At 43.1% G+C, this 144,179-nt stretch overlaps 2 protein-coding genes across 4 annotated transcripts; one reads left to right on the top strand and one right to left on the bottom strand.

Moving 5' to 3' along the window:
* Positions 1 to 9,654: 9,654 nt before the first annotated feature.
* Positions 9,655 to 26,573, top strand: RFC3 (replication factor C subunit 3). 2 transcript variants are annotated; one of them, XM_054015310.1, is made up of 9 exons: positions 9,655 to 10,031; positions 12,588 to 12,725; positions 14,252 to 14,319; positions 17,425 to 17,522; positions 18,945 to 19,126; positions 19,720 to 19,856; positions 19,956 to 20,054; positions 23,428 to 23,497; positions 26,254 to 26,573. In XM_054015310.1, the coding sequence occupies exons 1-9, from the start codon at positions 9,945 to 9,947 to the stop codon at positions 26,443 to 26,445; spliced, it is 1,071 nt and encodes a 356-aa protein (XP_053871285.1). In that variant the 5' UTR covers positions 9,655 to 9,944; the 3' UTR covers positions 26,446 to 26,573. The 2 variants fall into 2 exon arrangements, with proteins under 2 accessions (XP_053871285.1, XP_053871286.1); XM_054015311.1 differs by lacking the exon at positions 9,655 to 10,031 and adding an exon at positions 10,532 to 10,967.
* Positions 26,574 to 44,304: 17,731 nt separating this feature from the next.
* LOC128829872 (probable tRNA methyltransferase 9B) lies at positions 44,305 to 113,539 on the bottom strand. 2 transcript variants are annotated; one of them, XM_054015307.1, is made up of 4 exons: positions 113,411 to 113,539; positions 73,000 to 73,196; positions 69,073 to 69,246; positions 44,305 to 45,704 (listed from the first exon to the last, which is right to left on the bottom strand). In XM_054015307.1, exons 2-4 carry the CDS (start codon positions 73,151 to 73,153, stop codon positions 44,671 to 44,673), a joined length of 1,362 nt encoding a protein of 453 aa, XP_053871282.1. In that variant the 5' UTR covers positions 73,154 to 73,196; positions 113,411 to 113,539; the 3' UTR covers positions 44,305 to 44,670. The 2 variants fall into 2 exon arrangements, with proteins under 2 accessions (XP_053871282.1, XP_053871283.1); XM_054015308.1 differs by lacking the exons at positions 73,000 to 73,196; positions 113,411 to 113,539 and adding an exon at positions 71,258 to 71,844.
* Positions 113,540 to 144,179: the final 30,640 nt, after the last annotated feature.

The following is a 144,179-nucleotide window of genomic DNA, read 5'->3' as shown; positions in this document are numbered from 1 at the left end:
GCTTCAAGTGCTGCCTTTTTGGACAAAATATTTTTGTTGCTGCTGTTTTTACATTTTTATTTGGCTAGCATCACAAATGTTGCTCTTTTCACTGTCACATTCAATCTGGATGACATCAGCAGACCGCCAGAACAGCTGTCAGTTTATTAGGCTCACTTTGTGCTGTGTAATTAGTGGCCCAACCACTCTTAGGCACACTACAATTCACTTGCAGCCATACTGCCACTGCGGCGGGGACAGGGTGACATAACTTAGAGTGACAGCTGACAGAATGGCAACAATTCACTACAATATTTGAACTTGAAAGGAAAATCCATTCTGCTCGGCTGAGCGGTCTGAAAGATCAAAAAGTACTACACAATCTTCTATATGAAGAAATGGGGCCACTTTTCAGCACGACAGTCCTTGGCCCTCTTGCCGGTGACAGCCATCTTGCTGAAAAGGTATTTGGGAGTTTAGAGTGACAAGGTTCTAATTTGCTTTAACATTATTTTAACAATAAGGAGAAAATTTGTTTAAAAAGTATAAAAAATAAACATTACTTTTTATTTTTGTAATTCTGTGACAGTAGGATGGAGACTATTTTTTCATGCTGCATGACTTGTCACTTTTCAGCAACATGGTTGGCAGCAGCAGGAGGTTCAGAAATGCCATTTCTAATTAAAATCTTTATTTTCAAATACATTCCACAGTTTATTCATGCAGAGAAGAACATTTTACCTTCTTGAACTTTCTGCTGGGCTGAGCAAAATAGGTGAAGATTTATATTAACAGGCATTTATACTGGAGTGAGTTCTGATGGTAATAGAAAGCACTACATATCTTTCTAGCATTTTTGTTTGCTTACAATACACGTGCCTGAACCAGTCCATGCTACACAATTACTCCTTTTTATTTAGACTTACACTGGAATCAGAAAAGCAGATGTAAATAAAAAAGATCTGGTGGCAAACTATCTTTCTAGTGCAGTGATTTTCAATCTGTGATCTGCGGACCTCTGGGATCCACAGACTATGCCTAAGATTTCCGAGACCTTTTTCACTTGGCTTATCCAGAACAGCTCATCCAGTTCTGGGAGAACACTCTGTCCAGTTCTTTGGAATCCAATGGATCAGTTGATCTCCAAACTCATCAATGAAGTTTATTGGCATACAATCAAACTACACTTCAGTTGATCAGGCTCAAGTGTAGGGGATGAGCACAAGGTATACCACACATTCAATGTACACAATCATGAATCAGCTTATGTACACATTTAATACTATTTATGATTGGTGTACTAATTTTTATAATCAAACTCTGTACGGATAATGAACTGTCCACAAGCTGCAAAGTATGTTAATAAGCAAAGCTCCAGCAAGCTTATCACACATCACTCTTCTTACTATTTCATTATCATTAATTACATGCTATTTATACGGTTGACAACTGTTTAATCACACAAACCCAAACACCTTGCCCCGCCCCCTGCCCCACCCCTTCCCCAAGGCCCTGCCCTGCCCTTTCTCCAAGACCCTGCCCTGCTCACTCCATCCCCCCTCCCTCCATCACTCGCTCTCCCCCACCCTCATTCACTTTCACTGGGTTGGGGCAGGGGGTTGGGGTGTGGGAGGATGTGTGGGCTCTGGGCTCAGGCCAAGGGGTTCGGAGTGTGGGAGAGGGCTCCAGGCTGAGCCTGGGGCAGGGGGTTGGAGTGTAGGAGGGGGTGCAGGGTGTAAGCTCCGGAAGGGAGTTTGGGTGCTGGAGGGGCTCAGGGCTCGGGCAGGTGGTTGGGGTGCGGGCTCTGGCCAGGCAGCACTTACCTCGGGTGACTCCCAGTCGGCGGCGCAGCGGGGCTAAGGCAGGCTTCCTGCCTGCCTTAGCCCGGCTGCACCGACAAACTTTTAGCTGCCTAAAATCTCCTGGTTTGGCTTCAGTAGCCTCTGGGAGATAGAGTCCGATTCTGGGAGACTCCTGGTGAAACTGGGAGGGTTGGCAACCCTAGTTATTTACAAGGCCATTTGTGAGTTTATTCTTTGTCCATTGTTAACCTCTAATTCCTTATTTCTCCTTGCATTGTTTATCCAAGGTCTACAACTTCAAGCATATGCTTAACTGCTTTGCAAAAGAAGGATGGACTTTGTAATAGGGTCCTCAAGGGGCCTAGTAGTTAGTGTCCACTTGGTCATGAGGCAGTGATAGGGGACCCCGGGTCCGCCCACTTCACCAGGCTCTGATCCAGGGCCCTCAGAGAGTCAGCGGTGTTTGGCCTGGGGGTAGCAGTGGGCTCTGAGCTACTTTCCCTGGGTCACTTCCTACCACTGCTTTTCTCCCTCCACTTCTGGTCACAGATAAAGAGAAAAGGAAAAGGAAACCAAACTGGGCTCCGCATACAGTTCTGTTCCTTCAGGGAGACTTCTCCGGCCCCCTTTTGGCAGGAACCTTTCAGGATAGGGCTGCACTCCTCCCCACCCTCCTCCTTCTGATCACGGCTACTTGCTCCCTTTTCAAACCTGTCTCAGTTGGAGCATGCTCTGCAGGGTGGGAGGGGTGGGGCTGGCTGGGCCCAGTATAGTCCTTTAACCCCATCCATTCCAGTGTGGGGTTTGTGTAACCCATCACAGACTTAAGCACATGCTTAAAATTAAGTACATGCTTAAGTGCTTTGCTGAATCAGGGTATGAATGCCACCATCTTCTTCTTAGGGAAGACTTTAATATAGTCCTAAAGAAATTTGATAATGATCTGATCCTGCGAGGTGCTGAGAGCTGCTGAATCTCTTCAGTTCTCCTTGATTTCAGTGGGCATCACGTGCACACAGCACCTCTCACATAGAATCACAGAATATCAGGGTTGGAAGGGACCTCAAGAGGTCATCTAGTCCAACCCCCTGCTCAAAGCAGGACCAATTCCCAGCTAAATCATCCCAGCCAGGGCTTCACTGCTGAGCACTGATAGTACAGTATGAATCTCCCCCTCCCCCTCCAGGATCACCCCATTAATATTAGAGATCTCTGTGTGTGCTCCACCCTAGGGGAGAACGTACCCCAAGCGTTACCAGACTTTTCCATTCTCACGCTTCCAACACGCCAGTTGTCCTCATGTCTGACTAGGACATGGAAATCTCTTAGGCGGCAGTGTCGTCCATCCTGCTCTCCGAAGCCTCCAGTAGTGAGGACCACATGTGGTTTGATAAGTACATAGGACATATCTCCCAGGATTGAGCCCTAGTTACTTAAGACTAACCTCATTCATAAAGGTTTTGTTTTTATTAGTACTTTTTGAAGCCTGGGGAATCTGTCAAAGCAGTTGTTAGAAGCTGGCATGAGTTAATAAAAAACAGTATCTTTGCACTGGGAAAAGTGAAAAGATTTGTGACAACATTAACTGGCATTTTCGATGAGGAATTATTACAGAATCTGCAATTATAAATCTGACATGACATTGACAGTTGCAAGAGAAATGGCACATCACTTAGAAATTATTAAAAAGTCAGGTAACTGATCAAAGGGCTCTGAAAGACCTTTAAGAGGTCACTCATAAATACTGCTATCCAAGAAAAGTTCATAAGCAAAACAAACATGCAAAGCCAAATCATGTGGCACTTGGTAAAAGCAGCAGGTAGTGATGTGTGATAATGCCCATAGTGAGATAGTGAGAATAACTGCTGAACCAAAAATGCAAACATGGAACATGGCACAAAATGGGTTACTTTGTAGCACTGTGCATGACCAAAGGGACTGAAGAGTGAAGCACTGTACAGGATACTGAGGCATCTGTCTCCACAAGCTCAGACTTGTATAGTGACAATGCAGAAAAGCAGAGCAGGGTGAATTTTCTAATTCAAAGCAAACTATGCAACTAAAACAGATTCAAGAATCAATATAATAGACGTAACTATTTTAGATGGCTAAAACTATATTACTGACCAATCCAAACAATCCCTGCCCCCACTTAGTTTAGATAGCCTTGGAGGAAAACTTAGATAACTAAGGTAGTGATTTAGGTGGTTGTGTAGATTACAGCACTTTGAAGATGTGCTGTACTAGATAAGTGGATCTGGTAAAATATTAGCTGAATAACATATTTATCTAATCTTGTGTTATTTTTCAATTAATGTATTTGATTTTTGTTCTTAATTATTCACCCATTTGATAGAACTACGGTAGATGGATAATTTGGGGATATTCAAGAATTTCTACAAATTTTATTACTTTAAAAAATATTATTTCCAAATGATTTTGTTGTCTTTCTCAAAGCTCTATTTATAAGTGTTGTGGTATAAGATGCTGTACAATTAGGGTGACCAGACGGCAAGTGTGAAAAATCAGGATGGAGGTGGACGTAATAGGTGCCTATATACAACAAAGCTCCGTATACCGGGACTGTCCCTATAAAATCGGAACATCTCGTCACCCTATGGACAATTGCTAAAGTGATTAATAATACAAATTTCTTTATTACTTTTGTTACAGATGAGGCCAAACACCAAGACTGGGTTTACAGATTCACTGTGTGATATTGGGATTATAAGAAACTCATTGACTCATAATTATTCTGCAACACTGAGACTGGACTGAAACAAAGAACCCAAGGACCATATGTTCCCTTTCCACAGAAAATTAGTTTCTTTCCTGCTGGCCATCTGCAGAGGTCGAGAGACAGCAAACATTCTTACTAGTCTGGTCACTGGCAGGAAGAAGTGAGCATGCCTCCCTGCAGGCTCCTTTTCTGTTTTCCCTCCCCATTTTTTCCCCATGCTGTTTCACTCTTTGGCTGTCCACCACCACCGGATCTAGTAGGCTGTCCCTGCCCACACATCTAATGACTCTCACGGTCTTATCTCTTTCTTCTCTCCATCATCTTGGGAGGCCAGCATGGGGTCACCCACACACACACCGAGCATTGCCAGCCCTAAGAGTTCAAAAATCATTAGTCAGCCTCCAAAAATCATGAGATTAGCTTACAATCACGTGATATTTATGTAAGCAGGGTCTGAATGAGCTCTCCCGGGTAGGGTGACCAGACAGCAAGTGTGAAAAATCGGGACAGAGGGTGGGAGGTAATAGGAGCCTGTATAAGAAAAAGCCCCAAATATCGGGACTGTCCCTATAAAATCAGGACATCTGGTCACCCTACTCCCATGACAGCTAGCTGGGGAGGGGAAAAGGCTTCAGGATGAGACTGTATTTACATGAACACACCCACTCTGCCTAGGTATCAGCAGACAGAGCTGTGTTGCCCAAAGCGATCAATTTTGGCTGGTGTGATAAATAAAGGGGGGGATAGCTCCTTCTGATGGACACCCAGCCAGCCAGTTAGCTGTAAAATCCCTCTTGGTAGCTGTTCTTTACTTGCTTTACCTGTAAAGAAAAAAAAGTGGGCACCTGAACAAAAGAGCCAATGGGAAGGTAGAACTTTTTAAAATTGGGAAATAAATTTTCCCTTTGTCTGTTGTTCTCTGGGCTGGAGGAACAGAGCAGCTATGCTATAAGCAACTTAAGACAGGTACGATCATAAATCACAAAATGAGCTCAAACTAGCTACGGGAATAAAAGGAAACAAGAAGACTTTTTATCAATACATTAGAAGCAAGAGGAAGACCAAAGACAGGGTAGGCCCACTGCTTAGTGAAGAGGGAGAAACAGTAACAGGAAACTTGGAAATGGCAGAGATGCTTAATGACTTCTTTGTTTCGGTCTTCACCGAGAAGTCTGAAGGAATGCCTAACATAGTGAATACTAATGGGAAGGGGGTAGGTTTAGCGGATAAAATAAAAAAAGAACAAGTTAAAAATCACTTAGAAAAGTTAGATGCCTGCAAGTCATCCGGGCCTGATGAAATGCATCCTAGAATACTCAAGGAGCTAATAGAGGAGATATCTGAGCCTCTAGCTATTATCTTTGGAAAGTCATGGGAGACGGGAGAGATTCCAGAAGACTGGAAAAGGGCAAATATAGTGCCCATCTATAAAAAGGGAAATAAAAACAACCCAGGTAACTACAGACCAGTTAGTTTAACTTCTGTGCCAGGGAAGATAATGGAGCAAGTAATTAAGGAAATCATCTGCAAACACTTGTAAGGTGGTAAGGTGATAGGGAACAGCCATCATGGATTTGTGAAGAACAAATCATGTCAAACCAATCTGATAGCTTTCTTTGATAGGATAACGAGCCTTGTGGATAAGGGTGAAGCGGTGGATGTGGTATACCTAGACTTTAGTAAGGCAGTTGATACGGTCTCGCATGATATTCTTATCGATAAACTAGGCAAATACAAATTAGATGGGGCTACTATAAGGTGGGTGCATAACTGGCTGGATAACCGTACTCAGAGAGTTGTTATTAATGGTTCCCAATCCTGCTGGAAAGGCGTAACGAGTGGGGTACCGCAGGGGTCTGTTTTGGGACCGGCTCTGTTCAATATCTTCATCAACGACTTAGATATTGGCATAGAAAGTACGCTTATTAAGTTTGCGGATGATACCAAACTGGGAGGGATTGCAACTGCTTTGGAGGACAGGGTCATAATTCAAAATGATCTGGACAAATTGGAGAAATGGTCTGAGTTAAACAGGATGAAGTTTAACAAAGACAAATGCAAAGTGCTCCACTTAGGAAGGAAAAATCAGTTTCACACATACAGAATGGGAAGAGACTGTCTAGGAAGGAGTACGGCAGAAAAGGATCTAGGGGTTATAGTGGACCACAAGCTAAATATGAGTCAACAGTGTGATGCTGTTGCAAAAAAAGCAAACATGATTCTGGGATGCATTAACAGATGTGTTGTGAGCAAGACACGAGAAGTCATTCTTCCGCTCTACTCTGCTCTGGTTAGGCCTCAGCTGGAGTATTGTGTCCAGTTCTGGGCGCCGCATTTTAAAAAAGATGTGGAGAAATTGGAAAGGGTCCAAAGAAGAGCAACAAGAATGATTAAAGGTCTTGAGAACATGACCTATGAAGGAAGGCTGAAAGAACTGGGTTTGTTTAGTTTGGAAAAGAGAAGACTGAGAGGGGACATGATAGCAGTTTTCAGGTATATAAAAGGGTGTCATAAGGAGGAGGGAGAGAACTTGTTCACCTTAGCCTCTAAGGATAGAACCAGAAACAATGGGTTTAAACTGCAGCAAGGGAGGTCTAGGTTGGACATTAGGAAAAAGTTCCTAACTGTCAGGGTGGTTAAACACTGGAACAAATTGCCTAGGGAGGTTGTGGAATCTCCGTCTCTGGAGATATTTAAGAGTAGGTTAGATAAATGTCTATCAGGGATGGTCTAGACAGTATTTGGTCCTGCCATGCGGGCAGGGGACTGGACTCGATGACCTCTCGAGGTCCCTTCCAGTCCTATAATCTATGAATCTATGAATCTATGAATCAGATCATGCCTAGAACTACTTATCTGAACTCCAAATGTGTAAGTAGATCAGAATGTTTAGCTAGACGCGATTAGGGTTATTTCTTTTATTTCTTATTGGCTTGTGGACTCCTCTGTGCTAACCCCAGATGCTTTTGTTTGCTTGTAACCTTTAAGCTGAAGCCCAAAGAAATCTATTTTGGTTACTTAATTTTTGGAATTGCTCTCTTAAATTCTAGCAAAAGTCTAAGTTCCAGATGTATTTTCTTTCTTTTTGTTTTTAATAAAATTTACCTTTTTTAAGAACAGGATTGGATTTTGGTGTCCTAAGATGTTTGTGCATGTTGTTTGATTAGCTGATAGCCACAGCTAATTTCCTTTGTTTACTTTCTCAGCTCTTCCTGGGAGCAGAGGGTGAAAGGGCTTGAGGGTACCCCACAGGCAGGAATTCCCAAGTGCTTTTTCCTGGGCTCAAAGATTTTTTTTTTTTTTGCATTTGGGTTGTGGCAGCGTTTACCAAACCAAGGTCAGAGAAAAGCTGTAATCTTGGGAGTTTAATACAAGCCTGGAGTGGCAAGTATTAATTTTTTTAATCCTTGCGGGCCCCACTTCTGCACTCGAAATGACAGAGTTGGGATTCAGCCTTGACAGCTGGTGCTGGGTTTCAAATCAATTTAGTACTGAATGCAGATGTAATAAAATGTTATTATCTTTTTCGTTTAAGTAAAGGCCTGCAGACCTGTGCTTACCTTGTCCTGATTGAGGGGGTCACACTCAACTGAAATGAACTCGCTGAGCAGGGGGCTCGGATGCCAGACCCCTGTGAAAAGAAGCCTCTAGTTCCAGCTACTGTGAGAGACAGGATAGTGGTCTGATTCCATCTGGCAATTCCTATGTTCCTAAAACAAAGTACAACTTTCCATGGGAATGTTATGGACATTGTGTGGCTGGATCTGTCTACATTATGTGTATCAGGGATAGTAACATGTCCTTAGTCAATGTTTTAACTCATGAGGATGTCCTACTACATTTTTGTTGCCATTTCTATGTTTTGTTTTCACTCTGTGCCCCAGGAGTCATGTAAGAATATGAGACAAATTGGTTTACAGGAATGTTAGATGAGGTCAGTTGATACTGACTTCAGTAGGCTTTTTGGATCAGGACCTTAAACTTCAAACTAATGAGAATTAGAGAGAGAAGGTGGGCCAGGTAATATTGGTCTGGTCTAATACAAGATATTAGCTCACCCACCATGTCTCTCTAATATCCTGGGACAGACACAGCTACAACTATACTGCATACAACTAATGAGAATAACAGTCACATATGAAATTGTGACGCAGTTTTCCACAGGGAAGTACTTAATTCCAAAAATGGTGGTGCACAAGTACTGTATTCTCAATACTTGGCACTTCAAATGGATTTTGTGCTCCTAATTTTTCCAGCACAAAACAAATGAAGTATATACTGCAGAGACAATGGGATGATTTTTAAAAACAGTGTTACATTGCAATGACTTGAATTTATCCAGAAATAGAAACCAATTGTGAATAATGGTAAGAGATTCATTGACCACTTTACGGAACAGTGAGAACATTTCCTGATACCTGCATAATGCTAGATCCAGGGGAGCTGCTGTGGGACATCAGGCTGTGGTAGTGGGACAGGGCACTAGTTTGCAGGTGTTTTGCAGTTGTGATGTGGAGGCACCATTTTGGAGCTGCAGCATGTTGTGCAGTGGTGCAGAGTGCCATGCTGTGGTGTTGTGATATCACAGAACTGGGACGTTGTGTTGAAGTGCTGCAATTTGTCCATTGTGGGGCAAAAGGGTGATGTGCTGCATGAGCTTTTGCTGCGGTGCTGGGCCACATTGAGGTACGGGGGGGGCATTATGCTTGGCGAGGCGTTATGCTATGGTGCTTGCAGGGCATTGTGGTAAGGAGGCACCACACTGGGGTGGCATTGAGATGTGATGCTGTGAGGTGCTGGGTGTCTGGATTGCTGCAGGGCATGGTGCTGTTGGGCATTAGGTGTGCTAGGTATTAGGAGACACAGTGGTCAGGGTGTTGAGATGAGGTGACATGGTACCTGCACATTATGCTAAGGGAAGTATCACAGAGTGGCGCTGTGAGGCCTTGGCCTGTCAGAGCACTGCAGGAAATGGTGCTGGGCGTTATGCTGCATTGCAGTGTGTTGGACAAGGCCCAGGCTGGGCGGTGCGAGGCACGGTCTGCAGGCAGGCAGGCTGCTGCGGCGGCTCAGGGCGTTGCACTCGGACACTGGCCGGGAGAGAGGGAGGGGTCACGGTGCTGTGCGATGTCCGGCTGCTGGGGGTGGGGGCTGTTCCGCGCTGTGGTGCGGGGTCCCCTTGGGGGAAAGGCCGCGGAGCGAGCTGCCCCTCCCCAGCCTGGGCGGGGACGTTCCGAGCCCCTGGCGCCCTCGCTCTCCTCCCCTACCCCGCCCTTGCGGCCTGCCTGGGCGCGTTCCGCTGGCTCCGCATGTCGGTTAGGTCTGTCCCGAGGCGGCCTCCGTAGTAGGGGCTGTTCTCGGCGGGGTTTGAGGGCTGGGGCGGCGCGCGCTTTTCAACCCCGCTCTGCCTGGGCCCCGCAGCGATGAGTCTCTGGGTGGACAAGTACCGGCCCTGCGCCCTCGGCAGGGTGGATTATCACCGCGAGCAGGCGGCCCAGCTCCGCAACCTGGTGAGGGACCCGCCCCCCACCCCCGGGCCGCGAGGGGAGCCCCGGCTACCCCCCTCGGGTAACCCCTCCCCAGGACCGCGGCCCATTCCGGTAACCCCGCCCCCTTCTCCCGTCCGGTACCTCCTCAGAACCGCGGCCCATCTGGTACCACTGCCTCCCTGCTCCCCCCATCTCCCCCTGGCCCTGCTTCCCTGCGCTGTCCCCATCCCCCCCACCTCTCAGCGTGGCACGGGAACCGCCCCAGCCCCTGGGGATGCCCCTCAGTAGCATGTTAGGGGTCTCCTGGGGCTGGGCCAGGCACCTCAGCTTTACTGGTGAGGGGCTGTCCGCTAAGTGCTGGCTTAGCGTCTGAGTCTCTTCCCAGTCGCGCAGGGCTGCCCACAGAGCAGACTCTGCCCTCTAGTTATTGGTGCTAAGTTCCTGCTTGCTTTGCTTAGGGAGGAGAATAAGGAGATGAAGTTTTGCAAACTCTCTTTGTGCATGTGACTTTGTTTTATTAAAGCAGGGGGTAGAGCTGCAGTTTGTGTTACATCTGCCTCAGGTAGTAGGATGGTAACATCACACTTGCCTGCCATTCAATACTGCATTTATCTCTGTTACAATACAAAATGACAAGTGCAATAACTGAATAACAATAACAGTCCGGTTGGGAAGAAACTGTGCACTGTAATACAGTCACCCTATTGGAAATGTATATCCTGCCAATATGAAAACTGATAATGAGGAAATAAATTGTTTACAGTCCACATAGTATTTCCTGGCCCTCACTATGACCATTTAATCCCTGCCACAAACAATAAATAGAACTCTTTTCATCTTCAGTGTGCTTTACAAACAATTAATGGGAACAGCTGCTAGCCAGACTTAAAATGACACCTGTTCTTTGACCTAGGATGGCACCTTGCAGTGTTGTCTCCACAGCAGTGTTCGCTCAAGGTACAACTGGAATTTTGCCCAACTTCCTTTCTACACACAAATATCTCTAGCTTGAGTTCTAACTGGCTTGTCTGATGTAGGTGTTTGATGTTCCTGTGCTTTAGTAGTGCAGTGGGGATGAGCAGTAAGTTACAACTCATCAGATGTTTATCCAATGAAGCTACTAATCCAGCCACCATTTTGCTGATCAAATTGCCCTGCTAGTTTGAATGTTGTTTCACAGTGTGGTCACTCTCAAGCTTGGTCTACACTTAAGTTATGTCAGCATAGCTACATTGGTCCAAGATATGGAAAAAATACCCATACCCCGACCAACATAGATATGCCAACAAAACCTCCAGTGCAGCTATGTTGGCGGAAGAGGGGTTCTGTCAACATTCATAACATTGTTTGTGGAGGTGATGTCCCTACACTGATCTACTCCTGTAGGTGTAGGCTGCATCTACAGCACAGGGCTGTGTTGGCATACCTATGTTGACATAGGCTCTGTAGTACTGTAGACATACCCACACTTGAGCTAGGCTAGCAACTCATATGTAATAACTCAAACTAACTTGCAGTGAAGACAAGCCCTGACATGTAGGGGGAAAAAACTTTTCTCTTCTCTAGAATGCATTCATTCCATGCAAAGGTTTGCAAGCATTTTACGTGTGTTATTGAATTAAGCCTCACACCATCACTATTACCATTAAGCAGATGGGAGAGGAAAGAGGCACAAAGCGATTTATTAGCATGATTTTCAGAAATGCAGAGCACTCACATCATACATTAACTTCTATGGAAGCTTTGTTGTCCAGCACTTCTGAAATCATCAGATCATAAATGACTTGGTCAAGGTCACAGGGATTAAGGTCAAAGATGGGAATAAAACCCATGGGTACAAAACTGTTCAAGCCCCCAGATGTCCTGAGTCTTATCCAGATTGTCCTAGATTCACTCTTTGAATTCTGTACTTCTTGATATATCTAACTAAAACTAGCTTTGAAGCTAGGTTTTAGTGAAATATTTTTTAAACCGGCTACTGGCACTCTCAGAAACAAAAACTGTTTTTGTCATTTTAAAGAGACACTCAACTTAAAAATTATGCTTTTGTTTGACTAGCTTTATATTGTTAAAGGTAATACTCATAGTATATTGTAGCTGAAAGAGAGCAGAGACACAGTTTTCTCTATTTTTAGTTTATTTTGTGGATAGTTTTGCTGTTTCCCTGTGTCAGTCTGTTTTCTCATTTGTGAAAGCTTTTCACTTAGCAACAAGTGGGATGGAAACATATTTTTAAAAAGATGAAAGTGACTGTGTAACCACAAAAATTGGCTGGAGTCTCAGGAGCAAATGTAATACCTGAAAGTACTTCAAACTTTCTAAAAAAAACAAACAAAACAAAGCATCATCTTTAATTTTCAGAGGCGCACAGCATATATGATGGAAGTATACCTCGAAGAAAGAAGTTCAAAAAGCCACTAATTCTGGGCTATATTTTTAAATTGGAATACTGTAGAATTGTATATGAAAAATTACTTAATAGTAATGTTGTAAGGAAAGTCCTCATCTGATGCAGTTTGTTAATTTTCTAGCATAGGGGAAACTTTACTATAATTAGTTTTTTTGCACTGTTTGCAGGTTCAGTGTGGTGACTTCCCTCATCTGTTAGTGTATGGACCATCTGGAGCTGGAAAAAAGACCAGGATAATGTGTTTGTTAAGGGAGCTGTATGGTGGAGGAGTGGAGAAACTGAGAATTGAACATCAGAGCATAACAGTAAGAAATTTATCCTGTGCATTTTTTAAAGAAAATAATTGTGTATATATACATCCTCTCTTTTATATACTAGAATGCTGAGTATGCATTCCTATAGAGAGGTCCACAATAGTAAAAACAAAAGTCAATATAATTCCAAAATGTTCAGATTTCTTCACCTCGGTAGAAAGTTCAAGCTACTTATAAAATTGGTCACTTGAACATTTTCCTTTGACCAAGTGAATTTTAGTTTGTCAGTCTCCCTCACACTTGCACTTTGTGGCCAGGCTGCAGTGCAGGGTATGTCCTTAGCATTAAGTACTGAGGACCAGATTCTGATGTTGATTTCTTTCATGTTGCTTTTATTGGCATTACTTTGAATGTACTTGTGTATTTGAGATCAGAATTGGGCCCAGCGCTTGAATTTTTGCTTCAGGTTAACTCAAATCTATCAATTGAGAGTTAATCTATGCTGTGGCCCTTACTTATAAACCATTAATGTTATCTTTCTCCCATTTATGTTTGTCATAATTTGTTATCTAATCATTCCCATAGTGACAGTTTCAACAGGAGAAGAGATCTGTTTCAGTAATTAGCTGCCTGGGGAACAAGGCAGCCACTTGAAATCTATTGTTTAAGATGCTGTGTTATCAATTAAAAGTCCTTATTGGGAAGGAGAGCGTTTTAAGGGGTGACTGGATCAGTCTAAGTACTTACTTGGGAAACAGATATTTGATAATAAAGATCTTGTCAATCTAGCAGACAAAGGTATAAGAAGATCCAGTGGCTGGAAATTGAAGCTAGAAAAGTTCAGACTAGAAATAAGGCACAAATGTTTAACAATGAGGGTAATTAACCATGGGAACAACTTACCAATGGTGGTTGTGGATTCTTCACTACTGGCAAATTTTAAATTGAGTGAACTCTAGAGCATGTCTTGTAGAAAAGCATTCAAACAGGAATTAATTCAGAGACTGTGGCCTGTGTTATACAGGTCAGACTAGATGATCACAGTAGTCCTGACTACATAATAATGAATCTATGAATCAGCAAAATCATCAGAGGAACACTAAAATATCATAGTATGGTAAATAGAATTTCTCCTGTTATTACTTCTTAATTCCTTCAGCAGTGGTCTGAATATCATATTTGGTATGGTAGGTAGAGCATTATCGCTGATTCTGACATCTTATTACAAGGTCGTTTTTCTTATTCATTGCTGTTACTTAAAGGAAATAATTTAGTAACCATTGCATCTATAGCACATTATCATGTCCAAAATCTCTATTAATTCTGATAGTAGATCAACTCTTGTAGTAAACAGCCATCAATATATTTTTAGAGGTTTAACCACATCCCAATACTCCTGACCTCCACTCACGTGGGGAGAAAGATGTATGAACCTGAACCCAAATCCAGGTCTTTTGTCATAATGCTGCTGCCAAGCTACTAGATCTGCCAATTATAATTCTTCAAATCCAAAAACTGACTTTTTTTTATATTAAAATAAGATGCTTTGAAATCTAACTTTTTTATTTTCTACACAGACACCCTCTAAAAAGAAAATTGAAATTAGCACCATTGCAAGCAATTATCATCTTGAAGTTAACCCAAGGTAAGTTCATAATAAAAAGAATATTTAATTAGGATATTATACTTGAATGACCACATTTTCAAAAAGCCTTGATTTCTAAGGATTCAACCTCTTACTCAAGCAAGTAGTTCCTTTGAAGAAAAACTTTTGTTGGCAGATTTAGGCCCTAAATGTGCAAACCAGGTTTTTGAAATACATGATTTTGGATGATGAAAAACTTGGATTTCCTATGTTCATCTAGTAGTTTGCTGTCTTACCAGCAGATTGTGCATAAAATGTGAGTGTTAGGTCTTACAAACAGGTGGATCTGAAAATTCAGAGGTCAAGTTAAGGCAATTTTGAAAACATGGCCCTGAATGATTTTTATTTTTGTTCCCCCTTTAATAAGAATGCAAAAACTAATGTTAAAAGTAAGTGTGGTGTACAAAGTATTTTGTAATACAAAAAAAGCTCAAGTGTGTTTCTGGTCTAAAATACGGAAAATTTTAGTGTTCCTCTGACGATATTGCTGATTCATAGATTCATGATTATATAGTCAGAAGGACTATTGTGATCATGTAGTCCGAACTCCTGTATAACACAGGCCACAGGACTTCTGATAATATAAGTTGACTTTTTCCTAATGTTTTAGAAACTACTTGTAGATGTATAGAATTTAAATGCAAATATCCTAAAATATAGACTAACTACCAATTGAATGTATACAATACCAGTGTCTGCTTTAGTGTTTTTTGGTTAGTATCAATGTTGTTTACCCTTGTGCTTTATTGATCGGAGCTAAAACCTAACAGTTTGAATAATTACATTTTGAGTTGGACATATGTATCTTTCCATGTGTATGTAACCGAACAAACAACATATAAATCTGTGTTCTTCTAATGTTCATGAATGTCAGTATCAGTACCACCTATAGAATTCTGATTGAATTATCACTCCATGTTCAGTGAAGTAGTATGGTACATTTAAGTAATATGGAGCATAGTAAAAGGTCAACGGAGAGAAAATGAACTTAAAGAAAAGGGGGTGGAAACATACAGGTGTTAAATCTATTATAAACGTTTGTTGAACAAAGCGGTTTTATTTCCTCCTCCAAACTGTTATACAGATTTCATCTGTGACACTCAGGACATTGCCTGCTGGTTACATAACTTGCCATGGGCAGATGCTGTTAAATGGAGTCCCCTGTATGGAGAAGGAGAAAACAGAACATACGCTTGAATTATAACTCTGCTTTGCCTAACCTTCTTCACACTGAAATGTTCGAAACAGTAAAATAACATCAAGCTTAGTCTACCCCTTTGCCCATGGAATTATTAACCAGACTCTCTATTATAGCAGAGAGGTGCCTATATTAAAATAATTGTAGCTTAATCGCTAAGAACCTTAGAAAACTGAGTCATAAGTTAAATTTTGTATTCCTGCACTAAATTTTCTGTATGAGATATTGATGACGCCTATTGGTACTAAACCTGTTAGAACATAAGATTTTTCTCATTGAAAGTGCCTTTTGTCCTGAATACTTTTGAAAGAGCTAAAGAATCTTGAGACAACTGATCATTCCGTCAGCTGTCAAACCACTGATATATCTGTGATGACACACATCATATATCATTTCAAGGAGTAGCAACTCTATCATCTTAAAATCATACTTAAATGCCAAAACATGCAAATTAAGATATCGTATGGAGTCATATTTGATTCATAACTTGCATATTAAGTGATGAAAAACTTCTATTGTGAAATTTGGATGTCCCCAGTTCCTAAGCAAAAGCTAGTTTTAAAATGAAAATCACTTTTTTTATTGGTTGTAGCCACAGAGGTAGGCTTTTTTAATGTACTGCATTTGTGAGTCACTGAAAGTGTATGGCACTGGGAAGCCTCTGTATTCCATCTTGCTTAGTCCTGATATCAGTTTTATCACTTGTTGTTTGGCACCCAAATTGGCAATCCACACATTCTTTGAACTTATCACTAAATGTTGCATGGCATTTGGATCAACTGCTCAGGTATACGGTCAGAAGGATCTAAAAAGCCATTGCAGAGAATTCATGGTTTTCTTTTGTAAGAACACTAAGTTTTTTGGTTGTGGGGGAGAGTTGGCTTCAGTCCTATACCTGAAATAGCCATCCGTGACAATGGTGACACTGGTAAACTTCCCATTGCTGGAGAATCCATTTTTCTCCTACACCCTAATGCTTTGTGAGTTTCCCCTCTCCTTGTAATGACACCCCTGGAGGGTACATCTCCAGGGGGTGAACGAACTTGGGACCTTTGGATCTAAAAGCATCCAGTAGCTTGAAGCCAGTAGCAGAATCGTAAGCTCCTATGGGTGGTATAGCAGCTAGATGAGGACAGAGAGCCACACTTTTTTAGTGTGGGTTACATTGAAATAATTTAGAAAATAAACATGCCCACGTTTTCTGCTATAAGAGGCAAATCACCACATAGGGTGAAAAGAGAAGGGGCTACCTTCTTATAACAATTTCAGATAAAAAGAAAACAGACAATGTTGGGGGCTGAGGAGGCATGCTTCAGAAACTTTCAAGCTGACACTAAACCTGCAGGTTCTACAACATCTCCACTTATGATATCTCTAGCCCTTTCCATGGCCACATGATGTGGAGGACTTTATAATGCTGGAATCGGTGTTTGTGTTCAGTGAAAGCCATGTGTCCTACTGGCTGATTTAGCATTTTTGTCAAAGACAAAATGGCCTTTTAGAAAGTTGAGAAGCAAGAAATACGTATTTATATTGCTGGTAAGAAGAGATGTTAAAAGCTGATTTCTCATACCATTACATTAAAATCATGCAGGCACAAACATAATTTGTTGCAGTTCCTAACTGGTCTCCCTCCCCACATACATATAAAATGCAAGTCTATGTACGGTATGAGTTTCAAAATATTAAGACAATAGCTTGTCAATAGCCACTTAATGTACAGATTAAATGAATTTGAAACTCAGTCCATCTTGTGTTCTTTATTTAAAAAGCTACATTTTGGGCTTTTAAAAAAAATAACTGCCTCAGTTGCTACTTAGAAGAATGTATTGCAGATATGGTGTGGGCATTTTTAAAAGAAATAAGTGTTACAACAAAATCAATTGTTATCTGCACTCTTTGTACAGTGATGCAGGAAACAGTGACCGTGTGGTAATTCAGGAGCTATTGAAGACAGTAGCACAATCCCAACAACTTGAGACAAGTACTCAAAGAGATTTTAAAGGTTAGTAAAACAAGTTAAATGTGGGCCAAAACTTTGGAGGAGAAAAACCTCTGTGACTGTTTTGACCGGGTCTGAAGATGTACTTGAGAAGTAAACATGTCTCTTCCACCTTGTATCTTCACCAGTTGCCTCAGACATTTCTCTCTTTATGGCTTTGGTTTGTATTTGACAGTGAAGAGTATTTCTGTGATTGTAGCAAAAGATGTTGACGTTGCATAGATGCAGCTCTTGATTTGCTTATTGTTACTGTGAGCCTCATATCAGCCTTCCCAAAATTTGGTCACTTTTCATGCTTCTTTGTCAGAGACTGGTGGCCATTATGGATGTATGTATGATGGTTGATAAACAGCCCAACAGTAGCAGCCTATTTCATGTGGCATTGGTAGCAGAAGGAAATGAAGTAGGACTGAGTGTCCTTCATATATATGTGTCACTTTCATTTTCTTTATGCTGTCCCACTATGTATGAAGTGTTCAGTGCAGAAGTACTTCATACATGGAAGAATTACAGAGGGAAAGTGACTGCTAATCTAAAAGATACCAGTTTTCCTCTTCACTGTTTCCAAATATAAATTACTACAGCTGCTTTCCTCACAGAAACTAAGAAACCCCAAAACCAGAGATAAATGCAAAAAGAAAAATGAGACAAACCCAAGAAAGATGAGAGAATACAGTAGAGTAGAAATAATGTACTAGTGGTTCTAGCTTTGATATGCTATACCATTTTCTTCATAGTTCTCAGGGAAACATTAAATTTGAGCTATTACCAAACTTTAGCAATCTGCTACAATCCAGTAAAATATGCCCACTAACTACTTTGAAACATCTTTGGATAAACATGGAGAACAATGTGCATAAAGTGCCTCCAACGTTCAGCACAAGGGGTTTTCTACCTCCTCCACTCATTAAATTAAAGTATGAGTTTGTAATCAAAGGAGTGTACTGATAAACTATTTGCTTTAATACTTCCTTACGCCATAGGTTCTCAGAAAATTCAGCTGCAACCCTTCCTTAAAATTCTTGGGAAAACACTGCTAGTTACTGTATTAGCCACAGTATAAGCAGTACAGTGACTGTCTTGGCCTTCAAACCTAATTTGATTATTTGCATCACAGTAGCACCTACAGTCCCTGCCTTGAAGAGAGCAAAATGCAAATAGGCAAGACTGATGAAGAGTAGGAGGTAAACAGATGTAGAAGGTGAAGTGACTTGATCAAGGTATCTCCTCATCTCAGTGACAGCTGAAACTAGAACCCAGGTCTTCTGAGTCCCAGCACAGTTGTCCATGGGACCACATTGCACCTTGCTTGCTGTGTGCCTTGCTTCATTATCTTTCTAAAACTTAAACAAAAAATTACTTTTAAATTTTCTGTGAAACTCTTCTAATAAAGATAATTTAACCTTTTTTTCCCCCCTCTTGCAGTGGTGCTGCTGACAGAAGTTGATAAACTTACTAAAGATGCTCAGCATGCGTTGCGAAGAACCATGGAGAAGTATATGGCCACCTGCAGATTGATCCTGTGTTGCAATTCCGTTTCAAAAATCATTGCACCTATTCAAAGCAGATGTCTGGCAGTGCGAGTGCCTGCTCCCAGTATTGAAGATGTAGGTTTGGAAGCAAAAATGAGCCTCCAGTAGAAACTTCATCAGCCAAGTTTTTACTGTGTGTATGTAAAGTATATTACAGAAAATGACCCATCTCTGTCTGTAGTCCAGGACTTGCCTTTGATCAGTATGCACAATATCCATTGAGTGGGCAAACTGGAGCTGCTCCCTTATACCTGGCTGACCTTTACAAAAAAACCGGTGGCTGTTCTAGAGATGCTTAAGTCTGAAAACAATCTTTGGGCTATGAACTGTTTCACTAAAGAGAGACAAGATGGATGAGCTATTATCTTTTCTTGGACTTTATCCACCTTGTCTCTCTAATATCCAGGGATTGATGGCTACAACTACAATGCCTATGTTAGTTATACAGACACGCCCCGGGTTACGCGAATCCGACTTATGGAAATCCAGACTTACGGAAAAAATTCCGTAAGTTCCATACTTTTTTTTTTTTTTTTTTTTTTGCGCGTAATTGTTGGAGATATGTTCCCAACTTCCGCAAAATTCAACTTCCGCAAGACATTCCGGAACGGAACGCTTGCGTAAGTCAGGGAGCTTCTGTATCGTCATGGTACGTCTTTCCCATCTAGATCTGTCATGTGTTGTCCAGTGTGTGCAAGAAGGAGGGGCTGACTCTTCCTCAGGATCTGGCTCGTAGGCTAGCAGAAAAGTCTGGCAGAAATCTTCGGAAGGCACTGCTTATGTGTGAGGCTTGCAGAGTCCAGCAGTAAGTCACTGGAGAAACTAATGTAGGTTACTCTTTGTAGAAAAATACACATTCACTCTAAGCTTGTTGCTAATATATGAGAGATTACTCGTTGTGCAGGTATCCTTTCACTTCAGATCAGGACATCCCTGAGACAGACTGGGAGGTATATCTGAGAGAGACTGCAAATGCTATTGTCAGTCAGCAGACTCCCCAGAGGTAGGTGAAGCTATTTGGTTCTAACTGTAAATTATGAGGTTATCAGAGTACTTATGAGCGTAAGAAGTGTTTTATATTAAATGTTTTGTGGCATTTTAATAGCTTTGTACTGGAATGCCTGTGCTTTGCATCCAAAGTAAATGGGTTTAAAGCCTACAGGAGATGGCTAGATTGGATTTCAGAAACTAGTAAAGTTAGCCTCTGTCACAAAATAAATAAGCAGGACACACTGTTATGATGTGATTGTGCTGAATTTATATATCCATTATAAACACAGACCAGGTACCCTGGAGTTTTGTAGCACTAGTCTGAATTTGGAAGCCAGTTCTGGTCTGTTTTGCTCTAAATGATAAAGTGTTAAACAAGCTAAAAGTTACTTACTTCATGGTATTTAAATCATGACTGAGCTTTGTAGCCAAAAGTATATGGAAGGTTTGGGGAAAAGTATTCTGATTATTTGCCCCCAGACTTCAAAATTGAGTTAGACAATAAAGTTGTCCTACTTTCTGGATGTGGTCTCATTTCTTAGTTAAAGTGAAATAAAACATTGTTGCTACTGTGATTGTCTAACATAATTTCTCTGTATTTTCCTTTTTCTCTTTTGGATTATTGGGCCAGTGTTTCAAATTGTTCTGACCCTCACTTGGTCTTATGCTCCATTCAGTTTGTCCTCTGCTTAGTATGCATTAAAATGCCACTACCAACAGCAGTCTGAAAACATCTAGTGCTGCCTGATGTTGCTGTGTCTATGAATGTTTTGTTTCCTAGTCTCCCTTCAAGTCAATAGATAGTATCATGATGGAGCCAGAAAGCATCTTTACTTGAGCCATTAACACATGCATAAAGTTCTGGCGTGTGCTTTACTTTGTTTGGCTTGTTTTAAATAAGTTGGTGGGTAAAACCCACATTCTACCACTGCAGTGTTGTAGGACAATGATAGTATTTCCATTAACTGCAATATATTCTGAAAGTCTGGAAGGCCTGGTAGCTAAAAGGTTTTTTGATCATATACCTGTACTATTATTGTGGATTTGATACTGATGTGAAATTTTAGATGCAGTCACTGACACACAGGGTACTCTCCTTTTTCCCCTATGACTCAGTGCCAGTGTAAAGTTATCTAGAAGATTTAAACTTGTACATTGCAATAATGAGCCAGTTATTTTTCTTTCATCAAGCCATTGTGTGGAGTCAAAGCATTGAAACCATATGAATGGTGGAGGCCATATAGCCTGGGGAATCTGGCACTGATCTATTAAATGGCAGTTTCTAGCATACAGATCTGATTTTTCTACTGTATTATCTGTAAAGATCCAAAAACATTTACCTCTTCAAATCCGTCATCTCTAAGGCAAGTTTTTCTTCAGACATAAGGAACAAGGATTGTCTTTTGTTGCTGAGAGTTCCAGCATATAATTTTCTACTTCTCTACAAAGTATCAAACCAGATCTTCTCGTTGAAAAATTTGACACTTCAGTTACGCTGGAAATTAAATCCATCACCAAATGCAATGTATCCACAAATTTTCATATCTTAATCTTCTTCAGAATGTCTCTAATTTGGGCTGCATCATGCTCTGGCCCAATTTCTGTAGTTTGTACCAAATTATGATGATTTTCAAACATCTCAGTACTCTGGCTTGCGTAGTAACCTAGCCTACATGATGAAATCCATCAACTACAGACATATTAATGAACCCATCAGCAAGCACAATAACAAAAAGTGGTAACTGGATCCTTTGTGGCTCCCTTTCAGTTGGATGCATGCAGTTAAAGTTTTTTTTAAATAGTATTGACTCATTGGGGATTACAGAAGAAATGAGTTGAATAATGGAATTGTAGATACTTATTTTTGGTTTTGCTTGATCTAGAATCATTTCAATGTGTGTGTCTGTCCTAGTGAGGCAGCGTGGTATATGTGATTTTTAGTCGCTGAACAGCTCTTTGTAACATTGTATCAGGTAACAAACTGGCTTGTTCACAGCACTTCTATTTCCAGCTGAAAATGGTGGACGTGATTGTTCTTTTTCCAACAGTACTATGAAACTTTCCTCTTTAGCTGTGAAGAGCAGTAGCGTTGGCACTAGTTCTCTGTTGTTCTGGTGCATTTATGGTCACAGGAAACAATTGCCCATTTTTTAAATATATAGTGCTGGCAGAAATACAATGGCACTATTTTGAAGCCCCAATGGGAGGCATGCTCCTTATGATTCCATTTAAACTCGAGTGCCTAGCCTTCTCCCTGCACCTCATTTAACTTGCCTAAATTAATGTATTCTGTTTTAACTGTGTATTTTTTATTTATTTATTTAATTCACATCCATAAATTGTTGAAACACAGAGACCAATGGATAACTACCTCCAAGCCCTCCCTAGAATCTTTGGAGAAGAATCCTTTTTTATTTTTTTTATTTTTGTAGGTGTAATTTTTAAGGATGAAAGCTCTTGTGTTGTCACCTAAGAGTCTGACTCATAAGCTAGATATCCACAGTAATTGGAATGGAGTCAAAACTATATTTAAAAAAAACAACAACAAAAAACAATTCACAAGGTCGAGAACACACATAAGTGACATAAAGGTAAAAATAACAAATGCCAAGGCACTGTAACTGTTGTAAGATCAAATTGTCCCTAATACATTTTCTTTGTAAAGGACAAGATTCTTCTGTCATTTCCTCTACCTATTCACATTCCTCTTCCCAAATTACCTTCCTTTTGTAATGTAGCTTTTTTTTCTGTGATCTGTCTCATTGCTGTATGATCTAGAGAGGGGGAAAAAACAGCAATCACCCACAGTAAGTGCTAGCACTTCTGGGTATCAGACTTCAGATAAGATGAGACAAAGTGGCTATCAAGAGGCAGTTGTTGCCAGGGGTGAATTTGGTGGGAATTAATCACTGGCGATTCTTCAGTAATGTGGACAAGATGACTGAAAGGTGTAAACCAGCACCATAAAAATGAATCCTGATTTCTAATCATTTTGTGGCAACTTCTCATTGAACTTGGACAAAAGTCACATTAAGAGTTTTTTTTTTAAAAAAAGGGGCGGGGGAGTAAAAACAGCTTGTTCTGGAGCCTTATATCTTCTAGATTCAGCCTGAGCAGGTCATAACTACTGTCCAAAACTTGTTTATTAACACCCTCCCCACTTCTGAGTTATGTAACGTGCATGTTGAGACTGACCTTACATCGTGGGAATACTGCAGGTTGCTTAATATTAGAGGAAGGTTTCAGGCTAAGGGAACTTAATTATGCTTGGCAGTCCATGTCTGGGGTTTCAATAACGTTGTTTAATAATAGAACAAATGTTTTTTAGAAATATAAAATAGGCTTTGTGGACATTACTGTAATACTTCATGATTTCATTCCAACAGGTTACTTGAAGTTCGTGGACGGCTTTATGAACTCTTAACCCACTGCATTCCTCCTGAGATAATAATGAAGGTAATTTAACTCCCAGCACTTACTCTGTTCACCTCAACCAGAGCTAGGAGAATCCAAACTTGGGGCAAAAGGATTAAAATTATATTTTAAAAAAAGTTTTCAGGATCATCAAAGACTGCTCAAGTGCTTAAAGTTAAGCATGTGCATAAGTGTTTGCAAGATCAGGGCCCAAGATTTTATGCTTTGTTTTGGAAAATATCTAGCACAAGGCATAGTTCAACTGTAATCTAAATAATTTAACATTAACAATAAGGTCCACCTTTTACAAGACTCAGATCAGATTGTCTGTGAACCAGAATTCTTTGTTACTCTATCTAGTTCAAATCCTTTTATTTAACAAATGTTTTTAGTTGCATAATGTCTGTGTGCCCAAGCCAGTGACCGCTTGATTGCCTTTGCTAGATTGAATTATCCAAGTTTTGGGGACTGGGTAAGTGGGTTTAAAGCTGGACTAATTCAGAATGCTGAGAGTGTCTACTTAGTTTACAAGACAATCTGCATTTTGCTCAGCTGAACACAACAAAAAATACAGGACTCTTCTACTTTACGTGATAATTGCATGCTAGAAGGCATCCCTGTGTTTTTTGAATTGCTTGTGGCTGATATGCTATTGATTATGGGGTGTTATTGGGGAAGCTCCATAATTCATGGTGTTCTTGCCACAGCATTTTAGAGGCGGCAGCCACCAGCTCACAACAAAGATTGAGGAACACCTACAGGGTCAGCATTGAAACACCTGGACTTGCCCTTGAGGATAGGGTCCCAGCCTATATGGTACATGGATGGTTGCCTGAAATAGCAACAGTGAAAGACTGAAATGGGAGGCAAGGGACATTATTCATTGGGAAAGAGGGAGGTAACATCTTATTAAAACAAGATCATTCTTTGAGTACCAACGGTATGCTCAGAGCTGAGAAAACATATTGGAAGACATGGTCCCTGCTTCCAAAGAGCTTGCTGTCTAAAACAGAGGGAGACATTACATCTAAACAGATGTGATACACAGGTTGGGAGTCAACTTCAAGAGTGAGTGCTTTTTTGTAAGTGTCAATGGTATTGAAAGGCCTCATGAAGGAAGTGTGATGTTTTAAGGAAGGGACAGTGGTTCAAGCATAGAAGTTGCTATGGGAGATGGAAACAAATGGAGTAACCAGGCAGGAGTTGTGGATTGTAGGCAGCATGAAAGGATACTGGAGGAAATGAAGGCAGAGTTGAGATTAAACAACAGCATTAACCTCTATTTCTATTGACAAATCACAGCTCTGATTAAATTATGGTAAAATCCTTGACATGTCAACTGACTTGTGTTCCTGACATATTCTGTTCAGTTATGCTTTTCCTTGTCCTTTTTGCCCTACTGTGGGTAGATGCCACTGAGAGCTTGAGTTGTCTTGCTGTGCAAGTGCTCGGTGTGTTAAAGATAAATTCAAATACCTGTTACTAACGTGTTTTGAAGACACCAATATTTGGCAGTGTCCTTAAGCCCTTAACTAACTTAAACTCTTTGTATGCAGTCCAATTGTAGCCGTGTTGGTGCTCGCTTACCTTGTCTCTCACACTTTTCTTTGCATTAGAGCTGCTTCTGCGATGGCTTTATCTCCTTCTTCCTCAAATATAAAATTTTAATATCAAGGCCTTTGTCATTCTTGAGGTAAACTAGTGCAGCCGTCTCTCTCGTGGTTTTTTTTAAGTAGTCATTCTGAGCTTATTTACACCCATTCCTGATGAATGCTATTGAGATTCACTTCCCCTGTCAAATGAAGAATCCTCAAGGCTATACACTTACTTGCAGTTCCCAATGACATCAGTAGGGGCGTGTGCACAGTTTGTTAATCTATTTTTGTTGTTAGTGAGGTAGAAATTGTTTAGTTGCACCATTGTGTCACCTGATTTTACAGGATGAGGAATTTATCCTGAGAGAGAAGTTTCTGGAAAGACAATGTTTCACAAGTGTTTATGCAATTCAAACATAACATCTATCTATTGGATAGATGATGTGATAGCTCTTGAAAATGTCTGCTCTGCTGGATCACTGAGTGAGTTCAAAATCATGCTGTTACTTGCTCAGCTATTTCTAGGAAAATGCTGGTATTGATTAATAGCATAGCCAACTGATTTTGGTTACAGTTGTGGTTCAATATTAAAAACGTTCAGGATCAAATAACCAAGCTCAGACAATTGATTGTTTAGAAACAAAACCGTATGATACAGGAAAGAAAGTTAATACACCACCAGTCCTTCCAGGACTTCTGTTCTCGCAGCTTATAGGGAAGGCATGTTCGCAAAATACACCGCTGTGCTATCTCTATTTATAATGGGGCTATTCACAAGCTAAAACTCTCTAACATCATCTAAGATTCCACCCATCAATTTCAACTTGTTTTCTGGTACCACTGCATACCCCTTTTTCTTTTGGATACAGCATTTTAGGTACTAATAGGCATGAAGGCACCTCCTGAACTTGTACCTAGGGCAGAGTACTAATGTATCTTGTCTTTGATAGGTTTCCTATTTTCTAATGCCAAAGGTGACTGAATTCAGCTTTGCAAGGTGTTGTAGGGTACTTGACTTGGGTGAACAGAATTGTGGGAAGAACATAATACATTCAGTTAACATAATTTCCCAATACCTATACATATATCATGTGTAATACTAGTGAATATAGTATATGCTATGCCTAACAATAGTATCTGCCATGCTACCCTGCTTTTGTAGTATTTCATCCTTTTAAAAACTGCCATATGTTTCTCTTCTAGGGCCTTTTGTCAGAACTTCTAAATAATTGTGATGGGCAACTAAAAGGAGAGGTTGCACAGATGGCAGCCTTCTATGAGCATCGACTGCAACTGGGCAGCAAAGCCATTTATCATCTGGAAGCATTTGTGGCAAAGTTTATGGCACTTTATAAGAAGTTTATGGAGGATGGACTAGAAGACATGATGTTCTAAGACATCACTGAACTTACATAGTATAATATGTCACAACATTGAAAGTTCTGCTAATAACATAGGCTACTCCTATGAGACTTATGTTGTACAAGCCATAGGTCAAAGTCAATAAAATCTCATTTACTTCATTGCATTATGATCATTGCATTTGGCAATAATAGCCAAATTAGAGCAGAACTTAGTTTATTCTGAACACTAAGTCTTCAAGGGAGCCCAGTCGTCTTTAGCTAACTAGAAAGCATGTAAGCTTTCCAGAAAGACAGTTATAGACTTTTGGGGATATCTGTCAAGATCACATTCTAAGCTCTGCAGTGTTCAGTCTAGCCAGTACCTGGCTTACAGAGAGAAACCCAGGTGCTCCATGAATCAAAGTTAGTTTTTTCCAATGTCCAATGATAGTGCATAGGTGCACACTCTCAGAAGACCCACAAAGATCTGTTCTACTCTGAAAATGTACTGTAAAAAGCCTTTATGGGGGGATCCCATGTATGCTGTTCCTTAATAGTTCCATATGTAGTTTTTGTCAGTTTATAAGTTAAGAGATGGCTTTTCTAACTGTCACATCTGCAAAACTTATCCTGGGATCTGAAAATCCAGTTGGATTCTTTCCTCATGTGTAATAAAGATGGTGGTGGTTAAACTATGATTCCATTGGGATTGCAGAAATGTAACTGGGAGCATAAGTTGGCCTGCAGCATCTCTTTTGTTGGTAATACATGAGCCAGAGCTGAAGCCAATTAAAGGATTCATTTTTGATTGCAGTTGGCTTTACATAAGGATTTATGTGAAAAGCCAAGAACCCAGCTAGACTTTCAGGTCCCACACTGAGTTTATAGGGCTAGAAAATTTGATGATGGCAGTCAGTGAAAGACAAACAAAAAATCCCACAATGCCATTTCTTCAGTTCTTTTTCAGAGTAGAAGCATGCTTTAAAAGGGGTCCTTGCCACTTGTGGTCACTGAAGAACCAATGACTGTTTTGCATAAGAGAGATTTGCTCCAGTGTCCTGGCCAATTCCAACTCAAGCAACTATATTGTCTACTAAAATTCCTCTGGTAGTTGAAGTTATTCTTCCTCTTCTGAAAGTTGCTGGCACAGAATTTCTTTTGGATTTTACTTGAAGGCAGCTGCATTGAAATGGTGGATGAATAATCATAGAAATGTGGGTCTGGAAGGGACCGCAAGAGGTTATCAATCCCAGCCCTCTGCTGAAGCACGACCAAGTAAACCTAGTCCATCCATGGACAGGTGTTTATCCAACATGTTGTTTAAAAATCTCCAATGATGGGGATTCCACACCCTCCCTTGGAAGCCTATTCCTGAGCTTAGTTACCCTTATAGTTAGAAAGTTGTTCCTAATATCTAACCTAAATCTCCCTTGCTGCAGATTAAGCCCATTACTTCTTGTCCTACCTTCAGCTGACCTGGACAACAGTTGATCACCATCCTCTGTATAACAGCCCTTAAAATGTGAAGACTTATCAGGTGCCCCCTCAATCTTCTTTTCTCAAGATGAAACTTGCCCAGCTTTTTAACCTGTCCTCACAGGTGAGGTTTTCATAACTGTTTATCATTTTTATATATGCTCTCCTCTGGACACTTGCCAGTTTGTCCACATCTGTCCTAAGTGTGACACCTAGAATTAGACACAGTACTTCAGCTGAGGCCTTAGCAGTGCCAAGTAGAGTGGGACAATTACCTCCTTTGTCTTACATGTAACACTCTGTTAATACACCTCAGAATTATATTAACCTTTTTTAAATGGCATAACATTGTTAACTCATTCAACTTGCCATCCACTATATTCCCCAAGATCCTTTTCTGCAGTACTACCACCTAGCTAGTTATTACCCATTTGTAGCTGTGCATTTTGATTTTATTTTCCTTTCCAAGTGAAGTACTTTGCATTTTGCTTTATTAAATTTCATCTTGTTGGTTTCAGACCAATTCTCTAATTTATGAAGGTCATTTTGAATTTTAATTGTCTTCCAAAGTGCTGCAACCCCTCCCAGGTTGGTGTCATTTGCAGATTTCATAAGCATACTCTCCACACTATCCAAGTAATTTAATAAAAATATTCAATAGTACTGGACCCAGGACTGACCCCGATGGGACCCCAATAGATACATCATTCCAGTTTTACAGCGAACTATTGTTAACTACTGTTTGAATGTTTTTTTTTCAACCAGTTGTCCACCTGCCTGATAGTAATTTCAGCTAGAGCACAGTTTCCTAGTTTGCTTATGAGAATGTCATGTGGCACTGTCAAACACCTTACTAAATCAAGATAAATCGCGTCTACTGTTTCCCCTCTTCACTTGACCAGTAACCCAGTCAAAGAAGGAAATTAGGTTGGTTTGGTACACCTTGTTCGTGACAAATCCATGCTGGCTCTTCCTTAGAAACCTGTTATCTTAAAGGTGCTTAAAACTGATTGATAATTTGTTCCAGTATCTTTCCAGCTATTGGCTGACTGGTCTATAATTCCCATGTCCTCAGTGTTCCCTTTTTAAAGATAGGAATCCCTCTACATAGTTTGTAAATCATGTTGAGATCCTTCTGGCTGAAAAGTGCTGTGAATATCCCATACAAAACAAAGCTGCTTGCCTCCTGCTACTTTGATATTCTAATTATATACAGCCACTTGCATGTACACGATAGGTACAGATTTTTTTCTTCAGCTGTGATCTAAATGTTACTTTTGGTTTAACTTTCAAATACTGTGTGTGAAATCTATTACTAAAGTAGCTGCTGTTCCTAAAGGAAACACATTACAACCACTGAGCAACTGTCAGAATAAACTGGCAGAATGGGAGTGACTAAGGAGGGCATTAAATTACATTTCCATATGCCTTTAAAGGAGTCACAAACATGTAGCTTAACCATGTATTCATAAGGCCTGATTTAAAAAAAAGAAAAGATGGGGCCAGACTCACAGGCAGTGTAATTCCACATGGCTTCATTGAAGGCAAAGTAGCTACACCAATTTACATTAACTGAGCAAATAATTGCACACTATAGTAAGCTAAAATAATGTTCCAAAACAATATAATCGATGCTAGTTTCACTGCAGTGGTTTAGACGGTCACTCTACTTTTTTTAATAAGATAACAGTTGTCATAATGTGAACTATTAAAAAGCAAACACCTGATGAAAATAATTATTTCTGTTTTCACATTGCTCTTTCTAATTCAGAATGGTTCTGAGTGATGAATTTTGGATTGAGTCAGGTCTAAATTTATCTAATGCTCTGTGGTGTTTGGATCCTATGCTCCAGTTCTGACCCTTCTCTAACAATTGGTGTTTGGAAAGAATCAAGTAGTTAATAAATATCTCTACAAGCCTGTTTTACAAGTCTGAAGAAGCAGTATGAATCACATTTGTACAGTTAGTCTTCACTCTGATCTATTCTTGTTACTTTGATTATCTTTATGCATGCTGTTAATCTGTCACTAAACTATTTTGAACAACGGAGGGAAGAGATGTAGGAAAAATAGCTGGCTAGTGAAGGGGCAGCCACTTAGAACTCCTTCAGATGGCTATTTTATTTCAGTTACTTTGGCTGAAAATAAATTTAGGAGATGGAATTATTTGCAAACTTGCAGCACTGGCAATTTGATACAGTGCAAGGTGTTTCATTTCTTGTAGGATGACTGCAGTAGCTGCTGAACCGTCATTTTATCACTTGTCAATACTGAATTAAATTAATCCAACACAGATAGATACTGTGAAAATGAACATTTCAACTGTTTTCTACTCCAGGGACAAATAGAGCATGAGGAAAACAGTGTGATAATTAATATTGGTGCTAATACATCATGGCTTTTTCAGAAATCAGTCCGTTTCATTGTGCATGTTGAAATCCAAAAAAAACCTTTAACTTCTGCACAGAACAGGGTGTAGAAAATCAGCTTTAATTTGCAGAATTGAAATTAAACACATGTTGGATCAGTCCAGCTCTGCATCCAGGCTCTGTTAGTGGAGATTGTAGCTGCTCCAGAGAATGGTGCAGCAAACACAGCACTGTAGGCAGTTATGGAATAACATGCTCTCAGGAAATCTTCAAAACCATGATACAATCCTCCTACCCCAAAATCATACCACTCTAAGCTAAGAAGGGTTTCTTGTCTCATGGCTATTGGCAGCATTTGGTTCTTCATAGACTCTTAACTGCCACTGCATTCCCCATTAGCAACAGCTGCCAAAGACAGGATGGTAAAACAGCAGCAAAGTTACACCACCATCCTTCATCCATCTCTTGCCACAAAGCTATAGTTTACCTTATCAGATGCCAAGTTGGCCACAGGAAGCCAGGCATTCCTGGTCTCCATGCTCACTACTGCTGCAAATGCCTAATTCATATAAAGAGCTGGCTGGTTGCAAATACAGCAGCGGACCTGCAAAACAATACAGGATGATATGAGTCTATTGCCCTCATGCACTAGATGCCACTGGCTCCTCATTGAATACCACAGCAAATCCCAGGTTCTAGTCCTGATGTTCAAGACTTGCAAGAGGCTGGGCCCAGGTTGCGTCTGGACCTGCCTCTTCCTGACCAGTGTTGCTCATCAGGTTGTGCTCCTCAGGAACAATGGCATTGTTAAAAAGGGTGATCATGCATTTAGGAGCTGCTTCCTCATTGGGTTTGATGCTCATATCATGCTCCTCAGTCCATAAATAACACAGCTGCTAAGGTATTTTCCTGGCATAATGCTCTGACCATATCATACTTGTGGATTTCACTCACAAACCATTCTAGCTGTGCTTTTGCTTTCCTCACTGTTCTTTGAAAGAATGCTGAGCACTATTGTTGATATATCAACATAATTCCATTCAGGTACCATAATTTTCAAGCAGAATTAACTCTGCTAAAACACTCTCTCCTTGCCAGTGTCTAGTCCAAACACCTGTTTACTTACAGGTCCTTTTTTTAACCAAACTACTGGGAATGGGACTATCCCTAGTGTCCTGACTACAGAAGAGCTGCTCAAGAGCATCCTGCCACAAAGCTTGTAGTTGATAGTAGTAGTAAAATAAAAGTATATTGCCAAGAAATGTAATTTATTGGGAACATCATGCTTTCTGCAAAATTGGACTGAGGGGAAAAAATAATAAAATAAATAGAATTTTACAATTCACCTATTACACGTACAAGTACTGTAGTGCAATTTCTATCATGAAAGTTGAACTTACAAATGTAGAATTATGTACAAAAAATAACTGCATTCAAAAATAAAACAATGTAAAACTTTAGCGCCTACAAGTCCACTCAGTCTTGTTTGTTTAAATTTGCAGGAGATAATGCTGCCCGCTTATTGTTTACAATGTCACCTGAAAGTGAGAACAGACGTTCGCATGGCACAGCTGTAGCCAGCGTCACAAGATACTTACATACCAGATGCACTAAAGATTTGTATGTCCCTTCATGCTTCAACCACCATTTCCGAGGACATGTGTACATGCTGATGACAGCTTCTGCTCGATAGTGATCCAAAGCAGTGTGGACCAATGCATGTTCATTTTCATCACCTGAGTCAAATGTCACCAGCAGAAGGCTGATTTTCTTTTTTGATGGCTCGCATTCTGTAGTTTCTGCATCTGAGTGTTGCTCTTTTAAGACTTCTGAAAGCACGCTCCACACCTCGTCTATCTCAGATTCTGGAAGGCATCTGAGATTCTTAAACATTGGGTCGAATGCTGTAGCTATCTTTAGAAATCTCACATTGGTACCTTCTTTGAGTTGTTCTTAAAAAGAACGTGTGCTGGGTTATCATCCAAGACTGCTATGGCAGAATGTGGGTAAAGTAGAACAGGAGACATGCAATTCTCCACCAAGAAGTTCAGTCACAAATTTAACGCATTATTTTTTTAATGCAAGCGTCATCAGCATGGAAGCATGTCCTCTGGAATAGTGGTTGAAGCATGAAGGGACATATGAATCTTTACTGCATCTGGCATGTAAATATCTTGCGACGCTGGCAACAAAATGCCATGTGAATGCTTGTTCTTACTTTCAGGTGACATTGTAAATAAGAAATGGACAACATTATCTATCGTAAATGTAAACAAACTTGTTTAAACATCTTAATGATTGGCTGAACAAGAAGTAGGACTGAGTGGACTTCTAGGCTCTAAAGTTTTACATAGTTTTGCTTTTGAGTGCAGTTATGTAACAAAAAAAAATCTGTGTGTGTAAGTTGCAGTTTCATGATAAAGAAATTGCAGTATAGTATTTGTATGAGGTGAACTGAAAAATACTATTTATTTTATCATTTTTACAGGGCAAATATTTTTAATAAAAAATAAGTTAAAGTGAGCACTGTGCACTTTGTATTCTGTGTTGTAATTGAAATGAATATATTTGAAAACATAGAAAAAAATCCAAAAATATTTAATACATTTCAATTCATAATCTATTGTTTAACAGTGCAATTCAAATGGCGATTAATCACAATGTTTTTTAGTTAATCGCATGAGTTAACTGCGATTAATTGACAGCCCTAATTAAAATTCAAAATGATCTGGACAAACTGGAGAAATGGTCTGAAGTAAATAGGATGAAATTCAATAAGGACAAATGCAAAGTACTCCACTTAGGAAGGAACAATCAGTTGCACACATACAAAATGGGAAATGACTGCTTAGGAAGGAGTACTGCAGAAAGGGATCTGGGGGTCATAATGGATCACAAGCTAAATATGAGTCAACAGTGTAACAGTTGAAAAAAAGGCAAGCATCATTCTGGGATGTGTTAGCAAGAGTGTTGTAAGCAAGACACAAGATGTAATTCTTCTGCTCTACTCTGCACTGACCTCAACTGGAGTAGTGTGTCCAGTTCTGGGTGCCACATTTCAGGAAAGATGTGGACAAATTGGAGATCCTCAGAAGAGCAACAAAATGATGGACGGTATAGAAAACATGAGGGAAGATTGAAAAAAATGGGTTTATTTAGTCTGCAGAAGAGAAGACTGGGGGGGAGTGAGTGGGGAGGGAGAGACATAATAACAATGATTAAAATGTTGTTACAAGGAGGAAGGAGATAAATTAGTCTGGTTAACGTCTGAGGATAGGACAAGAAGCAATGGGCTTAAATTGCAGCAAGGGAGGTTTAGGTTGGACATTAGGAAAAACTTCCTGTCAGGGTAGATAAGCATTGGAATAAGTTGCCTAGGGAGGTTGTGGAATCTCCATCATTGGAGATTTTTAAGATCAGGTTAGATAAACACCTGTCAGGGATGGTCTAAATAATACTTAGTTCTGCCTTGAGTGCAGGAGACTGAACTAGATGACCTCTCAAGGTCCCTTCCAGTCCTACAATACAGGACACTAATCGGCTGGAAGAGTTTGATTTTAAAATGTATTTTATTAAAGAATTAATATGACCAAGACTGATGTGAGATACGTCCTCTTCTTTATAAAAGCAGCAGCCTAATTATTGTAGGTTAGAAGGCCAGGTGGATGAGAGAAGAGTTCATTATCACAAATTTTCTTTCCAGCGCAGGAAATTCAAGATTATTACAGTTCATTGACATAAAGTAATAGGTGTAATTCATCTTGTTGGATACTGCTCCAGTATGCGTCAGCAATCCTTAATCCTTTGTGTGTTTTTTGCCTGCACTAACAGTTAGAGCTGCACAAAATTATTGCAGTCAATAACTCATAAGAGCCTAAAGTTGCAGTTCACAAAATAAAAACTGATAATTAAATGTCAGAAATTCTAAACATTTCACTCTTGATTTTGAATATTTTGTTAATGTGGGTAGAAAGAAAGAAATGTAATAGCATGCAACAAAGAATTAACCTTCCACTATTGGGTGTGTCTCATAGGATTATCAGCAATATATTGTACTGTGACAGACCCAGACCAGTGGGGTACAGGAATCTGGTAGAGGGCAAATATACTAGTCACTGGATGAGTAGTTTTCTGTTCCCTAGGGCGCAAAATATCCTTGCATCGGCCCTGGGTAGGCAGGTACCAATGCATCTATAGTTGCCTACATTGACAAAAGGGAGCCATTTGCAGCTCAGAGAAGTGTCTCCATTCTTCTCACCAGGGGAACTTCTGCCCCTGAGACATTAGAAAGAAGCTTAATCAGCTGTGTCGCAGTTCCTCATTTTAATAGCTGTAAGCACTTAGGCCTGGATCCACACAGGGACCTGGGTTTTGCAACACACCTTGTTGTGCCATCTGATTTTCAGATGCCTAGAAAATCACTGGAACAATGTGTGTCACAAAGCCTGAGTTACACTGTACAACAAAAGGGGAGAGCTAGATGCCTAGGAATGCAGTCCACAGAAGCCAGCATGCTAGGTGGGGAGCCACCTAAGTTGGCCACTGAGAGATGCTAATGACTGGGGTGAGTGCTAAGTCTCACCCCTCTCAGTTAGGTGCCTGTCTCTGCTAGCAAGCCACAACTGGGAACCCCTTTCCTGGTGTCAGGTGGCCTCGGGACCTAAGACATTTCTTATGAGAATTAGTTAGGCTCTGCCTCACTCCTTGCTAAATAGCCAGAGGAGGTGGTACCCACCTTATAACTTTTATCCTAGTGTTTTGCAGGCTCACCCAGGTTGTGGACGAACCTGGTTCAACTCTTCCCCCCACCCCCACCTGGTTGGGGAAAAACAGATTTGAACAGGGCATCTCCCACCAGTGAGGAGCACGGAGCATGCTCTAACCACTGAGCTATGGGCTTGTCTAATGTAAGGCTCCCTCATTCTCTCCTCTTGAAGCTGTTCCAGTTTGGATAAATAATTAAAGAGCAATTGGAATCAATGTAGTGGATCCTAGGTCTTCCACCTCCCAGATGAGGGCCCCAACCACCAAGCTATAGGGTCATTTTCCTCTCACTCTCTGACTCAGTAACAACTCACAGTACCATCTAAAACTAGCCTAATTCAATTAATTTTATTATATTTATTACTTTTGCTATATTATTCATGAAGTTCCCACGGTGATTGTAATTGCTCTGATAATAGTTCCTAGCACTAGTATTGAAGTCTTACTACATATGCTGTGCTCTATTGAGGGTCACTTCAAACTGTTTCTGTGCCACCCGATTCTAGTGACTAGCTAGCTGCAGGAGAGCATGACCCCCAGCTGCTTTACAACTGAACTTTAAATGTTTTTATTGATTGTCAGTAAATGAGAGCAGGGAGCAAGAGCAGATGGTTTCATGGACAGCAAGCACCAAACGGGAGGGAAGAAATAGAAGCAGGGATAGGAATATGTTGATGGGAGGAGCAGTCACAGGCCAATTCACTGCAATTAGTGGGAGGCTCCAACTCAAAAAGGCTGAGAATCACAGATTTGTAGCTATGTCTGACGCTCATCAGGCTGCTGTTCACTGTGCATTTCAAGCTGGTTTCTGTTTTTGTTAAGAGGTCACATGCCATTGTGCAATAAAAGCCATTTTCCATTAGCATTGTAGCAAAGTTGTCTGGAACTCTCTTGATCCAGCTGGGAAAAATGTAGAAAAAAATACCGACCTTTTAGCCTAGGATAGCCCACATCTTAACAGATTGCTTCTCTCATGAAGATTTCCCTTCTTGCTAGTGATATCAGACAGCCCTGGAGTAAAAGACAGTTACTTTTTCCATAACTGGTGTTCTTCGAGATGTGTTGCTCATGTCCATTCCATATTAGGTGTGTGTGCTCCCCACATGAACCGGAGCAGGAAGTTTTCCCCTCAGCAGTATCTATAGGGGACCGGCTCTAGAGCCCCCTGGAGAGGAGCCCGCATGGTGCAGTGTAAGGGGCGCCGCCAGCTCCCCCCACTATCAGTTCCTTCTTGCTGGAAACTCCAACAGTAGGCAACACATCCTGAAGAACACCAGTTACAGAAAAGGTAACTAACTGTCTTTTCTTCTTTGAGTGCTTGTTCATGTCCATTCCATATTAGGTGACTCCAAAGCAGTACCCCCGGAGGTGGGTAGGAGTTCACGGACATGTAGATTGCAACACAGCTCTGACGAACCAGCGTCGTCCCTGGCATGTTGAGTGATGGCATAATGAGTGGTAAACGTGTAGACAGAGGACCACGTTGCGGCTCTACAAATGTCCTGGATACGGATGTGCACGAGGAAGGCTGCCGAAAACACCTGTGCTTTCAAGTGGGTTCTGACAATTGGTGGTGGCAGAACCCCCGCCAGGTCATAACAGGTCCTTATACAGGAGATAATCCAACTGGAAATCTTTTGCGAAGACACCGAGTAACCCTTCATCCTGTCCGCTGTAGCGATGAAGAATTGGGTTAATTTATGGAAAGGAAGGTATGCTCCAAGTAAAAAGCCAAGGCCCTCCAGATATCCAGGGCGTGAAAACGCCTCTCTTCACTGATCTCATGCACTTTGGGATAGAACCCCAGGAGGAAGATGTCCTGGTTCATATGGAAGGTGGAGACCACCTTTGGCAGGAAGGCGAGGTGGGGCTGCAGCTGAACTTTATGTTTGCAGAAGACCACATACGGAGGCTCTGAGGTCAAGGCTTTAAATTTCGGAGACCCGTTTCGCCAACATCATCGCCACCAGGAATGTGACCTTCCATGACAGGTGGGAAAGGGAGCAGGAACCCAGCGGTTCAAAGGGCGGACCAGTGAGCCTAGAGAGGACTAAGTTAAGATCCCACTGTGGGATGGGAGCCCGTACCTGTGGGAAGAGCCTCTCAAGCCCTCTCAAGAATCTGACCGTCATGTCATGAGAAAACACTGTCTGGCCTTGGATGAAAAGTGGAGATGGCCACGAGATGCACTCTAATGGAAGAGTGTGCCAGGGCCTGGTTCCTCAAATGGAGCAGGTAGTCCAGGACAGCCTGTATGGAGGAACGCAAGGGAGAGATGCCACGTTCGGACACCCAATGGGAAAACTCCCTCCACTTGGCCAGGTAAGTCAGTCTAGTTGAGGGCTTCCTACTTTCCAGGAGGACCTGTTGGACCCCTTCTGAACAGGTCCACTCCTCCGGGTTCAGCCATGCAGCATCTATGCCGAGAGGTGGAGGGAGCCGAGGTTGGAGTGTAAGAACCAATTGTGGTCTTGTGACAGCAAGTCCAGCCAGTTGGGCGGGGCCCAGAGAGGGGACCCTTGCTCAGACCTTGCTGAGAGCAAAACCGGTGGCATTTCCTGTGCTGTCTGGTAGCAAACAGGTCCACTTGGGGAGTTCCCCACCTTTGGAAGATGATGCAGGCTGCCTCTATATAGAGTGACCACTCACGGTGAGAAGAGACTTGCCTGCTGAGCTGGTCCACCAGCATATTCCCAACGCCGGGAAGGTGACAAGCATCCAAGTGGATTTTGTGGCTGATGCAGAAGTCCCAGAAACGGAGTGCCTCTTGACAGAGAGTCGACAGACGTGCTCCTCCTTGCCTGTTGATGTAGAACATCGAGGCTGTGTTGTCCGTCAGGACTCGTACCACCTTGCCCAACAGGTGGGGCAGGAAGACTCTGCATGCCAACCGGACTGCTCGGAGCTCTTTGACATTTATGTGCAACTGCGCCTCCTCGGGGGAGCACATCCCCATAGTCTGGAGGACGCTGAGATGCACACCCAGCCGAAGTCCGAGGCATCCGACATCAGCTCGATGGAGTGAGGAGGGTTGTTGAATGGAACCCCCTCTAGGGCTGTCTTGAGGTCAGTCCACCATTGCAGCAAAGTAAGTATCGCTTGGGAAGTGGTAAAAATCTTTTCCAGAGGGACTGGAAATAAAGCATCCCCAGCCATTGTTGCAGGAGCTGCATCTGGAGCCTGGCATGGTGGACCATGTAAGTGCATGCTGCCATGTGGCTCAGCAGGCGCGGACAGACCCTGGCTGTAGTCAGAGGGAATGCAGAGACTTCTGCAATGAGGTTCGTCAACATATGGAACCTTTCCAGTGGCAGGAATACTCTGGCACAGGTTGAGTCGAGGACCGCTCTGATAAACTCTATCCTCTGCACTGGCACGAACATTAACTTTTTGTCATTTACCAGTAGGCCCAGAGAGCGGCACGTGGCTTGAAGTACTGCAACATCCCTTTAGACTTGAGACCTGGAGCTGCCCTTGACAAGCCAGTTGTCGAGGTACGGGTAGATCTGGATGCCCCGGTGCCGGAGGTAACCCGCTGCCACCAACATGCACTTGGTAAACACCCTCAGTGCTGTCGCCAGACCAAACGGGAGGACTGTAAACTGGAAGGAAGCGTCTGTGTCCTTGAAAGATCGCTATGTGGAAGTATGAGTCCTTCAAGTTGAGTGTGGCATACCAATCTCCCGGATCCAGGAAGGGGATAATAGAAGCTGTCAGGGTTCCTTCCCCACTCTGAACTCTAGGGTACAGATGTGGGGACCCGCATGAAAGCCCCCTAAGCTTATTTCTACCAGCGTAGGTTAAAACCTGGTACTCTGCCACCACCAAGTGATTTAACAAGAAACAGGGAAAGGACCACTTGGAGTTCCTCTTCCCCCAAAATATCCCCGCAAGCCCTTATACCCACTTTCCTGGGGAGGCTTGAGAATAATATCCTAACCAATTGGTTACAAAGTGATCAAAGAACCAAACCCCTGGATCTTTGGACAATGGAAAAATCAGTCAGGTTCTTAAAAGAAGGATTTTATTAGAAAGAAAAGGTAAAAATCATCTCTGTAAAATCAGGATGAAAAATAACTTTACAAGGTAATCAGATTCAGAGCCCAGAGGAACCCCCTCTAGCCTTAGTTTCAAAGTTACAGCAAAACAGGGATACCTCCCCCTAACAAAGGAACATTCACAAGTTGAGAAAAACAAAGATAAACTAATACGCCTTGCCTGGCTATTACTTACAAGTTTGAAATATGAGAGACTTGTTCAGAAAGATTTGGAGAGCATGGATTGATGTCCGGTCCCTCTTAGTCCCAAGAGCGAACACCACCAAAACAAAGAGCACAAACAAAAGCCTTCTCTCTCCCCCTTCTCCCCCCCCACCCAGATTTGAAAGTATCTTGTCCCCTTATTGGTCCTTTGGGTCAGGTGTCAGCCAGGTTACCTGAGCTTCTTAACCCTTTACAGGTAAAAGGACTTTGGTGTCTCTGGCCAGAAGGGATTTTATAATATTGTACACAGGAGGGTTGTTACCCTTCCCTTTATAGTTATGACAGAAGCAGAGACACCATGTGGAATTTTAGCCTCTTTAGGTACTTGTTGAGGTCTTGCAGGTCGAAGATGGGCCATAGACCGCCCTTATATAGTGCCATGCAGGCATCACTTCAGGGAGTGCCAGAGCCGGTCCCCTACGGATACTGCTGAGAGAAAAACTTCCAGCCCGGGTGCATGTCCACACCTAACATGGAATGGACATGAGCAAGCACTCGAAGAACTACTCCATCATTTCTTATATAGAAAATGCATTTAGAAAGGATTTTTATTTCCTTCTAATGTGATAGTTTACAGATGGCAAGAAGAAAGGAGTCTTTATCTGTGGACCATCAGTGGTCATGAACTAGAGCCTCAGATCTGCTGTCCTAATGCATGCAGAGATCTGGTATATTCCAAGAAGGATTTTTTTTTTTTTGCTTAAGATTACAGCTGTGCAGCTGCATTAAAACTGCACCCTATAGCCACTACCGGTGAACACTGACAGAGTACATGGGCACAGTCCTATTGAATTAAAAGACTCCCTATATGGGCTTGCAGTGAGATTCAGCCAGAGGCAAGCTAGGTTCCTTGTTCAAAATGTGCCCATGCGAAATGGCTCAGAACAGTTCACAGAGGTCTAGTAATTAGAAGAGAAATATACTTATAAACTGTACATTTCAAGAAGTTTTATTTATATACACACACACACACACACACACACACACACACACACACACACACACACACACAAATACAAATGCTTTTTGTGCTTCTTCCAGCTGGAGTGCCCCTGGGAAGAACATACCTGGAAAATGTTCAGGTTCCAAAAGTAGGTAAGAATGAAGGAAAGGAAATTAACAGCCCAGTCAAAGAAGGGGAAAAAAGTGCTTTATAGGAGGCAGCAAGAGTCAGATCCTAAAGGAAGAGAAGACTACTCAATGTTATTTGCATTTCAAACACTAGTTAATTGCAATGTTATTTAATGTTCTTTATATTCCCCTGAATTTGGAATCTCTAACACAGATCATGAATAATGCACATGGGAGGACAGAGTAGGTGACCCAACAGGTCTCTTCCATTTCCAGTTCCTTTGGTGATCTTAATTTGAAAAGTCAGCAGCGACCCCCAGGATACAGGACAACAATAGGCCAGTAAATACTAATTAAGACAGATGGTAAGATACTGGTTAAAAGACACCCAACTAGATCACAGAAAACCTTGCAGAAAATAATTAACCAAATCAAATAGTTATCATCCAAGGGTGTTTCCTACCACATAATACTTGAACAATTTTGAATATTGTAGGATATGAGGAACAAAGATGAATGATACTGTAGTTTGAGCTTTTTCCAATGATGCAAAGAAAGCTTTAGATATGATCAAGTGGGATTAGCTACTAGCCAATTTGTAGACAATTAGGACAGGGCAGAATTTTACCCAGCAGGTAAAAGTCCTTTATGGAAATCTCACAATCATCCATCCCATCTATGCTAGAGAATTAAAAACAAAAACAACAACAACAAAAAAAAACCACAACAAAAAACAGTTTCTAACATTGTTTCAGCTTCATCAATGTTAGCAATACTGGGTACGCTCCTCTTGTAGAGGAGCTACTGACTGCCAATCATGTGTCAGTTAGACCTCATCTCAATATTACTAGATCAGCGGTTCTCAACCAGGGTACACAGAGGTCTTCCAAGAGGTACATCAACTCATCTAGATATTTGCCTTGTTTTAAAACAGGCTATATAAAATGCACTACTGAAGTCAGTACAAACTAAAATTTCATACACTTACTTGTGTATACTGCTTTATATACTATCCACTGAAATGTAAATACAATATTTATATTCCAGTGGATTTAAGGTAAAAATGAGAAAGTAAGCAATTTTTCAGTAATAGTGTGCTGTGATGCTTTTGTATTTTTAGGTCTGATTTTGTAAGCAAGTAGTTGATAAGTGAGGTGAAACTTGGGGGTAGACAAGACAAATCAGACTCCTGAAAGGGGTACAGTAGTCTGGAAAGGTTGAGAGCCACTGGACTAGATTACACACTTATTAAAAATGGTAGTGGCAACTAATGGTCTGCCTATGCTAGGGCCCCCACTGTTGTCATCATTGGTGGAACTGAAATAGTGTTAGCAACATTGGGAAATGTCTCTGGTATGAACAAGGTTTCAATGGCTACAAATGACCACTCCCTTGGGATATTCCAGCTTGAGAGAAGAACAGATCTGGGTTACCTTTTTCTTTCTTAGGTTTTGGTTTGTAGTGAAATCCCATAATTCAGCTGATACAACAAAGTAAGGATGCATTGTAGTACTGTGGGATGAGAGTGAAAAAAGTAAATCAATATATTAATTCTATTACTATGGTCTCAAAAGAGGGAATTTGAATAATAATTAGATTCTAAAATTCAGTGCAGAAAAGCAAAAGGGATGATGTCCTATCAAAGGACACACTCACGAAAAAACACCATTCAGAAGAACTAAGCACTTCTTCAAATGGTTAACATAACACCAAATATTAGGTCAGCATTTCCCCAACGCCTCCTCCCTCTGCTCCTGTAACCAGGCCCTGGGGATTCCAGATAAAGGAGGCTTTGTGGTGAGCACAGAGAAAGTGGTAAATCCTGAGGTAACTGATTCTTGGGCTTTGTCAATGGTAACCACAGAAAACATACTCCTTTTTAAATGGCAATTTCGGGTAGTGAGTGTTTCTAAACGTGCACTGATGTTAGGCAATATTATAGGGCAATATCCATTTTCCTCTGTCCATGTTAATGCTGTTTTTATTTTCTCTCCTGCAAAGTTCACATAATTAGGGCCCTATCCTGTGAGGTGCTGAGCATCATTTGTGATGGATTAAGTACCTTCAACTGCCCCTGAACTTCATAGGAGTCGAAGGCACTCACCACTTTTCAGCACAGGACCAAAAGTCATTATTTACTGTTCTTCTCTAAGGCTGACTAATGAACATTCTTAGTAGCACCATGCACATGAAGATAGGCCCTTGCTCAAGATAGAGAAATTAATTTATCTGAGAAGCGCACACAAAGAATAAAAGTTGCTAGAATCCTAAGTATTTCTACAGAAGATAAAATTCCTTTAAGATAAGCTGGGTACCATCTGTCACACGGGTCCTGTTCAGGCACATGTCTAGTGGAAGAGGAACAGGAGTAGGACCAGAAGTATTAGAAATCAGATGGTAGCATATCACATTTTGGAGCAGGGAGGGAGACAACTGCTTGCTGGGGTGGATGGTACCATTTATTAGGAGCAGCAGGATGCAACTTTGTAATTGGGAGAAGAAAGTCAAGCTGAGATACTTTAGTTGGTGTCTGGGAGGATTGAACATTTGCTAGGATAATGATGGATCAGATTGCTTTGGAAATACCAGAGTTCAGGGGAGGGACTGGCTGCTCCAGACAAACACACTCATACATTGTTAGCTTTTCTTCAGGTTATCTGTTAAACAATGGGAAAATGGATGACACATTAATGAAAGTCTGTAAAGTATAATGACATCACTGCCACTTAATACATTATAAAGTCACATTAGGGAGTAGGGGAAACTATTAAAATCCTTTCACTGTGGAACAATGATATAAAATAATTATAACTGTATTTATATTTTGAAGCGAATAATGATTTTTTGTTCATTTGCAGCAAAGTACTAACATCATGGGGAAAAGCCCAGTATTGTGGAAACAGACACTATAGATGGAAGAGACCAATTAGATTAAGCAGTCTCTTTCCCTGCAAATATAATATGTAGCGCAGTACTCTGCTGATTACATAAATTCTATTTCAGGAAGTAGAGAAAATTTCATTAGCGATATTACAGCCAAACTGAATTAAAGTTACATTAAAAACATTCAGATGACTGTACAGTTCCTTACTACTCTTTAAGATACAATATACATCAGCTAAATTCTTAGTAAGACACATTAAGAATTTTCAAAGGCATTGGACATGACAGTGTCTTTCCCCAGAAAATAGGATTACTTTTTGGTGTGGTGATTCCAGAACCCAAAGAAAAGAAACTAGTGAAAACCTTTGTACAAGAACACAAACCACCTAAAACAGTGACCATTAGGGACAGCAATAAGGGATGATTTTTGCCACTGACCTGCTATGTGGCTTTGAGTAAGTTTCCCTATCTGTAAAACAGGAATAATGAAACTTACCTCCTTTGTAAAAGACTTTGTCTATTGATGAAAAAAGTCTTAAAAGCGTAACTATTGCATGCTAGTGCTGATAAATACTATTTCCTTGCATTCACCTTTCATCAAGCATTTTTCTGTATTATCATTCATTTTGGCGATTTAAATGGCTTATTAAGAATTCCTTTGATTCTTCTCCCAGATTTTGTGACAGAGAAGAGGATTTTCGTTTTGAACATACATGTCAAACTCAGAGAAATACACAGATTTAAGATGTATTGTGTGTTGGGGGGAGGTTATATTGTGATATATACTCGAGTAGGTCCATTGTATTCTTGACTGTGACAGTTAGGGGGCAACAGATGAGCTGTCTTAAACTTATCTGACAGGGTTTCCCCAGCTACTGTCTCTGGTACTTGGATTATAAATACCTGGTGCTTCTTTTATGAGGACTCTCTCTACTGTGACTTGAGGTATCATATAGAATGACAGGCAGACTGTAATAAAATAATGAATCCGTCTCAAAGTACCATCAGCCTTGTATTATTCCAAGACTCAAACATACAATACATTTTAAATATAAAAAGACATTAAAGATAATAAATTATTATAAATGAGTAACAAACATCTTTAATATCCATATAAAAACATCCCAACGGGAAAACTTATAAATGCATTTTAACTATTCTAAAACAACAAAAACCAAAACTGACAGCTACTGTTAAAAAGCCATGGAAAAAGCTCTTAAAATGCATCCAACCTGAAATTACAATTATAGAAGGAAATGTTTCTATAAAATGATTTTAAAAGGGTATATGACTGTGACAGTCAAGTACAGAACAAAAGAAACAAAGACACACAGAGAGTCAAAGCACAAGATGGGGATAAAAAGCTTGGGGGACAATTTCAAAGGCATCAAGCACCGAACTCCCATTAACTTTCAAATGCAGTCAGTCACTTGTGCCTTTGAAAATCTTCCCCTAGATCTTCCACACGTGAATCTTTTCTGCAATCACACACCAATTTGCATGGTCAAAGTATGAATGAATAACATGTAGCTCAGGAACATGATGTTCTATCAGTTCAACCAACTCCCCTTCTTTAAAAACATGGTAGTACCTAAGACAAGCCCCATTAGGACTCCTTTGCGGCTGTTTGTTCCATGTGGCCATGGAACAATAATTATTGGTATCCTGTAGAGAGCTGACTGTTTTCCTTCTGTTTTGGAGTTGGTGGAAAGCTGATTGTTTTGGGTGATAATCTATTTTAAGTTGCTGTTTGACATCTTTTTGATGGGAAACCAGGTCAGGTAAACACACTCTGCTACAGTCATGAATTATAGCTGGAGACACTGGGGGCTGCTTAGTGTCCTGGCCTAATTCTGAATAACAACTTTTGAAAGGCACTGGGTGACATATCATAGGTGACCCTGGTTCTACAGCTACTTCAGAAGCATTATCTTCAGAATTCTGCCTGCAACGCAAAGACAAGTTGGAAATATGCTTCATGAAGCCACCTTGCCTGATTTGTTCAAAAAGCTTTCCCCTGTTTAATTCATCCAGCTGAATATTGCCATTGGAAAATGTGCTAAGCTCTCTTTGGTGCCACTGATTACTCAAGTCTAATATTGAATCAAGTGATCTTGAAAAGAGAGACCATCTCAGGGATTTTTCAAATAAGTTGTGTGTGGTTTCCTTCTCCCCCACAAAGGATGAGCTTCTTGCTTGCCTGTGTGCTTTTGAAGTGCCAGCTAACTTAGGGGAGTGTTGGTCCAAAGCCAGCCTTTTGTCCTTTTGATTAATTGATTTCTGTATTCCACGAGAACAAGTGTTACTCAAGGTCCAGGAAGGTGGTGAAGGATTCCAAGGAACAAAGACATCCTGCTTTTCAAATTTTCGCCGTTTTTGCTCCATTGCCCACACGTATATCATCATCTGGCCACCTACTCTCAAGGTGCGAGCCATCTCCTTTATCGCTCGCACGCGCCGCTCCTTTGTTGAAAAATGGTGGATCACTGGAACAGAACATATAAAGTGAATAAATATCCCTCAAATCACTAATGAATAGAACACAGAAAAATACTGGTTCGGACACACTGGCTTGAACACCAGGAAAGGATCATCTGTCTTCTACTGACTACACTATGCTACAGCCTTTCCATATGTGAAAGGAACTCAAAGCAGATTTATTTTATATAAATACAATAAAATTAAAATGCATGTATTGGTGCTAGTGACAAGTTCCAGACTGACAGCAACTGCAGCTCCACTTACTCACGAAATAAGTACAAGACGGGTAGTTTCCTATTTTTTACCCTGTTAGCATGGCCCAACTGTGGTCTGAAGAGAGCGCTTCTAAGGGAATAGGGGTCTACCCAGTCCATATAAATTTACTCCAATAAGAGTGACACAAGGATGCCAATTATTGTGATGTGGACACCTGTTAAATAAAAACTGGACTGAAATCACCTACTCATTTTGCTTAAGTAATTGAACAGCCACCGAACAACTAATACAATAAAGATAATCTGTCACTACTAGTTCTGGGTGAATTTAAACCATTGACATAGCAGTGAAAGGGTCCATAACCACTTACCAGTCATCTAGTCTTGCTAGTTCACAGTGTTAAAGATAACTTGTTGAATAATTAGTCCTATTTTTATTTAGTAAAATATGTGTGCTATTACCAATAGTTAAAGTATAGTGAGAACTTGGTAGTTAAAAGCATAAAGATTTTTGTTACCTCATTCGTAAAAGTGTTTTGAGCGCTACTGATAAGAAGTTCTATATTATTATTATTTTACTATGATATGGTCTTGTTTTTATGTTCATAACTTTCTGAACCATTCACTTTTGCAGCTGAAATTCTCCATGCTTGGTCCAAAATCCTTCAGGCCACATTTAAGTTATGAGAAAATGAAAAATAAATACATTTTCCCATCACAAAAAATTATCATCTCACTCTTTTAGACAGCACTACTGAAAAAAATGGCTGAAGTTTGAAACTTAACATGGCCTCACTGAGGCCAAGTGTGAAAACAAGTTAGTTTTGATTAAACAAAGATGTGACCATTTGAAGATTGGATACTGAGCATGCACAGTAGAAATGTTCCCATGTCTACAAGGCTCCCCTTTATGCTGTGTCTTGGTGGATAATTATTTACAGAATGTTGCAATAAATAGTTGTCACTGGATGGGCCAAATTCTGAAGTCAAACTCAGACAAATCTCCCAAAGACTTTACTCACAAAAGCTTTGCTTGAGTCAGAACTGAGTTCAGGATTTGACAGACATCAATAAAAAATTTGCCCAAATATCACCTGCGTAGGCTCAGGATTTGGCACAGCATTTTGCCTGAATAAACACTGATCTTAATTATATTGGAGAAATTCCATGGTAGACAATGACAGATATCAGATTCTGGTATACAGTAGGGACTTCAGGATTTGGTTGATTGGTAATAGGGGTATGAATTCCATATTACATTGAAGGCAAGGTATAACTAAGGAGCAGTCAAGGATTTTAGCAGTAGTGGTAGAGTGAAAAGGACTAATATTAAAGATGTACAAGATAGAGCAACCAAATTTGATGCAAGTCTGGATATGGGAAGACGAGAGAGAGAAAAGTCAAACAAAACACGGAGGTTGTGAACATTTGTGATGGGGAAGATGCTGAACACAAGCTATGACTACACATCTTCACGAGATCTGGGGATGGAAATGGTTTTGCTCAATTTTTTAATCCAACCTTTTCCCTAAATTTTCTTTAGTGAAAATGTCCACACAAATTACTGCCTGTGTTTCTATGCACTATCACCTCAAGCGTCGGTGATAAAGTAACTTTACGTTACAGTGCTGAAGTGCCTGCCCCCATATGCAAATTATACATCTCACTGGGAAAAACTGTCCACCCCTTTCAGAAATGTATGTGCACAAAATGCTGGCAGCATAGCTTGATGTTCAGCACATCTTTATCTGTCAGGGTGAGCAATGTTCAACCAGATCTGCTTTCCCTCAGAGGAAAGAGATACTTCTACAATTAAAAGAATAACAGCATGGAATCAAGCTAAAATAGGGAAACACTGCCAGAAATGAATGATGAATTCACCTTCTCTGCAGCAATGCGAAGATCAAAAGCTAATCTTTAAAGAAATAGGCTCTTTCAACATCTAGTTATTCAGCTACTCTGCCTGTATGTTTCACTGGTTCTAGAAGAACAGAAATCAATTCCAAAAATGCTCAAATTCTACAGCAATAGCTGAGAGTCTGACATTGAAACATTCTGGTCATTTTAATTAAAAAGGCTTCCAGTAGCATTTAAAGGGTTACAGTTTATTAATAAAACCTTCAGATGCTTAGAAAAAGTTTAGTGTTGGTACAATGAATGTGTGTGGAATGAGGAGTAAGTTTGAAATTCCCTGAGTGATGCATTACATTAAAAAAGGCATAACCTGAGGAAGCAAAGAGGAAGTGTTCTCCTACGATAACATCAAGTTGCACTTAAATTTCAGATCCTCATGAGTCTTATCATGCATTTTTCTTTTTAACCAAAGGTACGCTTGTCAGGGACCACAATTAGAACACACTCCCAGTCACCTAAAGCAGGCTGCTTATGGGAAAAATCATTTAGCTTTCTCTTTATACATTCAAATCTTTATAACTAAATATTAGTTAATTTACAAATTAGGTCTTGTTTCAAAGACAGAGCTACTTGCTTTCTTAACTTTGTCGGGAAGGATATATAAATATTCATTTTGAACCTGGGATTTCACTCTCCACTAGCACCAAATTAAACAGCATTGAGCCTGATTCTCCACTAAAGCCTCAGGACTGCTTAAATTACACTAGCAGCACCAGCCCCCAAAGGGCCAGTTGGACAATCATGGATTAGCGGAGTACAGCAGTGGTCCAATCTCCCTCCCCCACTTTCTCCAGCAGCACTCCCTACACAAGAGCTAGGAAACATAAGAATTGATATGCCAGGGGACTTCCAAGTTAGCTGGTCAAGCTACCTTTAAGGTTGTTTTAAGGCACCAGAACACCACAAAAGAGCCTTAAAGGCCAGAATCTGGACCTGTTGCCATGACCTTGAAATATATTTATGTCTTAATGTGACAGTGACCAATACTTTAAATGAAAAGTGGTGTTTGTTTTGTCTTAAATAAAAAAAAAAAATCCCATTGGCTGAAATTACCTAGCATGTTTTGTTCTCAACCATAAGAATAATGAAGGCTGGGGGGACGTGAAAGACACAGAATAAGTGTTGCCATATACAAAATAAAAGTTCTGTCCTGCGCATTCTGTCACAAAAGCACTGACTTCAACATGAGTAAGGGTTTTCAGATCAAACCCCATTTCCTTCTTGGCGCAGCTACCACCCACAATACAGGTGGAAAAAAATGGCTACTCACCTTCTCGTCACTGTTGTTCATCGAGGTGTGTTGTTTACGTCCATTCCAATCAGGTGTGTGCGTGCGCACATGCACAGTAGCCAGAAAAATTTTCCCATAGCAGTCTCCATTGGGTCGGCCTGGGCACCCCTGAAGTCATGCCTCCATGGTGCTCAATATAGCGCTCTCTTGACCCTCCACCCCCTCAGTTCCTTCTTGCCAGCCCTGAGCCCTGGTGGAGTGCGCAGTGACTGGGGGCGTGGGAACCCCCACCAGCTTGTAGAACTCACGAATACAGGACGTGACCCAGGACAAAATCTGTTGAGAAGAGATAGGAAGACCTTTCATTCTGTCCGCCACTGCCACAAATAACTGGATGGACTTCTGGAATGGCTTCGTTCTCTCGATGTAGAAAGCTAGCGCTCTGTGGACATCTAAAGAGTGAAGCCTTTGCTCCCTGCCAGTCGAGTATGGCTTAGGATAGAACACTGAGAGGAAGATGTCTTGGTTGATGTGAAACTGTGACACAACCTTCGGTAGGAAAGCAGGGTGAGGCCTGAGCTGAACCTTGTCCTTATAGATCACGGTATAAGGGGGCTCTAATGTCAGGGCCTTGAGCTCAGACACCCTCCTGGCTGAGGTTATTGCTACCAGGAATGTCACATTGTGAGAGAGAGACAGAGCAGGGAGCATGTCGCCAAAGGTTCAAAGGGCGGTCCCATGAGTCTGGAAATGACCAGATTGAGGTCCCAAGCCAGGACAGGCTGTCGGACATGTGGGTATAGCCTGTCGAGACCTTTAAGGAAACAGCTGACCATAGAGTTAGCAAAGACCAAGTGGCCCTCTGCGCCTGGGTGGAAGGCAGAGATGGCAGCCAAGTGAACCCTTATTGACGACATGAACAACCTCTGCTGCTTGAAATGGAGAAGATAGTCCAGTAGAAGTGGCATGGAGGTGAGCGTCAGGGACGAATAGTGCTGTGCCGACCAGATTGAAAATCTCTTCCACCTGGCAAGGTAGGTAACCTTCATGGAGGGTTTCCTGCTGCCAAGGAGGACTTGTCTAACCTCATCCAAGCAAGAACGCTCCATCGGATTCAGCCATGGAGCTTCCATGCCGCGAAGTGCAGCGACTCGAGGTTCTGGTGTTGGAGACGGCCATGATCCTGAGTTAATAAGTCCGGGAAGAGTGGCAGGGTGACTGGAGCTTCCATGGACATTTCCAGGAGTGATGCATACCAGTGCTGGTGGGACCAGGCTAGCGCTATCAATATCACCAAAGCTTGCTCCCTCCGTACCTTGAGGAGCACCTTGTGAACGAGTGGTATGGGCAGAAACGTATATAGGAGATGACCTCCACATTGGAGGAGAACGCATCCACGATGGAGCCCAGGCTGTGATTCAGGAAAGAGCAAAACTGCTGGCACTTTTTGTTGCGTCGCAAACAGGTCTATCTGGGGAAAGCCCCACTGATGGAAGATTGAGTTTGCAATGTCCGGGCGAAGGGACTACTCATGGCCGTGGAACGACCTGCTGAGAGTCCGCCAACTTTTTCTGTACTCCAGGGAGGTATGATGCTTTCAGGTGTATTGACTGCTCTACTTAGAAGTCCCACAGCATGAGGGCTTCCTGGCACAGGAGAGAGGAGCGTGAACCACCCCCCTCCCCTTGTTGATATAAAACATCGCTGTGGTGTTGTCTGTCATAACTGATACACATCTCCCTGTCAAGTGAGCTCGGAAAGTCTGGCATGCCAGGCGTAACGCTCTCAGCTGACATTGATGTGGAGAGTGAGTTCCGCCTGAGACCAGAGGCCTTGTGTCCTGAGGTCTCCCAAATTTGCTCCCCAGCCCAAGGCTGATGCATCCATCACTACGGAGAGATATGGCTAAGGGCTAGTGAACGGGACCCCTGCACATACTACCTGTGGGTTGAGCCACCACAGGAGGGAGTCAAGTACCAGGTGAGGCAGGGTTACGATCCTGTCCAAGCTGTCCCAGACTGGCCGATACACTGACGCTATCCACGACTGATGAGGTCAAAGTCTGAGTCTGGCGTGTTGTACTATGTAGGTACAAGCGGCTATGTGTCCTAGAAGTTTCAAGCAATTCCTTGCTGTGGTGGTGGGGAACTAACTGAGACCTCGAATGATGTTGCCGAGGGCTCGAAATCTTGCTTCTGGGAGAAATGCCCTGGCCTGTGTTCAGTCCAGTATCACCCCCACGAACTCTATCCTCTGAACTGGGGACAGTGTTGATTTTTCCTTGTTCAGCAGAAGACCCAACCTGTGGAAAGATGCTCTTATGAAGGCGACTTGCATCTCCATTTGAGTCCTGGATTGGCCCTTGATCAGCCAGACGTCGAGGTATGGGAACACCTGTTCCTGTCGCCTGTGCAGGAACGCGGCCACGACTGCCATGCACTTGGTGAACACTCAAGGTGCCACTGACAGGCTGAACGGGAGGACTGTGAACTGGTAGTGGGTGTTGTTCATTACAAATCTGAGGGACGGAGTTATTGATATGTGAAAGAACGTGTCCTTTAAGTCGAGGGCGGCATACCAGTCTCCTGGATCCAATGAATGGGTGATGGAGGCCAGAGAGACCATGCAGAATTTGAGTTTCTTCACGAACCTGTTGAGTTCTTGCAGGTCTAGGATGAGCCTGAGTCCACCCTTGGTGGTCTGAATTAATACGGGACTGTGCACATAGTCGGGATGAAAAGGTAAGGTGGGGTGGATCCAGATCTTGCTCTGGTGCACTGTCCTTGACTGTACCTTCAAAAGTCCTGTTTCGGGACAGGGTCTTGATGGTGTCCGCGATGGTTTTTATGAGCGGCAGGGCAATACGGGAAGGCATTCAGAGGGCATGAGGATATCCACCATGGGATCAGAATCCTCGACTACATCCTCTGTCTTGATGCCCAGAACCTTGGCAACCCAGCGCAGCAATTGCTGTACCACCCTGCTGTCTTCAAGCACTGGGGCTATGGCAGTGCCTGCCAATGCCTTGTCCGGCGACAAGGAGGCGGCAGCCCCATGAACGGCAGCTGCTCCATGCCATCAGCACCCAAAGGGTCCCATGACTCTCGGGGGTCCTGAGCAGGTGACGACATTGATGGTGCCATGCCCCTCGGTGCTGGGGCTGTCAGCTCCGAACTCGGTGCCGAAATCAGTATCGGAACCGCTGTCATTGCCGCAGATGGTTCAGGAGTTGCTATTGGTGCTGATGGCACTGCCTAAGCTGATGTTGGTGCCGAAGCCGGTGCTGGTGACGGTGCAACAGCCGATGGCGTCAACGTAGGTGGTGGCAACTCACTGACTAGTCACTTGGCAAAGGCAGAATAAAGGTGGCCAAAGCTACCGAAGCTGCAGCCGAGCAGGACCCCTGGCTCTGGTGGAAGGCCCAGGGAGTCCAGAAGGGCCACTGCAATGGATTCTGCCATTGCAGCGGCCACAGTGCCGGATAAGCCCGTCTCTCCCACCGTGACCTGGACCTCCTGGCTACTGCTCCTATTGGAGCGGTAGGAGTAGGAGTTGGACTCCAAGGTCTCCGAAAAGGAAGACCATGGAGGAGCCGTACTTCGGGGCACCAATCGTTGGGAGCTCAGGGACAGACTTGGCTCTCTCGCCGGAGGAGCAGGTGCCGGAGGATGCCATGGAGAAGGAGAGCCCCGGGACATCATTGCCAGCTTCCCTCTTAATTGCACCTGGGGGTGGGCTGGTGCGGATGGTGCTGGGTATCTCCTCTGTCCTAGGGGGCGAGAATGGCACCGTGAGGCACAGCAACTCCTGAGCCGCTGCAAAAGCCTCTGGTGTCGAGGGGAGTGGCAGTTGCTGGCCACTAGGGTCTAGCAAACATGGCGGGCCTGGAGTCAACTGCCTCGCCTGGCCAGGAGTTGACATGGCCCTGCCCTGGGATCTAGTGCTGTGGCCTGACTGGGGTCTCACAGTCGTTGGATCCTTGGATTCAGCTGGGGGAGAACGAACCCTCTCCGGCTTTTTTCTTCTGAGGCACCGGCGACTGAGAACGGTGCCTACTCTCCGAGTGGTTGCCGGAGGAACCGTGCCGGTGCTGAGCGTCTCAGGAAGAGTCCTTTCTCGGCACTGGTTCCCAGGATGATGGCACCGGGGTGCTCCGCGGCGACGAAGATGTGCTGGGAGCAGGGTCCCCTGACCCTTGATCCGACTAGGGGTGGAGACCTGCCTCCATAAGTAGAACTTTAAGCCACTGTTCCCTTCCTTTAAGAGTTCTGGACTGCAACTCACGGCAGATTTTACAACGCTCCTTTTGGTGACCTTCCCCTAGGCATCTTAAACAAGAGGCATAAGGGTCACTCTTTGGCATGCGCTTAGCTTACAGTTTTTAAATCCCGGGGATCACAGCATACCATGGCTCTGGGGATTCACAAGTGGGGGTGAGACCCCTCCCCCCAACTAACTCTAAATTCAAACGACGAAGATAGAGGCACTTGCTGAAGCAAGAGCTATGGGACGTTCCAGCTAACCATCACTGACAGTAAGAAGGAACTGAGGTGGTGGAGGGTCGGCAGGGCCCTATATTGAGCACCATGGAGGCTTGACTCCAGGAGGTGCCCAGGCTGACCTGATGGATGCTGCTATGGGAAAAATCTTCCAACTTACATGCATGTTGAATTGACATGAACAAGCACTCAAAGAAGAACAGAGGTTACTAGTTAACTTTTGTGGACTCTCCAGTGGAGGAAAACACACATTGTAGGACCTAAATTCCCTACAGCCATTGGTTGTGTGTTGGACCTCACAAATCTACTTAGGGTGGGCCTAGTCTGTTCTGGGAAGGGAGACTGCCAAGGCAAAAATCAGTGGTCTGATCTAATCTGGCAATTCTTATGTTTTTAGGTTTGTGCCAGCTTCTCCCCATCATAGCTTATTCTGCTGTCACTGGACTGCTGCTGGCTCCTGGCAAGAGATGGGGCAGCCAGGTAGAACAGGGCCTGATTACTGGTGGAGATATTAGGTGGATTCTCCATCACTGACAATTTTTAAATCAAAATCAAGAGGATTTTTTTTTTTTTTTTTTTATAAAGATCTACTCTAGTTCAAAAGAAATTATTTTGGGGAAGGTCTATGGCCTGTGTGATACACGAGATCAAACCAGATGATCACAATGGTCCCCTCCAACCCTGGACTCTATGAATCAGTGGTTTTTACTCATCTCCTCCACCACCCACTCACTGTTCCTTTGCCCTACTCCACCATGCCATGGTAACCCCCTGAAATTCTCAAGTAAATGGGTAGCCCTGAAGGTGTTCTACATTCTAGAATTAGCCAATATCTTGAGGGTTAGAGATTCAATACGTCTCTCCTAGGTAGAGGATTTGTTCCAAGTGCCACTGTTACATTTAAACATGGGTAATTATAAATTAAATTTCCCCCTATATCCTGATCTGCAGAAGGTATTATTCAATTTCTGTTCTAAACTTGTTTAGCTTTGCTGCTCTGATCCATCTCAGAAGCTGCTGTACATCAATGATGGATGAACAATTCACAAGTGTGATAAGGAAGGTTAACATTGTGTCATGGTTACTTTTAGTTAAAGTCAGGGACAAGTCACAAGCAGTAAACAAAAATTCACGGGAGCCTGTGACCTGCACCTGTAATCGGGCAGCAGAGCTGGCAAGGGAAGGGGAGGAATGACAGCTGAAGGAGTGAGGTTCTTACCCACGAAAGCTTATGCTCCCAATACTTCTGTTAGTCTTAAAGGTGCCACAGGACGCTCTGTTGCTTTTTACTGATTCAGACTAACACGGCTACCCCTCTGATAGCTGAAGGAGCTGATTCTGCTCCTACTGGCTGGACTTCGCTCAGAGTCTGGGGCAGGGGAAGTCTTTCAAGCCTGCACAGTTCTGGGTGCTGGGGGGGGGAGGTACCCATTTAGCCCCCATTTTACCCCCTCCATCCAGTTCCTGCTTTGCTTTGCTTGCTTCTGCTCCTGCTGGCTGATGTCTCTGGCTGGCTGATGTCTCTGGCTGGCTCTGAGTGGCCCTGTTTGCATTACAATGACAGACACTGAGGGGTCCAGACTCTCAGACGGTGCAGCTTTATTACAGTCAATAGAGGTATGCGGAGTTACACCAGGTAAGGAGCTGCCCCAAAGTTTCTGTATGACAATGGGTTAGTTACAATATACAATCTAAAGGCACTGAGAAAGCATGTTCTCATCATGGCCTACACAGTTCAGTTTCAACAGGAACTTTAAATTTCACCCACTGATGACCTCTTCTTCAAGCAGGAGCAACACACAACTGGGAAGAATGGAGAGAAGGAAACAGAAAGAAAAAGGGAGCAAGAGGAAACAAAAAAACAAACCAAAACAAAAAGCTTATACACCAGGAACAGAGGAAGCTTTGAGAATTCTGGCCATGATTTTCAGAAGTGACTAGTGACTTCTGGCTGCTCAACTTTAAGACATGTTAAAGGGACTTGATTTTTAGGGTAAGTGTTCAGAACTTTCTGGAACACAAAGTCCCTTTAAGGTACCCCAAAATCACAAGTCCCTTTTGAAAATCTTGTTCTTTGTCTACTGCAGCACTCAGTGTCCTCTGTAACTGTTGTTCTGTGCTTAGATTGTGACAGGCACCTTAGGAAAAAAAGATAGCATTGTGAGGTGGTAGTGTATGAAAGGTTAAAGCTAGGAACCTACACCATATACTGCATGATGGGAACTAGTAGGAAGACACTGAATTTTACAATTCCCCCAAACAAGTCAATGTGAAGGAGAAATCTAGATACAAAGGCCTGGAGCCACAAAGGGACTTAAGCATTGCAGTGCTCAGTGCTGCAATACCTAACTCTGAGAATCTCAGAGCCTTTTTTTATAGACTGTATATATACTTTAGATGTCACTTTATCTTTGACAGTTCCAGTAATAGGAACACGTGGAATAGATACAGAATGTATGATTCCAAATAAAATGCAATTTTATTCTCCTCCTTACGATGGTATTAAAAGAAGGTGAGGGAAAAATAATAATAAACTAAAATGCCAATTACTTACTGCAGAGAATTTACTAGCTAAATTTCATTATTTTCCCAAGAACTACTTCTTTCCCCACAACTTACCCATTTACAAATTTCTTAGATGGTGAAATTCCTGCCACCTTAGATTTCTCCTATATTTGTGGACAGCACTTAACACATGTGGATGCAACCTTAATATAAACAATTATAATTATAAACTGTCGGTTTATTAAGGCCCTGACTCAACAAGGTACTTACTCATGTGCCTAGCTTTAAGAATCTGGCTACATTGGCTACAGCGGGATTACTTTGTGTTTAAAGTTAAGCACAATTGTAAAGGGGTGAAGTCAGCATCAGCAAAAGACTGGTCACAGGGAGGTAGGGGTAACCACTGTAAAATATCAGCAAGTTGGGTTTTAAAAAAAAAAGCAGGGTGGGGGGGAGAATCCTCTTTGAGCCTCTTATCTCTCTCTTTACTTAATTCTATCCTCAAAGAACTTACACTGGTTTGATCCCATAATCTTTAGTCATCCTAAATTTACACTGAGATCAATTGAAATTTTGCCTCAGTCAGGGCTGCAGGACTGGTCCCTTTGAGGCAACCTCATGATTCAAATGGTAAATCTATCACAAACATACACTTCCCTTCCTTTGGTCCTTTCTTCATATTAAATTGCTTTTCTTTAACAAGGAGAGCTTATTGCTATGTGTGAGCCTGGAATGACACTCACTGAGACAGTCTATTAGAGAGACAAGGCGGGTGAAGTAATTTCTTTTATTGGACCAACTTCTGTTGGTGAGAGAGACAAGTTTTCGAGCTTACACAGAGCTCTTCCTCAAGTCTGGGAAATGTAGTCAGAATATCATTGCTAAATACAAGGTGGAACAGATTGTTTAGCGTAAGTAATTAAACACAGACAGCTGTGCCTCCCTTTCAGTGTTGCTCTATCTAGCTGGATGAGGAGGTTACTGGAGAGCAATGTGAGTTGCTCACTAGTAGGCCCAAGGAGGGGGCTGGGATTTTAAATGGAGCATAAGGTGAGGAAGGAAAGAGCTCACGACACTCTCCATACAGGGTGCAACCTTGCAGTCCTTTTATAGTAACCCTTACCCTGGCACTAGCACCTGTGATGCAGCAGCAGAGAATGCTGTCCTGGGGCAAGAAACAGCCAATAAAAGGGCAGCTTGAGCTGGGATGGGGGCTTGGAATCCACCAGAGGAGGGGCAGCTGGACCAAAAAACTGCTAGGGAAGAAGAAGAATCGAGATGTGAGCTGGTGGATGAACCGGATCCTGGGTAGGAGGGGAGGTGATAAAATAAAAGAAGAACAGGAGAATAAAAGTAGGGGACTAGGAAGTAAGAAGGAGGAAAGAAGGAAAATAGGAAAGGCTGCAGGTCGGGAGAAGCAGAAACAAAAATATACCCGGGTATCAGTATCAGAGGGGTAGCCGTGTTTGTCGCTTTTTATAGAACCAGACTAAGAGTCCTGTGGCACCTTATAGACTAACAGACATATTGGAGCATAAGCTTTTGTGGGTGAATACGTCATGCGTCTGACGAAGTGGGTATTCACCCACGAAAGCTTATTCTACAATACATCTGTTAGTCTATAAGGTGCCACAGGACTCTTTGTCGCTATACCTGGGTATGTTAGCAGACATTGTTAGAGAAGGGAAGTAGAGGGAAATAAAATCTACAGCTGTGCCAGAAAGAGAGTATTAAGGGAAAATAACTGAAAGGAAATATATTTGCTGACAGAGATAATTGATCACAAAGGTCTGTAAGATGAAAACAGATCCTGGAAGCAGTAAACAAGAAGCCCATCCACAACGGATCTCAAGTATATGAACCGAGAGAATGACTGTTTGAACATCTATTGACGGAAGACCGTTCAAAGGTGCCTAAATGGAGAAGCAAGGGCCCACTAGGTGAAGAAACCCCACTTGTGGATAAACGCAGTGAAAAGAGGTATAGCCACAGAACATCGAATCTAAGGAGCTCTTCAAGCCCAAGAGAAGGAAAAGAACAGGACAGTTGGACTTACAGCCAAAGAGAAGAAAAGCTGATTCTTCTCTGCAGTGATCTCTCATTAATAATAATGCATTTGGTACTAACTGCACAGCATGTACAAGCTCACAACAGTTAACGTGTTGGTAAGCTATAGTTGTTTATTATTATAAGTGTAGTAGGAAGAGAGCCTGAGACATAAGCCCTTGTATCAGAGGCCTGGTATGAGGCAGGACCTGCTCCAGAATCTGGCAAGAACAGGGCTAATATTGCACAAATACACATTCCTAAGAAGAACCTGAGTACCCACACTAACACATCCCGATATCAAGTGGTACCAGCACATCCTATCAAGGATGGTACAGAAACACAATGACCCCTCCCAAAAGATAAGGTCAGGAGGACAGTACGTAACTTGCTTTTCTCAGGGTATAAAGATGTATCTCAGAGAAAGTATCTTCAGCCAGCCTAGGGGGCAGTGGAAAGTCCTGCCACTGACTGAGCTGCGTCCGTTGTCACGGGCATACATGTCTTAGTACCCTCATAGAGTCTGCCAGGTGCTATTACCGTGCTTCGTCAACAATAAACCTGACTGGGTGCTTTTGTACCTTAACAGGTCTTTGGTCATTGGGCAGTTCGCTCGAGGTTTGCTGTGCCAAGTGTCTGCGCAAAGCTGGGACAGCACTTAGGGAGAAAACACACACACACACACACACACACACACACACACCCCCAACCACATTAAGCAGTAAGTCTTTGGTAATGTTCTATATTATTTATGTTCCTGGTACAATTTTGAGGTTTCCCCTTATAAAGTTCTAAAAATTTAAAATCATCCCTTGTCTTGGTTTGCCTCTGCCTCTCCTTACAGTTAGCATAAGCTACTCCAGAGTCACCACATTTTCTCAAACAAAGCTCCTATTGATGTCAATGGGAGTTTTGCCCAAGTAAAGACTAGAGCAGTTTTAGTGCCTTATGCAGCAGGGCAGTGATTTTATTGAGTTATACCATGAAAATTCTGTGCTGTGGCTTCCTTAGAGCTTCTAGATTGACAATATGAACTTGAGAAGAAATCTTGTGAAGGTTGTTTAAACCTGAAAACTTTTTCCTTATTCCAAAGCCATAGTTGTGGTGCTCTGCGCAGTGAGCGATTGGAGGACAACAGTCATATTTACAAGTTGCTCAGTCAGTGACAAGCTGTCACTTAGCTTAATGACATGGAACAGATGGCCAAGCCCTAGTAACCAGGTAACAGATTGTTAAGTGCATGTGACTAAGATTTGAAACAAAGATATATTGTCAACATGACAGCAGTAATAAGACCCCCAATGACCAATTACAATCTAAAATGAATAATTAAATTGCAAAAAGCTTAACAGACCACTGACAGCCCAGTGGAAACATGGAAAAAACACAAGACCTGATTCTGGGCTCACACCTGTTTTACAATGCTCTAACTTGTAACAGAATAGGGAACCTTAGAGATAGGGTTGTTCCTCATTGATGTAAGTTCCTAGAGGAAGGAGGAGGCAGCAACTCTAGTTAATATCATGGTCAAGCTTTCTGGGATGCACCAGGCAGAGCTGCCTGTGTAATATCCACTAGAAGTAAACTTACAATTTGCTTCATAAATCCATTACAACTTGCCTCTTTTCAAAGATTTGTCAGTGCCAGGGACACTAGAACATACAAGTTCAATGGAGTTACTCCTGGTTTATACCATTGTAAGAGAGATAAGAACAGCCCATAATAGTTAGCAAGAATTCCACTGATATCCAGTGGTGTCAGCTGATAAGGACAGCATTCCTCAGCAACAAACTGCAGGGATGTTCTGCCAGTCCCACCAAACACTGCACCTACCATCTTGGATTTTCTCTGTCTCAAAGGATTTGCTGGTTTAGGGATAGCTGATTTTAATTTATTTATTAAATTAAATAAATAATTCAGATGGTTTGGTAGCACCAAGGACCATCAAACTGCTTCCACAGCCAGCCTATGTAACCACCTGATCTTACTGTCATTACTTTCATCCACTCCACTTCTCTACCATCTTCACTTCTTTGGTTGCTACATTCACTTATTGCATATTGTTTCCAATTAGGCTGCAAGATCTGTGGGGCAGGGACCATACCTGTGTCTGTGTTTATTTAGTGCCTATCCCAGTGGGACCCTAGTCCTGACTGGGTCCTTTGGGTTTACCATAATAATTAATAGGATTCTGGGTTTCCTTCCTTTCATAAAAGCACTCCAAGATGTTGGCTGCAGAGGAGTATGCACAGGGGTTCGTTAGTTCAGGCTGTGAGCTTCCATTAGAACTCCTACACTTGTGAACATCATGTTAGCATATCACATGGGAAACTGGAGGAAGGAGCACAGACAATGTAAGATATTTTTATACAAATGTAAGATATTGTGGTTTAGGAGTTCATCGTCTCTTGCTATCTATTACTCACCTAAAACCTCAATCCCTTGTTTACAATATAAAAAATTAGTTGCTGTGGCAATAATTATAATTTTCAACTGGAGGATTATGACTTCAGGAGGAGAAAATGCAGCAGGAGCAGATGAACACTTAAAAACAAGGGTCAGGTTTTCACGCAAATGTCATAAACAACTCCTCTCCTAGTAAACTGTTTTGAGAGCTATGGAGGAAATGTGCTATTTGAAGACAGTTACTCAACTGAAAGAAATCGGAGTGTCCATCTGAGTAAAGTATTCCCATTGACTTCAGATGAATCTCTGCCTTTAAATGGGACTACTCACATGAATAAAAGTTAAGCATGTGCAGGATTGGGGCATATAAAAGTTAACCATTATCACTGCTATTAATAATAAAATAATAATAAAAGAGAAATTATGTAATAGAATGGTCTCTGACTAGAGAGGGGACCTTATTCTCCTCTGTCTCGCACCATTATTTATAACTGTGCAATGTTTACCACGCTGACACTCTGGTTTGATAGAGTTTTTGAAATTGTTTGCAGTGAGGCATGAGTACATTGTGAAATAAAAAAAAAGTGTAAAGGCTGTTTTTAGGGTCACCTACAATACTGTGGATTTGTCATTGGTTTCTGTATAGTACTGTACATACTGTTATACATAGGGCCCTACCAAATTCACTGCCATGAAAAACGTGTCATGCACTGTGAAATCTGGCCGCCTCCCTCCATGAAATCTGGCCTTTGGTGTGCTTTTACCCTATACTATGCAGATTTCACAGGAGAGAACAGCATTTCTCATGGGGGGGGGGGGGCATCCTTACTTCTGTGCTGCCTTTGGAGCTGAGCAGCTGGAGAGCAGCAGCTGTTGGCTGGGCACCCAGTTCTGAAGGCAGTGCCCCACCAGCAACAGTGCAGAAGTAAGGGTGGCAATACTATACCACGCCACCCTTACTTTTGCGCTGCTGCTTGCAGAGCTGGACCCTTGGTCAGCAGCCACCATTCTCTGGCCAACCAACTCTGAAGACAGCAGCGCAGAAATAAGGGTGGCGCTACCATACCATGCCATTCTTACTTCTGCACTGCTGCTGGTGGCAGCTCTGCCTTCAGAGCTGGGATCCTGGCCAGCAGCTGCCGCTCTCCAGCTGCCCAGTTTAAAGGCAGTGCTGCAGCCAGCAGCAGCGCAACCCCCCTTACAATAACCTTGCGACCCCACCACCACTCCTTTTTGGGTCAGGACCCCTACAATTCCAAAACCATGAAATTTCAAATTTAAAAAGCAGAAATCATGAAATTTATGATTTTTTAAATCCTAGGACTATGAAATTGACCAAAACGGACTGTGAATTTGGTAGGGTCCTAGTTATACAGGTTTAAATCTGGCATTAGTTACTGGAGTTAATTATGGATTTACACCAATGTAACTGAGATCAGAATCTTGCCCTTCAGGCAAGAATCCCCATGAAAGCCATAGGGAACACTGAAGGCATTAAAAGGACTCCTGAAAGAAATAACATTTAACCTATATTATAATACACACAGTCATTTAAATAATTTTGCAGTTTTTAAACTGCCATTGCAACCTGGGCTGCAACAATGACAACTGAGATTTCTCTCTTGGAAGTCCTTACAACCACCCAACAAGGCAGCAGGTTTCTGTATGAGCACAAACACAAGCACGTGAAACAAGAGGAGGCACGCTGCACTTTGTTTAGATCTTGCATTCCTTCTTCCTGGTTGTGAAGAGGCAGAATGATGAAAGAATCCTGTTCTCTAAAGCTCACAAATACAGAATAGACAGCTAGAGCAAAGGAGAGAACATGATGTGCACACACAGCTAGTGGAGCTAATTTTAGGCCTATCAACTTCAGTAGAGTGCTTTTAAAAATTCCTCATGGTGATAAAATGTCAGAATGGGATTCCATTAATGCAGAACTTCTCAGCACAGATTTCTATGTTGTAGTATTGACAACTAACACATTTTACAGGAGTTTTCTAGGCAACAGGTATTTGCAATGCGGATCTGAGAGAACTTTGCCCTTTATAAAAGTGATCCCTTTTCTAAAAATCTTTTCCATACAGAGAAGAAGTGTCATGGCTTGCAAGATAATATCCCCGATGAGTCACAACTGATACTCTTCTGATTTCACTGTCGAAGAGAGGCTAATTATTCTCATTTCACACGTTCAGATCTTTCCACATTTCCTAACAGTGTTAAAACTTTCTCCAACTAAAAAAGTAGCGTGGGCAGAAGAGTCTTCCTAGCAACACTGGGCCAAGTCTTCAACTGGTGCAAATTGGCAGAGCTCCATTGATTTCAGTGAGGCTAGGCAGATTTACACCAGTTCAGAATCTGGCCCTCTATGTTTAGTTTGCTGTACTGACAAAAACATGACAGATTAAACTGAAGTTCTTTCATATAATGGCATTAACTTTAAGGAAAGCCCTTTGCTATTCATTCCAGCAGCTTCTTTCCTCCTAGTGGGACAAGGAAACTGATCAGATAGTAAAGTAATTTCTATTTATTACCAAATTATCAGCGTATCTGGCTGAGAGAGAGAAGCAGCACATGATGACTTTGCCTTTACATACAAAGGAAAGAAATGGCATATCTTAATTAAAAGAAAAAGCTTGGTCTCACCGCTGCCCCCATCTCAAGTAGTCAAGGAACTCAATACATAGGAGAGTTTAACGAGATTTCATCCAAATATATATCCATTGTATACCCACATCTTGAATACTGTGTGCTATTCTAGTCACCCCATCACAAAATATATATATTAGAATTGGAAGAGGTACAGAGAAGGGCAACAAAAATGATTAGGGGTACCAAACAGCTCCCCTATGAGGAGAGAGTAAAAAAATTGGGACTTTTCAGCTTGGAAAACAGACGACTGAGGAGGCCTATGACAGAGGTCTATACAATTATGAATGGTGTGGAGAAAGCGAATGAGGAAGTGTTATTTACTGCTTCACATAAGACAAGAACCATGGATCACCCAATGAAATTAATAGGCAGCAGGTTTAAAACTAACCTAAGGAAGTACTTCTTCACACAACGCACAGTCAACCTGTGGAACTCATTGTCATGGGGTGCTGTAAAGGCTAGAAGTATAACTGTTTTCAAAAAAGGATTTGATAAGTTCATGGAGGGCAGATCCATCACTGGCTAATAGCCAAGATGGTCAAAGATGCACCCCATGCTCTGGGGGTCCCTAGCCTCTGACTGCCAGAAGCTGGGAGTGGACAATGAGATGGATCACTCAATGATTGCCTGTTCTGTTCACTCCCTCTGAAGCACCTGGCATTGGCCACTGTCAGAAGACAAGATAACAGGTTAGATGGTTGTGACGGACTGTACTTCTATGTTCACCACTTTTACAAGACTATAATGGATTTTGTACAAAGTATGCCTTGTGAGGAGGTATCATTTGAAAACTCAATGTGCTGGACTTATTGTCCTGGTAAAATATGTGTGGCAACATTGTATGTAAAATAATAAGATTCTACTGTATGACTTTACTGAGACACGCTCCAAGTTTACAAATCAGGCACAAAACAGTTCCTCAGAGACAATAAGCAAAATTACGCCTCTGCCAGGTGTGAGCATAACCAAATGGATTATTACCTGGGTAAGCAGCCATTCTTTGGCAGGAAGAAGAGTGTGAGCGAGAAATTTACTTGGCAAACAGACTTGCTGTCGCCTGAACCCCAGTTGGAGAGGATTCTCAAAGAACAGAAATGCTATAAAGGAGAAGAGAGGACACAAATTACCTCTCTCCCCTCATCTCTACTAAGGAGCGTCATTGAACTGGGGTAGGGGTACTGGACAACAGGATCCGGTCAGACAGCTATAAGCATGTGGTGAGAGAAATCTTTGCTTTGAATTCACTTAGCTTGGTAAGTTAGGTATTATTTTGCATTTTACCCCTTTTATTTCTTTGTAACCAATTCTGACTTTTATGCCTCATTACTTGTAATCACTTAAAATCTATATTTCTGTAGTTAAATTTGTTTTATTGTTTTATCTAAACCAGTGTGTGTTTGGATTAAAGTGTTTGTTATCTGAAATGAAGTTTCCCAATGGGGGGCATGGATCAGCGTTCACGTCGAACTCCCCATCAGTACCCATCCCAAGCCAGGGAAACTAATGATCCAACCAGTGGACCAAATTCTGTGATGAAAGAGGCATGTTGCACATATGCTAAGAAGATTTAAGATAATAGAAAATACTATGCAAAAACCATGTTGAGATGACGTACTTTCTGTGAGCTTGTACTGCACAGAAGGAAAGAGCTGGACAGTACAAGACGCACATTTCTGGGGACAAGAACTTGCTGGTGTCACTGCAATATAATTCAGGAATGGCTAGCTGAAACACTCTTGCAGTATAGCTGGGAGTAATTTACATGTTAGAGGCCGTGTGTGAGCAAGGCCAGGAGCGGTTGCTTTCACAGCGAAGCAATGTAAAAGGCACCCCAGACTGGAGAACTGACAGGACACAGCTATTCAGCAGTCCAGATTGTACCTGGGGAATGTCACAATGGCCCAGTGTGGCCATTGTTATGTTCATAAAGAGCATGATCTCACTAGGATAGAGATAAAGCCATTTTGAAAGAGCTATAGATATGCCAAGTGGATTCAGACAGCATTAATAATTCCTTAACAGAAAGGGAGATAGAAGGATTGGTGCCCATGTGTCATTGAAGTCAATGGCTAACCTCCATGTGATTTCAATGGGACAGAGTTGGCACTCTGATGCATACAATCACACAAAAACCCCATCAGTATATGTGACTGTGATAAAGGGGCTGGTTTCTGTCAGTGAGCGATATTTAAACTGGAGTAAAATTGTGTTATGAGTAAATGGAGAAAACGTACAGGATACCTTTCCAAATGCAGGCAAAGAGCTGTGGAAGATTTGTCTGTTAGGAGTTACGCATTTGAAAGGAATCTATTTAGATCTACTTTATGCTTATAAATTTTGCTAGTGTAGCTTTACTGCAAAACCCTCTGAATGCAGATGCAGCTTGTACTGATCAAAAAGTGCTTTTTTTGGTGTAGTTTATACCAGTTCCCTGAGCAAAAGAAGCTATAGTGGCAAAAACACTTTTATGCCAGTGTACCTGCATCTACATTAGGGCTTTTATTGGCATAGAAATGTGGCCAAAAAATCATGAAGTTACTTCTAATCAACATTGCTATGCTGGCAAAAGTTTCTAGTCTAGTCCTGGCCTGAGCATTGCTGAAGGCCCTTATTCCTGTCGCTAGACAATCTCCTGGAAGATAGGAAATGCAATTGTTTACCATCACCTCTGGTGTGTATCTATCTTCAGAAGATTATGTGGGGACAAATAGGACTCAGAGATGGGAGGGCTGTCTGCAGTATTGCCAAAACCCATCGCTCACAATAAATAAATAAAAATGAGTCAGGTCCAAAACCTAGGAGATTGGCTTAGAAAGCACGAGATTTAAATAAGAAGTCTGGAGTTCTTTTTATTTGCCTTTTGGTTTTTGATCCTTTAAAGTGCACGTTTTAAAGCTTTTCTCAGCAACCATGTGGGCTAGAAGCTTCATTTAAAAAAAATTACAACCAGAAGCTGAGATTCTCATATAATCCTATTATTCCAAGAACTTGTGCTTTGAGAAGAACTTCAAATATCATGAGATGCATGATAAAAAAAATAAATCATGAATTGGCAATATTATACGTTACCACATACGGCCACACTACTACCACCAAGATGCCCTAGTGCATTAACAGCTGACTGATGCTGAACCTGAGTAAAACAGATTATACTAGTAGGCAGACGAAAGCACTCTGAAGAGTTTGCCGCCATGAAGTCACCTGTTGATGAAGGTACGCACCAACAATTGGTCAATTCAGTCTGTAGTCTAGGAGTACTCTTGGATAACTTAACAGAGGGTCCTGTGGCACCTTTAAGACTAACAGAAGTATTGGGAGCATAAGCTTTCGTGGGTAAGAACCTCACTTCTTCAGATGCAAGTACTTGAAGTGAGGTTCTTACCCACAAAAGCTTATGCTCCCAATACTTCTGTTAGTCTTAAAGGTGCCACAGGACCCTCTGTTGCTTTTTACAGATTCAGACTAACACGGCTACCCCTCTGATTCTTGGATAACTTGTCGATTCTAAGAGCTTACATAGCCACATCTGCAAGTAATGCTTTCTACCATCTCAGTCTCATCTGGCAGACAATGACCTGGCCTCAGTTAGTCACACCTTCACCACCTCTCCGCTGGACCACAGCAGTATAGCTTGGCATGAAGCCATCACCCCTTGGAAAACTCACCCTGCAGCATTCTGTACTAGTTTAGCTCCTCAGCAACATGGGCTATTGTAAGCATATTGTAAGCATGCTCTGCTCTCTACACTGGCTTCCCATAGACTATCAGATCAAGTTCAGGGGTTCAGTCCATATCTTCAAGGTGCTCCATGTCCTGGACCCACAATACCTAGAAAACTACCTACAGCTCTGGGATGAAAACTGGTCAACAACTACGCTCCTCCAGGGTAATGGAATTCTTTACAATAATGGTAAAGCTCATCTGTACAGAAGACAAAGCTGTCTTGGGGGTTGGCCCTAGACTGTGGAATAAACTTCCATAGGAACTAAGAGCAAAAGGTGTAATGGTCCTAAGTGTAAGCCACATGTCTGTGAGCTTGGCCTTCTCTAACACACAGTAAAAAATTTCCAAAGAAAAACACCCCACTGCACACACTTCTCCAACTGGGGAAAGGATGAGAGAGCAAACATGTTACACATGTGTCGTCATGTTGCTTAATAAACTAATGTAAGGTGCTCAGATACTCCAGTGCTAAGCATGAATACCTACATAGAACAGAACACTGTATCTAGTATGATAATGAACTCTGGAAGCTCCTCTGAACATCAAAGGACTTGACATGGATCTGGGATTTGAAAACCAGAGTCCCAAGAGGCTGAAAGAAAGACTTTCTGAGATAGGGAGAGGAAGCTGTCAGCCTGATCAGTGATTGATTTAAAGAGATGTAAGATATTCACATTTAAATTTTGCTTTAATGAAGCTAGGAGTGTCTCATCTTGTTTAACTTACAGGAAAAGTAAATCTTCCTCTGTTAAGCAAACAATGTCTTTTGTTTTAGTTCCACTATTTTTAATCAATCCTGTTTTTAATATGATTATTTGACTTGTGGACTTGTTAGGTAATTTCATGAAGATTGTCCCAAAGAGAGGAGAGCCCCGTAGCTTCTAAGGAGAGGTAGTGAAGGATATAGAAGTTTCTGCAGCCTCACTCTTACTTGATGTCTCAGTTACAGAAGCAAGGACAGACGTCCTCTCCCATTAAGGTGAGCTGCAAAGGGAAGAGGAACAAAATAAAAGAAGCCTTAAGAGCAGAGAGGAGACAGGAGTTGGTGGTGATGCAGGTGACTACAGCATGTTATGAAAAGATGGAATACTGGTGATTATTTTAAAATTTCACAGTATATTGTAGTGATTGATATTTGTCAAGTATTGAACAGCTAGATATTTCATGCAGAACTTTACACATTCGACTGGGAAATTAATGTAATCAGAACTTCACCCGAAACCCTGTGTAAGTGTACAAAGCCATCAGTGCCATCTTTCCAATGGGTTCCCTTATCATGTGCATCTTCCTGCCCATAGAAACATACACTTCAGCTTGTAATTACCTGATCAGAATGTACAAATATTGGGTTTCCACGTGTCCAAAAGATAAGGCTTCCACCTTCTCACAAACCAAAAAGCAAGATAACTCTGCCCCTGCCTCCCTACCAAGCTGTGCCAGCATCTTAAGAGTTCAACAACAGGAAACAATGGTAAGTTTTGGATCTCAATCCTTCATTTGCTAGTAGAGTGGCAGCACCTCCCACTACTGTGGTTGAATGAATGCTGGCCCTGCAACTCAGGGCCCAGTCTACTCCTCTCCACATAAATCTGTTTTACCAGAAAGAAGAACAGGAGTACTTGTGGCACCTTAGAGACTAACAAATTTATTAGAGCATAAGCTTTCGTGGACTACAGCCCACTTCTTCGGCTGTAGTCCACGAAAGCTTATGCTCTAATAAATTTGTTAGTCTCTAAGGTGCCACAAGTACTCCTGTTCTTCTTTTTGCGGATACAGACTAACACGGCTGTTACTCTGAAACTTGTTTTACCAGAGACTCCTTTGCTGGCTCTTTTCATCATATTTTCCTGCTGGCAGGTAGTCATCATTTCACATTTTTGCCACTGGGAAAAGCCCAAATAGAACCTGGTCTATATTTGGGTTTTTGCAAACCACTGGTGTAGGCAGTGCATGTACCAGTGTAACCTACCCTAGCAAGTTACTAACAGCACAGCACTGGCAAAGTGGGGAGGGGTTTGCAGTGGTATAACTAGATTGATGCAAAATTTCCTTGGTCTACCCAAATCTTGTGTTGCCCTCTGCCAGAACACTTGGCAGAGATTGTGAAGCCAGGCTAGAAGCTCCAAACATGATTATCCTTTGAAATTTTGGCCAACAGAAATTGCCAATGTACAAAACTTACCAGCAATGGATAAGACCGCATCAAAACACTCATTCCGATATGGCAGGCACAGACTATGACACACCATTACTTCATGGCCATCATTTCGTGCTGACTCCACCAAAGGGAAGCAGTAATCACAGCCCACCTTATAGGTCTGAGAATTGATATGAAGGTATTTGCCATTTCCACAGCCTGAAGTAGTAAAATAAGGAAGAGAAAGAGTGTCATTCAGTTTCTGTATGCAACAGAATGTACTCCTGACATGAGCAATGAAATGTGCCAGGGTCTGACCTCAATAATTTGAAATTCTCTGCCCACTTAAAAAAAAAAAAAAAAAACAGGATGACATTATAGAGGAATTTATTGTGTCTTGTGATCATTTTAGCACAATGAGCACAGACTGTTCCTATCTGTCAAACAGTGGGCTCTTTGCTGTGTGACATTAAGTGATGAGACGGATTTGCTAAAGAGCATTTGTCTTGGTTTTCTCAGGGCATACAGATTCAATAACGTTTATGTTAATGACGCTATTGCACTTCTGCTTGTAAGAGACCAAAAATAAAGTATTAAAGCATCATATGGCAGCAGCACAGCTTTGAATTATTCCCATGTATTCAAACGGACAAATCAGAAGGCTAAGTAATTAAATCACTATTAGACCAAGCTGTTAAACCCATTGTTTTCTTGTTATCTGCTGCTAATTGTTGTTGCCATGACAACTGGAACTTTCTTTGTCTGATATCTCCCTGCAGTTTCTTCATAACTGTATGCTCCTGATGTGGAGATGTACAGCCTTCCCACACTACAAAAAAATCTGTGTTGAAATAACAAAACTTTAGACTAGAACTATTTTACTGCTAGCATTTTCATCTGGGGCTCAGGTATCTGAATCCTTATACTATTAAGTCTGATAGTTTGAAAAACTGTTTACATTTTGAAAATCTAAAAAGTTACCAAATGTGATTTCTCACCTCTTGCTTGAATGACGGTCATTGAAATCACAGACCCAATTAAGAAAAGGGAGTGAAGTGCATTGTGTTAATATAATAGCCTTTCACTTCTGGAGACTTCAGTTCAAATCCTCTATGTCACAGGCAAAATTCAATTTGATGGTTCATAATGCATATGTATTTGTTCACGTGAAAGGAGTGAGGCCTATTTTATAGTGCCCTCCTCTGATCAGTTTTCACAGTTCACAATACACCAGGGGTCGGCAACCTTTCGGAAGTGGTGTGCCAAGTCTTCATTTATTCACTCTAATTTAAGGTTTTGCGTGCCAGTCATACATTTTAACGTTTTTAGAAGGTCTCTTTCCATAAGTCTATAATACATAACTAAACTATTGTTGTATGTAAAGTAAATAAGGTTTTTAAAATGTTTAAGAAGCTTCATTTAAAATTAAATTAAAATGCAGAGTCCCCCGGACCAATGGCCAGGACCCGGGCAGTGTGAGTGCCACTGAAAATCAGCTCGCGTGCCGCCTTCGGCGCACGTGCCATAGGTTGCCTACCCCTGCAATACACTAAAAACCACTATGAAATTAACCCCAACCATTCATGAGAACACCCAGAAATAAAAGAGACACGTAGAGCAGAAAGCCCAGTGTGCACACACAGAGCAATGTAGGGAAGTCAGTGTAACATCAGACATTACACGTTTGGTCCAAGCCATTGTCATGGATACTTCACTTTCATCAACACTAAGAATTGAAAGAAAAAAAGAAAGGGGCTGGAGAGATGACTTTAGCAAACTGAAAAAGGAGTAGAGAAGCTATTTATTTTTAGTTTGAATCCAGCACAGGTCAGTAGCAGTCATAAGCTGGCCATATCAGACCTCTGTTTGGTGGTCAACGTGAAATCCTTCCATGGTCTTAGTTTAGTTTTTAATGGGGAGGTGTCCATATCACTATTAACATCCTTGTCGACAATGTTACTTCTTAAAGAATGAAGGAGGACAGTGGCAAAACTACCAGCTGGCCAGCACCTGTTGTCCCTGCAGGCATGGAAGCACACTGGCATGGTAGTACAGGGAAACTTGCCCTGGCATGGTCCATGCTTTAACTTTAGAAAAATAGAAAACTTCAAATTTCAGAGTTTTCATATCCACTAACATCTTAAAATAAAAAAGGGAAAATTATTTGCAACGTTATTCAGCTATTTAGCCCTTTCATACTTTCCTTTAATAGTGGTGACAGGACATTCACCTCCCAAGTGCCTCCTAATGGCTGGGTGTGATACTGCAAGCCTTTCTGGCCCCTAGTGCCTTCAGTAGGGTGTCAGCCTTCCTCTGTAGGTCTTCAGAGGCTCAGCTCTCCGGCCAACTCACACAGGTCCATTATAGAAGAAAAAGGGAGAGCAGGCAGCACGAGGCAAATCTGATAGGCAGCCAGGCTAACTCACACAGTCAAATGGATGAACCCCTTTTGGGGTAGCAAAGAATTCAACACACTGCCTGCCTTCATCAGGGTATTCAGCCCCATCTCTGGGCCCTTTAAATCCTGCCCTGCCTTTGGGATTCTAAGACTTGTCCCCTGCTTGGGGCTTAGACCACTTCACCAGTGGGAGAACCAGGGCCCACCCACTATTCCGGGTCCCAACACAGAGACACTATCAACAGCAGTTGCCTCCAGTTCGCTGCTGCTAGCCTGAGCCTTTTCCCATGTAGCCCCTTTTTCTTCACTCTTACCTAAGGGCTGAAGTTCTCAGATCTTCTTCCTTCTCACCAAATCATCAGCATTTTGGGCTGTATAAGTAGGAGCATTGCCAGCAGATCGAGGGACATGATCATTCCCGTCTATTTGACATTGGTGAGGCCTCATCTGGAGTACTGTGTCCAGTTTTGGGCCCCACACTACAAGAAGGATGTGGAAAAATTGGAAAAAGAGTCCAGCAGAGGGCAACAAAAATGATTAGGGGGCTGGGGCACATGACTTATGAGGAGACAGTGAGGGAACTGGGATTATTTAGTCTGCAGAAGAGAAGAATGAGGGGGAATTAGATAACTGCTTTCAACTACCTGAAAGGGGGTTCCAAAGAGGATGGATCTAGACTGTTCTTAGTGATACCTGATGACAGAACAAGAAGCAATGGTCACATGTTGCAGTGGGGGAGGTTTAGGTTGGATATTAGGAAAAACTTTTTCACTAGGAGGGTGGTGAAGCACTGGAATGGGTTACCTAGGGAGGTGATGGAATCTCCTTCCTTAGAGGTTTTTAAGGTCAGGCTTGACAAAGCCCTGTCTGGGATGATTTAGTTGGGGATTGGTCCTGCTTTGAGGACCCCCTGAAGTCCCTTTCCAACCCTGATATTCTATGATTCTATGAAATACAAATGCCACCAAAACCCATCTTTTGGCTCTCTCTTGAGCTCCTGTGACCAGGAAGAAGCACCCTTCCTTGCTCTTCTGGTCCTACTGACCTGCTCAGGCCCTGCAGTGCCTTTTAGCTGAGCCTGCTGGGCTCAGATTGGCTGCTTCTGTGCAGCCTCTCTAGGCAGGCCTGGAGGACCCATCTTCACTGCTCCTTTCTTGGGGCAGGGTATGGTAAGACCATGGGCCCTCCAGCAAGGGGCCTCAAAGGCCTGGTACACTCCGTCACAAGTAGGTAATGGGAAAAGTTACACAGCCACATGGCTTGTATGTATATGTATCTATGGGTGGCTCTGGAAGCAGGTCCATTATAGAAGAAAGAGGAAGAGCAAGCAGCAGGAGGCAAATTTGATAGGCAGCCAGGCTATGATGATTAAAAGAGTACCTACCAGCTCCAAAACACTCGTTTTGCAGATGAGCACTCATTTCAAACCCTGCAGCTTAAGGCAAGGTGACCTTGACCATCCCCAAAAGTACTGCTTAATACAGAGGAGAGGCATCCCTGGCTTTGATCACTATCAACACTAAACAAATTAAATTCATTTTTAAACAGTTGTCATACTCAGGGATGAAACTTACCAATATCAGCAATCAGGCTGCCTGGTTCCTGATCTGAAAGGAACTGTTGTACCTTTGGCCAAGCCTTGTAGCGTGCATCATGGAAGTGAGGAGCAATTTTCTCATACACACTATGGACATGGTCCTTCTCCAACTGGCTTGCCTCCTTCTCCATCACAAAAAGGCTACACTACCTCATTGAGCCCCATGCAATACTCCTAAAGCAGCAGAAAGAAGAAAAAAGAAGGTCATCTCAGAAACCTGTGTGGTCTCGTTTTCCAAAATACAACCATAAAATTTAAGTAGTATTATGCAATTGGTTTTGAACCTCCATTTACTACTTGGGATGAGTTATCATCATAAACAAAGAGAAACAATTTTTAAGGCAAAAAGCACTGTTTAATTTGTGTTGCTTTCTGACGTTATACAACATTGTATGATATAAATAAGTGTTTCACACGCAAGACTTTTAAGGCAAAAAGCATTGTTTAACCTGTCCTCGTGACTAAGACTTGCTAATTTTGCGTCCAAATCAGCAACACTTATTCACATTTCTTCTGAGGGAATTCTGCACCCATTTTTTTTTTAAATCTGTAAACAATATTTTAAAATTCTGCATATTTTATTTGTCAAAATAATACTATATAATCACACCAGTTTCAATTATTTCAGTAATTTATTTCAAAATACTTGTCAGCAAGTATGGGATTCAGGATTTTTTTTTTTTTTTTTTGACAAACAGATTCCTTACTAGGCATATATTAATACAGAACTCTGAGTAATAATTCATTTAACTACAATACAGAACCGTATTTCCCGCATCCGTCAGAAGCAGTTCAAAGGCTTGGGGGAGTCAGGGGTAAGAGAGGAGCTGAGGGAGAGCGAAGTAATTGCTGGGAAGGAACCTGGGTATGAACTTGAAGGGTTGTTGGGTATGGGTGGGAAAAGTATGGAACAGGGTTTTTTGGGGGTGGGGAGGGATTGTTAGGGAGCATCCCCATGCAGACCCTGGCTGACCCCTAGCCTCTTCAATTCAGTCAGGCACATCCATCCCTGTCACCATGTGTCTCTGTGACCCCACTCAGCCATCCACTTTCCCCCTGTAGGTCTGCGCGCGCACACACACGCACACCTCTACCCATGTGGACCTGCACCTCCACTCAGCCACTACCCCAGTCTGTCCTCCCCCACCAGCCCTTATGAGCCCCTGTCTAACCCCCCAGCATCCCCACGCTGTCTGTTTCCCCATAGACCCCGTCTCCGGACGTGGCCCGACAGGCACTGTGAAGAAGGCAGGCTCTTTCTCTTGCCTGTGATAGCTGGGGCTTGCCAAGAGCTGCTGCTCTGCTCTAGTGCCACGGCACCTTTTGGTGAGCAAAAGGTGGAACTGCAGCAACTTTTCAGCAGAAGCTACTTTCTGCAAAAAGATATTTAAAATATATTTCATGTGTTTGTGCATGAGTGCGCACAGTGGCGCACAATTCCCCCAGGAGTATCATATTGTGTAAATAATACTTTACACTGGATAGTCCTGTTAATTTCAAGGTCAGAAACAGTGGCAAAATCAGGGCCATCACCACTATGAAAATCCTTTAATAGCATCATTGCTGAACTACGATCCCTGCATGCTGATGGAAGTCATTACAACTACCAGAGGAGACACCCACAGCCAATTCTAGTACACTCTGCACTTCTGAGCCACAGCAATCCATCCTTTTGTCACCTTTAGATTGGATTACTATGGCCCTGGCTACACTGAAAACTTCAAAGCGTTGCCGTGGGAGCGCTCCCGCAGCAGCGCGAGTGTGGTCGCGCGCCAACGCTGGGAGAGAGCTCTCCCAGCGCTGCAGGTACTCCACCTCCATGAGGGGATTAGTTTACGGCGCTGGGGCCCTGTTTACACTGGTGCTTTACAGCGCTGTAACTTGCTGTGCCCAGGAGGGTGCTTTTTCACACCCCTGAGCGAGAAAGTTGCAGCGCTGTAAAGCGCCAGTGTAGCCAAGCCCTGTGCCTTGACCTAGAACAGTGGTTCTCAACCAGGGGTCCCTAATGGGTGTTATAACCACCCAGGTTATTAAGTAGACACACCCGGGCGCTAGGAAATTAGGGAAGATACAGAGAGAGACTCAGTAAATAAGCTCTAACCAGTGTTTTTATGTTGACTTTCTGCATAAACAGAAGTCACAACTAAGTTATCATTTGGGCATGAAAATTAAAATGTAAAAAAACTTGGGCAGGAAGAAGGACACACAGGTGCCAGTATGTAATTGGTTAAAATTTTTATTTAGGAGTGTGGGATAATGTGATAGGTTTAGTAAAATTGAAGGAGGTAGCTAGTTTTACCTATATAATGTAAGTGAAAAACAATGCTCTTTGGGAATCATTTCCAGATTGCAGTACAACATGAAGCTGCTGGAATTCTGACCTCAAGACTGTGATGTGCAGAGGCATTGCCGGGAACCCCCAGATGAGTGGATCCTGACTGGCCATCAGATGAAATTTGTCTGTATATAGGGAGTGGTGAGCATAAGATACTTGCTTGGTATATATAGTCTATGTGTGTTGCAAATAAATAGATGTTTAGAGCACAACTGTGTAAGGCTCTTTCCAAGGAAAAGGTTCTGCAGACCCATAGAGCCATGAGCCCTGAGACAAAGGGAAGGTACTTATATTGACCAGGTTTCTTCCTGAGCCCCGTGGGTAAGGATAGGTGCCTTACATCCTGAGCCCTCGGTAGGGTATAGGCAAGGTGCCCTAAATTGACCAGGTCATGCCTTGAGCTCTCGGTAGGGTATAGGCAGGGTGTCCTAAATTAAGTGGGTAACATACTGTTCAACATATTCATAAGTGATCTGGAAAAAGGGATAAACAGCAAAGAGGCAAAGTTTGCAGATGATAGAAAATTACTCAAGATAGTGAAGTCCAAAGCAGATTGCAAAGAGTTACAAAGGGATCTCACAAAACTGGGTGATTGAATTTCATCTGCCATTTTGTTGCCCAATGTTGATAAATGCAAAGTAATGCATACTGGAAAACATAATCCCAACCATACATACAAAACGATAAGGTCTAAATTAGCTGTTACCACTCAAGAGAGATCTTGGGAGTTATTGTGGATAGTTCTCTGAAAACAGCTGTTCAATGTGCAGTGGCAATCAAAAAAGCTAACAATGTTAGAAACCATTAGGAAAGGTATAGATAATAAGACAGTAAATAACATAATGCCACTATATAAAGCCATGGTACCTCACAACTTGAATACTACATGCAGTTCTGGTCACCCCATCTCAAAAAAAGATATATTAGAGTTGGGAAAGGTACAGAGAAGGACAAGAAAAATGATTAAGGGTATGGAACAGTTTCCATATCAGGAGAAACTGAACAGACTAGGTTTCAGAGTGGTAGCCGTAGCAAAAACAACGAGGAGGAACTAGGACTGTTCATCTTTAAAGGAAAAAGACAACTAAAAAGGGGGATACGATAAAGGTCTATACAATCATGAATGCTGTGGGGAAAAAAGTGAATAGGGAAATGTTATCTACCCCTTCACATAACACAAGAAGTCACCAATGAAATTAATAGGCAGCAGGTTTAAAACAAACCAAACTACTTGTTCACAATGCACAGTCAACTGGTGGAACTCGTTGCCAGGGGATGTTGTGAAGGACAAAAGTATAACCTGGTTCAAATAAGAACTAGATGATTTTATGGAGGACAGGGCCATTAATGGCTATTAGCCAAGATGGTAGGGATGCAACATATGCTCTAGGTGTCCCTACGCCTCCAATTGCCAGATGCTAGGATGGTTCACTCAGTAGTGCCCTGTTCTTAAACATCTGGCATTGGCCACTGTTGGAAGACAGGATACTGGGCTAGATGGATTATTGGTGTGACCCAGTATGGCTATTCTTATGATCCCAAGAAAATGTCTTAAAGCATAGGAGAGGGGTGGAGAACTGGTTTTTCACCCTGGAAGACCACTGTTGTTCTTTTTAATGTAAGTGATGGTGTCTAGATAATGCAATGATGACTACCTTAGAAATGCACATACAAAGAAAAAGAGAAATTGTAATGACCATTAGTTGTCTTGTTTTAGTCCTTCTTGCACAGCAACGTGTTCCTCTTTGGCTGTTGCAGAGGCTTAAGGTCACCATTCTTCAAGCACATATACAGGTGCTTAACTCTGCATGTATGAGTAATCTCGCTGAATGTGAATTCAATGGGACTATTCATGGGCCTAAAATTAATCACATGCATTAGTGTATGCAAGGAGCTTTGGAGGAGAAGGGTTTCTTTAATTACTATTATTACTCTTCATAATAACCAAACTGCTTGTTGAAAAAAAAAAAAATACCTTCAGAAAAATGCAGGCGGAAATAGTTGAAATGCTCTGCTGTTAGTAATTTCAAGGGGAAGATGATGTACTATCAAATATATTGAGGAGAGAGAAATAAAAAGGGAAACTGTTCTTTGAAGAACCTACAACATCATTTCAAAGGTTTGCTATCGGTTTATTACACAAGAGAAAATAACTTGTAGGCTGATATCAGCCGAAGGGAGTGGTGGAAAGGTATTGTTTATGTTATATTTAAAAGCAGGAGTTTAAGTTTTCAAGTTTGCACCTGCTAAGCACACCTTACTTTCAAAGGATGAACAGCCTAAAACTTGTTTCTTATTTGAGACACATTAAAACAAACAAATATACAATAATGCAAGAAAATAGGTAGGTGACAGGTAAAAGTGAGACACAAAGGCTTACTTTAGATGTTAAAAAAAAAAAAAAAAAAAGGCAAGAAACTTCAATGGCAAAATAATTTAACAAGTATTCCGTGTAAAAATGCCCTCTCCTCTGGAATAAGAAAAGGAAAATTAGAGGAAAATGTAATAGGAGTTAGGAGTACTTACCAGCTGGAAGAAAGAAAGAAAGAAGCAGCAGCATCTATTTAGATAGTAGCCACTTTAGGACTCTGACAAATGTAAAGGCGTAATCCAGAAAGGCATTCTCGGAATAAAGTTCCTATACGTGGGGAGAACTAGTAGGAACTAAGCAGTCACTAAGGAAGAGACTGCTTCTGCGGTGTACATATTATGCAATATCATAATTATATTTGGACTGTATGCTGGTTCATAAGCAGGACTTTTGGGAATGTAAATACTTTATTTAGTACACAAACACAAACTATTATCCTATACAAAATAAAATATGCTTTTCTGAAGGATTGGGTGAAAAGCAAAATTAAGAGGCACACAGTGCCAGTTCAGAATGATCATTTGTCACATAATCTTTAGCTAAATTTGGCACAATTTGATTGAAAATTAGATTAAATTTGAGTTTATCAAACTTCTTAAGATTCATTGTAAGCTGCTGTCTTCAAAGTGATTGTTTATTTGTTACTTACATATGTTTTATGAAACCTACGACTGTCCTCATGAGATGAAAGCCCCCACAAAGCCTGAGTGACTTCACTTTGTTTGGGGGAACTATGTTATGTTCTAAGTGGAATGTTATCATTGCCTGTTAGGTCCACTCCCTCTGGGGCACCTGGCATTGGCCACTGTCGGTAGACAGGATACTGGGCTAGATGGACTTTTGGTCTGACCCGGTACGGCCGTTCTTATGTTATGTTATGTTCTAACTATGACAGAAACACCAATCCACTCAGCTATAATGCAGTCCTGCCCCATCCCAGTGTGGGGAGGTCATGGTTGGGCTTCTGGATCTAGAGCAGAATTTGTTCCGCTGTGTGCTGCAATTTCTATTTTTCTGAGAGATTTCTTGAATTTTTTTTTTTTTTTTTTTTTTTTTTAAAAAGGTTGGATTTTTTCTTTTTGATCTTAATCAAGAAGTAATTCTCCACTTTGGGTAGAGGTCAATGACGTCAATTTGACTCAGTATAAGAGGGGTAGCCGTGTTAGTCTGAATCTGTAAAAAGCAACAGAGGGTCCTGTGGCACCTTTGAGACTAACAGAAGTATTGGGAGCATAAGCTTTCATGGGTAAGAACCTCACTTCTTCAGATGCAAGTAATGGAAATTTCCAGAGGCAAGTATAAATCAGTATGGAGCAAGTGAGGTTCTCACCACGAAAGCTTATGCTCCCAATACTTCTGTTAGTCTTAAAGGTGCCACAGGACCCCCTGTTGAATATGACTCAGCTAATCTATGATTTAATCTGGGCTGTAAAGGCTGAGATTGTTAATGTAAGGGGGCTTCCTTTTGATACAGGGCATCTTTTTTTAGAGAAACATGTTCCAAATTTTATAAAATGCCAATTCTTACTTGCCCCAGAGCTACCTGTTAGGTCTCTCTGCCCCCCTCCAGATTATAAAAGGATTAGTTAATTGAAATTCTTATCACTATTTGAATGCTTGTGGTTATATAGTTCCAGGAGTGAATGTTGTCAAGGATTGTGCAAATCTTGGGCAAGATCCTAACCTGCAGCTCAAGAGCACTTAGTACAACTCAGAATGGGGAGGTGCAAAGGTAGCCTAAAACAGGGGTAGTCAATAGGCGGACTGCGTGCCAAATCCAGACCGCCAGATGCTTTTGAATGACCCTGAAATGTTTTTATTTACTTATTATTAATTATAATTATTATTTTCTCTGGAGTCTGAACCTTGACTATACCTTGACCAAGTAATATGGATCCTGGCAAAAAATAATTGACTACCCCGAAGCCACCATACACTCTACCTCCCATCCGAGGGCTACTCTGCACTGGTCCACCCCTCCTCCAAGGCAAGCTTGGAACAGCCTGCAGAATCTTAGGAGACCTGGCTGCCTAAGGTCTCAACAAACCATTCTAGAAACAGGACATGCTCTCTATTAAATAGGTATTATTATCTTAAGGATTTTTAGGATTGTTTAATTTTTCTCCTTATCTGGTACCCAGGGCCGCCGAGAGTGGGTTCGGGCCCCGGTGAAAATTTTTTTTCGGACCCCCCACAAGGGCGGATTGGCTAAACAGGGCCGACGAGAGGGGGAGAAGTCGGGCCCCAGGCCCCCTTCTGGACCTCCGGGCCCCGGTAAGGCAATGGGGGGGGGGGGGAAAGCCGGGCCCCTTTCCGGACCGCCAGGCTCCGGTAATTTGTACCGGCTCCCCCCCTCGGCGGCCCTGCTGGTACCTGTACCATCAATGTTGTCTTAAAAATGATAAAATAAATAACCGTAAAAATATGCTCGTACAAAGATTACTGGGTTTTAAATAAAAGACGCATCATGTGGCTGGTACTAAGCAAACAGGGTCAAGTTTTGCCTCTCCTTCCAACAGAAAGGGGGCTGGGCTAGGTGACAGATCCTCAAAATCTGGTACCAAGCTTGGTTGCTCACGCCTTGGATCAGCAGACACTGGGACTGATGCAGGCCCCCCCAAACTCAGCCTCTTTGGGGATGGGTATTAACACATCTCTCTCCCTAGAAATTCCAATGCAGGAACAGTTTCTTTCCAAATAAGTTTCATATATTCAGAGCCTGAAAGATTTCTGGGGTCTGTATTAGGGTTACCATACGTCCGGATTTTCCCGGACATGTCCGGCTTTTTGGGCTCCAAATCCCCGTCCGGGGGGAAATCCCAAAAAGCCGGACATGTCCAGGAAAATCGGACATGCGGTCGGCGGCTCGGGTGCCGGCCGGGGGCTCGGGGGCTCAGCCGGCGGTGCTCGGGGGGGCCGGGTGCCGGGCCGGGGGCTCGGGTGCCGGGCCGGGGGCTCGGCCGGCGGTGCTCGGGGGGGCCCGGGGCCGGGCCGGGGGGCTCGGCCGGCGGCTCGGGTGCCGGGTGCCGGGCCGGGGGCTCGGCCGGCGGTGCTCGGGGGGGCCGGGTGCCGGGCCGGGGGCTCGGGTGCCGGGCCGGGCCGGGGGCTCGGCCGGCGGTGCTCGGGGGGGGCCCGGGGCCGGGCCGGGGGCTCGGCCGGCGGTGCTCGGGGGGGCCCGGGGCTCGGGTGCCGGGCCAGGCCGGGGGCTCGGCCGGCGGTGCTCGGGGGGGCCCGGGGCCGGGCCGGGGGGCTCGGCCGGCGGCTCGGGTGCCGGGTCGGGTGCCGGCGGTGCTCGGGGTGGCCGGGTGCCGGGCCGGGTGCTGGGCCGGGGGCTCGGCTGGCGGTGCTCGGGGGGGGCCCGGTGCCGGGCCCGGCCGGGGACTCGGGTGCCGGGTCGGGGGCTCGGCCGGCGGTGCCGGGCCGGGGGCTCAGGGGACGGGCTGGGGACCTGCGGTGCCGGGGGTGGGCTGCGGTGCCGGGGGTGGGCCGCGCCTCCTCCCCCCCACACCCCCCCCCCCCCTTACCTGCTTCAGGCTTCCCGCGACTCAAATATTCGCGGGAAGCAGGGGAGGGGGCGGAGACTTTGGGGAGGGGGCGGGGTTGGGGCGGGCGCGGGGCTGGGGGCGGGGCTGGGGCCCCTTTAAAGTGTCCTCCTTTCGGAGGCACTAAATATGGTAACCCTAGTCTGTATGTATATGTGGTTTGTCACCTCTGCAAACAATACTAATGTGGTTGGTATACGCGGGCTTCTGTTTTTTGGGGGGGGGGTATTAATTTCATTTTTTGCAATTTTTGAGTTTTATGTAGACGTCCAAAAATTGGGGGATTTTTGGGGTTCTCCCTTTGTATATATTGTAAGGAGTAATCTCTTTGTAATGTTCTCTAGTGTACTTTAACACTGTACTGTTTCAAACAGCATTATGTTAAAGTGTACTATGGAACCAATAGTGCCCACCAGCAGGATCTATACAGTCCAATTAATGTGCAATGCATTCGTGCACTTTAGAAATCAAACCCCGTAGTCCTCATTACTGCTCTGTGTACACAAGCCCTTAGGTACAAGTATCCATTTCTGGTGTCCCCCCCCCCCGCCAGGTTTATTGTATTAACAGCAATTTTATTAATTATTATTATTATCATCATCTGTATCAGGGGTGTTTATGGGTGTTTAATGGTTAAAACTTAAAACAGAAGCTCTAATTTTATTTAGCTACAATTATGACAAAAATTGGATGTCCTGCTCAATTCATTTGTCATCTAAAGAGAATTTTTATAAAACACACAATGGCAGCCGCCGCTGGTAATCAACAAATTTACATAATTATACCTTGCCTGCCTGATCCAGACATATATCCAGCAGAGGGACTTGTATAATTCAACTTCACTTTGAGATACTGCAACAAATCTTCGTGTTTCCGAGAAAGCTGATGCTATTCTGGACATATAGATCATAACAAGTGTGGACAAAAAACAAACCAACCCCCAAATAGGCAGAGAAACTGTAATATAGTCTTTCAAACCATTCTGCAAATCCCTCTTCAGTACATCTATGCAGAGTGCATGGTAGAAACATGTCAAAGTGCCAAATAGTCAGTACAATGCCACATTTTGAGTCTGTAGGACAGCTAAGTAAATATGAGTATTAATACCAAGTAAATGGACATAAAAATGAATACCCAGATTATAGCAGACTCTGACATTGCCTGATAGCAGTATGCCAAATGGCATGTAAATTTTAAACAAGGCAACTAGTGCAGAGCCTCGGGGGCACCATCATCCAACTAAATAAGCCCCCCAAAATGCACTTCCATCAGACAAGCTGGGAGCCTGACCTGCAGCATTTCTACAAAATGTGATTTCTACAAAATCAAATTCTTTGTCACGCAAAAACCCAAGTGCCTAAATTAAACTCTGCACAGTGGTACACCGCTTTTTAGAAAGTCAAGTTCCAGCTGTTTGAGACACTGACAAATTTGTTTGCAATAAGTGTGTTCATTTAATACTTTTAGCTTTAAGAAGTAATTTCATAATCTCTTCTGATGGTACAGAACCTTATACAGTAACACCATTGAAGAGATGGACAGGAAAATAGAGGGGGCACCTCCACACACCCCTACAATTTACATACATTATCAAACGTGTATACAAACCCATAGAATACAACAGTGAGAAACAGAGTGAAAAAGTAACTGGATTATCTTGGATTGAATGCTGTAGTGCTACTTTGTACTATTATAAAATGGGCATGTTTATACAAATGAAAAAGTATAAAACTAAATAGAACAAAGTGTAATCCATAAGAATTTTGCCCTTTTTCTTCCAGTTCTTTTTTAAAAAAATCTCTCTTTACATGCTGCATTATGGCCAAATCCTCCGACATCCTTCCCCCACTCTCTCTCTCACACACACACCCACCCCACTCCCGTTGAGCCTGAAGCATTGAAAGGGGATTGTGCTGTTAGGAACAAAGAAAGGAAGTCGTTTTCAGCTTCGTGCTTAAGCATTTACTACACAATTTCCATTAACTGCACTAATATTTACTCAGAATCCGCATTTTGCATAGCTGAAGTATACTTGAAAGATTAAAGTTCATAAGAAATTTCAATAACCATCGAACCCACATTTACATTTTCAATGTTTTGTGGGTGGAAAAAATCATTAGGGGGAAGAAAATAATACGATGAGCCTCTGGCCACTGAAGACTGAGTCTTTTTATAGATTGCTTGGAATATTGTTGTAGCTGTGTTGGTCCAATAAGAGATATTACCAACCTACCTGGTCTCTCTTTGCATAGATGCAAACACAGTTAGTCAATTGAGTAAAATAGTATGTGACATGATAGACAATTCAAGGGATGCCAGAGACATATACAAAAATCCTTTGAAATAGGTTTTTGTTTTTGTTTTTAGATACAGGGTTCTATGTACAAAAGTAGGCTGACCAGATTATCAAGAAACTAAATGTGGTGAATTTTTCATATTCTGAGCTCTCTGTTTAGTGAAATGACTAATGCAATCTACATTTCTGAGGGCTTGTCAATACATGGCATTTTCAGATAGAAATGTGGTCCCAACACTCCTCCTAGCAATAATTCAGATAACTCAATGGATTACAAACCAGTTTGTTTTGTAACTTGTTGCAAGTGGGTAAAAGTGCCCACGCCATCGCTACAACAATATAGAATTAACATAACACACATTCAAAGGATTAAAAGATGGCTAACTGATAGGTCTCAAATTGTAGTGGTAAACAGGGAATCATCATCAAGCGGGTGTGCTTCCAGTGGGGTCCCGCAAGGCTTGATTCTTGGCCCTATGCTATATAACATTTTTAATCAATGATCTGGAAGAAAACAAAATCATCACTGATAAAGTTTGTAGATGACACAAAATCTGTGGGAGTGGTAAATAATGAAGAGGACAAGTCTCTGATACAGAGTGATCTGGATTGCTTGGTAAATTAGGCACAAGCTAACAATATGCATTTTAGTACAGCTAAATGTAAATGTATGTATCTAGGAACAAAGAATGTAGGTCATACTTACAGAACAGAAATGTGTACGACATAAATCCTTATACTTTCCAATTCTGGTTTAGCTGCTTAGATTTGGCATATTTTTCTTCTTTCCCCCCCCCCCCCCCCCACACACACACAGGTGCTGGTATTGTAGGAAGGCTTTTGAGTAACGGTGGATTTTGCAATGGGATCAGAAATCAGTAAGAGATTAGGCTCATTTGGATTTCATCCAGAAGACGGTCCCACAGATGAGGATTTTCTGCTGAAAATGCTCTTCCTCTGGCTCATGAAAGTTTCACTCTAGGCCTTAATCACTTCATCTTTGCTGATGAACACAGCTGCCTTGGTGGACAATAGATGGGTTCCAAGATAGCTGTGTTGATACCATATCCTGCCCTGCCCTATATGACATGGATGGGTGTTTTGAGACGTTATGCAAATCCTAGCTGGGACCTATGTTTCCTCTAAGCTGCGCAGCCACGCAGCAGGCTATCAAGGGCCACACAGGCAGGGAGAGGCGTCTGTCCCCTGGCCTTGTCCAGCCCCCCTTACTGGAGCTGCTGGGGAGAGGCACCCCTCCCCCAGCCCAGCCCAGCCAAAGCTGCGGCGGCTGGGGAGAGGACCCCTCCCCTGGCCTGGCCCAGCCCAGCCGGAGCTGCTGCTGCCCGGGAGAGGAGCCTCTCCCCCAACCCCAAGCTGCTGCAGCGAGAGAGGGCTGGGGGAATCTCTCTCTCCCCCTGCAGCCGCAGGGCAGTCTGCACCCTAGAGCCTTCACCCCCAGCCAGAGCCCTCACCCCCATCCCACCAATCCTTTGCCCCAACTCTGAGCCCCCTTCCGTACCCCAAACCCCTCATCCACGGCCTCACCCCAGAGCCTTCACCCCCCGCACCCTAACCCTCTGTCCTAGCCCCGAGCCCCCTCCCACACTCTGTCCAAACCCCTCAGCCCCAGCTCTGCCACACATCACCTCCAAATTGGTGCACATAACAAAATTCATTCTGCACATGGACGTAAAAAATTTAAGGGAACATTGGCTGGGACCCGATCCTGAAAGATGCTGCCTTCCATCACATCCAACTGAGTGCAACAGGAGCAGAGGATGGGTAGCCCCATATAGAATCAGGCCCCTGGTTCACAATAAGGCACTGTCGGTGTCTACAACAGTCTATCCAGTGGCAATCTCTGTGCAGCGCCTCAATATTACAAGCAGACACACAAGAGGGAAATGATGACAGAGTGGGCGATACATAGGTAGGGGCCACTGCCAGACAGATTACTGTTGGATTGCGGCCCTCTCACTTGGGATCAGAGCAGCCATAAGGAAAGAAAAAAAAAATTGCCCCTAATGCATGCAGGAGTAACTACAGTTCCTTCCTGGAGGCAGCTGACAGTGAACAAGATGTGAAAACATTGCCAACTGCCCAGGTAAGCAGCTTCCTCTCCTCCACCCATGCAGCAGACGTCAATAACTGCACATGCAGGATCAGGGCCTTCCTTTGTTGATACAGCTATGTTCTTGTTCTACTACTACAAACAAATACTGTTTACTGCTCTTGTTAACCCACCCCATACGTGTGATGATCTGACACCTCTTACAAATCTACCTGTGTCTTCTGGATACAAGAGTTTTATAATGCTATTGGACCATCCCCAATCTCATCTGTGTCTTCTGATCTCTGTTTGTTTGATCACAGCTGTTATTCTGGAGACAGCAACTCCATAGTGAAGGCTGCACTGAGATTGTACTTAGTGCAGAACCAAAATCAGTCCATTACACACTTCAATTATTGCATTTGGTCTTCCTGATCCATATAGGAGTAAGGGCAAATAAGCTGCCCACTCCCTAGCTACCCTCCTGGTTGTGACTCTAGCCATGGGTGGATGACAGGGGCTCCTTGCCTGATATTCTCCCATGTGAGCAGGTGGGAAGAAAGGGACCTTCCTCATTAAACCTACAACCAGTTTAAAAAGAGAATCTCTATAATAAAAGGGTTTGCACAATTTTAGTCAAACCAAGTGCTGTATTTTATTTGTGACAGTTACTACTTTTGTAATGCAAAAGCCCATTTGTTTGCTTCTGAAATAAAAATTTTAAATAAACACATCACTACATGCCTTATTTGATTACACAGCTTTCAAAAGCACATAGTAAATGGAAACTCAAAGCAGGTACAAAACAGCAATTAAGATTAGCAGTCATGAAATAGAAGTCGATAACCTGATGTCTAAATTATGTTTGAATTGTCATAAAAACATAAGCTAGTCTAAAAATGAAACCATTGCCCATCTTAGCATATCTTTTGTAAAACAGCTCCATAACAGAAGGTTCTCTTGCCACTTCTGCTCTCTATCTGCTAGAATATTGATTTATACCATACACACTAAAAATAAAGTCGAGCAGATAGCCAACGGGCAGCAAAGATCAGTATGCCTAGTTGACAACAGACAAAATGGGGAGGGAGGGAAGGAAAGTGTATGAAGAAATATATAAACAAGATGAACAGGAAAATGCCTGGAAGATGAAAGATGGGAAATCTAATGCATTTAAGGACGGAAAAGAGAAAGTTCTGCAGCTTAGAAAAAAATAAATCTTAGAGGTGAAATCCTAGTCCCATTAAAATCAATGGCAAAATTCTCATTAACTTCAGTGGGGACAGGATTCCACCTAATTTATTTACTTAATTAGGTCCTGATTCTACCACCTTTCTTGCTGCCCAGTAGTAATGGGACTACTTGTAGAATAAGTTACTAACGCAGTGATATTCAGAGGTTCAGGAGCCAAATTAGCAATCAACATTACCCAAAAGAGGCACAGTAGTGTGAATTTACCATAGTACAATTCATATTTAAACAGCATGACAGGGGAAAGATTTAGTTTTTTATATATATAAAAATATATACAATTCTCCGCGCAAATACGTTGATAACCAAGTTATTAACTTGCACTAATAACGTAGTAAAAGCATCTCAATTGATTAATAATTAAATCACAGTGTTTTAACATCATGTACTGTAAAGAGCCACAGGGGAGACATTAAAGAACCACTTGCAGCTCGTGCGCTGCAGTCTGGGAGTAACACTGATCTAATGTAAGGGTGACAGAATCAGGTCCTCAACTGGTTTATTGAACACCTATCTCACAACAGTGTCTGGGACAAATGTACATAATAAACCAAAGTTATATCAAAGTTATAGCTATGTCCAGCCACCCCAGCATACAAACATGGGTCCCAGACATGAAAAATACTTGAATCATGAAGAAGCCCCATTGTCTTCAAAAGGACTACTTGTGCACATACATGTTTGGGGAATTAGGCCAAAACGGGGGAAATGAATATACAGGAAGAATTGGTGAAAAATAAATTTTGAAGCCAAAATGATCAAAGGTGGACTAACCTGAGTAGTTTTGTTCAGGATGAGAAGATCAAAAGCAAACAGAGAACACAGTTGCACTGCACATTTGAATAAGCTTACTGATAGAACTCGAAAAAATATAAAAAAGAATTTCAATTTTATTTTGGGGGAATTTTGTTCGTTTTTTCTCTATTGCGGGAGATCCAGAGGGAAAATGTCAGGTCTTGCCTCGGGGGTGGGTAGGAAAGCCATGGAGTTGGGGGGCAAGGTAGGTTTCAGAGCATGCCCTCCCTGCACTCAGCTGTCAGCAGTGGCTCCTGTCCTGCAGGACTGGGCCTGGCTCCCCGTATTGGGTGTTGCTTCCTAGTCCATGGTGTGGTAGTGCTGCTCAGGTTTGGGCTGTCTGCCCCTCCACAATGATGGGGGGGAGTGGATGGGCCAAATATGACTGAGTGGTGCTGCAACCCTGTGTGCCAGGACACACCACTGTCACTCAAATTTTGCCCCATGTCCAGTTTCTCATGACACAGGAACAGGCAAGCTATCCAGTCCCAATCCCCGGAGTGAGAAGCTGGACCCAGCCATGAGGGACAGGAAGCTACAGGAGCTTTGTTTTTTCTCCATTTTATAGGCTGTTTTTTTGTTTTATTTCTTTTTTTTTCACAAATGTGAAGTAACAACACAGAGCTCTACTTATTGATCCATTATTCTAGAAAGTTTTGTATCTGACGTACACCAGCACATAGAAAAAGAGACGGGAATTTGTATTCAATTCAATATCAACATCTTTACTAACATGACAAGATATACGGTAGGGCCAAAGCTGATAAATTTAGGGACCAATCATATTCCATTTGACATCAATGGGAGCAGAACAGGACTTCAAATATTTGAGTACAGAACTGGTTTCACAATGGATTTAATATACAACCAGTACTTGAGCTTGAGGGAAGACTAGCACAGAGAAGGTGAAAGAAGATGCAAAGCAGTCTACAGCCACACAGAAAGGATCATCAGAACTTGAACGGTAGCACCAAAATGGTCCAGACAGGAGATGCTAAAAAACACAGCCAGCAGGATTCCTCTCTTGCAGCTGCCTTTGATAATACAACCTACATGCCTATTGTTTTGTCCTCCACTCACAGCCAATTCCAAGTGGCTGCTTTATAGATGTTGACTACAAAGCTGCCATATTCCTGGCAAGAATTACTTTTGACAGCTGAGTCACAAGGCTCTAGCTTTGTAGGCCTCGAGAATACAACATTTAACCTGTCTGCAAATATTCACCTGAATAGCCTGAAGGTCCTTGTTGTTGGGATGAAAACAGACAGACAAAGAGGATCATCATTTTGCAAACCCTTTCAGCTTTAGAAAGATAGAACTTAAAAAACCCTAGAGATCTCCAGGGCAAGGAAGCTCTTCTCCACTGGTTTCTACCACACAAAGGAAGAGATAACAGCATTTCTTTTTACCTTGAGAGAAACTAAACAAAAAACTTCTAGAACTATCTTCAGACAAAAATAAAAAACAAGGAAGAGCCATGAATAAACCCTGAATTATTGCAGGTCAAGACAATCACAATACAAAGAGAGAGAGACTCAAAGGGAAATCCGTACAGACTTCAAAACCAACATTTAGGTTTTAAGGGTCAATCAATCATTTGTGGGCTAGATTCTCATCTCTGACAGCGTAACTCAACAGGTACTCTGGCTTCATTCCAATATGACGGAGTAAGGAATCCGGCACTGTACATATTTTATAGAAGCCTATCAGCATTTTCATAACACCCCTCTATTTTACAGGTGTTTTAAAGCTGTAAGTGAGCTCCTAAAAATTAGTAACATATGGATATTGCCATAGGTATTCACCACAAAGTTATGGGCCAAGTCTTCAGCTGGCATAAACTGACGTCAGTGGAGCTACACTGATTTACACCAGCTATGGTCCCATTTGCATATATTATTTAACACATAACAGCTTCGTAAAACATTTCTCTGCCCTTGCCAGGGTGCTATTCAACCTAATAAAAACAGTCATAATAAATGTAAAGTAATTAAAATAAAAAGCAGTTACTTGTGCCTTCAAAGTATCCAAGCGGTGAGGATGGGGGAAATCCTGCTCTCCCCTCCATAGGTTTGGAGGGCCCCACATGCAGGGTAGCTGTTGCAATGCCGGTATGTGAGAAGGGCGAAGATTGGCTACAGCTGTATAAAAGAAATGTACTCCTTCCCCACAGCAAGGAGCCACAGTATGTTGTACCTCCCTGAGTGCTGTTGTGGAGAAGTAGGGGTGGGAGTAGAAAAGACAGGGATAGGACAGAGTAGAGGGGAGCCTGGGGAGGGGGAATTCACCACTTAACTATGTTCTAACCCTTTCATATCACAGATGGGAGTACTAGGTTCATGGACTTAGATGTTCAAAACTACCTAAAAGATACAGATTCACAATCCCAATGGAAATTGGAAATTCAGGTCCTGTAGTAGATAGCTATGGAAACCTCAGCTCAGAAGGGCTGTGGAAAGAATCCACAGCGTGGAGGAAGGAATCCACTTTCTTCCCCCTGTACAGGTTCCTCAGCCCAGTATCCAGCCAGGTTTCTCAGGAAGATTTTGCCAGTGTTGGGCAATATTAACTAGGGTTACCATATTTTGTGCCTCCAAATGGAGGACACTCCACGGGGCCCCGGCCCCGCCCCCAACCCCGCCCATGCCCCCGCCCCAACTCCGCCCCCTCCCCAAAGTCTCCGCCCCCTCCCCTGCTTCCCGCGAACATTTGATTCGCGGGAAGCCTGAAGCAGGTAAGGGGGAGTGTGGGGGGAGGAGGCGCGGCCCAGGCTGGCCCCCGGCGGCTCCAGCCTGGGTCGGCTTGGGCCCTGGGGTGCCGGCCCCGGCCGACCACCCCCGGCCCGCCCAGCACTGCTGGCCCCCGGCGGCCCGGCACACCCCCCGGCTCCCGGCCCCGCGACCCCGGACCGGCGCCCCGGCCCCGCAGGCGCGACCCCGGCCGACCGGCCCCCGGCGCCGACCGGCCCCGCGACCCCGGACGACCAGCCCCACGGGCCCGGCTCCCGGCCCGGCACCGCGCGCCCGGCACCATGCCCCCAGCCCCGCACCGGCCCCGCACCGCCGACCCCAGCGAAAGAGGCCCCGGTGGAGCCCTCCCTCCCTCCCGATTTTCCCGGACATGCCCGGCTTTTGGGGATTTCCCCCCGGACGGGGATTTGAACCCCCAAAAGCCAGACATGTCCGGGAAAATCCGGACGTATGGCAACCCTATATTAACTACTATCCCCTGGCTGCTGTGTGCTGCTCTGGGCCAGTTAAATTGAGTTTACTTTTGTAATGCAAAGGTTCCATAATGTAAAAAACGTGTGAATCTGGCCCATTCTCCGAAGCATTGCTCTTTAAAAAGGGGTGTTATGCACACATTCAAGACACTGGAGCCAAAATCTGCTCAGTTACACTGATATAACTTTGAAACATCTCCACTGAAGTATGTAGTCAATTTAGTGCATGTATTCTATATTTATACCACAGAGCAATTTGCCCCCAAATTATTGCTAAAGAAAAGGGCTTTTTATACACACACATTTTATATAAAAACAGAAATGTCAATAAGCATCATTTTCAAAGTCACATTGTGAAAGCAAATTCACTTCCAATATTTTTTATTCCTGTTAGAAACAGGCAAGTTAACAGCTTTGAAATTGTGTGAAAACAATAAAAGCACTGGCAGGTACTCCCACATTGACAAGACTAAATCAATCTATCAATCAAGCATAAATCAATGGAGTTACACTAGTTTTATTTGAGGGCAAAGAGATGAAAAATCAAGTCCATTATGTATTGATATATAACAAAACAGCCCTTATAAACAGGAACATTGGTATAATCCAGGGTGGATAAAAATCAATTATTTAAAAAAAAAAAAAAAAAAAAAATCGGATTTTTTTTGATAAAATGCTTTTTGAAAAAAAAAAAAAAAAAAAGACACCTATCTAAAGATAGTTTTAATTAAGATACATCATAGCTCAAAGATAACTCATAATGGAATAGGGATTATAAATTCTAATTCTATAGTATGAGACTACATGAATATATTATGTTTAAGAAAAGTTTTGTAAATGAGTTCCAATAGTTCATGGATTAGGGACCCAATTTTATGGGGTTCCAGGACCCTCTGTATAGATTATTTAGGTTAATCTTTCTATCTACCCAATCTTTCTATCTACTCAGTGCTTGGTCTAGAAGATACCATCAGAGATGCTTAGTTTTGCAGTTCTCAAACTGTGGATTTGTGTCTCCAGAGATAACATGCTTGTTAACAGCAAAAATGTTTTTAATAAATAAATATCTGTAGGGAGGTGAGAAATAACAGACCTCAACTCTATTGTCCCTCTGCAAATTTGAGTACACTGAGTCAATCCCTTACCTCTCTCTGAAAGTGCAAAGTTTCAAAAAGTTCAATGAATAGGAGATTGTTGGGGGCGAAATAGATCTGGACAAGGAGAAGAAGTCTGGAGATAAATGTGAGAAGGGAGAGACAGGCAGTAGAAACAAAAGTGAAACTGTTTGAGCAGCATATTCCAGGAATCTTGAGGACTTTCCAAGTGTAGCCTTCATTGATTTGAGATCCACCATGCCATTCTCTCACTAGGAGGAAAAACCTATAATGGCAGCAGGCTGTAAGAGAGATCCAGTTTGGGAATATTTTAATAAAGTTCCTCTACCTGTGGGTAAAACAAGCATGCGTGCAAAATGTAAACAGTGCAACAAAGAATTGCAAGGCCTGGTTGCCCGAATGAAAGTGTTCCTTCTCAGGAGGAAGCTGCGTTGAAAATGATGAAAGGAACACGTCTGAACATGCAGGATCTTCAGGTTGGTAAACTTTTTATTTCATACTTCTTTCTTAAGGACTGCCTGTCTTCCTTCTGGACTATTCTTGAATTCTCATGTTTGAGCAAAAAATACAGTTACTCTTAATTTAAATCAAATCCACCCTGGTATAATCTTGTAAATTTCTGTAAAAAAAGTTTGGCGATTCAGTTGAGGTGTGGGGAATAAAGAATTACATGTTACATTTTATTATGTTAATTTGTATCTGGCATCATTGTTAAGTCTGCAAGACAAGTGGATGTCTCTGAATCAGTTCTAATAAAAGATTCACTGACCAAACCAAGTGTCACTTATGGGATTGGAGAAGAAGTTATCAGGAAATGTATTTATTTCTTCAGTGTGTGTTTACTGATGGCCTTCTATGCCCCTTATATAAAACATGATAAATAGATGAAAATATTACAATAGACCAAGATGAAGGCCTTTTGGAATAAAGAGTTTTAAAATTCAAAATAAAGGAGACTCTTCTAATGGGCAAGGAAAGATTCCATGTACACAAGGCTACAGCTGCAATGCTAAGAATGGTAAATTCTTCTGCCTGTGCAACCTTTTCTACATTTTAGAATCTATACCCTTGCCCTAACAGGGTAAGATGACATGTACGGAGCCAGAAATTCAGTAAAACTATGTGCTGAAGTTAGCACATTGGCAAAAGAAAACCTCATTTTTCCTTTAATTTTTTTCTTCATTGAAATAAAGAAAGACAATGAAATAATTACAAACTAGTTTATAAAGGGGACTTATATCTTCTTGTGTAGCAACATATTCAGAACTGTTTGAAGTTAAAGAGCCAGTTCCATGCAGTATGCCATCAAATCCAGGGTTCTCAGGCAAGAAAAGAAAAACCTTTGCTGCTTAGTCATTTCCTGCTTTACAGAAGTGATAATCCTAGAATAACTATTCGATCAAACCATGGCAACGGAAAATGGCTTGATGATACGAAAGACAGGTATTTTTGATGTCATGACCTAGTAAGAGCTCGATAAGTCCGTGTAACTTTCACAGTCCATTCAGTACAGGAAGTTCCAGGTGGGACACAGTGTTACAAAGAGAAAACAAACAAAACCCAACCATTTTTGTATTAACAGAACTTAGAATTTTCTGAAGGGACCTCATTTTTGTTTAAAGTACTTTAATAAATAAAACAGTAAAAGTGGGACGGATCCTGGACCTCCTGCATTGCCTACACAAAACAACCAAAAAGGCAACTAAATTGGTAGAGAATTTCCTTCAGCATGAAGAAACCACTGAAGGGCATAGAGCCACTGTAGTTAATCTATCATCACCCACCTCTCAGTCCCTAGTACAGAGGATATGCCTGGGGCAAAGATGGCATCTGTATGCCCTAGCAGTCTTCAGCTGCCAGAATGTCCCTTCAGTGACTTATGACACTAAGCATAGGTTAAAGAAGCTATGGGCTACAATAACTTACACCAAGGCCTGGCCAACTCCCTGACTAGTCTCTGGGAGCCAAAAAGGGGACACAAAGTTACTTTTCTCCCCACTCTTCCTAAAGTAGAGACCCTTTCCACTTAAGCCAAAGGAGAATTTTCATTAGCTGTTACCAATATAGGGCTTATGACATAAGGATGAATGGCTCTGATGTCATCCAGTCCAAAATAATGGTATGGATATAAATTACACTACAGTCAAGCCTTAACTATAACCTACATCTCAGGAGACAGAAATTATTTTATAACAAGGGAAGATGTCTTTAATTTAATTATAAACCTAAGTTATTCATTTGGAAAACTGAAAAGTCTTATGAGTAAAGTTATTCTCTACTGACATACCATATTCTACAATATCATTAAGTGGCACAGTCAAAAAAATTATTAATTTAGATCACATTATGTCACCAAACTGCAATGGAGTCAATGGCTTCTAACACTATTGCAGGCAAGTTTTATTTCTAGAAACAAAGCAACTGCCATATGAAAATAGACCAAGGTCCATCTTGTCTGGAAGTCTGTCTCTGACTCCAGCTTACACCAGATAATTCAGGGTAAACTCTCACGATATACCCAGACAATTGTGTATTTCTATCCCCTGGGATGAGGGAGGAAGAATGTCCACAATATCCAGTCAGTGGGACCGATAAACTTTGTAACCCCATCCTAGTTAGCATGAATCCGAATAGTTTTATATATAATATGCTGTATTCAGATTTGAGGAAAATAAGAACTATTCGGATTCATGCTAACTAGGATGGGGTATACATATATATATATATATATATATATATATATATATATATATATATATATATCGGAGGGGTAGCCGTGTTAGTCTGGATCTATAAAAAGCAACAAAGAGTCCTGTGGCACTTTATAGACTAACAGATGTATTGGAGCATAAGCTTTCATGGGTGAATACCCACTTCGTCAGACGCATGTAATGGAAATTTCCAAAGGCAGGTATAAATATGCAGGCAAGAATCAGTCTAGAGATAACGAGGTTAGTTCAATCAGGGAGGATGAGGCCCTCTTCTAGCAGTTGAGGTGTGAATACCAAGGGAGGAGAAACTGCTTTTGTAGTTGGCTAGCCATTTGCAGTCTTTGTTTAATCCAGAGCTGATGGTGTCAAATTTGCAAATGAACTGAAGTTCAGCAGTTTCTCTTTGAAGTCTGGTCCTGAAGTTTTTTTTTGCTGCAGGATGGCCACCTTTAAATCTGCTATTGTGTTTCCAGGGAGGCTGAAGTGTTCTCCTACAAGTTTTTGTATATTGCCATTCCTAATATCTGACTTGTGTCCATTTATCCTTTTATGTAGGGATTGTCCAGTTTGGCCGATATACATAGCAGAGGGGCATTGCTGGCACATGATGGCGTATATTACATTGGTGGATGTGCAGGTGAATGAGCCGGTGATGATGTGGTTGATCTGATTAAGTCCTGTGATGGTGTCGCTGGTGTAAATATGAGCAGAGTTGGCATCGAGGTTTGTTGCATAGATTGGTTCCTGAGTTAGAGTTACTATGGCGCATCATCAGAGATCTACAACCTATCCTGAAAGATGATCCTTTACTCTCACAGATCTTGGGAGACAGACCTGTCCTCGCTTACAGACAATCCCCCAACCTAAAGCAAATACTCACCAGCAACCACACATCACTGAACAAAAACACTGACCCAGGAACCTATCCTTGTAACAAAGCCCGATGCCAACTCTGTCCACATATCTATTCAAGTGACATCATCATAGGACCTAATCACATCAGCCATACCATCGGGGGCTCGTTCACCTGCACATCTACCAATGTGATATATGCCATCATGTGCCAGCAATGCCCCTCTGCCATGTACATTGGCCAAACCGGACAGTCTCTACGCAAAAGTATTAATGGACACAAATCTGACATCAGGAATCATAATACTCAAAAACCAGTGGGAGAACACTTTAACCTGTCTGGTCATTCTATGACAGACCTGCGGGTGGCTATTTTACAACAGAAAAACTTCCAAAACAGACTCCAACGAGAGACTGCTGAGCTGGAATTGATATGCAAACTAGATACAATCAACTCAGGATTGAATAAGGACTGGGAATGGCTGAGCCATTACAAACATTGAATCTATCTCCCCTTGTAAGTATTCTCACACTTCTTATCAAACTGTCTGTACTGGGCTGTTTTTTTCTCTTACTTAATTGGCCTCTCAGAGTTGGTAAGACAACTCCCACCTGTTCATGCTCTCTGTATATATATATATATATATATATATATATATATATATATATATATCCTCAATATATGTTTCACTCTATATGCATCCGAAGAAGTGGGCTGTAGTCCACGAAAGCTTATGCTCTAATAAATTTGTTAGTCTCTAAGGTGCCACAAGTACTCCTGTTCTTTTTGCGAATACAGACTAACACGGCTGCTACTCTGAAACCTATGGTGCGGTGTGTGGTTGCTGGTGAGAATATGCTTAAGGTTGGCGGGTTGTCTGTGGGCGAGGACTGGCGTGCCTCCCAAGGCCTCACAGAGGAGGGAATTGGTAGTGACCACTTCCCAACATTAATTACATATCAAGGGAAAGGAAATACCGAAAACAAAGATGATAACCCCACCTGAAATCTAAAAAAAAGCAAATTGGAAATGCATTCGAAACAGAAGTGAGCAATGTGAATGAGCAATGTATAAATGAAGATTTTGAGGAATTCTGTAGAACTAGTATTAAGGGAATCATAAAGAGTCCGCCTAGCTATTCCTAGGATTCCAACAATACTTAAAGATAAGAAAAATATATGATGGTGGAACAAGAAATGTGAAATGGTAATTAGAGAAAGGAATAAAGCAGATAAGACTGCAAAAAAAATAATCCTTAAATAGCAAAGACTTAATGAAATATTTAAAAAGTAAGGCAGTTGCTCAAAGTTAATAAAGATACCAATGTATAAACAAATTAGGAAAATGAATGGAATAAAGAACCTCATAATACCAAACTTTGCAGCTGCAGTGTATGGAGTAACAAGCACCAACAAAGAAAAAGCAGAAAATCTGGGCACCATGTTTCAAAACATCACTATTGACAAGGATCAGATGATAGAAATTAGGGAGAGAGAAATAAGTTCATTAATAATTAATAATAATTATGAGATCATGAAGAGGTGGGAGAAGCAGCAATTATTTTAAATGAAAACTTTAATATGAGAGATCTCCAAAAAAATGATAAGGAGCAAAAGCACCGCACCAGTAAGGACAAAATAAGCTTTGAAATGCTTAAACACTTAAATGAAGGAAGTGTGATGGTGATACTAAAAATATATAACATATGGAGAAAAGGTGAAATACCTAAAGACTGGAAATACGTGATTATCATCCCTGTTAGGAAACCAGGTAAGTTGCACTCAAGACCTAAGGCATGCAGACCAATTGCACTCACAGCATGTTTAGATAAAACCATAGAAACAATGGTAAGGAGATTAGTAGCCCACCTAAAAGAAACCGGTTCCTAGATGTAATCAAAATGGGTTCAGAGAAGGGTAGAAGTGAGATTAACCACATTGTAAGGATAGAGACAGATGCATAAAAAAGCATGAGAACCAAAGAATTCATGATAGTAAACTTCCTGGACATGGGCTTTTTCTAGGATAGGTTATAGAGAGGGACTACTACATAAACTGGCTTCTACGAGTATTCTAGGAAGAACGTACAGCTGGATAAGGGCATGGGCAGCGGATGGAAGAGGCTATGCCTCCCCAAACAGCCAGGACCTGCCCACACTCTGCCCCCAGGTCTCCGCTTCGGCGGTGCTGCTGGACTTCAAGGGCTGGGGCCACGCCGCTCGCCTTCCCGGGGTTGGGAGGCTGCAGTGGCGCTGCTGCACTGCACACTCTCCCTCTCGGTGCTCCAGGGCTTGGGGGTGGGGCCTGCAGCACCACCGCCAAGTGCTCCAAGGCTGGAAGGGTGCGGGGGGGGCACTGTGGATACTAGCCAGCCTGGGGCAGGGCCCAGCGGCTGCAGTTGGGGGGGCTCTAGGTTCCAGGGCATGCAGAAGGGGCAGGGCCTTGGGTGGAAGGGGCAGGGTTGGGGACTAGCCTCCCCCAGCCAGCGGTTCACATGCCGCTCATAGATAAAGGGCTTCTTAAGGGCATGTCTACACTACAAACGTAAGTTGACCTGTTATGTTGACTTACAGCCACCCCAGTAGTTACTGCAGTGGGTCATGTCCACACTACCCTCCTTCTGTTGGTGGTGCGTGTCCTCACCAGGAGTGCGTCCAACCACTTAAGAGGGGCAGTGTGGGGGACTGAAAGCCTCGGCTGCCCCCGGGCTCTCAGCTCCCCACCAGGAGCCCGGCTTCCGCCCCTCCTCCAGCTCTTGGCTCCCCACCGAGAATCCATCTGCCCTCCTGCTGGGAGCACAGCAGTCACCCAGGCTCCAGATCTCCGCCCCCTCACCCCCCACCAACTCCCCACCAGGAGCCCATTTTCCCCCCCACCCCCACACCAAGAGCATGGCAGCCGCCCGGGTTCCCTGTTCCCTGCTGTGCCCAATAGGGAGCTCTATGCCTGGAGCCCAGGCACCTGCCATGCGCCTGTCAGAAAGCGGGGAGCCAAGAGCTCAGGGGGCAGCAGGACTCCCAGTGGGGAGCCCAGGCAGCAGCCCAGCAGAGTGGGGAGCTGGGAGCCCGGGTAGCAGCCCAGCAGGGAGCGGGAAGCACTGGCAGCAGCCCAGCTCTGAGCAGGGAGCCTGGGCTGCAAGCCAGGAGCGTGGGCAGCAGCTTGGCTGGGAGCAGGGAAACTGGGCAGCTGCCCATCTGGGAGTGGGGAAACTGGGCTTTCTTGTTAATTTCACAGCTCCAAGATGGCAAGAATGACAGCCAACAGCTGATGTAAGTAACCCGCAGCGTCTACATAGACACTGCTTCTGCCCTAGCTACACCGACATAAGCCCTACCCCTCTCCTGGAGGAGGAGTTATTATGTCAGTGTAGTAAGGCACTTACATCGGCAGGAGCAAGGCTTTAATGTGTTCACTGTTGTAATTAGGTGGACATAAGCTGCATTACAATCGACCTAACTCTGTAGTGTAGACCAGGCCTAAGCAAAAGAACTATAGAAGTCCAAATAGGGAAAGCTTTTTCCAAGGTATATTCAACTGGAAATTCAACTCCACAGGGAAGGGTAATTAGCCGAACCCTCTTCAACATCATGATAGATGGTCTCCCTAAGGAGAGGACTAGAGGACTAGGGATCACATTATTTGCTGATGACTGTGCCATATGGACCAAAAGCAGAAACCTTGAAAGTGTCATAAAAAAAAAATGCACTTAAAAGGAGTGCAGAATGGGGAAACAGGTGGGGCTTGAAGTTCTCCATAGATAAAACTAAGGGAATGATCTTCACAACAAGGAAAATCCAAAAGATTTAAAGTTATATCTATATAACCAACAGATAAGAATTAGTAATTTTTTACTATATTTAAATGTGATATCTGATGATAAGCTCACGTAGAGGGACCACACTGAAAATATTAAAGATAAGTGCAAAGGTAGAATTAACTAAAAGTATCTCTGGAACATTTTGGGGAGCGGATAAGAAAATGGGGTATAATGCAATACAGAGCTCTAATTAGACCAATTATTGAGTATAGATACCAGGCCTTTGCGTCTGCATTGAATGGGAATCTGAGAAAACTAAGCTATATCCAAGCACAGGCATTGTGTATTGCATGTGATGCCTTCATTACTACACCTGTGTGTGTGCTACAGATAGCAGCCAGTGAAATACCGATCATTTTTAGAATGAAGCTCCTAGACTTAACTTTTTGGGCCAAAGTACTAGACAATTGCAAAGACAACAACACGAACTTAATATATAATGATTGTTGGGAATTAAGTGGAGGCCAGGTAGGACAAAATATATATATCAAAATTCCCCATATAAGTAGAGTATAGAAGTGGATAAAGCATCTTGATGAAAAGAAAGGATTGAAAAAGACCGAAATCTATAGCTATGGGAAAATATTTTATCATTGGAAAACCATCCCCAGAGACGGGCATGGAATTATATAATTAAATTAATAAAGGGAGAAAATGAATAAATATACAAGATATAGCAAATCTATGTATTTGTGATAAACAGGGACACTACTGCCAAATATTATATATGCACGTGGCACGGAACAAGAAGAGTGGTAACAGCCTTCTGTGTGCCCTCACTTGGACTCAAGGAAGCCGCAAGGTTAATTGCTCAGTCATAAAGACAAATACAAAGTTAACAGGGATTATGTTAGGAGTAAACTGAGCTTTAGATATGTGGCCAGCTGCCATGGCCACCCTGTCAGATTCCTTGTCAGGGATGCAGGCAATTTATGGTGGTAAGTCTGACAGCAGAAATGATATTCTTAATGAAGTATTACTGCTAACAACCAAACAGGCGTGCAACTGGATATAACCATAGTACTAGCACGGTTCCTGGCGTACGTGGGGATACTAGGCAACATACTGGTGGACAAACAGGCAAAAAGTGCTACTGATAATGAACAAGTTGACTTAGGAATCCCCTTAAGCAAACTGGAATTTAAATATCTAATCAAAAAATAAGATAAGGAAGGAAAGGCAAGAACTGTGAGCAAATGAAATGAAGGGGAAAAAATTCCAATAAGTGTGCCCAACAGTTGAAAATGGTGATGTAAATCCAAGGCCCTGAGAGGAAGAGCGAAGCGGTTCTATTTAGAATTCTAACAGCATTGCAGATTAAATAGTAATTTATTTCTAATTAACAAGCATAAAGATGAATTATGCATAACCCAGGATGCAATAGATCATATCCTTTGGAAATATAAGGACTGTACCAGTGAAGGAGGTGTTTATATAGAAAACTCAGGTCTTCATGTAACAATTTTCCTTGTAACATCTATCAAGAATAGACGGAAAATAAGAAAAGCTCTTCTGCAATTCTTTAAAAAAGTTTAATATCACCAGAAAGGGTGTGAGACTCTAAATCATGAACAAGATACAAAGTGCACGATGGTCATAGACTCAGGAAGCAAGTTAGCTATGCCACAAAACTCAAGAAGAAGCAGGGGGCTACATGGAGAGTCTACAGTCACAGTCTGAGACTACAGAGAATAAAGATACTAGGAGGGTCAAGGAGGAAACCCATCAGGGAGAGTAAGCCCTGGGATCTTCTGCTGAACAGACAAGTCAGACAGGAGGCCAGGACAGAGATGAGGCATTCCCAGGAAGTTGAGCAGGTTCCAGTGGTAAGCCCTGATAAAAGGGCATGATCTGGACTTCCAGGGAGAAAGCCCTGGGGGTTGTTCAGTGGAGGAACAGCAAGGGGAATTTAAGAGGCATGAAAGGCCAAGCCTGAGAAGAGAAGTTGGTTTGATTTGTACCTTTGGATTGGGTTTGTTAGAGGATTCCAGGGGACAGCCCTGATAGTACATCTATACTGCATTGGGAGTCAAGCTCCGAGCCCAGGTAAACAGACTCATGCTAGTGGGGCTTGAGCTAGTGTGCTAAAAATTGCAGAATGAACACAGCAACTCAGGCTCTCAAGCCCACCTGACCCCATGGGTCTGAGCTTTGGTGGCTAGCCCCAGTCTCTGCCAGAGACACAATGTACCACAGCTATTTTTAGTGCACCAGCTCAAGCCCTGCTAGCGTGAGTCTGCCTACCTAACTTGCTGACAGTCCCAGCCCTGAGAAGAAGGGTGAACCTAGACAGGCTATGGGGGGTGAAGGCCTGAGAAAGGGTGGGTAGGAAGAAGCCCAGGGAATCAGCAGCAAGGAGTTGGATGAAACAGCCGCTCACTGCTAGTTACAGGGTCCCGGGACTGGAACCCAGTATAATGGGAGGGCCTGGGTTCCCCTACCAGCCACAGGAGAAAGCAGTGTGAAGCTCTGAGATAGGGATAAGGATTGATGGAGAGCCCAGTCAGAAGGGTGCAAGGACCATGGAGCTCAGAGTCAGATCTGGAATCTTGATACAAGGATGCATGGACTTTTATTTTTGAGAGGCTAGGAAGGGTTGGACTTAAATCATGACTTGGCTGAAAGGCAAAGTCCTGGGAAGAGGCAGACCACCAGTGGACCAGAGGCCATCAGCTGGGGGTACCAGTCAGAGATCCATTATGCTACACCCAGCCACTCTAGTGGTGAGTCCGCTTTTTCACAAAGCCATTTCCAGATCATGAATATATTAAACACTGCTCCTGTTGGTAGTACTGCTCCCTGGCGCACTCCAGTATTAATTTCACTGCATGCTGAGAATGGACAGTTTATTCCTACTTCCACTTTATTCCCATCTGTTTTTAATCCATGATAGGACTTCACCTATCACCCCATGGCTAACAAGTTTCGTTAATAGCCCATTGTGAGGAATGTTATCAAAAGCCTTTTGAAAGGCTAAAATTACAACCATTTGTTCTTTTATGCACTACTTTGTGGATATTTTCAAAGAATTCTAATAGGTTACAGAGGCACAATTTATAGCAGCTGTGCTGCTTTCTATTATATTTTGTAACCACGCAAAGATTTTTCTGAACTACTTTTTTCCATGCTGAAGGCTCACTCGTATACCCACCAGATGGCTAGGGGGAGGCATCGGCAGTACAAATCATGAAAGAGCCATCATTTTATTGGAGGAAGATGTGCTGAGGCACCAGGCTTCTGTGCAGATGGTCCTTGCCTCCAAAGATCTACCAAAATATGCAAATTTAAGGGGGCAAGCCCCATATTAGTTCCACAGGGGAATACCACCTCCTAAAGGAATGATGATGAGGAAACTCAAAATCCAAACTTGAGGAGTCTTCTTTCCCTGAGCAGGGTCCTTAATGTGTTACCAAGTCTCCCTATCTCCAGAAAGGAGACTAATTGGAAATTTGCAATATGAACTTAGAACAGAAGTGCACAACAGTTAACATTTAGTTTCCTAAGAATTTTTTCCACAGTGGACAAAGGGAAGTTTTCCCCCTAAAGATGTAATGAGGTGTTCCAACTACTTAAACCACACACATCCCTGAAGTTTGCAAGGATCCTGGGGGATTTTCAGGAGGCAAAAGACAACCATGAGCATCTCTTGCCTTTCGACCTGCAGAAATGTTCCAGAGTGTGGAGTGGGGAAAACGTGATATTAATAAGCCATAGGTTGTCTTAACTTCTGCTGATTTCCCCCATGGCTTGAGGAAGAGGGAATCTGGAGGGTGTGAGATGACTCAGCAGGCCCATCCTTTCCTCAAACAGTGAGGAAAAGATAGGGCTTGCAAGTCATCTGTCTTCCTCCTGATTCCCTCTCACCAAAACCATGGGGGAAACCAGCAGAAGTTAAGACAGCCTAAGAACAGTTCCTCAGGGCTGGAAGGCAGGGCAAATATGCTGCAAGCTCACAGATACAGTGGGCAACATGGGACCTGAGTAAAGACTTCAGAATTTGATCCAAAGTCCATAGCAGCCAAAGGGTACGTTTACACTGCAATCAGAAGTGTGACTGCGGCACATGCAGATATACTCAAGCTAGCTTTGATCTAGCTAGTTCAAATGGTAATAGCAGTGAAGCCACAGCAGCATGGGCTGTACAAGCCTATCCAGGACCCTGCATATGCAGTTGAGTGACCAGTTCATGCTGCCAACACTTCACTGCTATTGTTGTTTGAGCTAACTAGCTTGGGTATGTCTCCATATCTGGCAGTCACCTCTGTTTGTAGTGTAGACATATTTAATACTTGTAAGTTTCAAGTTCTGCTCTTAAGTAATTATTTCTTAATCCGGCTTTCAACAAGACCTAAAGAAACTACATGCACAGCAGTCAGACAAGAATAGTTGAAGTATACACCAATTACCTTTGCTACAAACAGATAAGAGTCAAAGAGGAGTATGGTACCAGTAATTCATGGTGTGCTCTACAGATAAATGGGATCTCAGTCTAAGGTTGAACATTCCCAACATACTGAAAACTGCCTCATGCTCTTCTTATGAAATATCTGAGACACCAGAGGCATGCTCTAACATTGAAGTTTTCGCTTAAGAAATTGACTGCATGACCGCCTGTTCATAGAAGCCTAAATTTCATCTGAATACTAATGCTGGCATTGTGTTGATTTTACTAAGTTGATTTCTAAAAAAGCATACTATCTGCTCAACCACCATACAAATGTCCTTCATTACTGCTGTGGCCTCACATTCCAAAACCCTGCCTTGCAAGAAATTACATGCATTTGAACACTGACAACAAACAAGATCTGACAAGTAAACATTCTGCATCAATGGGATTGGAAATTTGGACTTTGAATGCCTTCATCTCCTGATGAGATCATATCATTGGTTTCTTCATGTGAAGCATTAAAAGTATCCTTCCCCTTTGAAAAGTCACAGAGAATCAATGAAGAATGTGAAGTTTCAAGAGAAAACGGTTCCCACAAGCTAAACCAATTAGAGATTAGTGTTCAACAATATACCTTTCAGGAAGATGAAGCATGGAAAATCTAAACACCTTTTTGTTATAGGAAAAAAAAAGTTGTTTTTCCCCCTCACAGTTGTTTACATGAGCTGCCCAATCTAGGCCTGATTCTCTTCTCACTGACACCCGTGTAAAACTGGAGTAACTCCACTGAAGTAAAGAAGAAGAAAATCAGGCAGAACTGATACTATCCACTGTACCAATCCTTTCTTACAGTTGTGGGATTAGATGGGTAGTAAGTGTTAATAACAAAAACAACCTGAAAGTAGTTGTTTTATAAATATTAAATGCTCCTACATCTGTAGGGATGGTGTACAGCGGGGTGGAGAGAGAGAGTGTTGCTGGAGTGTGTTGTGCTTTGACAATCCCCAGTTGGCAGAGCTTCCTTTTGGGAGCCAGAGCCAACCAGTAAAGATTATCACAGTCCCCAGGCTGTTCTAATCTACGTTAGGGCCAGTATATAACTGGTCCCAGAATCAGGGAGCTGCAACCAACTCCTTTGTGGCCCCCTCTCAGAACCCAGTGAAAACTGGGTTCAGCACAGAATCTAGGCCAAAAGGAGAACGTCATCCCTGCTATAAGCAGGCACATCTTCTCTCCTCCTCACATCTCTTCTGAGAAGCTGACAAAAACTTGACAAAGATTACGCAGCTGGTGTACTGTGTGACCAGTACTTATCATGCTGACCAGTTTTGTCTCATTGTTACCTTGTGCTCCCCCATCTGTTTGTTTGTCTCTTCTTTCATATTTCGATTGTAGGCTATATGTAGCACGGACCATTCTTTTTGTTATGTGTTAGTACAGCCCCTAGCACAGAGGGCCTGATCCATTTTGGGGGCCTGTAGAAGTTACTGCAATGTTTATAATAAAGCTACATCCGTTCGATGTGTACTTGTTTAGGCAAGTCTGAATTTGATCCAAATTGTTTTTAATACTTTGGGAAGAAGGAAGGAACACTTCATGACCCCATTTATTTTTCTTCCCAAAATACTCTGCTGTTGGTATGGGTTAGAGTTTCTTCTGTGTCTCATGATCACTGCTTACCTTTGCTTCATGCAAGGCCATATTCTGATCTGAGCTACCCCAGGGTACTTCATTGACTTCATGGAGTTACTCTGGATTTTTCACAAGAGTAATTAAAATCAGAATATATGTATTTTCTCCTTTTACTTCGCTTCTGTTTCAGACTTTTACCCCTCCCCCACCAACCTTTCAGTTTCTTAATCTGCATTGCTACATCAAGTCTTTACTTCACAGGAATATTCCCCACAGTCTCCGTTCCTTGAAACGCAATAATTTTTCTAAAAGGCAGAAATGGCTTTGTGGTCTGACACTGGAATACCTCAGGGATTTCTACTGAACTTACTGTGTGAATGCTGACAGAATGAGCTGGGGACAAACAGAAGCTTTATTCCTCTAAACAGGTTCATAGATGCCATTGTATTTCTAGTAGAGCAATGAAGAAAGGCATTTGGGGATATATATATTCTGCACGAATCTGCTTAACTCAAAAAAAAAAGACCCTTGTGCAGCAATTCTATTAAATAACCCCAACAACAGTCTAGAATGGTACCTCTGCAGATGTTTTTAGTTTGGTAGTACAACTGATCTATGTCCAATACCAAAGAAGATCTATCGCACACAGGTGCAATATTAATGTGGTAGTAGAGTTAATATACAGTAATTTCTGCTATTATAAAATAACAGCAGTTGGGTTTGACAAAAACCGGAAAATTCACTATCTGTGTATTTGATTCTCATCGGCAGAGGCATCCACCAATCTGTTACTGCTGGAAGCCAATGCTATAGTTGTTGCTAGAACAGTGGTTCCCAAACTTTAACAGCCCGCGAACCCCTTTCACTAAATTGTGAAATCTCGTGAACCCCCTCCTAAAAATGAATATTTTCAGGGATTTAAGTTTAAATTTCCTCAGTGTGATGGATGCCCCAACTGCCGGGCCCCGGAATCTATGAACTTTTGAAAACTATTTTTAATTGAAACTTTTTTTAATGAACATAGAAAAACCAGAAACCGAAAATGTTTCTGTAAAATGTTTTTTTGGCTTTTTAAAAAAAAAAAATGGTTTTGAATAAAAATAAATTCATTTTTGGTTTTCAAAAATCAGAAAATGTTTCATGAAAACAGTTTTTGAAAAGGGACCATTTTTCCGTTTCAGTTTTTTGTAAATTTTTCTTGGGGAATTTTGAAAAATGTGAAAAAAATTCAAAACTTTCTGTGAAAAATGCTTGGTATTTTTCACCCACCTCTAGTTTCGGGTGAGGTTGTGGCTGGTGGTAACAAGGAGGGCTGTAGTTCTGGCTTTAGATGAGATTTGGCAAATTGCTGGGGTTCGGGCTGCTGGCTCCCCCGCTGACGATGGCAGGGCTTGTCGGGCTGCCAGCCCCAACTGCCCGGCCCCACTCTCCCTGGGGCTTGGGCTGCCAGCCCCGCGTGGCGCGCTTGGGTTCGGGCTGCCGGCTCCCCCGCTGACTTGGGCAGGGCTCGGGCTGCTGGCTGCAACTGCCCGGCCCCGCTCTCCCTGGGGCTCAGGGTGTCTGCCCTGCAACCGGGTCCCACCTGCTGTCTCCAATGCCCGGGGTCCTCTGTCCGCCATTAGTGAAATTTTTCTGGCGAACCCCCTGTAACGTTCTGCGAACCCCCAGGGGTTCGCGAACCCCAGTTTGGGAACCACTGTGCTAGAACATGCTGGTTTCATCCTCCTTTGGGTCCCACACTGAAAGAAAGGGTAGAAGAAGCTATAAGTGCAGCATAGCCCCATGGAATTATATTCATGCATAATACCATAATCCTAAACATTTAAAAGCAATGCCAAGCAGTACTTGAAGGACTGTTCAAAACTAGATGAGAGGGAATGGGGGGGGATGAAATTAGTAAATACAAACTACTTGGATATGTATTAAAAATAGACAAAGATTGGTCTATAACTCACTCTGAAAAACTTATTTTTTACGAAGTGGGATGAGGGGCCCTAGCTATGCTTTAAGGTACCTGTGTACATGTCCTGCAGGGGCCACCAGCCTTCTTCTACCACCTTTTTTAGGGAGAGAAAAGGCACAAAGTGAAAAAGATAACTTACATTACATCCCACTTTCTTTGAAAAAGGTCATGGGATGGAGGAGTATGAGAGGCCTATGCCACCCTCATCCTTAGTGACAGAGCCAAAATTCTCATTTGATCTACCAGTGGAACCCCATTGAAGGCAATCGTACAACCACACTAAAAGTTGGGGAGGAATCAGGGGAAACCAGGAGTGAGAATGCAATAGTCCTGCAGCAATTTGGAGAGGGGCATCATTGAATGTAAAAAGACTAGTCCCTCTCACCCCCTCCAGTGGTTGAACCTCTAAAAGGCCCCTGTAATCCTTTCCTCTTTATTTGATGTCAATGAGTTTGCACTAGCGTAACTGTGAGGAGAATTTTGTGCATAGTTTCTCAACCATGAGGTTGCTTTGGTGTTCCTTGAGACTACTGAGCTAGAGGGTTTCTTTTTCCATCTCTTCGGTTTGAATATGCTTGGCACAAAGAACGGATAAACACGACAAAGGCCCTAATCCTGCAATTAACTCTGCTCAGAGCAAACTTCAACATACTTATAGTAGTTGGATCTTCGTAAGAGTTCCATTGAGTGTCATTAAGAAACAGATTCCTTTTTCAGCAAACCAATTAGAAGGTTGATAGGGCTGCGGAAAAATTTTTGAACTCTGCATTGTCCTTTAGGCACATTTCTGATGGGATGATGAGCTGCCTTTACAGCCCACTCGTGCCATCTGAGTGCTGTAAAAGGTCTGTAGGAGAACAGAGAATAGACCTTCATATACTTTAGGTCCTGTTAAGTACGTTACAGTAGTATAATCTCAAGATGACAAAGGCACATATATGCATGACCTGGTCTAAGCATGAAATGGAAGGTCCCATTCACCTTAACAGGTACAGATGGTAAAAAGTATTCTTGATGTGGTTGCTACCTGCACATCCAGCAGTAGCCTCTGTTCTAATAACTATCCTATATTGCAAACATGATTCACAAGTAGCAGCCATCCCCAGCCAATTAAAGGAGCTGCTATGTATTTAATCATTCCTTCTGGTTGTTTCCCCAACAAAACAAAATTAGCTAACTCTTGTCCAGATTGGGCCTCAATGTAGACCTGATGCAGCCTCAATCTCCAGCTAACAAAGATCCAAACTGAGCACAGGGACTGAAGGGAGGCAATCTGTACCTCGTCTATTCAGGGGCTGCTGGGGCCAGCGTAACTGATGCAGTGGCCTCTATGAGACACTGCATGGGTGCAGAATAGCCAAGGCATGAGAACACCCTATTATTCCCCCTCCTGTATCCAATATACCCAGGCCTGCCCTGCCCTCCCTCCCCCCAGCCCAGAATGTCCCCTCTGACAGGTTTACCAATGGGATGGGCAAGGCGCACAGCCAACTCTGTGGCTGCAGCAGAGGGCCTCTTGCACACTGGGTATTTCCTAATGAGACACACGGCTCCTCTTCAATCACTCTGCCCCCTTGCACACAGGCTCACCGTTTGAGAGACAGGCACAAAGCACTGCTAGCTGCTCATTTTCAGAAAAATGAAAATGACATCTTTTTAAAAGAAAAATAAAAGATGAAATGAACTAATTTCTGTCTTGCCAGAAAATCCACTACTCTGACATACACTGTAGCTGATCTAGAATAAAAAAATTGGGTGGAGTCTTTCATGCTAGAAGAGAAGTGAAATAATTTTAGTCTTGTCAAATATAGAATTTTTTTTATATCTTATGACTGTTGGGAATATTTCTTTTAATAAATTAAAGCCCAACATGTTATGCCACAGTCAGAACAGAAGTTCTGACTGAATTATACTTTTCCCCTCCCCTCCCCTCCTTCCCTAAGCAATTCCTACTTTTTGGTAGTAAGATGCTTCTAGCTCTAAATTATTTCTGCATTTCAGATTCATACAGAAATATATATAAAGCAAATGAAGAAAAATGAAAATATATTCGTGCAACTGTTTCTGCCTATCACCTTTAATCTTTCAAGCACTTTAAAATATGTGCTTCCCACAGAGGGAGAGAGAGAGAGAGAGATCTATTTTTGCTTTATGTGAATATAAAAGTCATTTGTTGCCATAGCAATATTTTTCCAACCTGAATGTTCTGAACACTGTAGTTGCTTCAGCTTTTGGGAAAACTGTAACCATCACCATACCCCATTTAAAATGTCATGCTTCACTAACCTCTTTAGTTCAGCTTTGATTTCATCTTTTTGCTACACAATATTTAAAAATAAATTAATTCAGTACAAATATTTATGTCTGTATGAGCTTACTCGCAGAGACCAATTTCAAATAATCACTTACTTCTATCTTGTTTAATTAAAATTCATGGGAAACTTCAAGCTTCTCTAACACAGACAGAGAAATAAAACCCAACTGTACCCAATGGGTCAAATTCTGAAGTCCATGGGACTTATGTGCATGACTTGGAGGGAAGATTTTTGCCTGTACTGCTTTATTTTCTAAGAGCCATATCGTCCCATAGACTACTCCAGTGATACGTGTATCTCTGGGGGTACACACAGGTCTTCCGGGGGTACATCAGCTCATCTAGATATCTGTCTAGTTTTACAACAGGCTACATAAAAAGCACTAGCAAAGTCAGTGCAAACTAAAATTTCATACAATGACTTGTTTATACTGCTCTATATACTATATCCTGAAAAGTAAGTACACCTCTACCTCAATATAACGCTGTCCTCGGGAGCCAAAATATCTTACCACGTTATAGGTGAAACGGGGTAGAGGCGTACAATATTTATATTCCACTTGATTTATTTTATAAGTACACCTCTACCCTGATATAACACAACCCGATATAACATGAATTCGGATATAACGCAGTAAAGCAGTGCTCCGGGGGGGCAGGGCTGCGCGCTCCAACGGATCAAAGCAAGTTCGATATAACGTGGTTTCACCTATAACGTGGTAAGATTTTTTGGCTCCCAAGGACAGCGTTATATTGGGGTAGAGGTGTATATGGTAAAATGAGAAAGTGAGCAATTTTTCAGTAATAGTTAAGGCTAAGATTTTCTCATGGTTATTTTTAGTAAAAGTCAGGGACAAGTTATTTGCAATAAACAAAAATTACCGGAAGCCATGACCTGTATGTGACTTTTGCTGCTGCAGCTCCATGGTTTCCCCCACCACTGTGGTGGCTGGGAGCTGTGGGGTTCCCCCTCTGCCCGCAGCAGCTGGAAGCTGCAGCCCCCTCCTCCCCCCGCCCATGGCAGCTAGGAGCTGCAGGGTGAACATATTTCCCAAGAAGAAAATGTGACACCCCCAGCCGCTCCCCCAAGGCGCCCACCTCCCCCTGCACAAGGCTGTTGCCGGAACCCTGAGGAGGGCCCCTTCAGGAGTCTATCACCAGAACCTTGCAGGAGGCCCCCTGTCGCTGGAACCTGCCCAGGCCCACTGGCTACCAGCTCCAGAATCCCAGAGCCCCTGGGGCTGAAGCAGAGAATGTCACAGAGGTCTCTGGAAGTCATGGATTCTGTGACCCCTGTGACATAAACATAGCCTTAGTAACAGTGTGCTGAGATACTTTGTAAGCAAGTAGCTTTTTAAGTGAGGTGAAACTTGGGGTACACAAGACAAATCAGACTCCTGAAAGGGGTACAGTAGTCTGGAAAGGTTGAGAACCACTGGACTACTTACATGAAGGGATCAGGATAGAAGGAGTTAGCACTTTGTTTCCCCAGCATTACTCCGTTAGGGAGGGGACAAGGTTGTGGAAGTGCTCTGTGGGTCAGCCTCTAGAACCAAGCTCTGCATGGGAGATCTACCAGAGCCCGGATCATGTACACAGAAGCACTGTGCCTACACACTAGCTCCTGTCCCACCACTGTGTGGAGTAGCTTTATTGTTGTGTAAAGATACGAGGTGCAGTGGCAGACACAAAAGGTCATCCTCCATTTTGGAAGGTGGAGTTCTGAACCATTGGTGGAGCGTAGACTGTGGCAGACTGAAGCCTACAGCAGCCTCTCATTGCTGTGTTATGTAATGTTTAACTTAAAACAACATAGCTGTTAAATACAAGCTATCTGTGCCTTAATAAGAAGAGCATAACTCCCTTTGCCCTTTCCAGCTCACAGCACAGCTCCAGTTGCCATGAGCTATTCCACAAGCCACTTCCTCTCCCCACCTTTCCCCCCACACCTTGAGTAAGGGGGTTTCACCCTATCTGCATTGACTTGCATACAAAAGCAAATACCAATGGATTGAGGTAGGTGTGATACCACAGTAGGCAGCAATCTCATAAGCTCTGCTCCTGCCAACCTGCAATTCACACTCCACCAAATGTTGAATCCCCCATTTGAAAGAGAAACCTTGTGTTGCTCCTGACTAAGAACTGTGCACTTGCTATTGTGGGATTTCGTTGTTGTTGTTACCTCATGTTACTCTCATCCCACCCTGACCTGCTTGTTTGTCTCACGTACTGTTACATCTTGTCTTTTAGACTGTAAACTCTTTGGGACAGGGACTGCCATTTACTATATTGTTTTACAAAACCTAGCACGATGGGTCACTGACCTGGCTGGCTTCTATGCAATACAGCAAAGTAAATATTAAATAAGATTACATAGCATGTTACGATGCAAATTCGTGGGATAGCATATGCTAAATTTAAGAAATAAGCTTTCTTAGTCCAGATGCAAATTATGTTTTTCGTTTCAGAGTGGTAGCCGTGTTAGTCTGTATCAGCAAAAAGAACGAGTACTTGTGGCACCTTAGAGACTAACAAATTTATGCCCAAATAAATTTGTTAATCTCTAAGGTGCCACAAGTACTCCTCATTCTTTATGTTTTTAGTGTTTTATTTAAATTGGTACAGCCATGTTTAAGACAGATAAGAAATGCAAAATAATGTCTTTCAGATATTTTGTAGCCAACCTGAAACACTAATGCACTTTACACTTTAGAATGCATCAGAAGAAGTGGTCGGGTTTTTTTACTCACGAAAGCTTATGCCCAAATAAATCTGTTAGTCTTTAAGGTGGCACCCAACTCCTGGTTGTTTTTACACTTTAGAATGAAATTTACCTCAGATGACCTGCCCAGGACTGATTCTCCACCGCGCTGCCCCTCCCTTGTGCAGTCTTATACTGTACCTGCTCCTGGATGGGATGTCAGGGACAGGCCAAGGACAGAGAGAGGGCATGCCGAGCTAGAGCTGCACTGTCATGGCATCCCCTCTCTCTGCCCTTAGCCTGTCCCTGACATCCCATCCAGGAGCAGGTACTGTATAAGACTGCACAAGGCGGTGGAGAAGCAGATCACATGCTAATTTACACTAGAGAGAGCAATAGAGGACCCCAGCTACAAAGCACCTTTCCCCTCCTTTCAGGAACAGTCACCACTGAGAATCAAGGCCTCTGGGTCAGCTTCTGAGGAAAACTGAAGTTTGCAAAAGCAGACCTTCCTCTGCTAACGCGGGCTAGATGCTCCGCGCTTTTCTCAATAGCGGCGGCGGTGGGAGCAGAAGGAAACTGATTTACATTGTTGAAAGCCCTGATTTTAATTATTCTACAAGCGGGGAGGGCAGGGCTAACTCCCTCCAATTCCCCAGGGCAACGGTCTGCTCGGATGAACTTCAAGCCACCCACTGTGGCTTAACTCCCTGCTCCGACCCTGAAGGGGCTGATAGAACCACTGCAGCTTCCCGTGCACCAGCGGCAGTGGGACAGCGCTGGGCAAGGCCACCCCACTCTCCCGCAGGTGGGACCAGGCTATGCCCGCCCCGCAACCTTGTGCGCCAGACGCTAACTCCCCTCTCCCCCCATACGCGTTGCACAAGCAGACACACAAGTGGCAGCGCCGCTGCGTCTCCCCTCACGTGATGCTCCTCTCCTCGCCCCTTCCTAGCCCCGCACAGCGCCGCCGGCCCCCTCCCCGCGCGGCGCTGCTCCAGCCCAGCGCGCTCCAGTCGCTGCGGCTACTCACCCCCACTCCCTCCTGCCGCACGCCTAGCAGGCGCGGGGCACCGGGTCCAGGTGCCTTCCCCGGGCGGGGGGCTGCCTGGAGGCGGCGCGCGCTTCACTGCCCACGTGGGGCTCGCTCCCAGGGCCAGTCTCCCTGGAGCCTCAGCCCGGCCGGTGCAACGCCCTTCCTCCGCCCCCAAACAATGTGCACATGCTAGGTTACGTGCTCGCTCGGGTCCCTATTGGAGCCTTTTGTCTTGTGACTCACTGAAGCGGGGCCGCAAGCGCAGCCTTCGTATTTGTGAGGGGGATTACCCGGGGGAACCGTGCAGGGGGTCCCTCCACATGCTCCTGATCGGGAAGGGTTTGGCAGATGCAGAGGGGCTCAGGTCTCAGGAGAAGGCCCCTGAAGCGGAATTCCTGCATTTGATGCCGGGGGCACGTTGGTTTACCTTTAGGATCCCGTTGGGCCAGATTCTGCCATCCTTAGTGTAGTACATGCCTCTGTAAGGAGCTGGGACCTGAGTCCGCCATGCTGACTCACTCTGATCTGGGGCCAGACTTTGCTACCCTTCCCCTTCTCTAGGAGTACTACGGGTTGGGATAAGGGTGGGAGAAGCTGGTCTCTTCTCACTATAGTTTCCTACACTGTCCTGCCCTCCGATCCTTACGCACCCCCCGGGATCTCAGAGAAGCACCACAAGTGCAAGTAACTTTTGGCTGAAGTATGTGGGAGATCCAGGATCTGCCTTTCTCGGACAGCCACCAAGATCACCCAATCAATGGCTGTGGGCAGAGAAGACAAAACTCCACAAATCCCCTCCCAGGGTGTAGGATGATGGGAGGAAAATATCAATTCTGCACCATTGTTCCCCCGTCCCACACAGGCTGGTGCTTGCAGTTCTGATGTCCTAGGTGTGACAAGGGTACTTGGCCAGAGATAGCCGAGCTAGAGCTGCACAGTCATGGTAACTTGTGGCCTGCTGTTGCTGCTGGCATGGGGGGGTGCTTTAAAAAAAATTGTCTTGGTTATGGAGAGGAGCAGTTGAGCTAGAGCCACCCCTAAAAATGTAGTGCCCTAGGCAGCCACTTATGCATCTTACACAAACATTCAAAAAACAGTAGGAGAGCACATCAGTCTCCCGGGACGCATAATAACAGACTTAAAAGTGGCCATTCTTCAACAAAAAACTTCAAAAATAGACGTCAACAAGAAAATGCGGAACTGGAATTAATTTGCAAACTTGACACCATCAAATTAGGCTGGAATAAAGACTGGGAGTGGCTGGGTCACTACCAAAAATAATTTTCCCTCTGTTGATATTCACCCCCTTCTTGTCAACTGTTGGAAATGGGCCACATCCACCCTAACTGAATTGGCCTCATTAGCACTGACTCCCCCACTTGGTAAGGCAACTCCCATCTTTTCATGTGCTGTGTATTTATACCTGCCTACTGTATTTTCCACTCCATGCATCTGATGAAGTGGGTGATAGCCCACGAAAGCTTATGCCTAAATAAATTTGTTAGTCTCTAAGGTGCCACAAGGACTCCTCATTTTTTTACCTAATGCTGATTCCCATGATTGCCTCACACCAAGTGTAAACTCTTGTACAGAGATGGGAATCTGTCTGAGAGAAGAGGGAAGGGATGGGTACTCTCCAGGCATCATCCTGCTTACAACCTTGCAGGGATTCAGCACCAAAGTTAATACTAATGGAGTCATAGCTTTGGTGTTCAGCCCATCCGTAAGGGAAGGGGCCCAATTGTAGTTCCTGGTGGTAGCACTCCACTGGAGCCGTGCTTTCAGTGAGCCAAGGGTCGATCAGGGCAACTAGAAACAGTTTAGAGGCCCAGGGCCTCTGCATAGGGGGCTTCTGGAAGATCCCTGTAGATCTGGTGGATCTATGGTTTTTGCAGGCCATCCTCTGGTCAGATTTGCAGAAGAACAAACACTGCTCCCCCCCCCTCAACAAAAAATCTGCAACATTTCCCTCATGGAGTTTCCTGTAACAGATGCAGATATTCTCATATCTCTATTATATGTAATATTAGATATTTTGAGTATGCTAATAACACCTGTAACACAAAAAAGTATTTATGTGCCAGTTTTGTGAGATTGACACAGTATAAAACTGAGGTGGCGAAGGGATAGGTTAGGATTATTGGTGAGTGGGGGCTTGCCCCTCTGATTTACAGATCTCTCTTGTCTTTTGTAGCCATTTACCTTTCACTGAGTCTCTTCTTACTTCCACAGATGTAATGCTGCTGATTTGAGTAGAGTCATTCCTGGTTTGCACCCGTGGAAATGAGAAGCAAATCAGGCCATCTGAGTTGGTAGCACTCCCACCCACTTTGGACATGTGTGAATGGCTACAGAAGATGCAAGACCATGGAGAATCAGGCCTATAATCCCACTTTGTTAGGTAACTTCCATTAGTGTTAGTTACATTCTCCTCGTCCATTAGGACAAGTCTCCTCAAAACTGTAAAGAATAGTCGTGAATATAAAGGTGATGGCTGTATTAATAGCAATTATTGTTGTGGCACCTGCTTTTCAGGGTTAATGTAGAATGGCAAGGAACTGCTGTAATTATTTTTAATAGAGTATTAAAAAGAGGATGAGGAAACACAATCAGTATTTGAATTAATGCATTAAAAAGATAAAGGAAGTAGGTTGCTAAAGTTTGTACAAATCAGAAGAAGTAGAAAAACAAAAGAACATAAAACAAAATACTGCAGACCTTATCGCTATATAGGACCTTTATCTGGCAAATCAACTGTAGCATATAGTACAGTGACATTGTGCATGTGAGCAGTGATCAGCGAGCTAGTGAATTCTTCTTAAGGAAGAATTCTCTCTCTGTCCAGTTGGACAAAAATAACTATTTTGCGTTATTCTTTGCCCAGCTGGCAGGGGTCCCTTTCTGGTAGCAGAATGGTCCATTGGGTAGACTCTTAGGCCTGGTCTACACTAGGCGTTTATGTCGAAGTTAGCGCCGTTACATCGAACTAACCCTGCACCCGTCCACACCACGAAGCTATTTAGTTCGACATAGAGGTCTCTTAAATTCAACTTCTGTACTTCTCCCCAACGAGGGGAGTAGCGCTAAATTTGACATGGCCATGTCGAATTAGGCTAGGTGTGGATGGAAATCGACGGTAATAGCTCCAGGAGCTATCCCACAGTGCACCACTCTGTTGACGCTCTGGACAGCAGTCCGAGCTCGGATGCTCTGACCAGCCACACAGGAAAAGCCCCGGGAAAATTTGAATTCCTTTTCCTGTCTGGGCAGTTTGAATCTCATTTCCTGTTTGGACATCGTGGCGAGCTCAGCAGCACTGGCAACGATGCAGAGCTCTCCAGCAGAGATGGCCGTGCAATCTCAGAATAGAAAGAGGGCCCCAGCATGGACTGATCGGGAAGTCTTGGATCTGATCGCTGTGTGGGGCGATGAGTCCATGCTTTCCGAGCTGCGCTCCAAAAGACGGAATGCAAAGATCTACGAGAAGATCTCTAAAGCCATGGCAGAGAGAGGATACAGCCGGGATGCAACGCAGTGCCGCGTGAAAATCAAGGAGCTGAGACAAGGCTACCAGAAGACCAAAGAGGGAAACGGACGCTCCGGATCCCAGCCCCAGACATCCCGTTTCTACGAGGCACTGCATTCCATCCTAGGTGCGGCCGCCACCACTACCCCACCACTGACCGTGGACTCTGAGGATGGGATATTGTCCACGGCCGGTTCCTCGGACATGTTAGCGGACGGGGAAGATGAGGAAGGAGACGAGGAGGACGAGGCAGTCGACAGCGCTTACAACGCTGATTTCCCCGACAGCCAGGATCTCTTCATCATCCTTACAGAGATCCCCTACCAACCGTCCCCAGCCGTTAACCCGGACACAGAATCTGAGGAAGGATCAGCCAGTAAGTGTTTTAAACATCTAAACATTTATTTTTAACAGAACAGGAATATTAAGAATAACAACAATGGGTTTCTCATGATTAGTTTGCCCTAGGCGCTTAACATTTCAGTCCTGGGCAGTGCAACTATTGAAAAAAAATCTAACAATGTCCGGTTTAGCATGATTGTTCTGCCCAAGCCGCTCTACTGTTTAGTCCCTGCCAGTGCAGCTACAGTAAAATGCGGTCTATATGTCCGGGGATAGAGCAGAAATCCTCCTGGGACATCTCGAGGAAGCTCTCCTGGAGGTAATTGGAAAGCCTTTGCATCAGGTTCCTGGGGAGAGCGGCCTTATTGGGTCCTCCGTGGTATGAAACGTTTCCGCGCCAGGAGACAATCAAGTACTCCGGGATCATTGCTCTGCAGAGCATGGCGGCATACGGCCCTGGTCTTTGCAGGCTTTCCCGAAGCATTCTTTCTTTATCAGTGTCTGAGATCCTCATCAGGGTGATGTCGCTCATGGTGACCTGCTTTGAATTAGGTAGGGGAATGTTAGTATTGGGACTGCTTGCCCGTTCCTTTACAGAACTGTAACCACCGGTTTGCAGCCATGCGATGGAGGCGGGAGAAGGGCAGCATACAGGGATCTTTCCCTGGGACAGCCGCGAGGGGGTGGGACAGGGGCAGAATTCCTGCTTGCCGGATTGCTGGCAGCAGGGACTGGCATTGCTTTCAATGTGAAAGGAGGCCAGTGCTACTATTAAAGTTTTAAGCAGCCACAAGTCTACGGCTTACCATGTCTGCCCGCTACACAAGTTCCGGTGTCCTGCCCCACTTCTCAGATCTGCAGTGCAAGACCCCAGGCACTGAATGCGAAGGCCGAGAATTCGACCTTATCCTGAGTGCGCATGTGATAGGTGCTGTGCATGGTCTTGTTCACAGAGAAAGACTATGTTCTTTGTTCACAACTACATTTATCTTTCTGAGGAATTCACTCCCTTTTTCCCATTCCCACAGCCACAGCTGCGACTGTCTCACAACCTAGCCTGGCATCACACTCCCAGAGGCTAGCACAGATTAGGCGTAGGAAGAAGAGGACAAGGGAGGACATGTTCTCGGAACTTATGGGCTGCTCCCGAGCCCAGGCAGCACAGCAGACCCAGTGGAGGGAGAACTTGTCCCAAATGCACCGATCACACATGGAATGGGAGGACAGGTGGCGGCAGGAAGACCAGCAGGCGACTCAAACTCTGCTTGGACTAATGAGGGAGCAAACGGACACGCTCCGGCGCCTTGTGGATGTTCTGCAGGAACGGAGGCAGGAGGACAGAGCCCTGCTGCAGTCTATCTGTAACCGCCCTCCCCGGCCACCAAGTCCCATACCCCCCTCACCCAAAGTCCAAAGAAGGAGGGGCGGCAGAGTCCGTGCAAACTCTCACTCCACCCCTGCAGAGAGCTCTAGTAGCAGAAGGCTCTCATTCCCCAAAATTTGACAAGTCCTTTCCTTCCCGCCTCACACAAGCCCCCGTCCAAGTTTCACCCCCCAGTTTCATGTGTAGTTGCTAATAAAAAATACGTTTCTGTTAATTACTGTTTCCATCATGTTCTTTTGGAGGAGAGTCTGTCTGAAGGGGGGGAAGGGGGTTGGTAATTGGACAGGACAGTCACCTTTAGCAGGGTACATAGGCGGGGGCAGGTCCAGAAGCAGGGCACATACACAGTGCAGTCACTAGTTACCCTGGTCAGTCTGGGAGGTGGTTTTCAAGTTCTGTGGTGGGGGGTTGGTTGCTCTGTGACTTTGTGGCGGGGGAGGGCAGTTACAGATCTTATGCAGTGGTCCTTATCCTGGATCACAGAGCCACGCAGCAGGGGATCTGTAACCGTCCTCCCCCTGCCACAAAGTCACATAGCCCCCACATACACACAGTCCTGATCAGGAGGGGTGGCAGGCTCCGTTGAAACAACCAGTCCACCACTGCGGAGCCTGTCATTCCTGGAGTTTAGAAGCGTCATTTGCATCACTACACTACACCCGCTCCCCACCACAGTCTGCGTCCCAGGTTTAAAACATTCCCGCGAAAATAGTAATAAAGAAAACGGTGTTCATTAACAAAGTAGAAGTGATTTTATTTTTAAACGTGTGTTGGAAGGGGGTGAAGAGGGTATGTAACTGGAGAGGATAGTCAACATTAACTGGGTAAAGAAACGGGGGCAGGTTCGGCTTCTCTGTACACAAACTTTACAGTCACAGGTTACCCTGCTCACTCAGGAACCTAGCTTTCAAAGCCTCCCGGATGCACAGCGCGTCCCGCTGCTCTCTTCTAATCGCCCGGCTGTCTGGCTGGGCGTAATCAGAAGCCAGGCTATTTGCCTCAACCTCCCACCCCGCCATAAAGGTCTCCCCCTTGCTCTCACAGAGATTGTGGAGCACACAGCAAGCTGCTATAACAATGGGGATATTGGTTTCGCTGAGATCACAGCGAGTCAGTAAGCTTCTCCATCTCCCCTTGAGATGGCCAAAAGCACACTTCATCACCATTCTGCACTTGCTCAGCCGGTAGTTGAAGAGTTCTTTTTCAGTGTCCAGGGCGCCAGTATAGGGCTTCATGAGCCAGGGCATTAGCGGGTAGGCTGGGTCCCCGAGGATGACTATAGGCATCTCCACATCCCCAAGAGTTATTTTGTGGTCCGGGAAGTAAGTACCTTCCTGCAGCCGTCTAAACAGACCAGAGTTCCTGAAAACACGAGCGTCATGAACCTTGCCCGGCCATCCGACGTAGATGTTCGTAAAACGTCCCCTGTGGTCCACCAGTGATTGCAGCACCATGGAAAAGTAGCCCTTTCTGTTAATGTACTGGCTGGCCTGGTGGTCCGGTGCCAGGATAGGGATGTGAGTTCCATCTATGGCCCCACCGCAGTTTGGGAATCCCATTGCTGCGAAGCCATCTATGATCACCTCCACGTTTCCCAGGGTCACTACCTTTGACAGCAGTACATCAACGATTGCCTTGGCTACTTGCATCACAACAACCCCCACGGTAGATTTGCCCACGCCAAAGTGGTTCGCGACTGACCGGTAGCTGTCTGGCGTTGCAAGCTTCCAGAGGGCTATGGCCACTCGCTTCTGGACAGTCAGGGCTGCTCGCATCCGGGTGTCATTGCGCTTCAGGGCAGGGGACAGCAACTCACAAAATTCAAGGAAAGTTCCCTTACGCATGCAAAAGTTTCGCAGCCACTGGGATTCATCCCAGACCTGCAGCACTATGCGGTCCCACCAGTCCGTGCTTGTTTCCCGGGCCCAGAATCGCCGTTCCACAACATCCACATGACCCATTGCCACCGTGATGTCCTCGGCGCTGGGTCCCGTGCTTTCTGAGAGGTCTGTGCTACTCTCAGACTTCAGGCCCTCACCGCGGTGCAGTAGCCTCCTCGCCTGATTTATCTGTATCTGCCTCTGGGAAAGGTGGATGATAAGCTGCGAGGTGTTGACAACGGCCACAACTGCAGCGATGGTCGCAGCGGGCTCCATGCTCGCAGTGCTGTGGCGTCCGTGCTGTCACTGACTAGAAAAGTGCGCGATCTGATTTCCCGCCGGCGCTTTCAGGGAGGGAGGGCGGGAGTGATGGACGGATGACGACAGTTTCCCAAAAGCACCCTCGACACATTTTTTTACCCAGAAGGCATTGGCGGCTCGACCCAGAATTCCAGTGGGCAGCGGGGACTGCGGGAACTGTGGGATAGCTGCCCACAGTGCACCACTTCCAATGTCGACGCTTTCCCCGTTAGTGTGGACTCACAAAGTCGAATTACTGTCCTTAGTGTGGACACACATGTTCGACTTTGCAATATCGATTCCAAAAATTCAATTTAAGTAAAATCGAACTACTCTCGTAGTGTAGACATACCCTTAGACTGATAGCCAGGAGACCTGAGTTCAGTTCTCAGTTTTATACTGACCTGCAAGTCATTTCACCTCTCCTGGTGACTCATTATTTTTATAAGATGCTTTGAGATCTGCAGAAGAAAAGTGCTACATATGAGCTAAGTGTTATTATTGTACATTTGTTAATCTGAGTCACATGAACCCGGTGTGGAGAAAGAAAGAATTATCTTTGACTAACAGCAGTAAAAAAAATCCAGAAGATTATCTCCAACAACAGTCCATGTGCATCAAAAAACCTTTAAAATCAACCCACAGGAACAAACTGAAGAAACTCAGCATCTGCAGAAACAAAGCAAACTGTCCAGGGAAATATACTTTTTTTGCATAAAATATACAAACCCTACAGTAAATCATTTGTATAATCCTTTTTATAGAACAACCAAGCAAATATACCAGAATAGGAAAAGGAATATGTTTCAATTTCAGCATTTCTTCAATATTTATTTTAATTTATTGATGATGTGGCCAAAAAAAAAGCTACTGTACCAAAGACAGCAAAGTAAGGCCCAGTCTTGTAAATGCATGTGTCTGTGTGGGACCCTTTACTTCCATGGCGTGCTGTGTAAATTCAGGGGATTCCCCTGCAGTTGCAGAATCAGAGGCTAAATTCTGAGTGTCTGACCTGGCCTATCATGTGGGATTTACAAGGGCTCAGACTGCAAACTCTTATTTAGGGGAGTAGTCCTAACCTCACATGCATGGACTTCGCTTTCCCTTCTCTATCCTTGTTCTTGTCTGTCCTTCATTCTCTGTATATTTCTCTTCTTTTGTCTTTCTCTCTTCTCTTTTTTCCTTCTTCCTTTTTTCCCTGTTCTTTCTTTTCTCTCTCTTTGTTCTTTCTTTTTTCTTTTTCTCCTCATCTTTCTTTATTTTTCCCTCCCATCACTTTTTACTGTATTTTTGGTTTATGTAGGGCAGGGGTGGGCAAACTTTTTGGCCCGAGGGCCACATCTGGGTGGGGAAATTGCATGCAGGGCCATGAATGTAGGACTGGGGCAGGGGGCTGGGGTGCGGGAGGGAGTGCGAGGTGTGGGAGGGGGTGCGGGGTGCAGGAAGGGGCTCAGGGTGAGGGGTTGGGGCAGAGGAAGGGTAGAGTTTACGAGGGGGCTCAGGGCGGGGGTGGGGGTGCAGAGTGAGGGAGGGGGCTCAGAGCAGGGGGTTGGGGTGCAGGAGGGGTGCGAGGTGCAGCAGGGGCTCAGGACAGGGGTGCAGGAGGCGTATGGCAGGGGGCTCAGGGCAGGGAGTTGGGGTGCAGGAGGGGTTCAGGGTGTGGGCTCCAGCCCGGTGCCACTTACCTGGAGCGGCTCCGGGGTGGCAGTGTTGTGCACCGGGGCCAGGGCAGGCTCCCTCCCCCGAAGTTCCCGTTGGCCGTGGTTCCCTGTTCCCGGCCAATGGGAGCTGCGGGGGGCAGTGCCTCTGCCCCTCATTCCCCAGGGGCTGCAGGGACATGGTGCTGTCCGCTTCCAGCAGCGGTGCAGGGCCCACCGCACCACGGGGTCAGCAATCCCGCGGACTGGATCTGGAGCCCTGATGGGTCGGATCCGGCCCGCAGGCCGTAGTTTGCCCACCCCTGATGTAGGGTCATCACAATTTAACCTTTACATTGGGACTCTGCATGAATAAGGGCAGCTCACCTGAGTACAAGTATGCAGGATCAGGTCCTAGGTTTGTGTCCTGGCTCTTGGGCTGCTTGTGTCGGGGGCAATATAAAGAGTTATTGCTCTGACCCAGGAGAAGTCAGGCCTTTTATCATTTTAAATGCTTAAATTTTTTTAGATATAAAACTTTAAGAGCTTTCAATGTAAATAAAAGCATCACTATCTGTTCCACCATCGCTATGTGCTTCCCTCACCCCCCACCCAATTATAACTCCCTCCCATCCTATGCATTTACCCAATCTGCAAGAATGGCGCTCTGCTTTGTTGAGCCTCATAAGGTCTTCCAGAGGAGGCTATTCCTGCCTTATATGATAACCCAATTTAAACTTTGGAGGCCACATTCTCAGAGTACATTGGCGCAGCTCCATTAAAGTCAATGGAACTATGCCCATTTACATCAGATGCTATTGGTGCTCATACGAAAACTTGGGAAATTCATAAATAAAAGCAGTTAAGTTTGAACCTATGTTTCAAAGGAATGCAGTGAATGCCTTAAAACAGTTACATTTTTTTCCCACATACATTCTTCAATTCAAAACAAAACATTAGAATGTCTGGAAATAAACAGGGGATCCAGTCACTTCCCCACTGACATATAATCCTCCATTGCTCATAATCACCCCACCCAACAGACACTGCCCATTCAATGTTAACTTTGACTCTTTGTTTTATAGTGGAAGTGTATTGTTAGATGTGTACTGTTCAATCTACTGTACAAAAGCACACTATAATTACCAGGAATGGATACTTGACTAGAGAGATGATTAACAATAGATTTGTAGCTTGAAGCACAATTAAAAAAAATTGAGGTGTGTAACTTGCATGGCTGGTAAAACTGGTTTGAAAGGTGCCTGTAAATCTTAGAAAAGGTATTGAAAAAATTATCAAAATAAAGAGTACAATATGTTTTCTGATCCTAATTTTTACTGTTCTGGGGATTTCATTTCTTAGGAGTATATATGAGAGATGAAGTCAATCAAATGTCGGGGGGGGATGGTTGCAGGAATTTGCTTATCCGATAAGGGCCTGATCCCAAAGCCTATTGTAGTCAATTGAAGGACTCCCATTAATTTCATTGAGCTTTGGATCAGGGTATAAAAATCTTACCAGATTGGCAACTTTTGTATTGTACATAGAACGTTATCATGGCATCAGCAATTTCTTGTCCTGTGTGGAGCTGAGCGCCCTCAGCTCCCAGTGCAGTCAATAAGAGTGAGAGGAGAAAGCATTCAGCTGTTTGCAGGATAGAACCCGCTTTTTGTTCTCACATTGCATTATATACTGTGATGGGAAAGACAGTTCGTGTTTATTGTATAATATGCGCATATTTTGATCTCAAGAAACCAGATTGAAATAGGTTGTGTCTTTCCTATTGGTTATCAGTATAAGTACTCAGGAAGATCACAACAACAACACCACAGATTGTAGAATAATAACGTCAAATACAGGGCCAGATTCTCGGATGACATAAAACATGCTAGCTCCATTGACTTCAATAAAGTTATACCAGTTTAGGCCAGCAGAGAATCTTACCCATTATTTTTACTTAAAACAAGATAATTGGAATAGATGGCCAGCTAGTCCCATGAATCAATTAATATTACATTATTAGATGACCAGTAGTTGATGCTGCCATTAGAGGATTTGCCTGCATCTAACTGTTGCCACTGTAAATCTAGATATTTTGTTGTGATGGGTGACAATATCAGTATGATAGATTATAGGTGGCACATGCACTGATACCTACCATTAAAGTTACCTAAATATTTCCAATACAAAGAGTAATGTTCAGTTGCTTATGAATAATTTTTTCAAAGTTTTATCTTTTCAGCTGAAATTTGATATCCTTGTTCCTAAATAGCGATCAGTATTTTTTTTCCTGAAGGTTCCATACAAAAAAAGTGTTAAGCCATTTTCTAGGTTGGAAGGAGTGGAGGGAGCAGGAAGCAGTTTGCTGCTGAGGTTTTTTCCCAGTCTTTATCTGAACAGCACTAGCAGCTCAAAGGAAGGTGCTGAACATTTTTTTGGCAGGGACATTCTCCCTGGAGTAGAGATTTGCCATTCATTCGTCTAGTGAAAATCAGATTTGATGTAGCTAGTTTGTAAAGGTTTAAATAACATACTTTGTGCATTGGCACTTAAGATTATGTTAAATGAATAAAACCATCTTCCAGCTTTTCATGGAGCAACACATGTCTGAGTATATAAGTTGAGTGAAAATTTCCACTGAATAGATGTTTTAGGATTCTATTAGATGCCAACATGTAAACACAAAAAAGTGGAGTGCAATATTAGACTAAGTAGAGGACTGTGCAATATAGTCTGTAAAGGTGTGTATGTGTGATGGGGTGAACCTGGCCTTTTCGGCTCCCTAAAGGAGGCTCCGCTGTCCTACTATACCCCATCCCAGGCAAGGAGCAGCGAAGGTGGGTCCTCTGGGCCTTCCTAGCGAGTCCTCGAAGTAGCCAATCAGAGGCCAGCAGGCTCAGATCAAAGGAGCTTCAGAGGCTTAGCAGGTTAGTTCCTGATTGGGACCAGAGGTTCATGGAAGAGTGCTTTTCTTTGTCCAAAATAGCTCAAGGGATAACCAGAGTTTGGTTCTGGCTGCAATTACTTAAGCTGGGAGAGAGAGGACCTGAGAACTTTAACCCTGAGGTAAGGGGAGAAGATCCAGGGACCAGATGGGAAGAGGCCCAGAGGAGCAACAGCAGTGAACTGAAGTGAATGGTATATGGCTGCTGTTTATAGGGTGTCTGGGTTGGAACCTGGAGTAGTGGGTGGGCCCGAGTTCCTCCACAGGCCACCAGCAAAGCGGTGTAAACCCCAAGAAGGGGTTGAGGCCAGCTCTAACCTCCAGGTCTGGCTACCCCCATGGCTCCAACCATTAGGCCCAGCAGCCCACATCCTGGTTATGACTTTGACACCTACTGGAGGGCGGTCATACAGATGGTGCCACACCATACCCTTCATGGGGCACCTTGGAAGGATGAAAACACTGGCTTGAACTTTAGACTCCAGGCCAAAAAAAATGGTCTATAAGATATAAAATATGGGAACATCCTTGTGTCCAGAATGCCAGCTCATGGCACCCCAGCCAACAGAGAAAGCTCCCCAGGTCCCCTCATACTGGTGAGCATTCCCTTTGAACACACTGGGATGAACATTGCTGGCCCCCTTGAAAAGCACTCTGCAGGCTACCAGTACGTTTTGCTAGACATGAACTTTCCATCCAGTATCCTGAGGTCATACCCCTGCGCTCTATGAATGCCAAGCAGTCACTTCTGAACTTGTGAAGGCCTTGTCTGAGTTGGGGTACCCTAGGAAATTATAATGGACCAGGGAACAAACTTCATGTCCCAGACAATGAAACAACTATGTTGAAAACAAAGACCCTCTGAATTTCTGTCCACCATCCCCCATACTGATGGGCTGGTAGAAAGGTTCAACAGGACTCTAAAGAATATACTAAAAAGGTTCATTGCTATGGATATCCGCCACTGCGACCAATTGCTCCCTCCCCTCCTGTTCGCCAAACAAGAGATACCACAGTCCTCCGCCGGTTTCTCACCATTGGAGCTATTATATAGGAGACAGCCATGAGAAATTTTAGAACTCATCCAGGAGATATGGGAAGGACAATCACCTCAAGCCACTAATTTGGTATAGTACATTCTGAACTTTCAGGAGAAGCTTGAAGCTTTAGGCTTCTTCGCCCAGGAGAGCCTTTTACATGCCCAGAGCACCAGGAAGCAGTCTATAATAAAGGGGCCTGCCTTTGGGTGTTTCAGACCAGGGATCAGGTTCTTTTATTACTTCCCAGTGCAGAGTCAAAGCTGCAAGCCTGCTGGCAAGGTCCTGATGAGAAAGGGGGGTGTGAATTACGAGATCCAGCAACCAGACAGACAGAAACTCCAACAAATTTACCATGTGAATCTTTGAAAACCATGGAAAGTTCAATAAAGCCTTTTTAGAGCCCCCTACCTGAATTGGGCCCACAACACCAAATCCTCAGGGATGGTCAAAATCGAGAGCAACAGAACAGGAGGCTCAGGACCAGCAGTTGATCACTGCCTTCTCCACAGGTACATCATTACAATAAACATATACAAGCCACTAACATCATGTGGCCTGATCCCATCTTCCCTTCCCTTCCTCATCCGGCCATCAACCTTCACAAAGACTGGGGATACTGCTCAAATGACACAGCAGGGAACAGATCACAGAATGGGCCTCCCTTGAAGTCCTCCACCTGCTCCATGATCCAGAGCAATCCAGATCTTTTCGGTCTGCAAGGTGGACAACCTATCACAACCCTGACCTGTGTTTTGTGACCCGTCACAGTGCAGGTATCCCACTGGCCACAACAAGAACCATCCTGAGTCACTTCCTGCATAGCCAACATCGCCCAATTATCCTCCAGATTGGTCTGGAAGTGCCTCTTCCGTGGTTGGTGCCAAAGCTATGTTAGAGTTTCCACAAGCTGACTGGCCCACCTATACTTCAGAAAAAGAACATAGGATCTCACGGCTCGAACCGATACCTAGAAACTTCAGCAGTTTTACAAAGATCCTGAAATCGACTGCTAAGAAGTACATCCTGTGCAATCACTGCAAGGCTTTCACCCCCTGCTGGACAAAAGAACCTGCGTCCCTTCTGAGGGAATATGAAAGGAGTGGCGACCCAGATAAACCCATTGTGCTTCTTGAGTCCTTGAATTCCGCATGCCTGGAAAATTGGAAAGAGACCGTTAAAAACCTTGATTTCAACCATTTGGGCCGCAAGGTATGGGATCTTTTGCGGCAACTTGGAGGATCCCAGCCAGTAATGCGACACCCGGCAAAGGTGACCACATATGCTGTCACCTTTAATCTTTCTAACAGCAAGACACTGACAGACAAGATTACACACCAGAAGGTCCAGCAGGAATTCCACAGAAACCTTCAAAAATGCCTGGACAAATCTCTCCTCTCCATATTCTGTTGAGGAGATCAATGTTGCGCTGTTGGAAACCAAAAGTCAGAAAGCTGTAGGGGTTGATAGCATTCCTCTAGAGTTTCTCAAGAATTTGGGGAGACAGGGATGGGAATGGCTGGCGGCCCTTTTTACTGCCATGCACAGAACTGGAGAAGTGCCAACAAGCTGGCGACAGGCAACAGTGGTAGCCCTACTGAAGCCTGGGATGCAGCCATCTCTTTCCTCTCAACCACCAGCAAGCTCATGGAACAGATGCTGCTCTGCCATCTGTCTGATATTATCAAAGACATCCTCCCAGCGGAGCAGGCAGGATTTCGCCTGAAGAGGAAGTGCTGTGACCAAGTAGCTTCGCTTACTGGCCATATTGCAGCAGGATTCCAACATAAATTGAAGACAGGGATCGCCCTTGTTGATCTGTCCTCAGCATACGACATCGTCTGAAGACAGGGCCTCCTCCTCAAGATCTCCCGCGTCATTCACTGCCGGCGAATGATCTGCGTCTTGGCGGCGATGACCAGGGACTGCCACTTTAAGGTACTCCTTAATGGCCAGATCAGTAGACCAAGAATTTAACTTGGGCATCCCTCAGGGCTCCATCCTGGCCCTGATACTTTTTAATCTATACACCGTGGTTATACCAGCGATGGAATCATGGAAATTCATGTATGTGGATGACATTGCCCTAGCTTTTTCAGCATACAAGCCTCCATACCATCAGCTGCACCTGAACCCGAGATCTTTAGCACAATGGGTGATTATTTCTAATGCTGGAAACTTAGGCATAACCTGGAAAAAAAAAACCATGGCAACTGCTTTCCATCTGAACAATAAAATGTCTAATCTCAAACTTGATGTGCAGTTTTGCGGTGAGAGCATCAGCCATGTGGCTAACCCAAAGTATCTTGGTATTACACTGGACCGGAGTTGACCTTTCGACAACACCTTGAGAACACCTGCAGTAAGGTCAGATCTCGTGTCATGCTTATCAGAAAATTGTCTGGAACATCATGGGGCTCCAGTCCACTGACCTTACAAACTGCAACAATTGCCTTGGTATATTCTGCAGCTGAATATTGTGCGCCGGTGTGGTCTCACAGCAGTCACATTAAACTCCTTAAAAAGCAACAGAGGGTCCTGTGGCACCTTTAAGACTAACAGAAGTATTGGGAGCATAATCTTGCATCTGAAGAAGTGAGGTTCCTACTCCCGAAAGCTTATGCTCCCAATACTTCTGTTAGTCTTAAAGGTGCCACAGGACCCTCTGTTGCTTTTTATAGATTCAGACTAACATGGCTACCCCTCTGATATTAAACTCCTTGACACTCAACTCAATAACGCTGTGTGAATAGTGTCAGGATCGCTCAAATTGACTCCAGTCGACTGGCTCCTGGTCCTGTCGCACATCCAGTCTCCACAGATTAGAATAGTTGCTCAGACAGCTCGCTTTCTTAACCATGTCAATGCAAATGCTAGGATCCCACTGCATGATGACCAGAACCCGTCAAAGACAAGATTAAAATCCTGCAGCCCTCTATGGAATGGCATCAAGACCCTTACATCCAGCTTCGATGCAGAGGCTCATTGGAGAGTCACATGGAGTGTTTTGACCACACAAAACAAATAGCTCATCATTGACCCTGCCAAGGAACCACCAGGTTTTGATTTATGGCAGAAAGACTGATGCAGATTGAATCACATCAGGACATCTCATGGGAGGTGAGACAATCCCTCTTTAAATGGAAAATGAGGTAAACGCTTGTATGCGACTGTGGTCACCAGGCACAAATGATGGAGCACATCGTATCTGAGTGTCCCCTTTGTTCTTTTGCCGGGGACCTGAAGGACATTCACCAGCTCACTGTTGCGGCAATGTGCTGGCTATCAAATCTAGATATAAATTTCTAGTCATTGCTACCTACCCAAGCCGTATGAAAGAAGAATGCCATTTTGAAATTTGATGCATACTCTACTCCGTGTTGATGAATTACTTGACCAGCTAGGTGAGGCAGAGTATGTTACAACTCTAGATCTGACCAAGGGGTATTGGCAGATCTCCCTCACACCTGCATCCTGGGAGAAAACAGCCTTTGCCTTTTGGGTTTCTTCAGTTTCAGACAATGCTGTTTGGATTACATGGGGTCGCAGCCACATTCCAGGGACTGATGGACCAGGTCCTCTGGCCCCATAGAGGGTAGGTTGCTGCATACCCAGAAGATGTTATAATTCATAGGCAAATCTGGGAAGACCCTTTAAAACATGTAACTACCATACTCTAGTTCTTCAAGGCAGCTGGCCTAATGACATGCCCCTCTAAATTCCAGCTGAGCAAAAGGTGTGACCTTTGCTGGATAAGATCTAAGCCCTCCAGAATTGCCCCATGGAATTGCCCCATGCCAGCCTCAAAGAAATAGGTATGCTGCTTCTTAGGACCGGCCAGATACAACCAACAGTTTATTCCAAGCTTCTCCACCATTGTGGCCCCTCCTACAGATCTCCTTAAAAACAGTAGCCTGAAGAAGATCTAGTGGACCAATGCTTGCGAAGAGACCTGTCAAACCCTTAAGGCACACCTCTGCTGAGAACCAGTCTTGTATAGCTCTGAATTCCTGCTACAGACTGATGCCTCGGTGGTGAGATTAGGGGCTGTTTTATCCCAGATAGTGGAAGACAAATAACACCCCATCCTCTGCCTGGTTAGAAAATTATTCCCAAGGGAGAAGGCTCACTCTGTAATTGAAAAAGTGTTGGCTGTGAAGTGGGCGATGGACTTCCTCTGATACTATGTTCTTGGTAATCATTTTACCTTAGTCACTGCCCATGCCCCATTCCATTGGCTCCATTGGCTCCATGCCATGAAGGACACCAACCCCCAGTGTATAAGGCGGTATCATGAGCTAATTCGGTTTAAAATACATGGGAGGAGTAACAGAATTAAGTCAAAGACTAGGGTTTATAATTTTAAAAAGGCCAATTTTAACAAATTAAGGGGACTGGTAAGGGAAGTGGATTGGGCAAACGTATTAAGGGATCTAAAGGCAGAAGAAGCCTGGGATTACTTCAAGTTAAAGATGCATGAGCTGTCGGAGGCCTGCATTCCAAAAAAGGGAAAAAGATTACAAAGCAGGAGATTTAGACCGAGCTGGATGAGCGACCGACTCAAAGGGGTGATTAGGAAAAAACAGAAAGCGTACAAAGAGTGGAAGAGGGGAGGGATTAGTAAAGAAACTTACCTTAGTGAAGTCCGAGAATGTAGAGATAGAGTGAGAAAGGCCAAAGGCCGTGTAGAGTTGGACCTAGCGAGGGGAATTAAAAGCAATAGTAAGAGGTTTTACAGCCACATAAATAGGAAGAAAGCAAAGAAAGAAGAAGTGGGACCGCTGAAGACTATTGCCGGAGAGGAGATTAAAGACAATCTAGGCATGGCGCAATATCTCAATGAATATTTTGCATCGGTGTTTAATGAGGCCAATGAAGGTATTAGGGATACTAGCACCACTACAGAGGGGCATTCGGGATGGGGGATTACCGTATTCGAGGTAGAAACAAAACTTGATTGCCTTAATGGGGCTAAGTCGGGAGGACCGGACGATCTTCATCCGAGAATATTGAAGGAATTGGAGCGGGAAATAGCAGGCCCGTTAGCGATAATATTTAATGAATCTGTAAACTCGGGGGTGGTCCCGTTAGACTGGAGAATAGCTAATGTGGTTCCTATTTTCAAGAAAGGGAAAAAAAGTGATCCGGGTAACTACAGGCCTGTTAGTTTAACATCTGTAGTGTGCAAGGTGTTAGAGAAAATTCTGAAAGAGAAACTAGTTGAGGACCTGGAGGTTAGTGGCAATTGCGATAAATTACAACATGGTTTTACGAAGGGCAGATCGTGCCAAACGAATCTGATCTCCTTCTTTGAGAAAGTAACGGATTTATTAGATAAGGGAAATGCGGTGGACCTAATATACCTGGATTTCAGTAAAGCGTTTGATACTGTACCCCATGAGGAATTATTGGTTAAACTGAAAAACATGGGGATCGATATGAAAATCCAGAGGTGGATAAGGAATTGGTTAATGGGGAGAATGCAGCGGGTCGTATTAAAGGGTGAACTGTCGGGTTGGAGGGAGGTTACTAGTGGAGTGCCTCAAGGTTCGGTTTTGGGACCCATTTTATTTAATCTATATTTATTTATAACTGACCTCGGGACCGATTGCAGGAGTGGGCTGATAAAGTTTGCGGATGATACGAAGGTGGGAGGCGTTGTAAATTCGGAGGAGGATAGGGATATCCTGCAGGGAGACTTGAATGAGCTTGTGAATTGGAGTATCAGAAATAGGATGAAATTTAATAGTAAAAAGTGTAAGGTAATGCATTTGGGGATGACTAATAACAATTTTAGTTACAAGATGGGGACGCATTGGTTAGAAGTAACGGAAGAGGAGAAGGACCTAGGGGTCCTCGTAGACCGCAGGATGACTATGAGTCGACAATGCGACGTGGCGGTGAAAAAAGCCAATGCTGTCTTGGGATGCATTAGGCGAGGTATATCTAGTAGGGATAAGGAGGTCCTGCTCCCGTTGTACAAGGCGCTGGTGAGACCTCACTTGGAGTACTGTGTGCAGTTCTGGTCTCCCATGTTTAAAAAAGATGAACTCAAACTGGAACGGGTGCAGAGAAGGGCCACTAGGATGATCAGAGGAATGGAAAACCTGTCGTATGAAAAGAGACTAGAGGAGCTTGGGTTGTTTAGTCTGACAAAGCGAAGGCTGAGGGGGGATATGATTGCTATCTTTAAATATATTAGAGGGATTAATACAAGGGAGGGAGAAGAATTATTCCAGCTTAGTACTAATGTGGATACGAGAACGAATGGATATAAACTGGCCGTGGGGAAGTTCAGGCTTGAAATTAGATGAAGGTTTTTGACCGTCAGAGGGGTGAAATATTGGAACGGCCTTCCGAGGGAAACGGTGGGGGCGACGGACCTGTCTGGTTTTAAGATTAAGTTAGATAAATTTATGGAGGGAATGGTTTAATGGTAAAACATAGTAGTCAAGGAAAACCAAACAATGGTAGGTAAATCGTATAATGGCTGACAGGGGTCAGGCTGGTGACTCTTGCCTATATGCTCGGGGTCTGACTGATCGCCATTTTTGGGGTCGGGAAGGAATTTTCCTCCAGGGCAGATTGGCCGAGCCTCTGTAGGTTTTTCGCCTTCCTCCGCAGCATGGGGCAGGGATCTCTAGCAGGAGGGTCTCTGCCGATTGAAGTCACCTAAAACAGGATTGGGGACTTCAACAGCAGAGTCCAGGGAAGGGGTAGGGACGGTTTTATGGCCTGCAGCATGCAGGGGGTCAGACTAGATGATCATAATGGTCCCTTCTGACCTTAAAGTCTATGAGTCTATGAGTCTATGAATCTGTCCCGACAGCCCTTCTCCTTCTGTGTTCAATTCAGGGCCAGAAAAGCCCACCTGAATGCTGATTTTTGAGGGGGAATGGGGAAAGCCATAATGGGGTCAGGAGAGGGATGTATGATGAGGCAGAGCGGCCACACACTAGCCGAGAAGGAGTTAAGGAGAGCTTTGGGCCCAGCTAATGCTGCCCCACTATACCTGCAGCCAATGCTAAGCCTGGAGAGGGAATAAAAGGAGAGAGCCAAGCTCCTCCTGCTGACTGGCCAAGACTGCTGACTGGCCAAGAAAGAGGACAGAACTCTGCCTCTCTGCCTGAAGGGAGCTTCACTTGTGGAGTTGCAGAGATAGGCCTGTTAGCCGGAGCAGCCACTGGGGAGGAACAGCAAGACTCTAAGAAGTGAGTCACTTTGAAGCAGAGACTGTTTGGGAACCAAGCCTAAAGGAAAGGGCAGGAATGCCCTCCTCCCCACAGAAGACTAGGGGATGGCCCTCTAGTGAGTTGTGTGTGCTTTTGGGTTGTAGAAATTTTTGCAGCTGAGCCCCACAACTCTGCCTACAAGGGGATCTGACTGAAGAGACAATTAGCCAGTGGGATGGACTTTGCCTCAGTGGACCCCGGTGATAGAGACTTCCTCCCTCATCCTCAGGAGACCCCAACTTGCATCAGTGTGCCCAGAAGGTCCACAAAGGGGTGCTGCTCCAGCCACACCATACATTTATTGATTGATATTCCATGTACATTTTACCATTATTTTGCCCTGGATTGATGTCAGGGTAACTGGCCTATAATTACTCATATGATCCTGCTTATCCTTCTTGAATATTAGCCAAAATTAGCACTCTTTTGGATTTCCCCAGAATTCCAAGATCTTTTAAAAAATTATCATCAGTATGCCAGAGATCTCAGCAAACTCTTTTAGGACTCTTGGGTGCAATTTATTGGGGTGTGTTGATTTTGAAATGTTTATCCCTACTAGATTCTGCTTACCATGCTCCTTAGTTATCAATGGACTGGAAAGTAGTTTGTTACAGTGTGATACAAGTACATCACCCTGCTTTCCAAATACAGAACAGAAATATTTATTGAACACTTCTGCCTTTTCTGCATCATTGTTAACAATTTGCCACACTAATAACTGTATGTTCTCTCATTAATAAGGCTGGTGTTAAAGGACTCGCTATCTCATTCTCATGAAATTATTGTAGTGTGTAGTGAATGAGGCAGGGGTCCAATAGAAGAGGATGAATGGTCTTGTGAGTAAGGCATTCTCTGGCTCCTAAAAGATCTTTTTTTTTTTTTCCTGATTCTGCCCACATACTTCCAGGGTTACCTTGGGTGAATTACATCTCTTGGTGCTTCATTTCCACATTTGTGACACTGGGATAACAATTCCTGGCCTCCTGGGAGAATTGTGAGGATAAATTCATCATTTGCCCATGTCACTGAGGCCAAAGTTTCTCTCTTGCTCTCTGCCTCCATCTCATTGCCTGCCACATCAAATATAGGCAAACTCATCTACTACCCTTTGTGCCCCCCCACTTCCCTCTCCCTTTTCCTGAAACACTATCTTCTGTCCTGTTACCCGCAAAATACAATTCTGTGGTCTCCCCCTCTTCCAAAACCCACCTTTGACCTGAACTGCTGCCTCAACTCACTTCTTCTCTAAACTTATCAAACATACTGTTTACAGTTATTGTTTTGAGTTCTCATCTTCCAGCTCCACCATAGTTCCCCTTCAGTTTGACTTCTTCCCTCTTCCATCCACTACAACTACTCTCACTGAGATCTCAAACAACCTAACTTGGCTAAATCTCAGGGCTCACTGACCTCAGTCTATGTCAGGGGTCGGCAACCTTTCGGAAGTGGTGTGCCGAGTCTTCATTTATTCACTCTAATTTAAGGTTTTGCGTGCCAGTCATACATTTTAACGTTTTTAGAAGGTCTCTTTCATAAGTCTATAATACATAACTAAATATTGTTGTATGTAAAGTAAATAAGGTTTTTAAAATGTTTAAGAAGCTTCATTTAAAATTAAATTAAAATGCAGAGTCCCCCGGACCAGTGGCCAGGACCTGGGCAGTGTGAGTGCCACTGAAAATAAGCTCGCGTGCCGCCTTCGGCACACGTGCCATAGGTTGCCTACCCCTGGTCTATGTAGCCCTCTCTGTTGCTTTTGACACTCATACTGTAACTCACAGAATCTTGCCTTCCCTTGCTTTGCATGACTGTCTTCTGGTTCTTCTCACTTCATCAGGTGACCTTCACTTTATCATCTCCTAACTTTGCAACTGTAACATTCTTTTAATGTAGTTTTTTTGTATGGAATTTGTTAGATAAAGAAACTGAAAATTTGCAAGTGCCTAGCTAAATTCAGTGCAGCTTTTCCACCTTTGATTGATAGGCCTAATGTTTATATCTTTCTTAAATGTCAGATCCTCTTGATTGCAATAAAACAAATTATGAATAGCTCAATGGGCAAGATACAAAGTTTGTCAACGATCCATTGGCTCAGATTGAATCATAAAATGTGCCCAGAGAAGGTGTCCTTGCAAGCAAGCGTGACCTTATCAGTAACAGGACTGTATAATATTTTTAGGGGATGAATACATGAGTAAATTGATTTGGGAGCATCTTTGTCACTGAGTACAATCCCGCCAGAAAACCTATAGGAAGAGTGGTTGTAACTTTTTCAGAAAGGTCTTCACAAGATAGATTTAAGTGTGATTTATATATACACACAGATTCATGTTTATAGTAGAAGCTATTATTAGTACGTTACCTTTTTCCTGATACACAATTCAGTTAGCTCAAAACACATAATATTAGAGAAAAGGTGAATACATAAGACTCTGAGATGCTAAAAGCTTTATCCATTTATTAGAAATTTGCCTTCATTGTGATAGCTAACAATGTGAAATGAGCAAGCAAAAGCAACTCACGTTGCTAAAATAGCAGGGACAGGATTTCAATATCAGGACAAGCTTTTCCTCGGTAGAGCTTTTTCACTGCTTTCTGTTGCTATAACAGAGTCCTTTGACACCATAGTGGCAGGAGGTATCTCCAATTACCTTCTTACTATATTTTCCACCATTTGATAAATCCATTGATTTTTAAACCACCAGCCTGATTGCCTGGTAGGATCTCTCATACCCTGAAGTTCCTAGGCATAAAAAAGAAAAGTCACTGCTTGTGAAAAACATTGTTTGATTTTTTTTATTTTAGTAGTATTCTAGTATTGCAGTCAGTTATCTGATTCAAATTTCAACAAATCAAAGATTTTTAAAAAAGGCTTTTAAAAATCTGCCCTCATGATTGATAATGCTGCATATAGGTAGATATTAGAACCTGAACAATTCAATAAATCACAGAGCTATAAGTAGTCTGTGCCTTTTAGAAAATGCATCTTCTCATAATCAGTGTGAAGGAAAAGACCTGGTTGCCGGTAAGAACACATTGATTCATTATCTTTTATTATGTCTTCGGGCTATACTTACTATATTGTGAAATCATTACCCTCTGAAGAGGTAGCACAGCAATCTGAACCCAAAACATCAGCTGGCTGCCAATTTTAAAGCACTCCAAGCAATAGCACAACATGGTAGAATAACCTTTCCTGGGATTTATTTTTTAAAATGATCTTTTCTTTGTCCTCTATCTTGCTGAAATAACAATTCAGAAGAAGTAACCACACTGGCAGTGAAAGCAAGAATTTTGATTAATGATGACAATTGTCTGGAGCAAACCATATTGAACAACAACTGCAATTTCCCTTTTTAGGCATTGTGACTGACTCCTTAAATTACATCCCAGAGGAGTGCAATAGAAACCATGTTTCACTTCAGCGTGTGCATATACTCACTGGAATGGAATTCAAGGCTCAAGGGTTGACAGTGAAGTCAATGGGATTGTACCGCTGTAACTGAGAGCAGGCTTCATCCCTACAATATACCGAACAATTCACATTGAAAATCCTGTCATGAATCAGGCAAAGGACAAAATGTAACATGCACTGAAATGTAACACAGTCAGCAGAGAAGAATTGGCCATTTTCAGTTTTAGAGTTTTGGTTTCCTTTCCTCTAGTATGAATTTATTTTTTAATAAGATGTTAGTGAAAAAGTATTAATGTTATTGAACAAATGACAATTAAATTGGCTACGATTGCCTGCTAAAAAGTGTTTTTATTTTATTAATTTAAAATGCTAGTGTTATTTATATTAGAATAGTATCTAGAGGCCCCAACTGTAACTGAGTGAAAAGCCAAATTTGCATCCCACAGGAAATTCTGATAACAAACCTTTTGTTTTGAGTCAGTACAACATTAAACTGCATTTTCCTATGTTGGCACATAGCCTCATGAAGTTGTTCTTCAGGTTGCCTGATGCTGCCGTTCTCCCACATGGGCCAGGTGCCCTGACAGGACTAAATGCACCTGCAAACATGTAACTCCCATGAAGTACCATGCTGCTTAGTCAGAGGAAAGACTGTACTGCATATGGGATATGTAGTCCAGCCCACAGGAGAGAATGGGGCCCCAAATTACAACTCCCATGATGCAACGCACCACAGTAGGGAAACACAGGTTTAAGTCAAACTGTCTTGAAATTAAACATTTTGGGGCCAGTTCAGGCAAAGCAAAATATTTTTATTAGGGTCAAATTCTCCTGCAAGGAAATATTTTATTTCAATTTCCTGATGGAAAATTGAAACATTTTGGCAAAATCTAGTTTTTTCTGCAGAAAATTTTGATTTTGTAGAAGCTGCATTTTCCATTAAAAAAAACATTCTGATGGAAGATTAATGATCATGACTAGCTCTAGCTTTATCTGAGATCAGTGCCCCATTGTGCTACGTGCTGTACAAATCTAAATAGACAAGACAGGCATTATGGGAGAAAGTAAGTGTGGTCCCCATTTTACAGATGAAGAACTAAGGCAAGATTAAGGGCTTGATGCTGCACCATTAAAGTGAATGTAAATTTTTCCATTGATTTGAATGGGAGCAAGATCAGGCCTTAAGTTATTTGTCCAGGGTCACCCAGAAGTCTCCGGTAAAACCAGGAATTGAGCCCAAATCTTCTGAATCCCAGTGCAAATGCCTTATACACAAGATCATACGATTTTCTCTAATAAAGTTTATTTTTGTTTTGCATCATTACAAAAATATCACAACACACTTTATGGCTAATTACCATCTCCTGAATATACTTGTAGATGGTAATGAAGTATGTTTAAATTGCTACATGGATAACATTGGTACATGTGGGATAGAGGTGAGAAGTTTACAAAAAATACTAATATTTGAAAGAGAACCTCTTTTCAGTTAAAACTGTAGGGCTATTTAAAGGCTGCCTGCCCGTCACGTCTGATTTTCTGTTTAGTCACCTGAAGCTCTGAAACCCTGTGGGCTCAGCTCTGCAGCTGGTATATATTGGCGTAGCTCCATTGACTTCACTGAAAACACAGAAGTAGCAGTGGCGAGGGCTTAATTCAACACCAATACATGTAGAAATATACTTATTGTCTGGTGTATACCTGTGACATAATCAAAAAGCCCCAAACAATGAATCAGAATCCAACTTTGGACAATCTGCATGCTCATTCATACTCTGATGGATAGGAATGGCCTGTGATTTTGACAGTTTTACTGATAGAGAGCAAATATTTTTGTAATCCTAATTAAAGATTATTGATCTTCTTTATGTACCATTATTTTAATTATGCCCAATTAGATATTTGATGTTAGTTTATATGGCTATGTAATTTAAGCCCCAATAGTACACACATTTTATTCACATGTATAGGCCTCTTGGAGTCACCGGGACTACTCTCATGAGTGAAGTTGTACATGCACATGTGTTCGAAGGATTGGAGGAGCCTTCATGCTTATTACAGTGTATGTTATTTTATCTGATATAGTCAGTTTATAATATAGAAATTATTATGAAAACACCTCTTCAATATATAATTGTGACCAAGAGCTCACTGAACTCTACTCTAGTTTATCAATAGCAAAGAATAAAATTAGGGTTGAGACAGCTCAAGTTGTCTGTATTTACTCTCATTTCTAAGGGATGGTGTTTGTGTCAAACAGATTCAGTACCGTGCATGTTGATGGCCTACTGTCAGTGAGGATGTTGAAAATTTTACAATTTAAAAAAATGTTTTATTAATGCTTCATTTCCAGAGCAAAACATGCCCGATTTAAAAATCATGCAGCTGCTCCTGCATTTGAAGCCACTGAAAATTTATGATTTCTTTTTCTCTAATTTTTAGCAAAATTCTCGGCAGCACCAGGAATGAAATTGTTATTCTTGCAGCAATATTACACTTGAGACAGAGTGTTCAGAAGATAAGGGTTTGAAATGACATACAGTTCTATTTGAGTGACAGTGTATTTAAGGTAAAAAATTTGCTTCATTGAGACAAACTGCAATGTTAAGGTTGAACAGATAAGCAATCAGAAGTCAGGAAATACAGAAGTTAGGGTTGAATATTAAGGGCCAGATTCTCCAACCTGCATGAGGTCCATTCAGGTGCAGAGGAGAAGTCGGACTGTCAGGAAGATGGTTTGCAGCTCTGAGTCTGAGCTACCTAGTGCCAATGCAAGTTAGAGCTGCAAGGATGTCATTGGAATAAGCTCTTTCAGAGTGCTGGGTTCCTGAAGCTGCTCTAATTTACACCATTGGTTTAATTGGTTTATAGTGGGACAGAGAATGCCAAACGATAGAAAGGTGGTTTGACAGCACCTTTGCCCTCACTTGCAGCTCACAAGCTCAGCTGAGACATACCTTAAAATTGAGCCCGAAGTGTCCCTATACATACTTTTAGAAACTAAAACTGTACTAAAGTTTTATGTCCTGGTGTTAGATGGAGTAACTCTGCTGGGTTCAATGGAATTGTGCCAGTTTACACCAGAGCAGACTTTGGATCCACTTTGGCATTCCTTACACCTGAACTCCCACTAAAAATCACTGACAGTTTTGGGTGTAGGAGACATGAAGGCCTGAGCCATAATATGGGTTTAATGACAGCCCGACAATGCTGAATCAGTATGCTAGCTGAGCATGCAAGGATCATGCCGCTTGCCCAAGTTAGTGCAATACAAGTCTTCTCCAAAGCCCTGTTGAAGCCAATGGGAGTTTTGTTACATGTACTGTATAGTATAATTTATTGTATTTTTTTCCTATTGTGATATAATTTATTGTATTTTTTCCTATTGTGATTTATACAGGTACTTGTCAATTATTTCCTTGAGCCAGGGAGAGCAAGAATGACTCTGTAGCCTGTTGGTTAGCGTGCCCACATGGGAGACTCAAGGTCCAGTCCCCCTACTCTAATCCTCTTTAGATATTTATCCACAGTGGAACACCTTCAACAGGAGACCCCGAAGAAGCCCCATGTCAGAATATCCCATTGTCAGCAGTTAGTACACTCTCTTAAGAGGAGGGAGACCCCTGTTCAAATCCTTTCTCCCCCTCAGGCGGCGGGGGGGGGGGGAGATTGCGCCTGGATCTCCCCCCCCTTCCCCGAGGGGAGTTCTCCAACAACTGGGCTAAAAGTTACAAGGTGGGAACCACCTCTTCCTCCTGCTCTTCATCTGGACAGATTTTAAATGGGACCCAGTCTGGTAAGTGGCTTCCAAGCTTGCCTACCAGATGGGGCCCTGCACCCAAGATAGGTGAGTAAATGCCTGTCTTCCCCTGGATCACACTGGGGTTTAGGAGAGACAGGCATCTGAGTGCCTAGCATGAGGCAGCAGTTTTATCTGTCTTAGGTGCCTAAACCCCAGACTTAGGCACCTTACTGCCTTTGTGGATCTGGGCCTGAGTGACTTCAGGCCCTGCCCACAAGTGGAGGAACAGGAGCCACAGAACTGACATGTTCATTATCTGATGTTGAATGTTGATCTACTTCTTGGGCACCCTCTTTTGGCTCATTCATGCTACAAATTGCACAGGGTTTGGCTGCCTTGTCTTGAAGAATCAGAAAGGGGTCATTGTAGTTGACTATGTTCCAATGAGCAAAAATGAAAACAAAAGTGTGTGTGTGTGTGTGTGTGTTGGGGGGGGGAGGGTAAATATGAAAGACAAGCTAGAGTCAGACCTTAAATGCTGGGAGAATGAGGACTTACTTCTAAATTACTGCTTGAAGAAGTGAGGATCGCTGGCCTTGTGCCTGAATGAGGGACTGATGATCAAGGGAGGGACCCACTGCCATTGCCAAAACACCACATCAGTACTGAAATGTCCATTACAGATTGTGAGCTCAGTCTGCCATACTCACACGAAGAAATCGTCAATGGGATTACACAGACAAGAAAGGCTTACTCCCATGAGTCATGGTGGCATAATCAGGCCTTGTCTTTGCTCTAAAACACCTCACAGATACATGTACAGTAAGTGAGAATGTAGGGATATAGAGAAGGGGGTATTAGTAACGAATAGTGAAGGGTATTTTACAAACAATTAATATTAGATTTATAGTACCTGGATAATGATTTGATCATTGAATAAAATGCAGCAAACATTCTAAATGGAATCAGTGTTTCAATCACTGTTCAAAGACAGTAAACAAAGAGGAAGGGGGAAAAAGGCAAGCAGCTACCTATTACTACCATCTAGTGGTAAAAAAAAGAAAAAATACATCTTTGCCTTGAGAAGATTTTTCGGTGGGGAAGAAATGGGGGGGATGTCAAGACATTAGAACCACGTAATAAATTAGAATAATGTTGTCTGGTAGCCAGTTGATCTTCTAGCTATAAACTCTGTCATCCAGTGTTTTTCATCTCACCAACACTGAAAGAAGGGGTGATGCTGGAAAGTCAAATGACAGAAACACTGAAAGAAACCAGTGGAAAATATGCTTCTTACTTCATATTTAAGTGTTTGCCTGTTTAAAGAATATAATTTAAGCTCTTTGGGGGCAGGGATCATCTTTTTGTTCTATGTGTGTTCAAAACTTAGCACAAACAGACTGAGGCCTCACGGTGCCACTACAATAAAAATAAAGTAATAATAAGTAGTTTATAGTATTTTGTTGTGATAACAGTGATTATGGTGGCAAACAAGACTTGATCCCTCTACCATTAAAGTCAGTGACAAAACTCCATTGATTTAATGGGGATTGAATCATACCCATATTCCTGGAGGCTCTCAAGATTTTTTTTTTTTTTGGAAAGTTAAATTAAGTGACAATGATTAACTCATGGTCCCCTGCCTCCCTTCCACACGCCACACACATACTTTCCCTACAGTCATTTATTAGAATGATGCTGTCTTTAATTTATTCAAATATCTATTGCTAAGAGTCTTAAGAAAATAGAAATAAATAATTATTCTTCATTAGAATGCAGTTGAGCTTACAGAGACATTTGATGTATTAGTGGCATCTACTTAGACAGTACTCATATTATAAAAGATTATGTGGTAATTGTAGGTAAAGCTAATAAGTTATTTGAAATACAATTAACATGCATAGTTGTTTCATCATCATTGTTAATTTGCTGCCATTCTATCTCGTGATGGCATCACTATAAAGTTAGTACTTCACAGCTGATTTTAGTAGAATCTCATTTACAAGTTACTTTTACCAAAGCATTCATTCAGTTCATTTCTTTCAGTTCCCTGCTAATCCTTAATTTCATTCCTTATTTTAAGAGATCCTTTCTTTGGTCAGTTAGGTACAGCTTGAATGTTCCCTTCTAATTTTATATCATTATTACAGCATCCAGAAGCATACTAGATGCTTGCTTCACAGGAAAAGCAGAAAGGCATTGTCCCTGACCTTGAGCCAATGGCTTACACTCTAGTTTCAGACATCACACAAGTGGTAAAAAAGGTAATAAATAATGAGGAGAAGGGGTGAGGAAGGACAATGCAATAGCAACAAGATCACATGGTTAACTCTGATGCCAAGTCTTCAAAGGTATTTATATGCCTAATGCCTTTTTGGATCTGGGCCTGTGTATCTTGATCACTCAATTAAAAAGATGTGCTTGCTTAGTTTTTATCAACAAAATACCACATCAGGATTTATCCCAGTGATGTTATCTACTCTTTCTCTGATCCATGTGTTTGTCTCTCTGTTCCACTGTATAACATGTAACATACTTTTTTCTGTCTATGTTCAACTTTTGCATTATTTCTTCCATCGTTCCCTTTCCTCCATATGTCATAGTGAGAACAAAATATATATTGATTCAATAACTTCCTTTATAAAGGATATTTTGGTTGCTTTTCGGAACCAAATTAATCCTTTCAAATGCTTTCCATCTAGCCGAGGTTCTCTTTATAATTTTTCTCATGATCATCAGTTTCTAAACTGAAAAGCTGCCCAAGGTAAATGTACATTTCGGCTTTTTTATTACTTTCCATTTACCAAGATTATTTTGTCTTGTGCATAAATGTTTTTTGTCGCTTTTAGTTTTCTTCATATTTATTTTAGCTTCGCATTCCTTGCTTGCTGCACGAAGGTAATTTATTACTCTCTTTCCATAGCCTCTAGATACACAAGAAATTCATTTTCATGTGCACACTGCATAGGTACTCTTCATTTGTTCTCACTCTAATCTTACTGCACTATAACCTTCTGGAAATTTTCTCCAAGCATGCATAGAAAAATGCGGATAAGATGGAGGTGTATTAGTAAACTCCTTTCTCTACCTCTATTCTCTAGTGTCTTTTTAATACTTTGTTGTTGTTGTCTTTAGAATTGTTGATACGGTAAAATATGCTCTACTTCAACAACAAATTAATGAGCTTGATGCAGGAATTGCTGGGTGAAGTTCTATGCCCTGTATTATACAGGTCATACTAAATGATCACAATGGTTCGTTCTGGCCTTTACATCTATGAATTCAGGTATGCCTGCTTTCCACTTTTTGTTCTTGTACTACTTCCAA

This window comes from Malaclemys terrapin, chromosome 1, assembly GCF_027887155.1.
Source record: "Malaclemys terrapin pileata isolate rMalTer1 chromosome 1, rMalTer1.hap1, whole genome shotgun sequence".
Classification (NCBI taxonomy): Eukaryota; Metazoa; Chordata; order Testudines; family Emydidae; genus Malaclemys; species Malaclemys terrapin.
This window is presented reverse-complemented; position numbering and strand designations above follow the sequence as displayed.

Bases quoted from the DNA above. Each gene is read 5' to 3' on its own strand.
- RFC3 (XM_054015310.1), top strand. From the start codon at position 9,945: ATGAGTCTCTGGGTGGACAAGTACCGGCCCTGCGCCCTCGGCAGGGTG. The intron at 14,320-17,424 runs GTAAGTTCATAA...CTCTTTGTACAG, and splicing joins CATCTTGAAGTTAACCCAAG to TGATGCAGGAAACAGTGACC. The intron at 23,498-26,253 runs GTAATTTAACTC...TTTCTCTTCTAG, and splicing joins CTCCTGAGATAATAATGAAG to GGCCTTTTGTCAGAACTTCT.
- LOC128829872 (XM_054015307.1), bottom strand. From the start codon at position 73,153: ATGGAGAAGGAGGCAAGCCAGTTGGAGAAGGACCATGTCCATAGTGTG. The intron at 69,247-72,999 runs GTAAGTTTCATC...TTACTACTTCAG, and splicing joins CAGCCTGATTGCTGATATTG to GCTGTGGAAATGGCAAATAC. The intron at 45,705-69,072 runs GTAAGTTTTGTA...GTTCTGTTCCAG, and splicing joins TGCGGTCTTATCCATTGCTG to TGATCCACCATTTTTCAACA.